General features: G+C 35.5%; 2 protein-coding genes across 3 annotated transcripts; both read left to right on the forward strand.

Annotated features, from left to right (window-relative positions):
* The first annotated feature begins 27,081 nt into the window (after positions 1 to 27,081).
* LOC140166066 (uncharacterized) lies at positions 27,082 to 68,351 on the forward strand. 2 transcript variants are annotated; one of them, XR_011860809.1, is made up of 2 exons: positions 27,082 to 27,255; positions 48,920 to 51,121. XR_011860809.1 is itself a non-coding variant. In XM_072189444.1 (2 exons), exon 2 carries the CDS (start codon positions 66,476 to 66,478, stop codon positions 67,574 to 67,576), a length of 1,101 nt encoding a protein of 366 aa, XP_072045545.1. In that variant the 5' UTR covers positions 27,082 to 27,255; positions 66,291 to 66,475; the 3' UTR covers positions 67,577 to 68,351. The 2 variants fall into 2 exon arrangements, 1 of the variants encoding a protein (XP_072045545.1); XM_072189444.1 differs by lacking the exon at positions 48,920 to 51,121 and adding an exon at positions 66,291 to 68,351.
* A 41,791-nt stretch (positions 68,352 to 110,142) lies between these two features.
* Positions 110,143 to 110,994, forward strand: LOC140166752 (uncharacterized). Its single transcript, XM_072190246.1, has one exon. It carries the CDS (start codon positions 110,143 to 110,145, stop codon positions 110,992 to 110,994), a length of 852 nt encoding a protein of 283 aa, XP_072046347.1.
* The last annotated feature ends 33,185 nt before the right edge of the window (positions 110,995 to 144,179 follow it).

The raw sequence follows: 144,179 nt of genomic DNA on the forward strand, positions 1-144,179 counted from the left end.
ACGACCCAAACGAATACATTGATTTTAATTAACTTTTGTAGCCAAGTCAACTTCCTACAGAGACGTGACTGTGCAAATAAACTAAAACCATATCGACTCCAGGTGAAACGCTTCATTTGTGATAATAATATCATCATACTTCAAAAGTCAACTCAAACATATGTGACCAGTAATACATGTGCACAAATAAAAGACAATATAAATGCATACTGTTGATTTTGATGTTATTCATACATTGAAGCGATGTTTAAGAATTGCTTGCAATTATCTTTTTCACTTTAATTCTAGACAGACATCGTCCTTCAGACAACCATGTGTTCTATTTCCATATCACGTCTAGCCTATTGACCGATTCACCTATACATATTGCGTTTCACATGCTTGAAATGTTATGCTTTCTCTTCCTCTCTCTCATTCGACCCATTTCTATATTTGTCTGTCCTAATAACGACGCTTACTATGGTTACTGGCCATGTATTACAAGATGTAGGTTAGGTTAAACCATCGATTCTTGCATATCCTGCAAATGCATGTGTTGATCCAGATCTGTGTCCCAATATATTGGCTTGTATATTGGAAAATATTAAAGCTATTCCATTGAATGTAGAACATATGGGTGATAAACTTAAAGAAAATCATTCAGCAATAGTTGCAGTGTTGTAAACATTGGATAAGTAAGATTGGTTTGAAATGTTTAATTGCTTGGTGTTATGAATATGGGCGTTTATCATCGTGTGCTAGATTAATTGGAGACAAAATCTTTCTGATACCCTCTTTAATGTTTACTACGTTTGATCCTGCACCCATTTAGCGGGTTTGTCAGCATATCGTATAATATATAGTTCATGTAATTTATGTAAAATAGAGAATGAATAATGAATGACACTTAGGTGTTTTTTCCTTCAACCATCGAAAAAGAATTTACAAAACACACAATTCCACACGTTTTATTTGATACACCAAAACACTCAGCACACCAACATCCACACCACCTACAGTGTAGACGTACATTTTATATTCTCATGAAGATACACCTATGTACTTTGTCATTACGAGTAGATATATGAAAAAAACCCAATTCAGTTCATTTTTCAAGTCTCATTACAGTTTTAACTGCGGTAAAACCATGAAAAATGAGAAGTATTAGAATTTGATAACGCGATGTGCACTAAGCAGATGCCATTATACTGTTAATAGACTGACCATACTGCAGTTACTGTCCGTTTTCCTATACACAATACACAGTGCTCTTTCCCATTGACGCGTGACCTCTACAAATAGCCCTACGTTAAAAGTATGGGGATATGACTAGTTAACGTCGCTGTGTGAAAAATAACCGGCCAATATTAAAGTACTCTTCTAAAGTTCTAGAAAATATAGTTTTTAACATGTCCTAAATTTTTAGCTAATTTAGATGTTTGGAAATATTCGTACTTTGGTGTTTTAGTTAATGTTATAGGTAATAGTACATTGCCTAGTTAACGTCGCTGTGTGAAAAATAACCGGCCAATATTAAAAGTACTCTAACATGTCCTAAATTTTTAGCTAATTTAGGTGTTTGGAGAGGGTCGCACTTTTGTGTTTTAGGAAGGATATGTAAAACGACAGATAACAACAAAAATATGAAGAAATTATTTCCAAACCGTGTTAAGTCAACAATCATTATGTTGCTCATTTTCAAGAATGCTGGTTTACAAAAAGCAGGCAATTGTCTCATTTCGTGAACAAAGGTACACATACCATTGTTTCCTTTCGTTTCCTTTATAATCGGTTACCCAACTGAAGCTATAATACCAGCTTTATTGCGATATCGCACATGAAAACAGACACTTGTGCACAACCAGAGAAGATCCGATTTAATCAGTTGAGCTGTTTCAATGAGTGTTATCTTGGTTTAATAGCTTTTAATGGGGTTAAGTCCTGCAAAGGTCGAGATGAATTCTACTGTAGACATGACTGCATCATGCCTGGTTAGAGCATCCAGAGGTGTGTTAAGTAGGCCTAAGTTAGTGTGACATTTAATTTGCAAACAGGTGGCAATGTAGCGGAATTCAATATTGGCATGATTGTCAAAATACAATGCATGTGTTGATCCAGATGTGTGTCCCAATATATTGGCTTGTATATTGGAAACATATTAAAGCGATTCCTTTGAATTAAGAACATATAATATGGGCGTAAATAAATACACAAAAGAAAATCATTCAGCAATAGTTGCAGTGCTGTAAACATTGGATAAGAAAGATTGGTTTGAAATTTGTATAATTGCTTGGTGTTATGAATATGGGTGTTTGTCAAACAAAACTATGGACACCAAAACAACGTCATACCCACTGGCAGCCGGATTACCAGTCTTTATTTTCGTCGTCTATATTTTTGCACGTCGGTGGGTGTGGTATTTCACTCCGTTTTTGTGTGTGAATGTTGGGGTGTGGGTGTGGGGTGTGTTTGGGGTGTGCGTATCTGTTTGGCGACAAACGCGGACGTTTTTATGAAACTTAACATTTCAAACGAGGACGTTACTACAACCGAGGACAGACCCCGTTTAGGTAAGATGTGCAAAAAGCCTAAAAATGCAGTTGCGAGTGCATCACCTATTGTTGATATAAAAATAAATCACGGGTCGGTTCAAATCAAACAAAATTTGTGTATAATTTGTAAAACGAGGTCAATGTCCACAGTAAGGCGCAGAAAATCGAGAAAAAAAAACACGACCAAGTTTGATGGTCCTTACACATGTTACAGGAGGATCCCTGTTTTCCGACACAAATGTGACATGATCAAGTGAAATGAGTCGGATATCGCTAATATTGTTTTTGAGATATTGGCAAAAACGTTCAATTTATTTTTTTATATATTGTTTTCAGCTATTGATAAATTGCTCATAATTAAGTAAACAGTTCGACTTTGATGGGGTTTGCATCAAAATGTAGCATTCTTAAACTGCCAGCAATTGATGTAAAAAACTTCTAAATGATAATTGCCGACATGTGACTCATTTCCCTTGATCATGTCACATATGAGGGGTTGTGAGCATGGTGAGTGTATTTTATATAATTTGTGGATGTATCATCAATCACACGGCTGGTGCTTTAGTGTGCGTAAAACATTTCTCTCCTCTCTATTGAGTATTACGGGCTCAAAGCAATCTCACCACGCACTCTATCTTCATTATCGTCATATATAGACATTTCCTCTACTCTACTGAAGTGTTTGTACAAAAGTTTTGAATACTCTTGGGTGTTTTTGCCAGATTGAAAGACGTATTGTTTTAGACTCTGTGTCTCCGTGTTGTTCACAAGAGACATTAGGTATGTCTAGCACTGTACAAGAGTACTTTTTGTACTCATGTACTTCGTTTCCCATACTGAAATTATTTTAAACCTTCCATGAAATTTATATGTGACAATGGAGGAAAGAAATACAAGTTAACTTCTCCATTCTTTTGAATGATAACAAACGTGGCATGGGGTTGTTCAGTCTTTTGGAATACAACATTCCATGTTTTTGTAATGTTGTTTTATTCCGTAAGGCCAGTGCTATCATTTTGATTTTCTTGGTAATGTTGCATTTTGTACATTTTCTCATCACTTTCGCTTGTAAACAAGGATTTTAACCCGGGAATTTAACAAATATACAATCAAATAAATGAAGAAAGAATTACGAAATTCGAGGACTTTGTGCATGACATTTTTTTGTCATGAAACAAGGCGATATTGCTAGATATCTCATTACATATACGAGTTTTACATTACATTAGTACGCTTGTAAAATCAGGACATATACCTCTGTTGAAAACCATCACGTGTTTAATATTTCAAACCCCTTAAGGGGAGAAGAGCTAGTATTATTCAACCATAACCTATTTCACACCGTCAAGTTATTCTAACGGCGTTAATGTTTAATGCTGTTATGAGAACACAAGCTAATATACACACACAACTCTATGAAAAATCACGAGTTGACAATCATCTTGTGATTGCGTGTTAGGGGCACGCATGATCCCTGAAAGTGAGACATTTTAGACTTTGTTTTGTATTATATACCTTCAAGTAATGATGATACATAATAACGAAGTACATGAAGTATACAATTTCAGAAAAGCATTAGCATTTTTTGAGAAAAGCACCAAATTTGATTTTCCGTGCCTAATTTTTCATTTACAATATCAACTTACTCAAATAGTAAGTGAATTTGAGAAAACTGTTTCTAGTTTTGTGTCTATAGAACATAAATAAGCAGTTTTTCATTGATTTGAACATAACAACTTAAAGCCATAATGTGATTTGCTTCACAGCGACGCCCTCAATTTTACTCGGAATACTACTTTTTGCATAATTATAATGCCCAGTGGTGTACTAAAATACCACGTAAAACACTAAGCATGAAGTGCTTTAATGACAGTAAAATTGAACTTTTTATATTAAAACCGGGTCGACCAGGTTTTATTCAGAGGTCATCGATCGATTGCTTGCTAACATCTTCCGTGGATGTCAGCTTAAGTGTACTCACGTCGAGCGCGATGCTCCGTGCTGTATTACATTGATGTCTTGATCGGCGAGCGCAGTACCCGCATTGTAGGTGCTGGAATGAAATCGCAATTTCTTGGTTGTACCTCATTTGTTTGGCTCGAAATTAAAAGGGGATAATGTGATCAGTGAAAACAAACATTTAAATAGGAATCTATTCTTTTTGCAAATCACACATTATTGCTTTAAAAATTGTTATGGCTCAATGCCACTCACTGATTTTTTTATTACACAGGAATCAATTGGAAAAAACAGGCAACTTCACTGAAGTTGTGCTTGGCAAGCACAATTTTCTCATACATGGAACTCTCAAAGCGATAAGACATTATAATCAATTAAGAGCCGAAGGTGAATCCCCAAATGACAAATATTTCAACATATGATGACCTGAAACTTATTCTGTTTTAAAGCACTGTCATAGGGTAAAAACCATAATTTTACAGTGCGCCCTCCCTTTTTGTGAACAGATTGGAGCCCGCTGGTTGGGTGGCAAAATCGATGTGAAGCGGATGAATATGGGTGAATTTTTCATCAAAGCTGTAAAACAATGGCAGAATAAAGGACTATACAGCTTGGTATGTTCAGTGATTTTAAACAACTTTTTCAGATGCTATGCAAGAAAATGCCCCTCTCTGTTTTCAAGCACTGACCAGCCCTAATTAGTGGTATTTAACCTTATGTTGCACGAAAACAAATTGGCATGGAAAATTAAATTTGGCTCTTTTGCTTGTTTGATATGATGTCACTGTATCATACCAAACAGATGTAACCGCCAAGAAATCCTTCCATTGTAAAATGTAATGACTGGCATTGCCGTTCAGGTAGCCCATCGATTTCCATTAAATGTCAAACTAAAAGACAGATTTCACCTATAAATTGCCTTATGTAGAAAAATTCTCTTCCGCCCAACATACTCAAACTCGACACGTTTCCATATTTGCATGTTCCAATTCTGGACCACTTACTACTGCAAGTCTATTAGTTTAGGTTAAAATATCGATTTTGCCCCTCCTAGAACCTGCAGATGCACATGCTGATCTAGATCTAATATCTTGTCTGAAATATTGTATTAAAGCGACTCTTTTGACCTACAGAATAAAGATGATACACCTTTTGAATAAAGATAAGAAGACAACGATTCGGCGATCATTATTGTGCCTTTGCTGTATCCGAAATCTTCTGAAAACCTTGCAAATTTGTAATTCGTACATGGTTACCTGAAATATGTGTCTATACTAGGATTAGCTAGACTTATTTGGGTTTTTTTTAAACTACGCGTGTCAATAAAGTCCCAACTTACCCCTGTGTACAAAGGGGCGCATCAGTCAAGCAATACGTAAAGCGCGGTTTGCGTATGTGGTACGCCAGGCTGTTTGTACGCTATTCTATATCAATCTACGATGTTATGAATAACTAATCAGAGTATACGTGTTTTTGATTAACTTGAACCAATATCCATTGCTTACAGAGACGATACTATCTATATATTTATGTTTACTGTGTTTTATATTACACCCTTTGGCGGGTCTGTCAGAATATTGTAGTAGCTGTGATTTGTGTAGTCTCTGTTTTATCTGTTTTTAATGAATGCAGTATTTGTTTGACGATACAAGTAGTTTGAGTATCATTGTGACATCAAGACGTTTCAGAATGAAAGGTATCATAGCAAATAGGTTTAATCAATACAATAACAACAGCAAGAAAATCAATTCAAAATACAATAAAATTGCAGTAATGTGTTTAATATACAAAATGAAGAAATTTAATCATGCTTTTCGTTGTAGATAGAGAAATATTTTAGATATCGGAATATACAAATAGGTAGATAAATGTAACCTTTTTCCTTCCATTTCCGTTTTCTCCAACAATAATCTTGAATCGGCAGTCCGTTTCTTTTCATTTAGCCACTCCAGCAAATGCGCAAAGGGGCCTTTGTGATTGATACGATATCCTTACTTGCAATCAGATCTGACAGATTGCTCGGTATAAAGGCTTATGGTTCAAGTATAGGTAAACATTTCTTGATAATGCATTTTCCATTCCCGTGAGTGAATTTGTCAATTAGAGATGACATCAAAACTTGACCGCCGGTTCCGTCCGGTTCCGTCCAGTTTCCATTGTTTATAACAATAGAAACGGGACCGTACATACCCACCACTTTATACTGTTCTTGAAACTATTTTCTTAAATTCCCAATGTGTTTCTGCCAAATGGATTTGATATGTGATTAATATTATTTGAAACTCAATAAAGGAGAAGCAGCATTTCCGCTATTTCCCACAGGTGTAGGGATTCAAATATTGACATGGAATGTGTCGGAATACGATTGAGCGGCAAACAAATTACCAAATACATATGGCTGCATTTCTGCCATCCGCACGCACTGGTGACGAGTAATTCTTAGTCAGTGGGAGTGGTCTATTACGTAGACACATAATCTGATTGGACAATCGCATGATTTTGGGTGTCGTCTATCAGGCCGTAGACGACCCCACGTCATCATGAGCGTAACACGCTCATAGAGGTGCGCGTATGTATCGCGTTGTATGCGTAGACGCAGTGCGGAATACTCGCAACAAAAATGAGGAGAAGTTGTAAACAAGTTTCGTTCATTTTAGAAAAAGGGGAGTTTTTATGACGGTACTAAATTTTTGCTTTAAAAAACAGTTTACAGTTATTAAAATAATATTTAACTGACTAAGAATGAGAATAAACGATAGGAATTTTTATTTTGCCTATCCTCTACCGTGTGATAGACGACAGGCAGGTCCAATATTTTGAGTAGTGGATGCCGGCGCAGCCGGTATCCACTACGATTATCGTTTATTCTCTAAATAAACATTGTGCAGTACTTTGATTTTACCAAGAGAGTTTGTTTTCAGAGGTGCTTTATCTTTACTTTTCTCCAATCGGCACAAAATAACACACATGATATTTTATTCTTGTTTAAGGTTGGTCTGAACCCTGGAATTTTTGGGCCTCATAACTGCTAAATTGTTGGTGTAAAGTATATAAAAGTATACATATTTAGAATGGCAAAGACTTGATAAGTTCATCTGTGAGGTCAAATTTGGGCCAAAATGCCATTTTTGGCCCCAAATCCCAAAAATAACGTTTTTTGGCCCACTTCTTTTCGTGCAACGTAACAAAAAAATTCTTAAAAGGAGGTAAAACATTCTATCCTTACTTTTTACTCCAGCAAAACGAGTCTTTGTGATTGATATGGTGTCCTTACATGCAATCAAAACCGGTATAAATGTCTTCGGTTCAAGTATAAGTAAACATTTTAGCATGAGATGTTTGATCAAAGTTGAAGTGATCAGGATATATCAACATGGTCAAAATAATTCAGATTTGTATAGAATACCCGATTAAAATTTGCCTATCCCATGATTCCAAGATGTTTTTGTTCAAATTGGAACAAACTATTCTCAATAAAAACAATGGAAGAGGCTTATGCATCGTACACTTGAACATAGAAACATTCAAACATTACTGTCGTTTCTCTGTATAATAATAATTAATAATTAACAACATTTTTAAAGTGCAAAATACAAAGGTTTCTAAGCGCTAGCTACAACTTACACTACAACTTACACTACTACAAAATGACATGAACATGATAAGCAATAAATACAGAGTCAATTAATTGAACAAGAAAGTTTTGAGCTTGGTTTTGAATTGATCAATGGAGACAGCGGAACGGATAGTGAAAGGGATATTGTTCCAGAGGAAGGGTGCCGCCACTGCAAAGGCCCGGTCGCCGTAGGAAGATGTTTTGACAAGCGGTCCGGGTTTTAAAGCGAGCTGGTGAGCGGAACGGAGAGATCTGTTAGTGGATAATGATATGAGGTTGCAGATGTAGTTGGGTGCATGACCATTAAGAGCTTTGTATGTTAGCAGCAGGATCTTGAAATGGATTCTTTTCTCAACAGTCAACCAATGAAGTTCGTCTAAAATAGGAGAGATATGTTCATAGCGCTTAGTACCTGTAATGAGACGGGCATCAGAATTTGAATTCTCTGAAGTGATGACAGGAATGCGATCTTATAAATACCAAAAGAATGTACTATCTTTGTACTATCCTCTCTCACTCCGTCTTAACGGTATTTCTGTCAGTCTGTATGTTTGTCCATTTGCATTATGAGAGTTTGATGGCTTATGCTTATGTATGTAAGCGTATTCACTCGCCTCTCCTCTTTGCTGGTGTTATAATTTGAAAACATAGTTCACTTCTCTATTTTGTCTCTCCTTCAATCGCTTTGTCTCCCTCTCCCCAACTCTCTGCTCTCATCTTATAAGCAGATAAGACTCCCATCTTTTCCCTCCAAAATTGTCTGCGTACAAAGTGCAAATACTCTTGGGTGTATATGCTTTATATTATGTGAAGTGGTATTTTACGACTCCATGTCTCCATGTTGTTCACAAAAGACATAAGGTATATGCCTACCAACGAATAAGTACCATCTATATTGAGGTACTTCATATTCCATATTAAATGCTCAGATTATTTTCGACATATCATATAAGTGACGCATAATTTGAGTTTCAGGCTTTTTTTTTCAAAAGAAAAAAGAAAAAACTTGTTATCACTAAAAACCCCACAGTGACTTAAAAAAACTTTGCCCACCTAACTGTAAATACAATAATACATGGAAATTTTACCTCTGTTGAAAACCATCACGCGTTTAATTGTTCAAACCCTTAGGGAAGAGATTTGACACTGTCAAGTTGTCAAAGTAGGCTACTTTATAACGGCGTTAATGATTAATGCTGCTACGGCAAACTATCGTACTAATATTCGCGAGCGAGTTAGGTCCAGAATTTGTTTAACAATACTCTTTCAATATTCGGGACAATGATCTTGATAAAGAGACTCTTATCTTGATATGTGTATTATCACCTGATAGATATGTCCAGCTGAGTTTATTCATATTATTAGGGATGAAACAAAATATTTGACGCGTTTAAAAAAGACATTGTTTAAAAAAACCCCGAAATATCTAACAAGTACAACATCAAGGTGAAGTATTTTAAATACGTGTTTATATAAGTTTCATCAACTGGGACCACTGCCCTGCCAAATAACCTAGGATGTTCCCAAAAGCGGGTTCCAAGCAAAAGTGTTTCTTAGCTTTTGCTTCTGGACATTCATTATTGGCAACCGACGCTAGAAGTAGTTCCAGTGCTGATCTTACAGTTGCCAGTTTGTTTTTCTTCAGAAGATTCTCTTAACCCCTGTTAAGACTACCAGGAAGCCATTTGGATCCACAGAAAGAAAAAGACATGACACTCTAAACAAGAACGAGGGAGCCTACGCACTCACCAACATCTTTGCTCATCTCATCACGCCCTCAACGGTTGCCCATAAAAGTAAACAGTCTGATGTGATGAGTTGCCTGTAGTGAAACATCACAAAACGTGAGTAAATCAACTTCATTGTTAGTTGGAATTGTTTAAAATTAACAAAATTCACAGTTAAAATCAACATTCTTAAAGAGGAAGCCCCGCCTGGCCAGTTCTTCTGTGAAGAACTGACTCACACCTGTTACTTTGATGACAGACAGAACAGAATTTACATGGATACATTTTAACCTTGATTAATTCCCTAAGGAACTTAGACCAAAAGTGGGGCTTCATCTTTAATGACCTTGTTCAAAGATAAATTTTCCGAGCCCGCTTTCTAAACGCACCTGAACAGACAATGAATAATAGAAGGTGTATATATAACGAAGGATTGTATTACAACTCGGTTCAATATACACATTTTCCTCGTAAAGTAACAAGAACTTTGATGGTTCCGAGTGAATTACTTCCGTCTATTTTGAAAGAAAATATAGAAAGTCTAAAATTAATTGAAACTTATTTGACAAAGAAAGGAAAGTAATATTGTATACGGTAATCGAGATTTGTAATCAATGAAATAGAGATCATAAATCCATGTCTATCCATAACGTTTGACATAACCCATATTCATTCGATATGCTCATCAGTGTCATTAAGGAGGAAAGTACACGTATGTGTCAGCTCACATGGAATGACAGGCATCATGGGAGAATGAAAGCTACCTACCTACCTACCAGTCAGCTTCATGCATTTCTGCACATGCTGCCTGGCTCAAGAGATGCTTCCAAGTCCTACGGTCCAAAGCTGCAACCTCAGCCTCCTTTACAGTCCACCCTAGGTCCAGCCTTGAGATGTCTCTGTGGATGACGTCTCTCCATGATGTCTTAGGACGACCAGGTTTGCGTTTCCCATGGGTTGGCTTCCAATGATAGAGCCTCTTGGGGATGCGGTCTCCATCCATTCGTTGCAGATGGCCAAACCACTGTAGGCGGCGCTTTCTGATAACTGATGTGAGTTGGGGCTGTTTGGTCTTGGATCGAATACAGCTATTTGATATATGTTGTGACCATATCACTCGAAGAATTTTGCGTTGGCAGCGCATGTCAAAGGCATCAAGTCTAGCCTCGTCCCTCTCTGTGAGTGTCCAGCACTCAGCGGCATAAAGGAGTGTGGAGATTACACAAGCATTGTAGAACTTCAGCTTGGTCTCCATGTTGATGTTACGATCCTTCCACACCTTGTCCAGCTCTCTGAAGGCTCCTGTGGCTTTACCGATTCTGTTATTCAATTCTTTGACATTGGACCCGTCAGCACTGCAGTAGGCACCAAGGTACTTGAAATGGTCAACTACTTTGATGAGACCTTCATTGCCTAGGTGAACAGCTGGTTTTGTAACATTGGATCAGCTAATGGTCATTAAAAAGTGAAAATCTTTAATAATATCATCATGAGAAATATTGCAAGTCTGTGTAACCCATATTCATTCGATATGTTCACCGGTGCCATTTGGGAGGAGGTGCAAGTGTGTGTCAGCTCACATGGGTTGACTGGCAGCAAGGGAGAATGAAAGCTACCACTATTAAGAAATACAAATCTTTAATAATATCATAATGAGAAATATTGAAAGTCTGTGTGACCCATATTCATTTGATATCATCAGTGTCATTTGGGAGGAGATGCGAGTGTGTGTCAGCTCACATGGGTTGACAGGCAGCAAGGGAAAATGAAAGCTACCACTATTAAATCTGTAATAATATCATAATGAAAAATATTGAAAGTCTGTGTATTCCCATATTCATTTGATATGCTCATCAGTTCCATTTGGGAGGGTGGTATGTATCAGCTCACATGGGTTGACAGGCAGCAAGGGAAAATGAAAGCTATCATAAGAAACAATCTGATGTGATGAGTTGCAAGTCTGATGAAACCACTACTGCAGTGGTGAATTGTCATTAAGGGACGCACCATTAGATTCTCAGGGTGGGGGTAGAAAAAAAAACTTTCCCCACCAAAAATAAAAAAATTAAAAAAACTTCACCACCTAACTGTGAATAAAGGCATGAAATTAAAAAAAAAATGCCGCATTCGGCGGAAGCAAAAAATGTCTTTCCCCAACCCCAACTTCCTACCCCCCTGAGTATCAAATGGTGCGTCCCTAAAACGTGATTAAATCACCTTCACTTCGTTGTTAGTTGAAATTGTTCAAAATGAACAAAATTCACAGTTAAAATCAACATTCATAATGAACTTGTTCAAAGATGTAACAGCTTTAGATAAGTTACACATTTTATCGAGCCCACTTTCTAAACGCACCTGTACATAACAGACAATGAATAATAGAAGACGTATATATAACGAAGGATTGTATTACAACTCGGTTCAATGTACACATTTTCCTCGTAGAGTAACAAGAACTCCACTGGGAGCCAAGCTCTTGTGCATACAAGTGCGCTTTGAATATCTTTGATGGTTCCGAGTGAACTTCCGTCTATTTTGAAATAAAATATATAAAGTTTAAAATTAATTAAAACTTCTTTGACAAAGAAAGGAAAGTAATATTTTATGCGGTAGTCGATATTTGTAATCGATAAAATAGATATTATATATCCATGTCTATCCATAACGTTGATAAAATGCTGTATAAAAAGGATAATAGATAGTGATTGCTTTAACCCATATTCATTCGATATGCTCATCAGTGTCATTAAGGAGGGAGGTATAAGTGTGTGTCAGCTCACATGGATTGACAGGCAGCAAGGGAGAATGAAAGCTACCACTATTAAGAAATTAAAATCTTTCATAATATCATCATGATAAATATTGCAAGTTCATGTGCAACCCATATTCATTTGATATGCTCACCAGTGCCATTTGGTAGAAGGTGCAAGTGCGTTTCAGCTCACATGGATTGACAGGCAGCAAGGGAAAATGAAGCTACCACTGTTAACTAATTGGATTTTAAAGGTACATTATATATATATCTTCAGTACTGCATACCTGTATAAACCTTGACAAAGTTTTGATGCAATCTTTGATCAATAACTGTCCCTCGATTGTCATACAATTAGCATGGCCCAAACACTATAGGGATGGAGGTTGACATTTCAGACTGAATTCATTAATGGATGTCTTTATCCGCTAATAAGTAGGTTTTGATTATTATCATTTAGACATTCATGTTAGGTATTTTGAATGCATGTAGGAAGCGGTTCTTTAATTAATTTTACCATATGCCATGTCTACAGTAGTTATTTCAAATGCAAAGCAGCATTTTGAGTCCTTCAATCCGACAGAGGCTAAGAATATATTCTTTAAGGGTGGTCTTAACCCTGGAACTACAGAAACATTTAGGCCTCATAACTGCTAAAGTATATAAAAGTTTCATATTGAGGCCCCAAAATGTCCTTAATTTTAAAGTTATAGACCACTCTTAAGGGATCTAAAATGAGCGTTTATTGCGTTTCGACAGTATTTTTTGTGGGACATGAGAGCACCTCAGACCTATCGAATTGCATTCTGAATACGAAGCATGTCTTTCTGATATCAAATAATTTTCATTTTTTTGAAAATCACATTTTTGATATTTTTCAAATTTTTGATATATAACAGTCCTCGAAGTAAATTATATAAATCTAATGTTATATTCTTAAAGTGTATGTAGCAGGGAGGAAAAGCCGACGGTCAATCGAAAATTTTGACCTTTCATATTGAAGATATGGATTTTTTCCCAACAAGACCTAATTTTTTTTTGTGTTATGGGAAAAAAATCCATATCTTCAATACGAAAGGTCAAAATTTTCAATCGATCGTCGGCTTTTCATCCCACCTACATACACTTTAAGTATAAATCATCAGATTTCTAAAGTTTACTTCAAGTACTGTTAAATATCAAAATATCAATTTTTAATGATTTGCCATAAAATGTGTATTAAATTGCGAATTTCAAAAATCAAAATTATTTGATATCAGAATGACATTCTTCGTATTCAGAATGCAATTCGATATGTCTGATGTGCTCTGATGTCCCAAAATAAATACTATCCAAACGTTCATACCCCAGCCCTTAACACGCTCACAATACTTACATTGTAGTTCTCTCGCCGTAAAAAATATTAAAGGTGTCTACGTGAAACGTAAGTTAAATACAAAATCTAATTTTATTTATGTAATATTTTTTTACGGCAAGCTATATCAAATAATATTTGTTTAGAAAAGATATCTTTGTTCACATTATTGCCGTAAGAAAGCTGTGTTTATTCTATTTCTAATATGAGGTAACAACAGAAACACAGAAATTGTTTTGGAGAAGAACCTTACTATTGACATGATTGAGACACCAACGTATCACCGATCAACAAACAAACATTCCACACATCCGACATACACACAACATCTGAAACAAAACATAACAACAAATAATTGATCTCAGAATAGACATGATTGTCTTTAAACAGAGTTTAGTTAATAATTACAGGGTGTCCCTGAAAGAACTGTATTGTCGGAAACTTAATTCGTTTGTTATTTTAACGCCACAACTAAACATAACTAAATAACTGGTGTGCTTGAGGAATAAATTAGCTATCATATACTTTTTGAATTTTGACAATTGACCACACCGTTCGTGAAATATAAGAACTTAACGAAACTCCCTCGTTTTCAAACCTTTTCACGGATTCAAATATCAATCGATGATCTGTATTCGGAGTGTTAATCACTGGGCATCATCAGCACACAGAAGAGGATGATTTAAGCACTACCCAACACTCCACTGGGGTCAACTTGCGGTTATCACAGCTGTATGAGTGAACATGACACCACTGCTTGCCCACTGCATAGACGTGCAAGGTTAAATTTGTATTTGGACTGATATATTTACAATAAAAACACATTCAAAATGTTGGTCGATTTCATATTTAATGTTATCTACAGAAGGTGTGAATTATCATTTGTGCATACAGCACTTTTGTTCTGAAATCGACCAAGTAATAATGACACACACAGTTCTAAAACAACATCTTTTGCACAGAATTCAATGGGATTTGAAAAGTAGAGTGGCAGTTGAAACTCTAGTGATAGCACTTTTACAGTGCATGATGGGGCTTCCTTAAATCATCCTCTGATCAGCACATGACACGTCTATTTGTCATTGATAGATATTCCACTCCGTGGAACGGGCTAAAAATGAGGTAGTTTCGTAAAATTCCTTTATTTCAAAACAGGAAGTGTCAAAATTCAAAAAGTATGTGAAATGTATAACTAAACCACATCGGGTATTTAGTTATGTTTGGTTTACGCATTAAATCACCCCAAGAAAATCAGTTTCCGACCATAGAGTTCTTTCAAAGACACCCTGTACCATACTTGCCAGCACGTTCTTCACTAGTCTTGCAATTTAACATTCAACACGCATTCAATTGAATATGTTTAAATCAACACAGATGGGCCCAGGTGAGCTTCTGCCTACCTAGTTAAATTGTATAAACTCTCGTATTTCCATCTTGTAAGCAACGGCAATAAAATACTTGTGAATTCAACAAGGGGGTTGTGTTATTTTTATAATTGCAAATTTAATTATACTGAGTAAACTTGATCAACACGTTTATCCAGAAGAATAAGAAAGCTCCATGAATTATTTTGTAATTTGAAACGGAGAGAATATTATTTGCTAGGGAGGTCTTGCAATTAAAATCGTACTTATCAGTTGATCTTTAATTTGCTTTTGACGACATCAGAATTTATTAACATATTTTTGTCATATCATTTTGTTCATGAAACCAATTATACCATTGTGAATTGTAAGATAAAATAATCGAAAGAAAAACGCAATGTTCGTGATTAAGGACACCATTATTGAGACATAGGCTATGAAACCTATTCGAATCCCAGCAAACACAAAAACGTTTTAAAAACGATTTAAATAAGTTATAATTTGGCTTTTGGTTTAGGTAAAAACGTTTTAATAACATTAAAATGTCGGGTTATATAAAAGTCATGATAACGTTTTAATACGTTTTGTATGAAAACACACTACAACAATATTTTTAAATGTTTTCAAAAATGTTATTGTAAACTATTTTTGCAAACATTTTTGCCAAATATTGTGTCAATACTTAAATAACATTATGTTAAAATATTTGAACCCAGCAAACACAGAAATGTTCTTAAAATGTTTTTTTTTTTCAAAACTTTTTAATAACATTTAAATGTCGGGTTATATAAAGGTCATGAAAACGTTTTTAAAACGTTACTGAAAATATTTTGGGCAAACATTTTTCGCAAAATGTTTTCAACCCCAAAATAACATTCTGTTTAGAATGTTTTGTATCAAGTTTTCAAGAATGTTTTTGGAATGTTATTAAAACGTTTTTATACCCTTTATATAACCCGACATTTAAACGGTTTCTGTAAAATATTTTTGTTTGCTGAGCAGTAAATTATCAAAAAATGTTTTTTAAGGTTATGAAAACGTTTTATACTCTTTAATAATTTTTATACCCTTTATATAACCCGACATTTAAACGTTTTCTGACAACCTTTTATAACCTTTTGCGAATGATATCGAAAATGCTTTGTGTTTGCTGGGATATTTGTTACCCATGTGACAGTTTGCGAAGTTTGAACAGGTTACCTATACTTTCAAATAATTATATACAACACTCTCCAAGATTATTTTAGCTTAAGACTCGCTTCCTGACTTGAGGTATAGGGTTCAATGAAAATGTAAAAAGCCCGGGGCACTTGTATTTCAAGGTGGACACCATGCTCGTTTAAAAATAAAAAAAAGTAAAAAGGGTACGTTTGTAAAGATTATCATTCATCCAGGTAGTAAATAATATAATATTTTGAACTACAATCTGGGCAACTGGACTTACGTATTTGAGTGGGAAATTTTCACATTCTATCCTGAAAAAAAAAGGGTTGTTTCTCAGCATTGGGCAAGTACAGCGCTGTACCTATTTAGGGTGTCAAAAACGCCAAAAAGCAGGAAAAAGGGTACATTTTCCAAGCAAAATACTTACTTAGGATACCAAAGTTTAATGGCAAAATAACAAAGGGTGAATTAGGCTATGTTTGGCTTCAATCAGAACATGCACATCATCAAACTACTAATATTAAGCAAGATCCTGAACATGAATTTTTACTTTCTTAGTGATACAAAATGGCAAAATACTTGTCTAGGGTATGTTTTGCACGCGCTGAGTAATACTCGTTTAGGGTGCGTTTCAAGAGTCCATACATTAACATGGTGTCCATCACGTAATGTAAGTGGCCCCCGGGGTAAAAAGCAACCCTTTGAAAAAGGAGAAAGGAGAATAGCCATCAACACAGATCATGAACACACTTTAGAATATGTTATTGAGTAGTTTCTTTCTAGACTGTGTTTTCAACTTTACCATTCAACACGCGTCATTGAATATGTTTATAATTCAAAAAAGGTGGGCCCAGGTGAATTTCTGTCCGATCCAGATAAATATTGTGTAAACGATCCAATTTTCATTGTGTAAGCAACGACAATATACTAGGTTATAGGTTTTTTTTTAAAATAAGTATACACATAGCAGGAAATGAAACATGTAATTGTCGTTTCCTGTGAGTAAATAAGTTGTTCTGCAAAAATCAAGACTTTAGGTGCTGTAGTTTTGTCAAAATCCAAGATTTTGAATAAAGTGATGGAACCGGCGTTTTATTATTACGATGGAAATATTAGTCAAACACGTATGCACAGTACGTACACGGTGTGCGGGATACATATACACACCCCCGAGGATCGTACCGTATTACAACCACGGGAGTAACATGCATGGGCGCTAGTAGTAAATTTGAATTTTCTATGCTTTACCTCACTTGTTCGGCTCAAAATTAAAAAGGGACATATCTGACAATAAAAGCTAACATTTCATGGAAAATAAATACCAATCTATTTTTACAGAAATGTTATAATATGGCTTTAATAGAAAATAAGACAATATTGTGATGTGCCCTGAGTAATTTAATTTAATTATTTAACTTTGTTTACAAGCTGAAGGTATTTCATGAGACGTGTACTTGTAGGCTTTTGTTTGGACTTTACAGAATGTCATGGGAGATTGTAAACTCCACATGTGTGTGATGGTCTTCGTGCTTCAAAAAAGAAGTACATTTTAACCAGTTTATATAGCCAATAATTGAGCTATTTTAATACAGCAACGAAGTAGATTACGAGCACACAAAAGTGCTCTTCCTCATCAAAGGATTAAAGTTCTTCTGTCGAATTGCTGGAGTTTGCTGGGTTTGTGAAGGCCACGCATCTGTCAAAAACAGCGGAGAAAAAAGAGTGATTGGTGAAAGAAACACCATTTTTGGAGAAAGCAGCGCAAGGAGACATATTTTGGAGAAGGCAACGCAAGAAGATAAGTAATAGGAGAAAGCAGCATAATTTTAGTGTGAGGATTTCATACGCAAAGATATTTATAAACGCAAGTGTACACTGGACTTCGCTGATTTTCGCAGGACAAGTGAATAAAGATATATTACATCAGTCGTCCAGAACATTGCAAGAACTTTAGGATCACCAACAAGAAGACCGCTGGTTAAGTACCAATAGAATAAAACTGTTATTGTGTGATTTTACTGTATATGCAATATTGTTGTTATATGTACCAAGCATACTTTGTTTTCAATTAAAGACTTAGATTTTGTTAGCTTAATCAAACAGTGTATTTGTGTTGTGCATTCGTGTGAGTTCGGGTAAATGGTGATTTTGGCCTTGAGTCAGTACGACTCGTAACAATATCATACTTATATGTAGGCAGTGCGAACTAAACTGAGCTCAAAAAGAAACTTATAATTTTTCAAGAGGTCATATCTTAAAATCCTGTCCATCAAAATGAACCAAAATTACACACATCTTTTCTTCAATACTTTACTCTAAACACATGTCAGTAACCAATCAGTTATCCAACTGACACAACAGCAAAATGCACTGGCATGGAACAGCTTCCTGGACCACATTCACAGCCCAATAATTGGCACCCAGCTGTGAGAATGAGTACAGGATCTGTGCACATGTGATAATTCCCAAAGAGTAAGTGTGCGAAAAGAAAGTGTGCGAAAAGAAAAAAAGCAGCACCGTTTCATCATCTGTGACAGGATCTTGTATCCACATTGTACACTCACAGATTTTTTTTGTGCTGGGTGCCAAATATTATCCAGGAAGCTGTTCCGTGTCAGTTCTTTTTGCTGTTGTGTCAGTTGGACAACTGCTTGTTTACTGACATGTGTTTTGAGTAGAGTATTGAAGTATTCCTGGGTGTAATTTTAGTTCATTTTGATTGACAAGATTTTAAGATATGACCTTGTGATTTACAAGTTGTGAAAAATTATAAGATTCTTTTTAAGCTCAGTTTAGTTGAACCTCCTTAGAAAATAAACATTCGTGTATTTTTGTTGTAACAGCGATAGTAGTATCAGTAACTGGAAAGCACAAGTTGTCTGGAATAAACTAATTGTTACAAGGTTTGGGTTTTATTTCAAATCATATCCCATTTTTTGACATTCTGACCTTGAAACCACTCCCATATGTATAGAGCTTGGTTCCAAACCATGTAAAGTCCACAAACACATTTTATGATTTACCTGTGCGATATTGCAATGGGTAGTGATTATAATAAGTATAGTAATTTCAGTTGGATGCACCATTACAAAGAAAACAGTGGATGGATGCACATTAACAATACTGTGCGAGACCTTTGGTTCCCAAATGAGAACAATAGTCTGCGTATTGTTAAGTAGCATTGTTGTGAAAAGTATCATTACATTTTTAATTTCATCCAGTTTGTATTATGACGGAGCCGATTGCCCAAAGAACGTTTTTCTTTCTTGACTCCGTTTTTAAATTAACATTCAACAACGCATCAATTGAACGTGTTAATTCAATTCATGCATGCTCTTCTTCTGTATACTAAGTGCGGCAGATTTCAGCAGAATACAGGCTGTATCAAAATGAATGATACCCATTGCTTTTGGTGTTTATTGAAAAGCTCGCTCCAAGTTCCAAATGCAAGATAACATCCTCCTGGAATGGCCGGAATGTACAATTTATAACCTTGGGATGGATCTTATGTTGCATTGAATGAGGCAGTCTTGTCCATAATCACTGAGAACTGATGGGTACCAATCATTTTGATGCAGACTGTACTGGTATGTAAACAACTATAGAGGCTTTGCATGTGACGTATCATCCCGTAAATATGGCGGACTACTCAAATGCATTCAACAAAAGCATGATTGCTATCTACCGTGACAGTTCGTCTCACACACATAACCCTGCACTACGATCAAATAGGTTGATGACAACATTTGATTGAATGGACTGCACTCCGCCATAACTACGGTGAACGACACCGGTTCAAATCCTTTGTTTGGAGCCAATCGATAATTTCATTCATGGCCTCTGTATACAAGTATTTGGGAGGAAAATAAAACCTACAGTCCTACTTAAAAATCCCAAGAAAGCTCAAGAACAAGGTCGACGAGTTTTCAATGTTTATTGAAAAGATCAAAAGTAACAAAAGACCTTTCATCGCGGCATTTTGCCTTGTAACACTACAAATTAGAATATCGACAAAAAACTGAATACAAAAATTATGTGACATTTGCAAGCATACCTCAACTGTATTCAAACTTATCACGCTTTTATTTGTTCTTCAACGCTGATAGATACAGACTGGTTGTGTTGATTAAAACAATATCATTACACGTAGATTTGCTCAAGAGGAGGCCCTTAGACTCTCAGAAGACAGACGCCATTAAAATATTTCCCGCCTAAAACCAGTAAGAATTACAGATGAAAATATACACAAACAGGGCATCCGCATTAAAAATGGCGATATTCAAGAAGAGTTGTCTTATATTAGCCAATTTGAGTGTATTTTTTATTTTTAATATTTCATAAGCATCGTTCTGCTAAGCTTATTCTACTCTATAATTAGTGTGAATGAATCATCGCTCACCACCGATGTTAATGAATTTTGTGTCGTTATTTCTTTGACATATCCTTAAATGTTAATGAATAGATGCATAAGTTGAACAATAGAAATAAGTGGTACACCACATAACAGTTAACAATATATATATATCTGCGCGTAATTTTAATAAACAACTACACTATAATTATTGTATGGTATGTCCTTATGTGCCCTCTTTAGTGGTTGCGACAAACCTAATGAGGTACAATAAGGTTCTTTGGTATTAGACATAGTTATCTGTAGGATAACATTTTTTCTTAAAGCATTTGTGACACGCCGTCACAACCAACGCGGACATCATAGACAATCTTTATAAAAGCAGTCATGACCAATATACGTTGCAAAACATTTGTCACATTCCCGTTGGCGGTATTTTGGGTAAATCGCATTCTGTCAAATAATCTAGTCTTACCGCAGAATACGCAATTATGTTCTCACGATTCTTCCCTACTGGTTCATATCTTACTTGGTTCGTAACCCTATTGTCCTAACTTTAAAAAATCCTTTAATTCAATTACATACATACTAGTATATAATTATTATAACTTCAATACATAGGCCTATACTTTTCGATAAATCAGAAAAGAACAGAGTCATAAGTGATACGATCCACATCTTTATACAGGGTGATCCAAAAATATGGGTATATCCACAAAACGCTATATATTAAAGCATTGTTTATCAATTCAATTGATAAGCTGCATGACTGTGTTACATACTGTATATAAACAACTTCTTGTTCCTGAAAAAGTCATCGCAATGGTGCTGTACATTAATTACTTACATACATACAAACGATTCATTTCCAAAATTGAGCAATGCGCTTTACATGCAACAACAATAAATAAAACAGAAACTATAATGAACACAGCAATGCAGAAAATAGGGAAACATATGAAATGAAAAACAACTTTATACAAATGGGTTTTTAAACTGGCTTTAAAGGCACTAACAGTGGGAGATGAGCGGTTGGTTATAGGAAGGTCGTTCTACCATTTGGGACCACAGACACTGAAAGCTCCATCGCTGAACCTCCTGTTGTATTTTGGACTGGAGTCGCAAGACGGTTTACATCCAGAGCTGAGCGGATACCTTGTCTTAATGGTTTGTGAATTGTGATGCTATTTATGAGGTAGTCAGGAGCCAGATTGTGAACAGTCTTGAAAACATACAGGAGAACTTTGAAAATGATTCGCTTGTTAACGGGCAACCAGTGAAGTATGTCTAATAAGATTGAAGCTGAGTGGCGACGCGGGAGTTGGAAGATTATGCGAGCAGCTTTGTTTTGCAAACGTTGAAGTTAACTTTATAACATCTTGAGCTATTTCAACTCATTAAATATTTTTAGCAGGGCAATTATAACAATATTGTATCATCATGATCAGTAATTTTTTAGATTTCTGATGAAAAATTCTCTAACCTGCTATTTTTTCGAGACTCTATGTACAAATGATGTAGGCAATTTGCGCAAAGCCCAAATAGACCAGAGTTGCTCTGAGGCAAGATAAGCCGAAAACATGTCCTTAAATTAGCCGGGTTTCATTGAGTGCTTTAACCCGGAGGCGAGTTTACTCTTACAAGTTAATGCTTGTATCAAGGACTTCTAGCGTGTGGATACCAATTTCCTTGTATTGGAGAAAATATCAGGCAAGTTGTTTATGAGTATAGTGTAAGATTGAACCTATAGTTATACCTATATAATTAAACCTGTGTGAGTTATATTTATGATCCGTGTAATTGTTAAGCTTATATTCACCCTTTTCATCTTGTTTGTCAAGTTGATATCTAGGATAAAAGAGTTAATCAGAGAGAGGAGGCAAAATCCATTAGACGCGAACTATAGTGGGGCACTCAAAGTACAATCTTTCCCATTTAATTTAATTTTGAAATCATTACGTACTAGTGATCTTTCCGATGACATAAATCAAATGGCAAAATGAGCAGTACACAGAAATCCATTACCTCGCGCACCTTTTAAGATATATAAGAAAAAAAACAAATTAAGAGATGCAACTTGGTTATTCTGAATATATCGGTTTTTATACATTTGTCTTTCAAATACGATAATCAAAAAGGCGTTCTGTACTTCTGTTTGTTCCTCCTAATGCAACATAGAAATATTCATAAGGTTCATACTATAAGGGGTAATACAATTAAGTTACTAAGGAACATGGAAACCCCATGGAAACTGGTTAAACTTTGCAATAATTGTATTATATTTACACAGGATTTGCATTTCTTTTGCATTATTTAGTTGCGCAAATCTAAGGGACCAAGGGTCCCTTAAACGTACTTTTATAGTGTCAAGATGTGCTAGTGGTTAAGCTGGAATATCAAAAATCATGCACTTGGAGTGCGTGATATTGTCAATAAACACACACACACACACACCCCCACAAAGAATATCCCTGCAACCCCTTTAAAATAATTGATCTCAGAATAGACATTATTACATTACCTTTAACACATTTGAGCACTACGCTTGTCAGCTTTTTCATGACGGGTTTTTTATTTAACATTCAACATACATTCAATTGAATATGTTTAATTCAACAAAGGTGGGCACAGGGGATTTCCTGCATGGGTTCCCTAGCTAAATTGTATAAATTATTAATCATGTAAGCAACGACAATAGAAATAAAAAAAAATGTAAACATTAAAGGGGACAATGGGATATTTAATTGCACAATGGGAACATTGATCAAAACATTTAGCCAGATTATTTGAAGAAAGTTGGAATGATGTATTGTTTTGTTAATTCTAAATTTGAAATGGAGAGAAAATTTGTCAAGAATTTGCAATTAAAGTCGTACCTATTTATAGTTGGCCTTTTCTTGCACTAATTTCATCAGAATATTTATCAAAATGTTTCAATTCATATCAAACGCCCTTGAAACCATTTTCATACTTTTCAAAGTTTCTATACTACTGTGAACAATGAGATAAAATAGTAATCTGAAGAAGTTGACAAACAGATAAGAGACTTAGCCTGAGTCGCTCGGCCTATCTCGAACAAAATCGCCATGCGTAGCTGTTGAAAAACGAGAGGATTCGCCGTACTATCACGGCAATTTTTGACAGGAAGATATAGGGATGATGACGCTGTGCAAAGTACACCCAAATTAAAGCCACAATGTACGATCTTTAAATTTTAAAGATTTTAAATTTTTGCCATATTTCAATCTAAATATTCATATGACCATTATATTAATGGCAGATATGGAATCAGTGGCCTCAAAAACATATAGAAAGACACACAACTTGGTGCTTTTGGCCTAAAACTCTACAAAGTGGCAACATCTTGAAAAAACACCTATTTTGGCGACCATTTGAATTTTTTGCCATAATTCAATCTGGCTATTTATATGGCCATTATATTAATGGCAGATATGGAATCAGCGGCCTCAAAAACATAAAGAAAGACATATTACTTGGTGCTTGGTGCTAAAACTATACAGAAAATGGCAAAATCTTGAAAAAACACCTATTTTGGCGGCCATTTTGAATTTTCGCCAAAACCCGACCTAAGACTTCATCTGCTGAAATTTTTTTTTGACAGATTCTTTTTCCTGATGAAATTTGGCCATAGAAAAACTGGTTCCTGTTTAAGTTTGCAGAAAAAAGTACTTGTTCGCCCACCCCTACTTATAATATTATTGGTTATTTTTTTTCAAACCTGATTTTTTGCATATTTGTAATGTTTACACCCCGGGTTTACACATGTCCGAATTTGCACCTAAATGGAATCGGCCAAATTTGTTGTCTTTGTAGGTCAACAGAGCAAAGTTTGACATATCAGGGACAGCTCATTATTAATGCGGGAGGGGGGCCGGGAGAATGTTGAGCTTTATGGGTGAAAAATACCTAACCCCCCTATTGCGATGAATCAATTTCACGTAACCCCCTATTGAATCAAACAAAATCACATAACCCCCCTTCAAGCAAACTTAAATATTAATTAATTCAGTCACAGAGATTGGGATTTTGACATTGGGGGTGATGGGTGGGAAACAATTTCTTGAAGTCATAGGGAATCCACCTCTTTTTGGCGACAAAATAAGTGTATTACATTGTACAAGTGCGCGCTAAGCGCGAGAAAATTTTTGCCATTCTGAAGCTGAATTGATGAAATATGATGCAAAAGTGGAATAAATTCGCGCGAAGCGCACAAAAATTTGCAATTTTGTGACTAAAATTGCCAAATATAAGGTTAATTTGGTCACGTCAGAAACCGTAGCTACAGGTGATTGTGTCGACCATCCCCCTGGCAAAATAGGGGGGATTTAACCCCCCACCCATCCCCAGGGATCTACCCCTATGCCAATAGATCTAGTTTGAAAGAAAATTTATAGGTGTGTGCTTGGAGGTGGGGTGGTCATGTGGTGAGGAGTGAGAGGTGTGTGTAGCATGTGGCAGTAGCGTAGATTTCTTTTTTGACATTGGGGGGATAGGGTAGGAAAAAGAAAATATTTCTTGAACTTGGTATAGTGAATCCAGCACATTTTGGCCGTTTTGGCCCAATTGAAGCTAAAATGGTGAATATGGTGCAAAATGGGAACAATATTGTGCGAATAAGTCATTAAACAATTATCTATGGTATGATTGATATTGTTACTACATGCAAGACCTTCCAGGATTCTTGGTATTAAAAAAAATAGTGAATGACTATTAAATTTCACATGACCCCCCCTATCAGGAAAAATAAAATCACATAACCCCCCTGTTTGTCAAAGTGAAAATCACATAACCCCCCTACATTTTTCCCGGCCCCCCTCCCGCATTAATAATAGCTAATAATGAGCGGTCCCTTATCATAAAAATTATGATAAGGCCAAGTAAAAATAAAAACATGTTTCTCGTCCGGGTTTTTAAAAATTAGGAGAATGAGGGCTTTTTATTTTCTATTTTTTATTGAAAACGACGCTAAATACCTGTATTTGACACCATATTTCGGGTATTCGACATACAGATTGATATCTGAGAAAAAGGCCCTTTTTATTTTATTGTTTTGAGAGGTAGACCCCTCTAGTGATCACATAACTCTTCTTAAATGATGTAGGTATGCATTTACAAAGCCGTAAAATAAGTTTCAACTTCTGAAACATCTTTTTCAACAAGTTATATCTGAAAGTTTACAAAATAAAAAGAAATTTGAAAAATCTTCAAAAAATGAGGAGGGCGCGGACGAGAAACATGTATTTTTTTTACTCAGCCTAATATGTCCTCCCATAGAACTGTGTGTTAAATTGCCAAAAATAACAGTGGGGTTCCTTTCACTTTACCTTGTTATTTCAACCTAAAATGCATGACAGCAGGCCCGTACGCGGGGAAGGTGCGGGGTGCGACAACACCAAATCTGTAAAAGTATACAAAAAGTCCCAAACTTTAAGGGGCTGGCATTTTCTTCGGAAGGGGGGGGGGGCCCCAAATATGTCGGAGACCGGAGTCCATTTTTTTCAATTTTATGACCCCCCCTTCCAACTACACAGACTCAAGAAAAAATATTCATTGCCGGAACTAAGGCGCGGAGCGCGTCAAAACTTAAAAGTGAAGAAAGTGTGTGGAGCGCGGTAAATTTTTTATTGTAAGTGTAAATAAGGCGCGCTGCAAAGTTAAAGAATGCGCGCACAGCGCACGAAAATTTTAAGTCACCAGCCCTTAATAATTCTATAACCCCCCATTTTGGGTGTTAAAAAATTAGAACCCCCTATTTTTAGTCTGAAAATTCTATGACCCCCAGTATTTTTGGGACCCACCCCTTCCGAAGAAAATGCCAGCCCTCTAAGATCAGGTTTTTAATGGTTTGTTGGTCAAAAAGGTCCAAATTTGAGGGAAAAGTCCAATTTCCCCAAATCGCCCCACATGGAAAAAAAAAGTCCACTTTGTCAAAATCAGCACCTCCCCCCAAAAAAAAATCCTGCGTACGGGCCTGCAACCCTTCTCATTAGGCCCGGGCATTAGGCTAGGCCTGCTAATATTATTCCAACATTTTGAATAAAGAATAACAAAATCAAAATTTGACGGAAATCGTACATTTAATAAGGCTTTATTCAGCCCGCCGCGGCGGAAAAAGTAGTACCTACCCTAATTTTTTTTATGTTACCAATCAAACAATTTTCCTGACAATTTTGTAAAATTTGATGCGATGGCAATATTATAGTGCTGAGCGCCCCTGTGGTTACAAGCTGTGACGAGCTGTGCTTACGCAAATTATTTCCTTTGTACATCGCCATATATCGTGCATGCATCCCAGGACGAGTTTATCGAAAAATTTCAATTATCTCTTGTTTTTACCTTTATTTGTAGTGGAATTGGATCTCGGCCCGTTGTTAACATAGTCAGGGATGTGGTGAATCACTTGGGTTATCATGAAGGTAATGTAGAAATTTTAAAATACAGATTAACCTGTTATTAAAAATTTATATTTAAGCATGATCATGTGCCATGCATTGTAACTTATTTAAGGGCATTTCGTGATCCACAGCCTCATCCCCACACTTTTCTCAAAAAAAGTTGAGATTTTTATATCACTGGAAACCTCTGGCGACATAATGTTTATGTACAAAATATATTCGTTTAGCAAAGATATCGTGAAATTTGAATTTCGTTCTGGTGCACCAGAACGAAATTACAACGCATTGATTTAGGTATGCTAGGTGAATTCAAATTTGCCATCAAACTGCATCATTTTATATATCAAATTAAAGCTCTTGAGTAAACAAAGCCAAAACTGAAAATCTTTTTTTCATAGCACTTTCCGTAGCAAAGTTACATCTTGTCAAAGATTGACTTTCATCAAAAAGATTCAGCTAGCAAAATTCCCCAAAACGGCATTTCGGGGGTGTTTCTAGATCTTAGTCTCATTATGATAGCAGCTTTTTTTAATGGAACTGCTATCAAAATCCCTCTAAAATTCCATGTGCGCCTGTCTTATCACCATAAAAAATCATATATTTGGGTCAAGTGAAGTATAGAAAGCATATTTATGTAGGTTTCTTTCTTCGGCCAAATATGCATTGACATTGTCGGCGAATTTGACTGACTAGCAGATGTGTTAACTAAGGTTTGCCTGGGATTCCTAATTGATTGTCTGACTATGGAGCGGTGTAATACACATAAATTCATGCATAACTCGTGAACGCAAAATCGGAATCAACTGAAATTTTGGGAATAGGTTTTTTTCGTGGATATCTAATGAAAAATGACATAAATAGAGGATGCTTAAGGATCACGAAATACTCCTTTAAAGCCATATATAACACAGGCGGTTATGGAAGCGATATCGCCAATTTTGAGGTCGCCATTGGATTAACACATAATCATGAAATCTTCACAAACAATTCTAAATTTGTTATGTGGTGTCCCGGTGGTGTCAAAGCAAAATTATCTGTAAACTCTAAAACCGTTGGGGTTCGACAAAGTACCCCACTGCAAGTATGTTAATTTTCCATTTGTAATTGCTAACCGTGTATTTTGAATGGGGCTCTCAGCCCTGTATCTTCGCCAGCCTCGTACGTCACATGTTGCGCTTCCTATGCCGCCTGTTATAACATTTGCTGAGGAAGACGCCCTCGCTGAATTTTTAAAATTCCTTTTTTTACACGATTAAATTGTACTTTATTAAGGGGGTACTACAATATACACCCCTCAATAAATTTGTGTCTATTTTTGCATTTTTCTCAAAAACTAATAACACCTAGCGGTAACAAAAGTACATATTATAGGGGCAAGGAATCCAATTACTACACTGGAATTTCAGTGACCCGTGACAAGCGGTTCGTTATTTATGATAAGAAAAGAGGTAGGGGAGATTGGGGTTAGTTGAAACATTTTTCACAAAATCGTCTTTTTAACGCAAACAGATTACTTTCAAGAAACACTAACCATATCAGTATTTATAAACATATACACATGCTACAAATACAGCCTTAAACTTTATTGGACCTGCTTGTGATTATTCATATAATCCAGTTTGAAAATTTGAAAAAAAGTGTTTCAACTAACCCCACCCCCCTGGGTAAGTTGAATTTTTGAGAAAAATGCAAAAATAGTCACAAATTCACCACAGAGGTGTAGTATCCCCTTAAACCAATATACCCTGCAAAAATCAAGACTCTCTAGTGCTGTAGTTTTGTCAAAATCCGAGATTTTGATTACGATGGAATTATTAGTCGAACGCATACACGATGTTCATAACACACAGTAGATACACGGCGTACGGGACGGTGATATGACCAAAGGAGTGGTACATATTGGCGACATGTGCGCTGGTAGTTTATTTGCTTTGCCGTAGTTGTTCGGCTCAAAAATAAAAGGGGATATATCTGACAGTAAAAGCTAACATTTTATGGCAAAGATATTGCTATCTATTTTGTTTGAAAATGTAATATGGCTTTAATATAAGCATGTGCCATTGTAACTTAAAGACCCATTCAGTGATCCCTGCAGCGCAACTGTAAACAAAAAAATTGTTTATAAATTGCTTTAAAGGAGTATTTCGTAATCCTAGCATCCTCTTTTTATGACATTTTTCAGTACATATCCACGAAAAAAGCATATGGCCAATTCCATGCCAAAAGTGCCTTTTGTAACGTCCGTAACAAAATTTTGGAACATTATTGCTCAAAACAGGAGCATTTATTTCAAATTTGCTAATGATGCCTCCATAGATTGATGTCAGACCTACTTCAAGATAGTAAAGAAAAAAATCTGAGGAAGCACCTTGACAGTTTTTTTCATTATGAAAAACGTTACAGACGTTACATTTGAGATAAAATGTAACGTCCGTAACACTAAATTAACAGTGTAGGACGATACAGGAGTATTAATTTCAAACTTGCTTTTCATGTTTACATAGATTGGAGTCAGGGCTTGCTCAATATAGTTAACAGAAAAAAATAAAACACAGAACTGAATGGAGATTTAAGGATATGTACCATCTGTCAAAATGGCAGGCACTTTCGCGTAACGTCCGTAACGCTTGTTTCTAATTTCTGTAGCTAATTAACTAAGAAAGCCAAAACAAAATTGCTTCATTATATTGAACATTAGAGTGTGTACTAGTAGCATACAAAGAAATAAAGTGTTATCCTAACAGCAAACATGTGTGCTATTCACTTAAAAGTTGCAAGTTGCATGTATCTGTAACGTCCGTAACGGTGGAATTGGCCATATTCCCAAAATTTCAGTTGATTCCGATATTGCGTTTGCGAGTTATGCATGATTATGTGTATTACACTGCTCCATAGACAATACGTTGTAAATTCAAATTTCACGATCGATACGAATTAATTTGCAAGAAATGCCCTTTTTAAAAAGTGAAGGATAAGTCATTCAAATTGTCATTCAAAGGTATTTTTGAAATGACAAATTTGGCAAAAAAAACGAAGAAAACAGCAGTACTGACGAAGTTGAAGCCCCATTCAAATAGGCCTGTACATGTAGCTAATTTAGATACTGTCAGTATCTCAATTACAGATTCGTGTAAAATATCTTATTTTGTCTTAAATACGCGGCTTTCGGCTGAACCACTCGCAGGCTATGTTAGCACATCTATGACAATGACAAAGGTACCAAAACCTGAATTTTGATGATTTTTACGATCGTCCGAATGAGCAAATCACTGAATGGGCCTTTAAGTGTTGGCATAACACCCCTGTGGTAAATTTGTGCATTTTTTTGCATTTTTGCATTTTTCTCAAAAAATAATTAAACACTGGTACCCGGGTAACAAAAGTTATGTATATTATTGGGGCAAGGAATCCAATTACTACACTGAAATTTCAGTGACTCAAGACAAGCGGTTCAGTATATATGATAGGAAACGAGGTACATCCCAGCAGTACCTTATTTCTGATCATAAATAACAAACCGCTTGTCTTGGTCACTGAAATTCAGGGTAGTAATTGATTCCTTGCCCCTATATACATAACTTTTGTTACCACTGTGTTATTAGTTTTTGAGAAAAATGCAAAAATAGACACACATTTATCGAGGGGTGTAGTACCCCCTTAAATCATGTAAATTTGCTAGTCCGAATAATCAGTCCCAGAACAATATATTGATTTTTGATATGATCGTGTTCTGGTAAATTACATGTAATATTTATGTATTATCTTTAAAAAATCGGTGAGGGTGGGGATGATATACATGTTATTTATTTTACTTGGCCTTACAGTCGTGTACAAAACAAATTTTTGAAAAATATTGAGGGAGTCCTTGGCAAATGTACAAGAGAATGCATTCGAGGCTAGAGTCCAAATTAAGCTATCGTTTTTCAGTAGATCAGTACAGTGTTACAATGTAGCATTCTGTGCAATACTTGTTGAATATTCTGTCGATGTTCAAATTTGGATGATGATTGATATTTTTTAATGAAGAGTCACTTGAACAGTTGCACGTCATGTATTGAAACTCCTGGTGGTAATATGCAGTTAAAAATATTGGAACTATTTCGGACTTAGCTTTTTTGTGGCCCTGGGCCAGGCAAAAATTTGGAAGGCTCTAATTTAGGAAATGATCTCTAACATGCAGAACTCAATTTTAAAAGCAACAATTCAGGGCTGTTAACTCTCACGCATTGGCCGTGAGTCTCACACATTGGGTCACTTTCTCACGGTCTCACGCCAAGGTAGTACATGTATAATCTCACGCCTAGGTAGTAAATCTCATGCAAAAAGCTGGAAAATGAGTAAAATCTCATGCATCATCATGAATAATTTGTTGCTTCTACCCCCCCTCGCTTTTCACATTCCCGAGCGCTGTGGCTCAAATAATCATGGTACAAAATGAACATTGGAGTCGGTAAATCCCAGTACGCCTCTGTCTCACTCCAAGCAATTCCAAAAAGTTGACAGCCCTGACAATTTAGCTGCCGACTCACTTTGTGAAAATGGTCGATAAGCGACAATGAGCATCACGAGGAATAACAAAAGGGAATACTGGTAAATTTCTTTACTACTGGCACGTTTGACACATCAAGCTGAAAACATCTTGGGCTAGCTGTAAATGCTGTAAAACAGACAACTCATTATTAAGGATACGATCCATGATTTACCGACAAGTGACTCATTTCGGAATGCGATCATGAATTTTGAAGAAAAAAAAAGTTTCTACAGGGTTCGTTGGGACTCGAACCAGCGATTCTAAACTTCCTTCGATTACGCGTCTAGCGCTTTACCACTCGGCCACCGTGGCAGATGAGCTGATGAGTGTAATGATAAAAGATAAATCTCATAATGCCATCTTTAGCCTTTTGTTTACTAAAAAAAGACGCGTTTTGTAAAGATAGATTAGCCGTTTATGCATAAATAGCACGAACGTTTGGGAAAGGTTTCAAACAAATAATAAAGACACTGATGTGATGATGAAATTATGTAAGTCGGGAATTATCTGCGTCGCAATGTTTTGTTTTGGTTTTAGGAATTTGACCTTAAAATTTACGACTTCATGACATTATCATTCGAAATCAACAAAAGATATTTCAACACCATATGTTCTCATTCTTTCTCTAGAATGTTTTGTACATGTATGTATGTGAAATAGCTTCAACAATGGTTCGCGATACACTGCACGATTTAGGGAATGGAAAAAGTGCTGTGTTTCCAAACACAGCACGAAAACACAGCAGAATAATAGAATACACAGCACTATAATGTAATACATAAGAATTAAAAAATTCTTTGCTGTGTTTGCAAACACAGCACTCAAACACAGCACTATAATATAATACATAAGAATGAAAAAATTCAGTGCTGTGTTTGCAAACACAGCACTATAATATAATACATAAGAATAAAAAAAATTCCGTGCTGTGTTTGCAAACACAGCACTCAAACACAGCACTATAATAAAATACATAAGAATGAAAAATGTCATGCTTTGTTTGCAAAAACAGCACTCAAACACAGCACTATAATATAATACATAAGAATGAAAAATTCCATGCTTTGTTTGCAAACACAGCACTCAAACACAGCACTATAATATAATACATAAGAATGAAATTTTTCATGCTTTGTTTGCAAACACAGCACTCAAACACAGCACTATAATAAAATAAATAAGAATGAAAAAAATTCAGTGCTGTGTTTGCAAACACAGCACTCAAACACAGCACAATAATATAATACATAAGAATGAAAATATTCCATGCTGTGTTTGCAAACACAGCACTCAAACACAGCACTATAATATAATACATAAGAATGAAAAAATTCCGTGCTTTGTTTGAAAACACAGCACTCAAACACAGCATTATAATATAATACATAAGAATGAAAAAATGTCATGCTTTGTTTTCAAACACAGCACTCAAACACAGCACTATAATAAAATACATAAGAATAAAAAAATTCCGTGCTGTGTTTGCAAACACAGCACTCAAACACAGCACTATAATAAAATACATAAGAATGAAAAAATCCATGCTTTGTTTGCAAACACAGCACTCAAACACAGCACTATAATATAATACATAAGAATGAACATTTTCATGCTTTGTTTGCAAACACAGCACTCAAACACAGCACTATAATAAAATAAATAAGAATGAAAAAAATTCAGTGCTGTGTTTGCAAACACAGCACTCAAACACAGCACAATAATATAATACATAAGAATGAAAATATTCCATGCTGTGTTTGCAAACACAGCACTCAAACACAGCACTATAATATAATACATAAGAATGAAAAAATTCCGTGCTTTGTTTGCAAACACAGCACTCAAACACAGCATTTTAATATAATACATAAGAATAAAAAAACTCCGTGCTGTGTTTGCAAACACAGCACTCAAACACAGCACTATAATAAAATACATAAGAATAAAAAAATTCCGTGCTTTGTTTGCAAACACAGCACTCAAACACAGCACTATAATAAAATAAATAAGAATGAAAAAAATTCAGTGCTGTGTTTGCAAACACAGCACTCAAACACAGCACAATAATATAATACATAAGAATGAAAATATTCCATGCTGTGTTTGCAAACACAGCACTCAAACACAGCACTATAATATAATACATAAGAATGAAAAAATTCCGTGCTTTGTTTGCAAACACAGCACTCAAACACAGCACAATAATATAATACATAAGAATGAAAATATTCCATGCTGTGTTTGCAAACACAGCACTCAAACACAGCACTATAATATAATACATAAGAATGAAAAAAAATTCCGTGCTTTGTTTGCAAACACAGCACTCAAACACAGCATTATAATATAATACATAAGAATGAAAAAATGTCATGCTTTGTTTTCAAACACAGCACTCAAACACAGCACTATAATATAATACATAAGAATGAAAAAAATTCCGTGCTTTGTTTGCAAACACAGCACTCAAACACAGCATTTTAATATAATACATAAGAATAAAAAACTCCGTGCTGTGTTTGCAAACACAGCACTCAAACACAGCACTATAATAAAATACATAAGAATAAAAAAAATTCCGTGCTTTGTTTGCAAACACAGCACTCAAACACAGCACTATAATAAAATAAATAAGAATGAAAAAAATTCAGTGCTGTGTTTGCAAACACAGCACTCAAACACAGCACAATAATATAATACATAAGAATGAAAATATTCCATGCTGTGTTTGCAAACACAGCACTCAAACACAGCACTATAATATAATACATAAGAATGAAAAAATTCCGTGCTTTGTTTGCAAACACAGCACTCAAACACAGCATTATAATATAATACATAAGAATGAAAAAAATGTCATGCTTTGTTTTCAAACACAGCACTCAAACACAGCACTATAATATAATACATAAGAATGAAAAAATTCCGTGCTTTGTTTGCAAACACAGCACTCAAACACAGCATTTTAATATAATACATAAGAATAAAAAAACTCCGTGCTGTGTTTGCAAACACAGCACTCAAACACAGCACTATAATAAAATACATAAGAATAAAAAAATTCCGTGCTGTGTTTGCAAATACAGCACTCAAACACAGCACTATAATAAAATACATAAGAATGAAAAATGTCATGCTTTGTTTGCAAACACAGCACTCAAACACAGCACTATAATATAATACATAAGAATGAAAAAAATTCCATGCTTTGTTTGCAAACACAGCACTCAAACACAGCACTATAATATAATACATAAGAATGAAAATTTTCATGCTTTGTTTGCAAACACAGCACTCAAACACAGCACTATAATAAAATAAATAAGAATGAAAAAAATTCAGTGCTGTGTTTGCAAACACAGCACTCAAACACAGCACAATAATATAATACATAAGAATGAAAATATTCCATGCTGTGTTTGCAAACACAGCACTCAAACACAGCACTATAATATAATACATAAGAATGAAAAAAATTCCGTGCTGTGTTTGCAAACACAGCACTCAAACACAGCACAATAATATAATACATAAGAATGAAAATATTCCATGCTGTGTTTGCAAACACAACACTCAAACACAGCACTATAATATAATACATAAGAATGAAAAAATTCCGTGCTTTGTTTGCAAACACAGCACTCAAACACAGCATTATAATATAATACATAAGAATGAAAAAATGTCATGCTTTGTTTTCAAACACAGCACTCAAACACAGCACTATAATATAATACATAAGAATGAACAAATTCCGTGCTTTGTTTGCAAACACAGCACTCAAACACAGCACTATAATATAATACATAAGAATAAAAAAAAACTCCGTGCTGTGTTTGCAAACACAGCACTCAAACACAGCACTATAATAAAATACATAAGAATAAAAAATTCCGTGCTGTGTTTGCAAACACAGCACTCAAACACAGCACTATAATATAATACATAAGAATGAAAATGTTCATGCTTTGTTTGCAAACACAGCACTCAAACACAGCACTATAATATAATACATAAGAATGAAAAATTCCATGCTTTGTTTGCAAACACAGCACTCAAACACAGCACTATAATATAATACATAAGAATGAAAATGTTCATGCTTTGTTTGCAAACACAGCACTCAAACACAGCACTATAATATAATACATAAGAATGAAAAAATTCCGTGCTTTGTTTGCAAACACAGCACTCAAACACAGCATTATAATATAATACATAAGAATGAAATAATATCATGCTTTGTTTTCAAACACAGCAGTCAAAAACAGCACTATAATATAATACATAAGAATGAAAAAATTCAGTGCAGTGTTTGCAAACACAGCACTCAAACACAGCACTATAATATAATACATAAGAATGAAAAAATTCATGCTTTGTTTTCAAACACAGCACTCAAACACAGCACTATAATATAATACATAAGAATGAAAAATTTCATATTTTCATGCTTTGTTTGTAAACACAGCACTCAAACACAGCACTATAATATAATACATAAGAATGAAAAAATTCCATGCTTTGTTTGCAAACACAGCACTCAAACACAGCACTATAATATAATACATAAGAATGAAAAATTTCATGCTGTGTTTGCAAACACAGCACTCAAACACAGCACTATAATATAATACATAAAAATGAAAAAATTCCATGCTTTGTTTGCAAACACAGCACTCAAACACAGCATTATAATATAATACATAAGAATGAAAAATGTCATGCTTTGTTTGCAAACACAGCACTCAAACACAGCACTATAATATAATACATAAGAATGAAAAAATTCAGTGCTGTGTTTGCAAACACAGCACTCAAACACAGCACACTAATATAATACATAAGAATGAAAATATTCCATGCTGTGTTTGCAAACACAGCACTCAAACACAGCACCATACATAAGAATGAAAATATTCCATACTGTGTTTGCAAACATTAAGATGATGTATTCTAATCAAAATTATTATTAGATTATTATTATTAGATGATGTCGATTAACTAATTAATTAACTATTTAATGAATTAATTAATTCTCCCTTATATTTGTTTTCATGTACCTCGTATCATGCTTGACACGATAAGGTCTTGCTTTTTATTTATTTTGCCCCTTATGTTCTTCTTTATTTTATTTTTAGTTCAATAATTAATTTTGTAGTGGGGGCATGCTCCCTGATATTGTTTGCACGTTCCTCTTATCATACTTGACAAGATAGGGCTTGCTTATTTTTTTGTAAATTTATTTCGGCCCTTGTGTTTTTCTTTATTTTATTTTTAATTAAACAATTAAATAATTAATTTGGTAGCGGGGGCATGCTCCCTTATATTTTTTATGTTCTTCGTATCATGCTTGACAAGATAATGTTTTGCTTTTCGTTTATTTCACCTTATGTTTTTCTTCGTTTTATTCTTAATTAGATAATTAATTTTGTAGTGGAGAAATGCTTCCCTATTTTTTCATGTTCTTCTTATCAGGCTTGACAAGATAAGGTCTTGATTTGTATTTATTTCGCCCCTTGTGTTTTCCTTTATTTTGTTTTTAATTAAGTGATTAATTAATTATTAGAGGGGTTCTGCTCCATTATATTTTTTTTCATGTTCCTGGTATCATGCTTGACAAGATATGGTCTTGCTTTTAGTCTATTTCGCCCCTTATGTTTTTCTTTATTTTATTTTTAATCACTTAATTAAATCATTTTGTAGTGGGGGAATGTGCCCTTATATTTTTTTTCATGTTCCTCGTATCATGCTTGACTAGATATGGTCTTGCTTTTAGTCTATTTTGCCCCTTATGTTTTTCTTTATTTTATTTTTAATCACTTAATTAAATCATTTTGTAGTGGGGGAAATGTTCCCTTATATATTTTTTTCATGTTCCTCGTATCATGCTTGGCAAAATAAAGTCTTGCTTTTTATTTATTTCGGCCCTTATGTTTCTCTCTATTTTATTTTTAATTAAATGATTAATTAATTTTGTAGTGGGGGCATGCTCCCTTATACTTTTTATGTTCTTCATATCATGCTTGACAAGATAATGTTTTGCGTTTTATTTATTTCGCCCTTATGTTTTTCTATATTTTATTCTTAATTAAATAATTAATTTTGTAGTATGAGAATTCTCCTTGGTGTTTTTTTTTCATGTTCCTCTTATCATGCTTGACAAGGTAAGGTCTTGCTTTTTATTTATTTCGGCCCTTGTGTTTTTCTTTATTTTATTTTTAATCAATGAATAAATGAATGAATGAATGAATAAATGAATGAATGAATGAATGAATGAATGAATGAATGAATTAATGAATTAATGAATTAATTAATTTTGTGGTGGGGGAAATGTTCCCTTATATTTTTTTTTCATGTTCCTCGTATCATGCTTGACAAGATAAGGTCTTGCTTTTTATTTATTGTCGATTAACTAATTAATTAACTATTTAATGAATTAATTAATTCTCCCTTATATTTGTTTTCATGTACCTCGTATCATGCTTGACACGATAAGGTCTTGCTTTTTATTTATTTTGCACCTTATGTTCTTCTTTATTTTATTTTTAGTTCAATAATTAATTTTGTAGTGGGGGCATGCTCCCTGATATTGTTTGCACGTTCCTCTTATCATACTTGACAAGATAGGGCTTGCTTATTTTTTTGTAAATTTATTTCGGCCCTTGTGTTTTTCTTTATTTTATTTTTAATTAAACAATTAAATAATTAATTTGGTAGCGGGGGCATGCTCCTTATATATTTTTTATGTTCTTCGTATCATGCTTGACAAGATAATGTTTTGCTTTTCGTTTATTTCACCCCTTATGTTTTTCTTCGTTTTATTCTTAATTAGATAATTAATTTTGTAGTGGGAGAAATGCTTCCCTATTTTTTTCATGTTCTTCTTATCAGGCTTGACAAGATAAGGTCTTGATTTGTATTTATTTCGCCCCTTGTGTTTTCCTTTATTTTGTTTTTAATTAAGTGATTAATTAATTATTAGAGGGGTTCTGCTCCATTATATTTTTTTCATGTTCCTGGTATCATGCTTGACAAGATATGGTCTTGCTATTAGTCTATTTCGCCCCTTATGTTTTTCTTTATTTTATTTTTAATCACTTAATTAAATCATTTTGTAGTGGGGGAAATGTTCCCTTATATATTTTTTCATGTTCCTCGTATCATGCTTGACTAGATATGGTCTTGCTTTTAGTCTATTTTGCCCTTATGTTTTTTCTTTATTTTATTTTTAATCACTTAATTAAATCATTTTGTAGTGGGGAAATGTTCCTTATATATTTTTTTTTCATGTTCCTCGTATCATGCTTGGCAAAATAAAGTCTTGCTTTTTATTTATTTCGGCCCTTATGTTTCTCTCTATTTTATTTTTAATTAAATGATTAATTAATTTTGTAGTGGGGCATGCTCCTTATACTTTTTATGTTCTTCATATCATGCTTGACAAGATAATGTTTTGCGTTTTATTTATTTCGCCCTTATGTTTTTCTATATTTTATTCTTAATTAAATAATTAATTTTGTAGTATGAGAATTCTCCTTTGGTGTTTTTTTTCATGTTCCTCTTATCATGCTTGACAAGGTAAGGTCTTGCTTTTTATTTATTTCGGCCCTTGTGTTTTTCTTTATTTTATTTTTAATCAATGAATAAATGAATGAATGAATGAATAAATGAATGAATGAATGAATGAATGAATGAATTAATGAATTAATGAATTAATTAATTTTGTGGTGGGGGAAATGTTCCCTTATATTTTTTTTTCATGTTCCTCGTATCATGCTTGACAAGATAAGGTCTTGCTTTTTATTTATTGTCGATTAACTAATTAATTAACTATTTAATGAATTAATTAATTCTCCCTTATATTTGTTTTCATGTACCTCGTATCATGCTTGACACGATAAGGTCTTGCTTTTTATTTATTTTGCCCTTATGTTCTTCTTTATTTTATTTTTAGTTCAATAATTAATTTTGTAGTGGGGGCATGCTCCCTGATATTGTTTGCACGTTCCTCTTATCATACTTGACAAGATAGGGCTTGCTTATTTTTTTGTAAATTTATTTCGGCCCTTGTGTTTTTCTTTATTTTATTTTTAATTAAACAATTAAATAATTAATTTGGTAGCGGGGGCATGCTCCCTTATATTTTTTATGTTCTTCGTATCATGCTTGACAAGATAATGTTTTGCTTTTCGTTTATTTCACCCCTTATGTTTTTCTTCGTTTTATTCTTAATTAGATAATTAATTTTGTAGTGGGAGAAATGCTTCCCTATTTTTTTCATGTTCTTCTTATCAGGCTTGACAAGATAAGGTCTTGATTTGTATTTATTTCGCCCCTTGTGTTTTCCTTTATTTTGTTTTTAATTAAGTGATTAATTAATTATTAGAGGGTTCTGCTCCATTATATTTTTTTCATGTTCCTGGTATCATGCTTGACAAGATATGGTCTTGCTATTAGTCTATTTCGCCCTTATGTTTTTTTTTTATTTTATTTTTAATCACTTAATTAAATCATTTTGTAGTGGGGGAAATGTTCCCTTATATATTTTTTCATGTTCCTCGTATCATGCTTGACTAGATATGGTCTTGCTTTTAGTCTATTTTGCCCCTTATGTTTTTCTTTATTTTATTTTTAATCACTTAATTAAATCATTTTGTAGTGGGGGAAATGTTCCCTTATATATTTTTTTCATGTTCCTCGTATCATGCTTGGCAAAATAAAGTCTTGCTTTTTATTTATTTCGGCCCTTATGTTTCTCTCTATTTTATTTTTAATTAAATGATTAATTAATTTTGTAGTGGGGCATGCTCCTTATACTTTTTATGTTCTTCATATCATGCTTGACAAGATAATGTTTTGCGTTTTATTTATTTCGCCCCTTATGTTTTTCTATATTTTATTCTTAATTAAATAATTAATTTTGTAGTATGAGAATTCTCCCTTGGTGTTTTTTTCATGTTCCTCTTATCATGCTTGACAAGGTAAGGTCTTGCTTTTTATTTATTTCGGCCCTTGTGTTTTTCTTTATTTTATTTTTAATCAATGAATAAATGAATGAATGAATGAATAAATGAATGAATGAATGAATGAATGAATGAATGAATGAATGAATGAATGAATTAATGAATTAATGAATTAATTAATTTTGTGGTGGGGAAATGTTCCCTTATATATTTTTTTCATGTTCCTCGTATCATGCTTGACAAGATAAGGTCTTGCTTTTTATTTATTTCGCCCTTATGTTTTTCTTTATTTCATTTTTAATTAATTAATTAATTTTGTAGTGGGAGAAATGCTCCCATATTTTATTCATGTTCTTCGTATCATGCTTGACAAGATAAGGTCTTGCTTTGTATTTATTTCGCCCCTTGTGTTTTCCTTTATTTTATTTTAAATTAAATGATCAATTAATTAATTTTTAGAGGAGTTCTGCTCCATTATATTTTTTTCATGTTCCTCGTATCATGCTTGACAAGACATGGTCTTGCTTTTAGTCTATTTTGCCCCTTATATTTTTCTTTATTTTATTTTTAATCAATTATTTAATTCATTTTGTAATGGGGGAAATGGTCACTCTTATATTTTTTTCATGTTCCTCGTATCATGCTCGGCAAAATAAGGTCTTGCTTTTTATTTATTTCGGCCATTATGTTTTTCTTTATTTTATTTTTAATTAAATTATTTATTAATTTTGTAGTGGGGGCATGCTCCCTTATATATTTCATGTTCTTCATATCATGCTTGACAAGATAATGTTTTGCGTTTTATTATTTCGCCCCTCATGTTTTTCTTTATTTTATTCTTGATTAAAGAATTAATTTTGTAGTATGAGAAATCTCCCTTGTTTTTTTTTTCATGTTCTTCTTATCATGATTGACAAGATAAGGTTATTTTTTTTCTTCCCTTGTGTTTTTCTTTATTTTATTTTCTAATTAAATGATTAAGTAAATAATTTTGTTGTGGGGTTCTGCTCTATTATATTTTTTTCCTGTTACTCGTATCATGCTTGACAAGATAAGGTCTTGCTTTTTATTTATTTCGCCCCTTATGTTTTTCTTTATTTTATTTTAACCAATGAATGAATGAATGAATGAATGAATGAATGAATTAATGAATTAATGAATGAATTAATTAATTAATTAATTAATTAATTAATTAATTAATTAATTAATTTTGTAATGGGGGAAATGTTCCCTTATATTTTTTCATGTTCCTCGTATCATACTTGACAAGATAAGGTCTTGCTTTTTATTTATTTCGCCCTTATGTTTTTTTTTATTTTATTTTTAATTAAATGATTAATTAAAAAATTTTTTCGAGGGGTTCTGCTCCATTATCTTTTTTTTTTTTTTTTGTTCCTCGTATCATGCTTGACAAGATAAGGTCTTGCTTTTAATTTATTTCGCCCCTTATTACAAGCCGACGACGGATGTCGGCTTGTTCTGTCTCTTCTCAATTCTTTCTTCTTTCATCTGGCAACTCGTGACATTTTGCGTGACTTGCCACGTTTCGCCCTAGCTCTCTTATGCTTCGACAGATTTCAACCATACTTGAGCCAAATGACCACTGGACTAGGCCAAACCTTACATTTGACTTTGACCTGACTGTGACCTTTGACCTTGACCTTATGGTCAAAAATGTTGATTTCACAAAAAATGCTACTCCTTCCACAAATTACATGCAATGATCATATGACTCATGCATATGAATCAACATGTGGCAGTGCTTAAAACCTATCAAAAAGAATTGAGGTCAAAGGTCATTAAGGGGTCATTTCCGGTCAAAGTCTGAAAAATTTGTAAAAAATATTCAAAAAATCACTGTCTGTACAAATTACATAGCAGAGAGTCGCCATTAACACACATGCATTGCTACTAGCCAGGGTCTTTAGGATGCCTACAGTTTTGGGGTCAAAGGTCATTAAGGGGTTACTTCCGGTCAAAAACCAAAATTATCAAAAATGTTCAAAAATGTTTTATCTCAAAATGTAAACAGACAAGAATAATATAACCACCATACATAAATTAGTGTTCCCTGATGTATGCATGGTATTTTTATTTTGGGGGTCAAAGGTCATTAAGGGGACACTTCCTGTTTTTAGCTGAATAACTTCAAGAATTTTCATCTCAAGAACTGAACATGTTAGAATTTTTTATTTAAAATTGGAACAATGCATTTTGTCGGTGTACATAAGGGTTTTTTTCATTGAGGTCAAAGGTCATTAAGGGGGTCAAAAGGTCAATCAAAAATTTTCAAAAATCAAAATCCATGTATAAGTTCCGATTAAGCTGAAATTCACCAGGAATATTTCTTATGACATCCTAAGCACAATGCAAGAGCAGTTGACCCCATCCGTAACCCAGGGGTCAAGTTATAGGGTCAAATTGCGGCTTGTATTCAGCGTCTGTTGACTCTAGTGTTTTTCTTTATTTAATTTTTAATCAATTAATTAATTCATTTTGTAGTGGGGGAAATGTTCCCTTATACATGTATATTTTTTCATGTTCCTCGTATCATGCTTGACAAAATAAGGTCTTGCTTTTTTATTTATTTCGCCCCTTGTGTTTTTTCTTTATTTTATTTTAAATGTTGGGCTTGGTCCCTTCTATTTTCTATGTTTTTCATATCATGCTTGACAAGATAATGTCTTGCGTTTTACTTATTTCGTCCCTTATGTTTTTCTTTATTTTGTTCTTAATTAATTTTGTAGTAGGATAAATCTCCTTGTATTTTTTTTCATGTTCCTCGTATCATGCTTGACAAGATGAGGTCTTACTTTTTATTTATTTCGTCCCTTATGTTTTTCTTAATTTTATTTTTGATTAAATTATTGATTAATTTTGTATTGTGGGACATGCTCCCTTATATTTGTTAGCATGTTCCTTTTCAGCTACCAGGTAGGCAGAAATGTAAAAGTCTGAACTTCACTTGAACCACAGATATTGGAACACAGTTGCCACTCTGTAACATAAAATTAACTTTTAACTTTTAACTAGCCATCGTTACCATGGTTACCGAGCATTGGTTAGCAGGCATACAGTCCGACAATGTACTGGGAGCTAGGAGAATGGTTCAGAGATCACATCTTTTCAACTACACCAAGTACTAAGTAGGCCACTATCAGGACATTATTATTTGTATTTTTGCTCATGTTCTCTGTCATCTTTTACTTAGCTATCAGGACTTACCTAAAATTAAGAAAAGTATTACTTACCTCAGTAACAAATAAAGTGCCCTATTCTTTAAATTAATTGATTTGAAGAATATGGCACTTTATTTAATACCTCGCTATACTAGTATACAATGTAGATACAATGTACCTCAGACTTCTAGTTCACAGTACTACATCAGTACATGTAGGCTTGCTAAGTAGAGCATATCCAAATTTGTAAATCTGAAACGTATCGTAATCCAAACTTCTGAAATGTAGGCCTATATATCGTAGCAGGTGAAATATTTGGAATGGTGGAAGCACAGAGTCCAGGCATCGTACATGTACATCAACAACGTTTACGCGGATGCCCGGCGCGGATGGTTCGAAGGGATTTCGTCAGACGCTCCGAATCCGATGAGGGCGACATTTGCTGTGTTTTAGTGCTGTGTTCGTAAACACAGCAAATTTTTCTGTCGCTAAATCGTGCAGCACATGTGGTTCGCTGCATAAAAAAAAAAAAAAAAAATTGTTGTGTTGCCCTCAACCGTCCGACCCTAAATCCTGAAAAATCAGGGTCGCAATTTTTTTTTTTTTTTTTTGAATGATGATTTTTACAGATTTGTTCAAAAAATCAATGTTTTTCACTTTGAATTAATATTTTATTGAAAGACTAGTCTTTAATTGATGTCTAACAGGTATCCAGAAGTCAAAATTGACAAATGTCCCCTAATTGAAGAAGCATTATTTAATATTTGAGGGAATTTTTAAAAACTGAAGGTTTAAAAAAAAAAAAAAAGAAATCCGACCGTCCGACCCAACTTTCCCATTTTCCCACTTGAGGGCAACACAACAATATTTTTTTTTGCCTAATGGTGAAAATAGCCTTGACCTAAATAAGGGCGAGAGGTACCATATCAGGCTAAATTTTAAATTGATATAAAACATTTGTTTTTTTTTTTTTTTTAAAAATTAATTTTTGTTGTATAAAGAAATCTGTATCTGGCGTGAATTACACTACAGTTTTTATTCCTAAGGCTCTTTGACTTCTTCAAATAATTTTTTTAATGATAGCGTGAATCCCCTGGCCCTCTATAATTACGCACAAAAGATCAACCCCCCTTAATATCAACCAGTTGACCAGGGTGATGAAAAAGTGATGAAATGACACCAAAAGCTTAACAAAGCTTAACATATTATTGTCTTTGGGTCTTTGGTAAAAAAGAAAATCAGTCGCAAATCCACTTTGGCCAATTAGCAACAGCTGTTTTTCATTACATTCAGCCAGGTTTCCAAAATGCAAAATCTTGGTCAGTCGGACCCACCAGGTACAGGATATTTTTACGCCGTCTAGGCTAAGCCCTGTTTGGAAGGAATATCAGCACTTGTCATCAAGTTCCCAGACAGTAGAAAATACTTTATATCACAAAGCATATGAAATTAATTGTTTAAAATACCAATATTTTGTTGAAATTGTCTGCAATTTTCAAATATTTGTAAGTTCAAATGCAGACTCATCAAGACCCTTTGATGAACATGCATTCTTGATTGTGATTATTGGATGTTTTAGATTACTTACTTCCCATTCTATTGATACCAAACTTCTAGCTGAATAACAGTGTATTTTCCACAAAAGTTTGAAACCTGATTACATTAAAAAAATGCAAATTTGGGAAAATTTTTGACAGATTACCATAATTGATATCATGCTTATCTTCATTTCAGATAATTTGGTGCATTCTTTTTCTAGCATAAATCACAACTGGAAGCCAATCATCTGATCTTGTTTGCTGCTTCACTGCTGGACAAACATCCATTGATTCCATGATGGATTCTTGATAAGCAGAATAAATCCAAAGCTGTGACTTCTCATGTTGAATGTATGATTGGCACACCTTAATTTGCATTTTTGTAGATAAATTGGAACAATGAAATAAGTGAAATATTTTTCACCATTTACTTGTATATTTTGTAGAATTTACATTTATTCTTTGGACAAATTGAAATCTCATGTTAGGAGACATAGGATGAAATATGTATGTGATCAAAGAAACATAAGATTTGTATGCTGTGGAAAACATGGTGGACGGAAGAACTTGAACATCTGCAAGTATCATCAAAAGAGTGCTGCATATTCTGCTAATCTTAAGTACATCAGAACTCACGCAAAAGAGAAACCATATCAATGTGAATATTGTCAAAAATGCTTTGCTCAAAATGGTACTCTAACTAGACACCTGAAAACTCACATCGCATTTTTTTTTATATGGAAACATCTGTGAGTGATAGTTTCATTTTTATTTGAATTCATGCACATGATTGTTGCACAGAAAAGTAAACTTGCTATGAAAAGAAATTTACATGCATTAAGTGAGCATGCAATCCTGCTATAGTCCATATACCTTCCTCGAGTCAGTAATGTTAAATCGAAATAATTTGTGCAGGAATCAGTATATTAGTTGAATTGCTTGCATCATTTCCTTTCTAAAAATGTATAATTTTATTTCTCACAATTACATTTAGACATGTATACAATAAAAATAACTAAGTAATATCTAAATTACTGACTTGAGGAAGGTAAACAGACCTAATGCTGCCCAAGGCAAAATGAATTGTTCATAATTTTTAGATTTCAACAAATTGTGAACCGAACCGAACACCACTTAAAAATATAGCTTCAAGTTGTGTATGTAAAACATGTCACATGCATTAAATATAGCTAGTATTAATTAGGTTGTGATTGTTTAATAAATAAATAAATAAATAACAAATTGAATTTACTAGCGGGATACCCGCGCTTCGCGCGGGTCCCCGCTACATGAGTAAATGGGAGCGTTCACTATAACAGGAAGAATTACTGAACAGGTATAGGATCATTGAAAAGGTACATTTTTATTTATAAAATCTAAATCTGTCTCTTCTTACATTTTCTTTTTAAGTTTCTTCTGCTTAGCTTGTGATTTTCCGTTTCCATGTTATTTATTTATTTAACCCATTCCCATTATTTTCTAAATCTGTTCTTTCTTACATTTCCCTTTTAGCATCTTTTTTTTTTTTGCTGCTTGATTTCCCGTTTCCATGTTTTTTACTTAATTCTGTTCTCATTATTTTAGCTTCTTTTTTTCCTTACATTTCCTGATTAGTTTCTTTCCTTCTTTGTTTCTTTCCCGTTTCATTTAGTTACTACCCGTTGGCCTAATTACTCATACCTTTTTGTCCTCATTTTAATTTAATTTTTCTTTATAGTACCGCTTCATGTTGTTTATACAACACACATCTTTTCCCCGTATTTATTACACCCTTTCATAGCGTGTCTGCGGACGTGTTCACCCGGTATCCCGTGACCCGTCCATGTACCTTTTTGTCCTTTATTTTTTTCTTTCCGTATTATCATGTCCACTGGTCTCTGGCTCGCAAGTCGTGTGGCTCTGCGCCGTTTACGCGCGCATTGGCGTAATGCGCATTACGCACGCGGTGCCGACACGCTGCCGGCCAGCTGCAATGACGCGTAGGCTGGTAACCGATTTTCATAACAAAAACCCTGTTTTTACCCACTTTTTCACTGTTTTTGCAGCCAATTCTTGACCGTTTCTAACCAAATTTTCGCATAACCGTCTCGGTATATGGTTCAATGTCCCGTATGAATTTGGTGATATTTGGATCGAAACTGACGGAGCCTTTATGTGCATACATAGATACATAGATAGATACATACAACATTCCCCTATTTATAGTAAGATAGGGCACATCACAATGGTGTTTAGATTTGTTGTTTATTTGCTTGTTTTTCTTCATTTATTTCTAGTATTTTTATTTCATTTTCACATTATAACAGGATGAAGACTTTGATATATAATTCCCAGAGCACCACTGATTTTAAGTTAATTATGTCCACCAAAAACCATTACAAAACTACAGGAACAGGCTTTCATTTGCTGAAGGAGTAGATAGTCTCCCATTCTGTCCAAGGAATCAAGAAAAATGAATGTATACCCGATTAGAACAAAAGGGCCATGACTACACACAACCTGTTGTTTCCAGAGGGTTAAAATTTCAAACAGTATAATTGTTTTTAAAGAAGATGTATAATGAACAATGTTTTTTCATTACATTCAGCTAGTTTCCAAAAATGCAATTTAAAGGCATATATTGGAATGTCATCTTTCCCTGGGTAAGATCTGATACCAGGCCAGGCCATGGCCAGAGGGTAACATGAGTAGGTTTGTTTCACCTTGAAGGCAAGGATAGTCTTGCTTATATGGGCTAACTTTCCCCTAGGCCATCCAATATTGCATGAATTAGTAGGACTACAACTTGCATCTACTGGTACATGGTCAGTTTATTATATACTCCTATTTCCACATCTGTTAATTTTATATGGGCCTCTCAATCTTGGTCGGTCGGGCCCAGGGACAGTATATTTTTAGTCTGTCGTACTATGCTAAGCGCTGTTTGGAATGAATATCTGCTAGGGTTCTATATCACAAAGTTTATGAAATTAAAGACCCATTCAGTGATTTGCTCATCCGGACGATAGTAAAAATCATCAAAATTCAGATTTTGGTACCTTTTTTAATTGTCATAGATGTACTAACATAGCCTGCTAGTGGTTCAGCCGAAAGAGGTGTATTTAAGACAATACGGTATTTTAGATGACAAATGACAATTTGAATGACCTATCCTTCACTTTTAAGCAATTAATAAACAATTTTAATTTTTCAGAAGTTCGCTGAAATCACTGAATGGGACTTTAATTTCTTTAAATGACAATATTTCACTGATTTTGTTGAAATTATCTGGCTGCAATTGTTAAATATATATAGGTTGTTAATTGGTCAATCCCCTTTGATGATCGTCCTTGATCGTGATTATTGGATAGTTTAGACTGCCTACATTCTATTGATCATACTAAACTTCTAGCAGAATAATAATTTACATATGCAAATTTAGGAAAAATTGGACAATACCATTGATATTGAATATGTTTATCATCATTTCAGATAATTTGGTGCATTCTAGCATAAGTTACCACTAGAAGCCAATACAGAAGTCATCTGGTCCTGTTTGCTGCTTCACTGCTGGACAAACATCCATTGATTCCATAATGGATTCTTACGCAGAATAAATCCAAAGCTGTGACTTGCATGCATCTTCTCATGTTGAATATATGATTGACACCTCAATTTACATCTCTGTAGATAAAATGGAACAATGGAAATGATACAATTTTCACCATTTCCTTGTATATTTTGTGGAATTTACTTTTATTCTTTGGACAAATTTAATTCTCATGTTAAGAGACATAGGTTGAAATATGTACATGCTCAAAGAAACATAAGATGTGCATGCTGTGGAAAACATGGTGGACGGAAGAACTTGAATGTCTGCGAGTATCGTCAAAAGGGTGCTGCATATTCTGCTAATCTTACAAAATGCATCAAAACTCACACCACATATCAATGTACATATTGTCAAAAATGCCCTGCACAAAAAGCTGCTCTCAAAGAACATATCAAAACTCACACCATAGAGAAATCCTATCAGTGTGAGCATTGTCTGAAATGCTTTGCAGCAAGCAGGTATCTCAAACAACACATAATCAGAACTCACACAAAAAAGAGACCTTATCAGTGTGAATATTGTGAGAAATATTTTGGAGAAAGTAAAGATCTCACTAGACACATCAGAACTCACACCAAAGAGAAACCCTATCAGTGTGAGCACTGTCAGAAATGCTTTGCGCGAAGTAATACTCTCAAAGATCACATCAGAACTCACACCAAAGAGAAACCCTATCAATGTGAGCAATGTCAGAAATGCTTTGCACAAAACGGTACTCTAAAAGCACACATCAGAACTCACACCAATGAGAAACCATATCAATGTGAGCAATGTCAGAAATGCTTTGCACACAAAGGTACTCTCAAAAAACACATCAGAACTCACACCAAAGAGAAACCCTATCAGTGTGATCAATGTCATAATTGCTTTGCTCAAAGTAGTCATCTCAAGAGACACATCACAACTCACACCAAAGTGAAACACCCTTTGCGGAACATGCATTTTTTAAATGGAAACATCTGAGTGATAGTTGCATTTTTATTTGAATTCATATGATTGTTGCACAGAAAAGTAAACTTGCTATGAAAAGAAATTTACATACGTTAAGTAAGCATGCAGCATGCTATACCTGCCTCGAGTCAGTAAAGTAAAATCGAAATTGTGAGATTTTCTTAAAAACATAAATTTTGCAGGAATCGGTTACATGTATGCTAGTTGAATTCCTTGCATCATTTTCCTTTCTGAAAATGTATACTTTTATTTGCTAAAGTACTTCTCACAATTACATTTTAGTCATACCATAAAAATAATAACAACAAATAAATAAATAAATAAAAACAATATATAATTTACTGACTCGAGGAAGGTACCAGATTATACCTAGATGCTGCCCAAGGCAAAATGAATTCTTCATAATTTGTAGATTTCAACAAATTGTGAACCGAACACCACTTAAAAACTTAGCTTCAGGTTGTGCATGTAAAACATGTCACATGCATTATATACAAAATGTACCTACTATTAGGTTGTGATTGTTTGATAAATAATAACGAATTAGATTTATACTCGGGCACATCACAATGGTGTTTAGATTTATTGTTTGTTTGCTTTTCTTCATTTTTTTAGTGTTTTTATTTCATTTTCACATTATAAAGGATGAAGACTTTCATATCTAATTCCCAGAGCACCATTGATTCTAAGTTAATCATATCCACCAAAAATCGTTACAAAACTATAGGAACAGGCTTCCATTTGCTGAAGCAGTAGATAGTCTTCCCATTCTGTCCAAGGAACTCAAGATAAATGAATGTATACCCGATTAGAACGGAAGGGCCATGATTACACACAACCTGTTATATTATTTACATGTATAGTCATTTTCACAATCAATGTTGTAACTTTTGTTTCCCGAGGGCCAAAATTTCAAACCGTATAATTGTTTAACGAGATAATATAATGAACGATGTTTTTTCATTACATTCAGCTAGTTTCCAAAAATGCAATATAAATCTTGGTCAGTCTGACTCGGTCAGGCCCAGGGACAGGATATTTTTTGTCTGTCGTACTAGGCTAAGCGCTGTTTGGAATGAATATCTGCTAGGGTTCTATATCACAAAGTATAGGGTGCACAACTTATAAGTTCCCCCCTGCATATTTTTTAAAATAAATCGAAAACTATTTGACGAAATACAGACCTGTAAAATGATATGGGTATAGCCTTATTTGTTTTACACATGTGGACCAAATTTTAGCGTCACACGTCATTGCGTTCAGTCACAATGGTTCATTATGTAAAAAAAGGATACCGTTTTAAACACTGTTAAAAGTTGCATCTGAGTCCATATGGACTCAATTCTCAAACAAGACAGTAGGCCAGGGATATTCATGTGTTTGTAAAAGAAAACTTAATCTTTGGTATTCTTATTCTTCTTCAAAAGCAAAGCAGGTGTTTTATTCTTTTCGTTTTAATAAATGTCTGAGATGGAAGGGATATGTACTGCAGTGAGAATAGACCACATCGCCAGTAGTTCATCACATGTGAAAAGTCACATTTTAATAATACCGTTTTTCTTCGCGGTAGAGCAATAGTTTGCTGGATGAAAATGTACCGGTGAAAGAAAATGCTCGTTGTATGGGAGTTGCGCCTAATGCAATTCGAAAATTGAGAACAAAATTTCAGTTGACAGTAGACTTGTCCAAGTCTTTAGGGTGTCCCCTCCCCCTCCCCAAAGTTATTAAAATACTATAGGCCTAAGCACGTCCACAATATACTATTCCCATATTCATCCAGGCGGTCCTCTCTATTTATATCCACTCACTAATCTTAGCCACGCGACTTACTAATTAGTTAAGATAATGTATACTCACACTTTAATGCCAAACCCCAGGGCCCCCAGGGTCAGTGTTATGTTACAAACCAGAGCGATCATGATTTTGATCTACTCACGGCCTCATTGTGAGTGTCCGTGCCTTCGGCACGGACACTCACGTAGCGTGCCTTCGGCACGCTGGCTTGAGACATAGTGACAGTGGTACTGCGGTCGTGTATGAGTCAGGGAATCGCCAATGACATGCGTGCCTACGGCACTATTTGGTTTTTGCCTAAACTCTCCTCCCGACTATTTCTCTGGTATCCCTCGCCGCCTTCGGCGGCGGTATATCGGCCCAACTCCGCCTTCGGCGGAGACTAATTTTCTGCCTCAATGAATGGTGTTTTTGCAATCATAGACCCTGGAAGATGTTACAATAGACTAATTTTCTAGATTATCATGATTAGCCTACTCCAACTCATTTTCTGCCTTAAAAAATTCAATGCAGGGTCTATGAACTTATGGAGCATTTTTCTGACTTAGAAAATGTTTAGAGTCAAAGAAAAGGACAAAGCCTTGAATCAAGGCTAGTTGACAGGAGAGGTGAAAAATTAGCTGTTAATGAAATCCTCTCACAACATGTCATTCCCTACCATGGTGCTATTGGTGCACATTTCATATTCATGGATAATAATGCTACACCTCATCGTGCCATGATAACGAACGCATACCTGGAGAATCAGGGTATTGAAAGAATGGATTGGCCAGCAAAATATCTTGACATGAACCCCATTGAGCATCTTTGGGACCATGTCAATGAAAACACAACACTGCAAGAGCTAACCCGAGCAATCCAACATGTATGGAACAACATGGACCAGCAACGGGTCCGGAATTTAATAAACAGCATGCGGCGACGTTGCAATGCACTTGTCAACAGTGCAGGAGGACACATCCCCTACTAAACATCTAGACTTTAAGTTTTATTTCCATTACAAACACATGGACAGGCCTAACATACTGTATTGTTTGACAATCGACTCCTATGGACTCAGGTGCAACTTATAAAACTCCTCCTTTTTTTACATAATGAACCATTGTGGCCAAACGCAATGATGTGTGACACTACAAATTGGCACAGATTTGTAAAACAAATAAGGTTATTCATAACCTTTTACAATTTTACATTTCGTTAAATAATTTTCGATTTATTTCAAAAAGCATTAGGGGGAACTTATAAGTTGTGCACTGTATATATGAAATTAAAGGCCCATTCAGTGATTTGCTCATCTGGACGATCGCAAAAATCATCAAAATTCAGATATTGGTACCTTAATTTTTTATTGTCATAGATGTAGCCTGCTAGTGGTTCAGCTGAAAGACGTGTATTTAAGACAAAATACGGTATTCTACATGACAAATGACAATTTGAATGACCTATCCTTCACTTTTAAGCAATTAATAAACAATTTTAATTTTTCACACATTCGCTGAAATCACTGAATGGGACTTTAATTTCTTAAAATGACAATATTTCACTGATTTTGTTGAAATTTTCTGGCTGCAATATTTAAATATATATAGGTTGTTAATTGGTCAATCCCCTTTGATGATCGTCCTTGATCGTGATTATAGTTTAGACTGCCTACATTCTATTCATACAAAACTTATAGCAGAATAATAATTTACACATATGCAAATTTAGGAAAAATTGGACAATATCATTGATATTGAATATGTTTATCATCATTTCAGATAATTTGGTGCATTCTAGCATAAGTTACCACTAGAAACCAATACAGAAGTCATCTGGTCCTGTTTGCTGCTTCACTGCTGGACAAACATCCATTGATTCCATAATGGATTCTTACGCAGAATAAATCCAAAGCTGTGACTTGTATGCATCTTCTCATGTTGAATATATGATTGACACCTTAATTTACATCTCTGTAGAAAAATGGAACAATGGAAATGATACAATGTTCACCATTTTCTTGTATATTTTGTGGAATTTACTTTTATTCTTTGGACAAATTGAATTCTCATGTTAAGAGACATAGGTTGAAATATGTACTTGCTCAAAGAAACATAAGATGTGCATGCTGTGGAAAACATGGTGGACGGAAGAACTTGAATGTCTGCGAGTATTGTCAAAAGGGTGCTGCATATTCTGCTAATCTTACAAAATGCATCAAAACTCACACCACATATCAATGTACATATTGTCAAAAATGCTTTGCACAAACAGATGGTCTCAAAGAACATATCAAAACTCACACCATAGAGAAATCCTATCAGTGTGAGCATTGTCTGCAATGCTTTGCAGCAAGCAGGTATCTCAAAAAACACATAATCAGAACTCACACAAAAAAGACCTTATCAGTGTGAATATTGTGAGAAATATTTTGTAGAAAGGAAAGATCTCACTAGACACATCAGAACTCACACCAAAGAGAAACCCTATCAATGTGAGCAGTGTCATAAATGCTTTGCACAAACAAGTGCTCTCAAAGCACACATCAGAATTCACACCAAAGAGAAACCCTATCAGTGTAAGTATTGTCATGCATGCTTTGCACGAAGTAGTAATCACAAAAGACACCTCAAAACTCACACCAATGAGAAACCCTATCAGTGTGAGCATTGTCATACATGCTTTACACAAAAAAGTAACCTCAAAGAACACATCAGAACTCACACCAAAGAGAAACCCTATCAGTGTGAGCAGTGCCATAAATGGTTTCCACATAAAGGTACTCTCAACAGACACACCTCAACTCACACCAAAGAGAAACCCTATCAGTGTGAGCAGTGTCACAAATGCTTTACACAAAAAGGTACTCTCAAAGAACACATCAGAACTCACACCAAAGAGAAACCCTATCAGTGTGAGCATTGTCAAAAATGCTTTGCGCGAAGCAGTCATCTCAGAGGACACATCAGAACTCACACCATGGAGAAACCTTTAACAATGTGAATATTGCGAGAAATGCTTTTCAAGAAGTGGTGATCTCACTGGACACATAGTAAACTTGCTATGAAAAGAAATTTACATGCATTTAACCTGTTTTACTGGTGTGCAGGCTTAATTGCTAAGAAGGGTTGATCGGTTTTCTTATTCTTTTTTTTTTCTGGAAGTTACTAAGGACATGCGCCATGAATTAAGGGCAAAACACAATACATGCTTAAAATTAAAATATAATCATGCTTCAAACAAATGAATGTAAGCCATCCCAGGTTTGTCATAAGCCTACAAAACCATATCGGGGGGGGCACTCATATAGAAAAGTGGTAAGCATGCACTTCAGAAACGCACCCTTAACAAGGACAACCGTCGTGTCTTCAAAATGACCCTTAACAAGGATAATGGTTTGTTAACCATACCCTTAACAAGGTCAAAGTTACAAGTGGATTAAAATGCAACGTACCCTTATTGTGCTCCAAGCCTGCATGGGAAAGACCACCATCCTATTATAGATATTGTTTTAGTGACCTTTTTAAGTGGCTCCCTGACGTTTTTCTCATTTAGGGCCTGCATTAGGGGCTGTGCAATAATTATGCAAATTTTACTGCTCGCTGCGCTCGCATCATATATCTAGACCATATAAGGTTTGCAAATTGGGATCCCAAAATTTGGCATGTGCAAGGTTGGGGGGCAAGCAATATTTGGCAGGCAGAGAGGAGGGGGGGGGGAGCAATTTTTGGCGGGCCCGGTGGCTCATAATTATTGCACAGCCCAATATTAGGGCAGGATTATCTTATTATGACGTAAGATTGCGGGGGTAAGAATGTGATTGGATTTATCCACCCTTAGCACGCGGACACATGGTGTCAAAAAGACACCCTTATTTGCTTGGCTTACTGTATTTTGCAAAGTGACATGAAATGAAACAGATTTTTAAAGTCTCCATAAACCAGTTTATGATTGCTATGATTTGTTATTATTCATATGTGTTTTAATGACCTACATTAAATTATCAAGCATTTGAAAAGTTTTTTTTCAATCATTGATAGCTCAAGAAGTTGACCTTGAAAAGAAATGTATGTATGCAAACTTTGAAATTGCTTGTGTTTATACTTTAAGGGGGCAATGAGCCCGTTTCGCATTTTTGTCACTCGCTGCGCTCGCATCATATATCTAGACCATATAAGGTTTGCAAATTGGGATCCCAAAAATTTGGCATGTGCAAGGTTGGGGGGCAAGCAATATTTGGCAGGCAGAGAGGAGGGGGGGGGGGGAGCTATTTTTGGCGGGCCCGGTGGCTCATAATTATTGCACAGCCCAATATTAGGGCAGGATTATCTTATTATGACGTAAGATTGCGGGGCTAAGAATGTGATTGGATTTATCCACCCTTAGCACGGACACATGGTGTCAAAAAGACACCCTTATTTGCTTGGCTTACTGTATTTTGCAAAGTGACATGAAATGAAACAGATTTTTAAAGTCTCCATAAACCAGTTTATGATTGCTATGATTTGTTATTATTCATATGTGCTTTAATGACCTACATTAAATTATCAAGCATTTGAAAAGTTTTTTTTCAATCATTGATAGCTCAAGAAGTTGACCTTGAAAAGAAATGTATGTATGCAAACTTTGAAATTGCTTGTGTTTATACTTTAAGGGGGCAATGAGCCCGTTTCGCATTTTTGTCACTCGCTGCGCTCGCATCATATATCTAGACCATATAAGGTTTGCAAATTGGGATCCCAAAAATTTGGCATGTGCAAGGTTGGGGGGCAAGCAATATTTGGCAGGCAGAGAGAGGGGGGGGAGCTATTTTTGGCGGGCCCGGTGGCTCATAATTATTGCACAGCCCAATATTAGGGCAGGATTATCTTATTATGACGTAAGATTGCGGGGCTAAGAATGTGATTGGATTTATCCACCCTTAGCACGGACACATGGTGTCAAAAAGACACCCTTATTTGCTTGGCTTACTGTATTTTGCAAAGTGACATGAAATGAAACAGATTTTTAAAGTCTCCATAAACCAGTTTATGATTGCTATGATTTGTTATTATTCATATGTGTTTTAATGACCTACATTAAATTATCAAGCATTTGAAAAGTTTTTTTTCTATCATTGATAGCTCAAGAAGTTGACCTTGAAAAGAAATGTATGTATGCAAACTTTGAAATTGCTTGTGTTTATACTTTAAGGGGGCAATGAGCCCGTTTCGCATTTTTGTCACTCAAGTTGAAATTTGTAAGTTATAACTTTATTTCAGATTCTTACAGAGTATTTTATTAATATTTTAACAAGACATTTTATAGGAAATATAAAAAATGATTCCAAAAATGCAATTTAAATCTTGGTCGGTCGGGCCCAGGGACAGAATATTTTTTCGGTGTACTAGGCTAAGCGCTGCATGTTTGGAAGGTGTATTTGGGCTCTATATCACAAAGCACTGTGATCACAAAGTATCTAAACTGGCCTCAAAAAGAAACTTACAATTTTTCACAAGGTCATATCTTAAATCCTGTCTATAAAAATCCTGTCTATAAAAATGAACAAAAAGTACGTACACACAGGAAAACTTCAATACTCTATTCTGAACACATGTCAATAACCAAGCAGTTGTTTTCTTTTCTTTTGCCGGGTTCCAATTATTCCCGGAAGCTGTTCCGTGTCAGTGCATTTTGCTGTTGTGTCAGTTGGACAACTGTTTGGTTACTGACCAGTGTTTAGAGTAGAGTATTGAAGTAATCCTGTGTGCAATTTTTGTTCATTTTTATGAAAAGGATTTCAAGATATGACCTTAAGATGTGACGCTATTCTCTGTAGATCTGTCTGTGACTGCTAATGTGAGGCCGTCGTAGGTCGTACGGGGCCCAAACTTGGTGGGTGGGTGTAGTTCTGTCCTGGCAAAAAGAAGTTAATCTTCGTTAAGTCATCTGACCCCGGGGCCCCCTCCCAGAGGTCATCTGAGGTCAAATTACTAAAAACTCGTATGGGCATGAAACGTGGAAGGTACGGTCAACATTTAGAGCCAACATTTTGGAAGGTCATTTTGGGGTCATCCGAGGTCACCCAGGGGTCATCTGAAGTCAAATTAGTAAAAACTCATATGGGCATGACACTTGGTGGGTACAGACAACATTTAGAGCCAAAATTTTGGAAGGTCATTTTGGGGTCATCCGAGGTCACCCACGGGTCATCTGAGGTCAAATTAGTAAAAACTGTCGTATGGGTATGAAACTTGGTGGGTACAGTCAACATTCCGAGCCAAATTTTTGGAAGGTCATTTTGGGGTCACCAGGGGTCATCTGAGGTCACATTAGTAAAACCTGTCACATGGGCAGGTAATCGCGCCCAGCCGAGAACCGCCAAATATGGGTAAGACACGGTTTCAGATTTGAAGCAGGTTTGACTGCCAAAAATGAGCCCCAAACCACTTTTTAATATGAAATGATATATCTCATTAACTAATGAAAAATTATTTTGTAATTATTGATAGCACAAGAAGTTGACCTTGACAAGAAATGTATGTATAACCGCCTTGTATGAAATTAATTGCTTAAAATGACAATATTTCAGCGATTTTGTTGAAATTGTCAGCAATTTTTAAATAAAGTTGTTTTCTTGGTCAACAGCCATTGATGATCGTCTTGATCGTGATTATTGGTTACCGTAGTAAAGACTGCCGACATTCTATTGATACAAAACTTCTAGCAGAATAATAATTTCCACAGAAGTTTGAAACCTCGTAAAAAATATGCACATTTGGGAAAAAATGGACAGATAACCAACCATTGATATTGAATAATGTTTATCATCATTTCAGATAATTTGGTGCATTCTAGCATAAGTTACAACTGGAAGCCAATACAGAAGTCATCTGATCTTGTTTGCCGCTTCACTGCTGGAAAAGCATCTCCTTTCCGTCATGGATTCTTTGATATGCAGAATAAATCCAAAGCTCGGACTTGCATGCGTCTTCTTATGTGTATGATAACACCTTAATCTCTGTAGATAAATTGGAACAATGAAAGTGAAATATTTTTCGCCGTATACTTGTATATTTTGTGGAATTTACCTTTATTCTTTGGACAAATTGAAATCACATGTTAAGAGACATCGGTTGAGATATGTACGTGCTCAAAGAAACACAATATGCGTATGCTGTGGAAAACATGGTGGAAGGAAGAACTTGAATGTCTGCGAGTATTGTCAAAAGAGTGCTGCATATTCTGATAATCTTAAAAAATACATCAGAACTGACGTCAAAGGGAAACCATATCATTGCGACTATTGTCAAAAATGTTTTGCACGAAAAGTTACTCTCAAACTACATCTCAGAACTCACACCAAAGAGAAACCCTATCAATGTGAGCATTGTCATAAATGCTTTGTACGAAGTAGTCATCTCAAAGAACACATCAGAACTCACACCAAAGAGAAGCCCTATCAGTGTGAGCACTGTCAGAAATGCTTTGCACAAAAAGGTACTCTCACAGAACACATCAGAACTCACACCAAAGAGAAACCATATCAGTGTGAGCAGTGTCATAAATGCTTTGTACGAAGTAGTCATCTCAAAGAACACATCAGAACTCACACCAAAGAGAAATCCTATCAGTGTGAGCATTGTCAGACATGCTTTGCGCAAAGTAGTAATCTCATAATGCACATCAGAACTCACACCAAAGAGAAGCCCTATCAGTGTGAGCACTGTCAAAAATGCTTTGCACGAAGTAGTACTCTCAAAAGACACATCAAAACTCACACCAAAGAGAAACCCTATCAGTGTGAGTATTGTCAAAAATGCTTTGCACGAAGTAGTACTCTCAAAAGACACATCAAAACTCACACCAAAGAGAAACCCTATTAGTGTGAGTATTGTCACAAATGCTTTACACAAAAATGTACTCTCAAAGACCACATCAAAACTCACATCAAAGAGAAACCCTATCAATGTGAGCATTGTCATACATGCTTTACACATAAAGGTAACCTCAAAGAACACATAAGAACTCACACAAAAGAGCAACCCTATCAGTGTGAGCATTGTCACAAATGCTTTACACAAAAATGTACTCTCAAAAGACACATCAAGACTCACACCAAAGAGAAACCCTATCAGTGTGAGCATTGTCATATATGCTTTACACAAAGGTAACCTCAAAGAACACATAAGATCTCACACCAAAGAGCAACCCTATCAGTGTGATTATTGTCATGCATGCTTTACACAAAGTAGTAGTCTCAAAAGACACATCAGAACTCGCCACAAAAGAGGAACCCTTGCAATGTAAGTATTGTCAAAAATGCTTTGCACGAAATAATATTTTCATAAAACACATCCGAGTTCACACCAAAGAAATCCTAGCAAGATTCTATGTTGTGGTAGTATGTAACTTGTACCTAGATAAACAATCTTGGTAACATTACTTTTGTATTTGCTAACATTACTTTTGTATTTGCTAACATTACTTTTGTATTTGCTAACATTACTTTTGTATTTGCTAAATTATTTGCATTCAAACCATTTTACACAGCCCAATATTAGGGTACGATTGTGGGGGTAAGAGTGATTGGATTTAACTACCCTTAGCACGGACACATGGTGTCAAAAAAGACACCCTTATTTTTAAGGCTTACTGTATTTTGCAAAACGAAATGAAATGAAACAGATTTTTAAAGTCTCCATAAACCAGTTTATGATTGCTACGATTTGTTATTATTCATATGTGTTTTAATGACCTACATTCAATTTATTAAGCATTTGAAAGTTTTCTTCAATCATTGATAGCTCAAGAAGTTGACCTTGAAAAGAAATGCACACTTTGAAATTGCTAGTGTTTATACTTAAAGGGTGCAAGGAGCCCGTTTCGCATTTTTGTAAAATTCAAAACGGACGAATAACTTTTTACATGAAAATATTTTGGGTAATTTCTTTACATAATATCATGTGTCTTGACAACATGATTCCTGTGTTAAAGATCAGAGGTCAGATCCCCATAATATGGGTGCAATGAGCCCCAAACTACTTTTTGATATGAAATCATGTATCTCATAGCTAATGAAAAATTATTTTTAATCATTGATAGCTTAAGAAGTTGACTTTGTCAAGAAATGTATGCATGCACAATTTGAACTTGCTTGTGTTTATACTTTGGGTGTAATGAGCCTGTTTCGCATTTTTTGTAAAATGCGAAATGGACGAATTACTTACATAAAAATATTTTGGGCAATTTCTTTGCATAATACAGTGTATCATGTATCTTGACTAAATAGACGAATAACTTTTTACATTAAAATATTTTGGTAATTTCTAATTTGCATAATATCATATATCTTGACAACATGCATTCCTGTGTTAAAGATCAAATGTCAGATCCCCATAATGTGTGTGCAATGAGCCCCAAAGCACTTTTTAATATGAAATGATATATCTCATTAACTAATGAAAAATTATTTTGTAATTATTGATAGCACAAGAAGTTGACCTTGACAAGAAATGTATGTATATGCCTGTTTCGCATTCAATGATTTACAAATATTTTTTCTTTAGTTAATAAGATATATGATTTCATGTTTAAAAAAGTGGTTTAGGGCTCATTGCACCCACAGTATGGGAATCTGACCTTTGTTTTTTACCACAGCAAAGCGTGTTGTCAAGGTATGTGATACAGGGTGTCCCAAAAAAGAGAGGCCCCTCATTGCGCCCTCTTTGTCTCCTATTTCAGAAAAGTTGATCAAGTATATGCTGGTATGTAAAGAAGCCTTTACCCGTTAGCTTTTAATAAACCAAAACAATTATTTCAATCGGCTCATAACTTTTGAAGATATGCCCTTTTAAAGAAATGTATCCGTTTTTTACTCTGTCCACTGAGGAGGTTTGGCTACTTCAAAGATTGAAAAGTGCATATACCATGCATGAATATAAAACATTCCTCGATGATAACTTTACAAAATAACAACTTTATTTTAGGTAATGGGCTTTACAGGTGGGCTTATGGGTTATGGATTTTGTTAAGTGTCATTAATTTTGGCGAAATTGATGTGGGATGGGACTTCTTTTGCTATACTTGCAAATATGTCATGTATGCTTTTCTCGGTTATTTTATGCCTTTTTGTTTTATTATATTTCTTACTTTATTGTTTCTTGCTTTCTTTTTATTGACAACATAAGTCATTTCTCTTTTTGGAATAAAAGGTAGCCCTAAAAAGGGTTGTTTAGTTTGTCTTTGGTTCTTTTGAAGTGTGTTTGCTGTGCTGCTCTGCCCTCTACCTGGTTGCCTCCATACAGGTTTCAGCCCTAGTCCTCTGGGCTCTATATCATAAAGTATATGAAATTAATTGCTTAAAATGACAATATTTCAGCGATTTGTTGAAATTGTCAGCAATTTTCAAATAAAGTTGTTTTCTTGGTCAACAGCCATTGATGATAGTCTTGATCGTGATTATTTGGTTACCGTAGTAAAGACTCCTGACATTCTATTGATACAAAACTTCTAGCAGAATAATAATTTCCACAGAAGTTTGAAACCTCATAAAAATATGCACATTTGGGAAAAATTGGACAGATTATAGATATAACCATTGCTATTGAATAATGTTTATCATCATTTCAGATAATTTGGTGCATAATTCTAGCATAAGTTACAACTGGAAGCCAATGCAGAAGTCGTCTGATCTTGTTTGCTGCTTCACTGCTGGAAAAGCTTCTCCTTTCCGTGATGGATTCTTAGAAACGCAGAATAAATCCAAAGCTCGGACCTGTGTCTTCTCATGCGTATGATAACACCTTAATCTCTGTAAATTGGAACAATGAAAGTGAAATATTTTTCGCCCTATACTTGTATATTTTGTGGAATTTACCTTTATTCTTTGGACAAATTGAAATCACAAGAGACATCGGTTGAAATATGTATGTGCTCAAAGGAACACGAGATGTGTATGCTGTGGAAAACATGGTGGAAGGAAGAACTTGAATGTCTGCGAGTATTGTCAAAAGAGTGCTACATATTCTGATAATCTTAAAAAATACATCAGAACTCACGTCAAAGGAAACCATATCATTGCGACTATTGTCAAAAATGTTTTGCACAAAAAGTCACTCTCAAACTACATCTCAGAACTCACACCAAAGAGAAACCCTATGAATGTGAGCAGTGTCATAAATGCTTTGCACAAAAAAGTGCTCTCAACGTACACATCAAAACTCATACCAAAGAGAAATCCTATCAGTGTGAGTATTGTCAGAAATGCTTTGCGCAAAGTAGTAATCTCATAAAGCACATCAGAACTCACACCAATGAGAAACCGTATCAGTGTGAGCATTGTCATACATGCTTTACACAGCATTGTCATACATGCTTTACTGTCAAAGAACACATAAGAACTCACACCAAAGAGCAACCCTATCAGTGTGATTATTGTCATGCATGCTTTGCACAAAGTGGTAATCTCAAAAGACATCGGAACTCGCCACAAAAGAGAAACCCTAGCAATGTGAGTAATTGTCAAAAATGCTTTGCAAGAAACCGTACTTTCAAAAAACACATCAGAGGTCACACCAAAGAAATCCTAGCATTGTGAAACCCTACCAATGCTATGCATGACCTGATAATTTCAGGGATAGCTCCCTCGTCGAAAAATACTTTTCTGTTAAAACATTGTGCTAAGAACATTGCAGGCTTTCAAAAGGGCAAACCGGCATTGATGAGTTATGTCCCCTAACTGAGATACAGGGTGTTCAAAAATAGTATGTAATTTTAACTTTATCGATCAAAACTTTTTTCTCCATCTACACAAAAGAGAATGATAGTATATACATTGTGTCCTACACTGTTAAGATTTAGTTAGTCATACCACAATATAAATTAGTAATACACACATAAAAGATTAGTCCATCACTGAATGACTCTCTGAGTGATTATGCAGTAACTAATTAAAAGTTTGATATTACTAATTTAGTATTATTAATTTAGCTCGTTGACTAATTTAGATCACACTGATTTACTAATGCATTGGTCGGGTCGAATTACAATGGCTAATTAATGGACATTACCAATTGCATGATTAAATATATCAATGAATGACTTAGTGTGAATGCGAACAATTAAGTGTGCTTTGACCAATTATTAAGTTTAGTGAAAAAATTATTTGGGTGATGGGTTGCCTGATTTAACTTGCAAGGCTATCCATAATATCTGCAGTCATGCATCTGCGTGTCTAGCAAAGAGGTACGAATTTGTTATTTTGTCTCAATTTTTTTATGTTTTGTGGCGTTCCTCTATGTAGATAATACTGAGGATACCCATTTGAGAGAACACTGGTTGCTCATATCAGACGATCTACAACATGATTACCACTTTGTAGACTGCTGTCTTAAATACCATATTAATATGCCATCTCTTGAAGAGATGGGGTGTAACATTAAAACACTTCATCAACGAACCGATGGTTGCGGCGCTCAATACAAGAGCAAACATTCTTTTGGGGACATTAGCCGTATTGAGGATAATTTAAAAGTAAAACGCATCGCGAATTACACTGCAAGTGGCCATGGCAAAGGCGAAGTGGATGCCGCAGCAGGTGTTTTTTTTATAAAACTGAAGCCAGGCGAGCTGTCATAACTGACCTGAACGTGTCAATTAGTGATGCTAAGTCATTGTTTGACTTTGCTATAGCAGGTAGCATAGTAAAAGTATACATTTTGTGAAAGCTTAAGGGGGTACTACACCCCTGCCCAATTTTAACCCTATTTTTGCATTTTTCTCAAAAATTATAGCACATTGGTGACAAGATATGTACAAGATAGGGGCAAGGACTACAACTGCTGCACTAGAAATTTTATTTCGACACAGACAACAGTTGTGGAGTTACAGTCAAAAATGAGGGAAAACCAATATTTGATCAATAAATCAATAACTACTTGCCTTGAGTCGCTGAATTTTCAGTGCAGTAGTTGTAGTCCTTGCCCCTATAATATACATATCTTACTTGTCACAAATGCGCTATAATTTTTGAGAAAAATGCAAAAATAGGCACAAATTGGCCAGGGGTGTAGTACCCCCTTAAGCACTGTAGAGCTCAAATATAATGTTCTCTTTGATGTGGGGGTATAAGATAAAAGATCCTATGTTATATACTGGGGTACCCAAAAGGTGGCTTTGTTACATTTTGATATGCAGCTTGGATTTCAAAACACTGTCTCTTGAGTATTCCTTCACTTAGAAGATTCAATTAGGTCTTAAAAATTGAGACTAATTTATTCTAGATTACTCATGTTTTTATCCCGTTTAAAAATATGTTTTAATTATTTTCTTATGACGTTTGCCATGAAATGTGCCAAGGGTGGCTGAGGATTAGGGGAGGAGGATTAGGGGAGGATTCATATCGTAAATTTGATTTAAAACCCCCATTAAAAATTTGAATCTAGTAAAAAAATGTCTAAATGGACTCACAGACATCTAAACCAAGTAAATAAATACAGAAGATCATTTAAAAGACCAATACTTGCTCAAAATGATTGTAAATGTGGAAAAAAGAGGTGGGGTTACATCCTCCCTACTTTTTGATTGTTTTTGCCCTCATGCTCTCTCATTTTTTAACCGATTTCCATAAAAAAGGTGTCAAAATGCTCAGGAGGATGAACCACTTCAAATGAGATGTGTACGTAAAATGTTTGAACCATTCAATTTTTTTACTATGTAACACAAAGGTACCCCAGGTTGTGACATAAGACCAAAAACAAAAAGTTAACACAAAATTAAGAAAAATTTTCATGAAAAATCTCACCTTCTTCTTGCAAGATCTCCCTAACCATTACCCCCCCCCATAAAAATACAATGTCATTTTTGGATTCCTTGTGAAATTTCCTCTCAGAATATGTATACTTTTCCTATGGTAGCATAGGAACAGAAATAATTAATTACGAAGGAAAATTGGCGCATTTCTCGACGCTGAATAAGTGAACTTTTCATGTCACACGAAAATCTACCAGTTCAAAACGCGTGGCCAAATACGGTATTTTATATGGATCTGTACTGACAGTATTACTATTAGCTACATGTATTTGAACGGGGCTTCAATTCCATCAATACTGCCGGGTTTTTTTTGGGGTTTTTTGATAAATGTTTCATTTCAAAAATACCAAATGACAGTTTGAATGCCCAGGTTTGAATGACTTATCCTTCACTTTAAGCAATTTAAACAATTATATTTTTTTCACACTTTTCCCTGAGATCACTGAATGGAACTTGCTTAAAATGACAATATTTCAGCGATTTCGTTCAAATTGGCTGCAATTTTCAAATATTTATAGGTTGTTTTCTTGGTCAACTCCGCCCCCTTTGATCATGATTATTGGACTGTTTAGACTGCCAGTTACTGCCTACATTCTATGGATACCAACTTTCCAACAGCCAAACAAGTTTGAAACCTGATAACAAAAAAACATGCAAATTTGCTAATTTAGGAAAAGTTTTAAAATTGGACAGCTAGATTACCATTGATATTGAATAATGTTTTCATCATTTCAGATAATGTGGTGCATTCTAGTATAAGTTACAACTGGAAGCCAATTCAGAAGTCATCTGGTCCTATTTGCTGCTTCACTGCTGGACAAACATCCATCGATTCCAAAGTTGTGGCTTGCGTTCGTCTTCTCATGTTGCATGTATGATTGACACCTTAATTTACATCACTATATAAATAAATTGGAACAATGAAAGTGATACAATTTTCACCATTTTCTTGTATATTTTGTAGAATTTACTTTTATTCTTTGGACAAATTTAATTCTCATGTTAAGAGACATAGGTTGAAATATGTACATGCTCAAAGAAACACAAGATGTCCTTCCTGTGGAAAACATGGTGGACGGAAAAACTTGAATGTCTCTGAGTATCGTCAAAAGAGTGATGCATATTCTGCTAATCTTAAGAAGTACATCAGAACTCACACCACAAATCAATGTGAATATTGTCAAAAATGCTTCGCACAAACAGGTGGTCTCAAAGAACACACCAAAACTTCTACCAAAGAGAAATCCCATCAGTGTGAGCATTGTCTGAAATGCTTTTCATCAAGCAATTGTCTCAAAAAACACATACGTAGAACTCACACCAAAGAGAGAGCTTATCAGTGTGAATATTGTGAGAAATGTTTTAAAGAAAGTAGCGATCTCACTAGACACATCAGAACTCACACCAAAGAGAAACCTTATCAATGTGAACAGTGTCATAAATGCTTTGCACTAGCAAATTCTCTCAAAGAACACATCAGAACTCACACCAAAGAGAAACCATATCAGTGTGATTATTGTCAAAAATACTTTACTCGAAGTAGTACTCTCAAAAGACACATCAAAACTCACATCAAAGAGTTTCAGAAACCCTATCAGTGTGAGCAGTGTCATAAATGCTTTACTCAAAAATGTACCCTCAAAGAACACATCCGAATTCACACCAAAGAGAAACCATATCAGTGTGAGCATTGTCATAAAAGCTTTGCGCAAAAAGGTACTCTCAAAAGACACAACAGAACTCACACCAAAGAGAAACCCTATCAGTGTGAGCAGTGTCACAAATGCTTTGCACAGAACGATACTCTAAAAGAACACATCAGAACTCACACCAAAGAGAAACAGAAACTGTATCAGTGTGAGCAATGTCATACATGCTTTATGCGAAGTAGTCACCTCAGAAGACACATCAGAACTCACACTGAAGAGAAACCTTATCAGTGCGAATATTGTGAGAAATATTTTTCAAGAAGTACTGAACTCACCAAACACATTAGAACTCACACCAAAGAGAAACCCTAACAGTGTGAGCAATGCATGGATGAAGTAGTCATCTCAAAAAGCACATCAGATCTCATAAGAAACCTTATCAGTGTACATATTGTGAGAAATGTTTGGCAGATAGTAGAGATGTCACTATAGACGCATCCAAACTCACTCCAAAGATAAACCTTATCAATGTGAGCAGTACCCCTTAGGGGCTGTGCAATAATTATGAGCCCCCGGGGGGGGGGGGGGAAAATTTCCGAACGGCTCGCCAAAAATTGCTTGCCCCCCCTCTCGGTCTGCCAAAAATCACTTGCCCCCCTCTCGACCCGCCAAAAAATCTTTGCCCCCCCCCTTGCACATGCCAAATTTTTATTTAAAAACGCGCCCCACGAATGTGTGCCAAAAATCTCTTGCCCCCACTCTCGGCTGGCCAAAATTGCTTGCCCCCCCTTTCGGCTTGCCAAAAATTTCTTGCCCCCCCCCAATTTTACCCTTCCCCCAGGGCTCATAATTATTGCACAGCCCCTTACCAGAAACGCAAGTCTGCACTAAGCCTGCGCATAGCCTGGACTGAAGAAATGCAGGGTAAATTTTTAACTTGCCTTAAACCTGATTATAGCCGAAATAAACACAGCCAAATTAAAAAGTCGCCACTAGTTCCATCCCCATTTGATCAGAGTCTGTTGAGTTTATGGCAAAATAATTTATATAATAATTTTCTATACACTTTTCTTCGAAGGGTGATACCAAATTTGATATCAAAATTTTAATCATCGTGAGCATAGGAACCGTTGTTTAGAAATTCGTGGTGGGTGGGTGCATCTTGACCCCAGACAGAACAAGTTTGTATCGGTTAGTGGGTCAAGGTGATTCGAGGTCATCTGAGGTCAAATTACTAAAAACTCGTATGGGCACGAAACTTGGTGGGTACTGTCAACATTTAGAGTCAAATTTTCGGAAGGTCATTTCGGGGTCATTCAAGTCACCAATTACTAAAAACTGTTGTATGGACATGAAATTTGTTGGGTCCATTCAACATAATTATATATTTAAATTTTCTGAAGGTAGAGGTGATCCAAGGTCACCCAGGGATCACCTGAGGTCAAATTACTGAAAATTGACGTATGGGCATGAAATTTCGGGTCATCCAAGGTCACCAAGAGGTCATCTGAGGTCAAATTACTAAAAACTGTCGTATGGGCATGAAACTTGGGTAAGAGTCAACATTTAGAGCCAAATATTTCAAAGTTGATTTCGGGGTCATCCAAGGTCACCCAGGGGTCATCAGGTTAAATTACAACTGTCGTATAGGCATATAACATGGTGGTTACAGTCAACATTTAGAGTCAAATTTTCGGAAGGTCATTTCGAGGCAATCCCAGGGGTGATCTGAGGCCAAATTACTAAAAACGTTGTATGGGCATGAAACTTAGTGGGTACAGTCAATATTTAGAGCAAACGATTTTAGAAGGTCATTTCGGGGTCATCCAACATGAAATGTGCCAAGGGTGGCTGAGGATTAGGGGGAGGAGGATTAGGGGGAGGGATTCATATCGTAAATTTGATTTAAAACCCCCATTAAAAATTTGAATCTAGTAAAAAATGTCTAAATGGACTCACAGACATCTAAACCAAGTAAATAAATACAGAAGATCATTTAAAAGACCAATACTTGCTCAAAATGATTGTAAATGTGGAAAAAAGAGGTGGGGTTACATCCTCCCTACTTTTTGATTGTTTTTGCCCTCACTCTCTCATTTTTAACCGATTTCCATAAAAAGGTGTCAAAATGCTCAGGAGGATGAACCACTTCAAATGAGATGTGTACGTAAAATGTTTGAACCATTCAATTTTTTTACTATGTAACACAAAGGTACCCCAGGTTGTGACACAAGACCAAAAACAAAAAGTTAACACAAAATTAAGAAAAATTTTCATGAAAAATCTCACCTTCTTCTTGCAAGATCTCCCTAACCAATATACCCCCCCCCCCCCCATAAAAAATACGATGTCATTTTTGGATTCCTTGTGAAATTTCCTCTCAGAATATGTATACTTTTCCTGTGGTAGCATAGGAACAGAAATAATTAATTACGAAGGAAAATTGGCGCATTTCTCGACGCTGAAAAAGTGAACTTTTCATGTCACACGAAAATCTACCAGTTCAAAACGCGTGGCCAAATACGGTATTTTATATGGATCTGTACTGACAGTATTACTATTAGCTACATGTATTTGAACGGGGCTTCAATTCCATCAATACTGCCGGTTTTTTTGTTTGTTTTTTGATAAATGTTTCATTTCAAAAATACCAAATGACAGTTTGAATGCCCAGGTTTGAATGACTTATCCTTCACTTTAAGCAATTTAAACAATTATATTTTTTTCACACTTTTCCCTGATATCACTGAATGGAACTTGCTTAAAATGACAATATTTCAGCGATTTCGTTCAAATTGGCTGCAATTTTCAAATATTTATAGGTTGTTTTCTTGGTCAACTCCGCCCCCTTTGATCATGATTATTGGACTGTTTAGACTACCAGTTACTGCCTGCATTCTATGGATACCAACTTTCCAACAGATTAATGATTACCAGCCAAACAAGTTTGAAACCTGATAACAAAAAAACATGCAAATTTGCAAATTTAGGAAAAGTTTTAAAATTGGACAGCTAGATTACCATTGATATTGAATAATGTTTTTCATCATTTCAGATAATGTGGTGCATTCTAGTATAAGTTACAACTGGAAGCCAATTCAGAAGTCATCTGGTCCTATTTGCTGCTTCACTGCTGGACAAACATCCATCGATTCCAAAGTTGTGACTTGCGTTCGTCTTCTCATGTTGCATGTATGATTGACACCTTAATTTACATCAATCACTATATAAATAAATTGGAACAATGAAAGTGATACAATTTTCACCATTTTCTTGTATATTTTGTAGAATTTACTTTTATTCTTTGGACAAATTTAATTCTCATGTTAAGAGACATAGGTTGAAATATGTACATGCTCAAAGAAACACAAGATGTCCTTCCTGTGGAAAACATGGTGGACGGAAGAACTTGAATGTCTCTGAGTATCGTCAAAAGAGTGATGCATATTCTGCTAATCTTAAGAAGTACATCAGAACTCACACCACAAATCAATGTGAATATTGTCAAAAATGCTTTGCACAAACAGGTGGTCTCAAAGAACACACCAAAACTTATACCGAAGAGAAATCCCATCAGTGTGAGCATTGTCTGAAATGCTTTTTATCAAGCAGTTGTCTCAAAAAACACATACGTAGAACTCACACCAAAGAGAGAGCTTATCAGTGTGAATATTGTGAGAAATGTTTTAAAGAAAGTAGCGATCTCACTAGACACATCAGAATTCACACCAAAGAGAAACCTTATCAATGTGAACAGTGTCATAAATGCTTTGCACTAGCAAATTCTCTCAAAGAACACATCAGAACTCACACCAAAGAGAAACCATATCAGTGTGATTATTGTCAAAAATACTTTACTCGAAGTAGTACTCTCAAAAGACACGTCAAAACTCACATCAAAGAGTTTCAGAAACCGTATCAGTGTGAGCAGTGTCATAAATGCTTTACTCAAAAATGTACCCTCAAAGAACACATCCGAATTCACACCAAAGAGAAACCATATCAGTGTGAGCATTGTCATAAAAGCTTTGCACAAAAAGGTACTCTCAAAAGACACAACAGAACTCACACCAAAGAGAAACCCTATCAGTGTGAGCAGTGTCACAAATGCTTTGCACAGAACGATACTCTAAAAGAACACATCAGAACTCACACCAAAGAGAAACAAAAACTGTATCAGTGTGAGCAATGTCATACATGCTTTATGCGAAGTAGTCACCTCAGAAGACACATCAGAACTCACACTGAAGAGAAACCTTATCAGTGTGAATATTGTGAGAAATATTTTTCAAGAAGTACTGAACTCACCAAACACATTAGAACTCACACCAAAGAGAAACCCTAACAATGTGAGCAATGCATGGATGAAGTAGTCATCTCTAAAAGCACATCAGATCTCATAAGAAACCTTATCAGTGTACATATTGTGAGAAATGTTTGGCAGATAGTAGAGATGTCACTAGACGCATCCAAACTCACTCCAAAGATAAACCTTATCAATGTGAGCAGTACCCCTTAGGGGCTGTGCAATAATTATGAGCCCGGGGGGGGTAAAATTTCCGAACGGCTCGCCAAAATTGCTTGCCCCCCTTTCGGCTTGCCAAAATTTCTTGCCCCCCCAATTTTACCCTTCCCCAGGGCTCATAATTATTGCACAGCCCCTTACCAGAAACGCAAGTCTGCACTAAGACTGCGCTTAGCCTGGACTGAAGAAATGCAGGGTAAATTTTAACTTGCCTTAAACCTGATTATAGCCGAAATAAACACAGCCAAATTAAAAAGTCGCCACTAGTTCCATCCCCATTTGATCAGAGTCTGTTGAGTTTATGGCAAAATAATTTATATAATAATTTTCTATACACTTTTCTTCGAAGGGTGATACCAAATTTGATATCAAAATTTTAATCATCGTGAGCATAGGAACCGTTGTTTAGAAATTCGTGGTGGTGGGTGCATCTTGACCCCAGACAGAACAAGTTTGTATCGGTTAGTGGGTCAAGGTGATTCGAGGTCATCTGAGGTCAAATTACTAAAAACTCGTATGGGCACGAAACTTGGTGGGTACTGTCAACATTTAGAGTCAAATTTTCGGAAGGTCATTTCGGGGTCATTCAAGTCACCAATTACTAAAAACTGTTGTATGGACATGAAATTTGTTGGGTCCATTCAACATATATATTTAAATTTTCTGAAGGTAGAGGTGATCCAAGGTCACCCAGGGATCATCTGAGGTCAAATTACTGAAAATTGACGTATGGGCATGAAATTTCGGGTCATCCAAGGTCACCAAGAGGTCATCTGAGGTCAAATTACTAAAAACTGTCGTATGGGCATGAAACGTGGGTAAGAGTCAACATTTAGAGCCAAATATTTCAAAGTTGATTTCGGGGTCATGCAAGGTCACCCAGGGGTCATCAGGTTAAATTACTTACAACTGTCGTATAGGCATATAACATGGTGGGTACAGTCAACATTTAGAGTCAAATTTTCGGAAGGTCATTTCGAGGTAATCCCAGGGGTGATATGAGGCCAAATTACTAAAAACGTTGTATGGGCATGAAACTTAGTGGGTACAGTCAATATTTAGAGCAAACGATTTTAGAAGGTCATTTCGGGGTCATCCAAGGTCACCCAGGGATCATCTGAGGTCAAATTACTAAAATTTGTTGTATGGGCATGAAACTTGGTGGGTCAAGTCAACATTTAGAAGGTCATTTCAAGATAATCCGAGGTCATCCAGGGGTCATTGAGGTGATTGAGTGATTGAGGGGTCATTGAGGTGAACTTACTAAAAACTATTGAATGGGTATGAATCTTGGTGGGTACAGTCAACATTTAGAGTCAAATCTTTGGAAGGTCATTTTGGGATTATCCGGGGTCACCCAGGGGGTCATCTGAGGTTAAATTATTAAAAAATTGTCGTATGGGCATGAAACGTGGTGGGTACAGTCAACATTTTCGAAGGACATTTCAGGGTCATCTGAGGTCACCCATGGGTCATCTGAGGTCAAATTAGTAAAAACTATCATATGGGCATGAAACTTGATGGGTACAGTCAACATTTTTAGAGACAAATTTTTGGAAGGTCAATTATCTGAGGTCAAATTAGTAAAAACTGTCGGATGGGCATGAGAATTGGTGGGTACAGTCATCATCAGCCAGCTAATCGTGCCCTGCAGAGAACAACCAAAATTTAGGGGTCAAAGGTCAAATTTCAATATTGGTCCGATCAAGCTCAAATTGAACAGGCATATCACCATGGGCTGTTGCAGGTTCATTTACTTCTACCAAAAGTAATCACGAAAGCAGGCGGTCGCAAAAGCAGGAGTGACTCGTGGTTCGAGAACTGCCTTGTTTGATCCTGCCTACATTTCATTAATCCACTCTGCAGCTTAAACATAATAACCGATCGACTTCAAACTTAGGCGTCATGTTATTTGCATATTTTTAAATATTAATGAGCTAATTTGCATATTTCGCCTACATTTTCATAAATCCACTCTGCAGCCTAAACACAATAACCGATCAACTTCTTGGTATTATGATAGGATATAGTGCATATTGAATATGATTTGTACAAATCTTTGTTATTTATTACACACCTTTATGTGGGGGCACCATAATTACGAACCGCGTAATTCTAGTTTCAGCGGTTTTTTTGGTCAGACCAGGCGTTGGAAACGTTCTCACAAAAGTGTTTTTGAATTTCAGATTGAAACCTTGGGATAAGACAAATGAAATGATTTGACTCCTGGTGACGTGACTCGCCTCTACGTGTAGGCCTACTAATTTGACAGTGATGCTAACGAAATCTTATCCATTTATAACAGGCCAGTGACTCGATGTCCCGGTCACATAATAGTCATTCTGAGCATGGGTTATTTCCCATAGCAAAAAGAAAAGTTTCCCGGTGACTACCCGATGACCATTCGGTGGTTATCAGAAACCTTTCGGGTACCTTTTCTAGAGTTATCCGAAAGTGCCCGCTAGCGGATACCTTGCGGATACCTAATTAAGTTATCCAAAAGTTTTCGGGTAGACACCCGGAAGTCTCCCAAAAACTCAAATATTTCAAATGAGTTACCCAGAAGGTTCCCAGAAACTTATATTCTTTGCAGGAGTTACCCGGTGGTTATCCGCTTTTAATTTGACCTTGAAAATAGCATTAAGAATGCGTGGGTGGGTATATGGTCAAATTAAGGTCACTGTATGAATTCAAAATGGAGTAGCTAGCTGTTGGCAGTTGGAATATATTTGTGCAGAATATTCAAGTTATTTGTGGTCCAAAATGTATGGATTTACATGTAGGACATTACAAGATGTTTAATAATTAATCTGGAACATGCTGTAGGAATTATAAAGCATTGAATGCTTGATTTCATATGACAATGCAGGTAGGAAAATTTGTATGAAATGATTTGTATTGATGCAGTTTTTATACACAATGTACCTAATATATGACACATTTGAATGTTTAGTTTATATCTTTTCTAGTAAATCATACATGATTTTGACAGTAAATTAATGTCAATTAAATTACTAATCATCAGCTAATGTGTCAATTAACTTATAAGCTTTATGTTAAGCTATTTGTTGTAAATAAATTATAATATTTGATATAGAAATTATAGGCTGTGTCAGTGATGTGATCACACTTAGGTACTGTATACATGTTTATATGCTGATGTCAATTTGGTTGTACATTAATTGGAATTTAAATCAGAAGAATATTTTTGTACGATAACTACAATAATTACACTGTACACTTTCAAGTTTCTTATAGCAAGATAGCACAAGCTCAACTGCCATGACTGCAAAGTTGTATTTCTCCAAAAACTATACAATTCAATAATAAGCTAAATTGCCTAATAAATTTGTGCATACTCATGAATTTGTATTTCTGCATTCCCCAAAAGGTCAACAGGAAGTCTCCAAAGAGGTCACCAGGTATATCGTCACCAAAAGTTATCCGCTAGGTCCCCGAAAAGTTATCGGGTAGTTATCCGCTGGTTCCCAAAAAAAGTCATCGGGTGGTTACCCGCTAGTTTCCCAAAACAGTCATCGGGTAGTCATCCGGTACCTATTACCTGAAAGGTATCCACTATTGTTTCCCAAAAATTTATCGGGTAGTCACCCGCTACCTATCTAATTTGCATGTGAAATTTGCCGGTGTCTACCCGGTGACTATCGGGAAGTTATCCGAAAAATGTCTCATTTTTTGATATGGGTTACCACCAAAAAACAAACCAAAAACCAAAAAATACACACAGGATTACTTCAATCCTCTACTCTAAGCACATGTCAGCAACCAAGAAGTTGTTCAACTGACACAACAGTAAAATGCACTAACACGGAACAGCTTCCGGGACCACATTCACAGGCGAATAATTGGAACCCAGCAAAAGAAATCTGTGAGATTGCAGATATGTCAGTAACCAAGCAGTTGTCCAACTAACACAACAGTCAGTCAGAATTAATAGGTAAATTTTCACGGGAAAATTTTCTGGAAACGTGACACCCATGGGCGCAGACATATTAGCATTATGGAATGTGACCCCGAGCACAGCGGGTGTTCTTCCAATGTATTTGAATAGGACGAATTCTTCCTTTGAGGCAAAATAAGTTACTTGTCGCAAGTTAATAATGTTATGGTAAGAGTTTCCGTAGATAAATATTTTTTTCCGTAGATAGATAGGCCTATTTTTAAAATTACGTTTTGATGATATTGTGAAAAAATTAAAACATAATATTCAATAAATTTGCAATGCACAAATTTCCATCAAAATTGCGGTCAGAAATACAATTCCAATTCAAAATTACTAAGACTTGAATAGCGAGGTCACCGCCGGGGGTCAGAGATCAGGCTCGAGGTTACACTCACATTGATACGCATTGGTCACGTGTCCAGAAATTTTCCCCGTGAAAATTTACCTATTAATGTTGACTGACAGTAAAATGCACTGCAAACACTGAATGCACTAAAAAACAGCTTCCGGGACCACATTCACAGGCGAAAGATATCTATGAGAATGCGTACAAGATTCTTACACAGGAGATAATATCCACAGAGTAAGTGGAATAGTGTGGAACGGACTGCTTCTGCTTTTCACACACTTTCTTCAAGACTATTCCATCTACTCACAGATTTCTCGTGTTGGGTGCCAATTACTGGGCTGTTCCAGGAAGCTGTTCCATGTCAATGCATGTTGCTGTTGTGTCAGTTGAACAACTGTTTGGTTACTGACCAGTGTTTTAGTGGCCCGTAATGGCTCTCGGCGGCACTGTAAATAGTAATGTGTTGTAAATGCTGTTCCAAAAATTGCATTATAACATTAACAACAGGCTCAAATGCGAAGGGTCAATTTGTATATAGGCCTAGCGAATCCTGCAAAAGACCGTAGTGGAACATTTTATTGATGAGAGGTTTCAATAAATCATTAAAGGAGTATTTCGTGATCCTAGCACCCTCTTACGACATTTTCAGTAGATATCCACGAAAATTTCAGTTGATTCCGATTTTGCGTTTGCGAGTTATGCGTGATTATGTGTACTGCTCCATAGACAATGAGTTGTAATTTCGTTCTGGTATACCAGAACGAAATTCAAATTTCACGATATCTTTGCTAAACGAATTAATCTTCAAGAATTTTTTTGTACATTTTACATTATGTAGCCAGAGGTTTCCAGTGATATAAAAATCTCAACTTTTTAAAAGAAAAGTGGGTGGATGATGCTGTGGATCTCGAAATGCCCTTTTAATTGCTGGGCACAATCATATATTATGTAACCGCAAGATGGGAAAAGGTGTCGTTATGGACCTATAACTATAATACATAGTACTTTCATCCTGGGGGAAATAGATACATGTAATATATAAGTTTTGATACACATTCTCTCCTTGGCATTCAGCTGTTTATTCTGTAGCAGCGTATTCACGGGAAATCAATTATTGCCAGTCATTTACCTCCAGGATGAGGTTTAACGTAAATCTAAAACAAGAGGCGCACTATGCTAAAAGAGGGACTAAGAATGTATATTTTCAGGCGTTGCGTAGCGCCGCTTCAAATAGAAATACACATTAGTTAGTCTTTAGTTGTAAGGGGTGTATGTTAGGTGTGTGCGCGTGGGGATGTGTGCCCCTCGATGCGAGTGTTTTTATGTGTAGATATGCCTGACTTTTGTTTTGAGCCTGGAAGTGTGTATCTTGAAGGCAAACTAACTCTAATGTGAAATACTTTTAAAGACATTAGGAGGAGGCGCCATTTTTAGCGTTAGCTTTGGATATTTGATTAATTTATAGGGAGGCCCATATACGAATATGGTGATATTGTGAAAATGTGCTTTTTCAGGTGGTTATAATTTTTTAATGACTTGGATATGATGTCCCAATTTTCAATAAAGTGAAGCTTCACAATATACACTTCAAGGAAAAATTCATTCGGATGAGTGAAATTTTGTATTTAAGCCAGAATATTGGGTCAAAATCACTGTTTTTTGTGAATATTGGCTATAAAACATCTGAAGGTCAAGACAGGTATTTGAAAGAAAACATTTTTGAACTTAAATTTGTCTTACAATGCCATTTAACGATAAAAAAAGAAAAAAATCCAAAATTTTCATATTTGGTGAAATTATGCCAATTTTATGATTTTTGATAAAAACAGTGGATTTCTAAAACATTCAATTTCAGAGGCCAAGACTTTTTACTGTTTGTATTATTTTTCACACTTTTTCTTATAAATTGGTAGTATACCATGCATATAAGAAATTCCAATCCAGACAACATTGATTCGAGACTTAAAAATGATAAAATTGGTGTAATTAAAGGCCTTTTATGACTGTTTTAAGCATAAAATGCATTTTTTCCCAAAAATCCTATTTCTAAAATGCATTTATCTCAAAGATGAAAGCAACTATGACCCTCATTTTTCCTACAGCAGCAGTTTCTAATAGATTCAACAAGACAAAAGAAAAAGATTTATCACAAGTACACACAGGTAGCTGAAATTTAATGTGAAAATAGCACTTTTAATTAAAAATAATGATATTTACAGTTTTTACAGAGAACAATGTACAACATTTGAATTAATCTATTACAGTAAAGATATGTAAACAGATCCTGTAATTATACTTTTCAGAGTTTTCATATTACTATTAATCAATATATATCAATTACAGGGTTCATTTATTTGGCAAAATGGTACAAAATTGAGGCTAAACATGACATTTTCCTCATTTTGTCCTATATTTCTGATTTTTACCCAAAAATGTGTTTTTTTAAATGTCTAAAACCATTGTTCTTTTATTTTTTTTTAACACTTGATGTGATCATATCTACCCTTTCTGATGTTGTTAACATTATCAGTAGGAAAAATTTAAGCAAGGTGACCCTCAAATGCTGAAAATTATGGGCTAAAATCACTAATTATTACAAAAATGGCATTTTAACCCAAAAATGTGATTTTTTGCAATGGCTGTATATAATTGTTCCAATTTCATTTGAGCTTTAATTTTTACCATATGTATTCACTATAGTATATAAAATATAATCATTAACAAATTTAAATCATAATTTCCCATTAAATGTGAGTATTTAATGGTCAAAAATGCACTTTTCCTTAAAAATTGCATTTTTACCCAAAAATGTGATTTTTTGCAATGGCTTTATATAATTGTTCCAATTTCATTTGAGCATTAATTTTTACCATATATATTCACTATAGTATATAACATATAATCATTAAGAAATGAAAACCACAATTTCCCATTAAATGTGAGTATTTAATGGTCAAAAATGCACTTTTCTTTGAAAATTGCATTTTTTCCCAAAAATGTGATTTTTTGCAATGGCTTTTATGAGCATTATTTTTTACCATTATGTATTCACCATAGTATATAACATATAATCATTAACAAATTAAAATCATAATTTCCCATTAAATGTGAGTATTTTATGGTCAAAATGCACTTTTTATTAAAATTTGTATTTTTACCCAAAAATGCAATTTTTTTTGCAACGGCTTTATGTAATTGTTCCAATTTAATTTAAGCTTCAATTGTGCCCAAATGTTTAGGCGATGAAAAAAACCCTGTTCTACGGGAGGACGGACCTTTCAAGTAGGGTCGGTTGGTCTGGCTTTTTTTTTTTTTTTTTTACAAAATGACACAAAAAATCACCAAAATCTGTTGATTTTGCAATTAGGAGAAAAAAAAAAAAAAATTGTTCCTGATATTTTCAAAATCTGGGTCAGCATTCATTTATACAGGAAAAATTTGTTTCCCAATTCTTGTAAAATCTGGGTCGGTCGGGCCTGTAGAACAGGGTTTTCTTTTTTTGTTGCCTGAAGGACTCCTGCTAACTCCAAATTGTCTTCGTCACTGGAAGAAGAACATGCCAGGATCAATATTCTTGAAGGAGCTCCAGCAAAAGAGATTTTAGTTTTCAAGTGCCTTGGCTTGGTTTGTGCCGTTCCGTATAGCCCATGCGCTGTAATGTTTTACCAATCGACGATACCGAGTCATTGCAATGGAGATGATCAGGAGATCTTCAACTGTAGCTGTCGTAGGGTCCTCCCACTTGAGTTTGGCAATTGAAACAGTTGGAGCCACGGTATAACTCTGAACTGGTGGAATCATCGTGAGCTGATGTGTATGTTTCTGATGACAAGGAAGTCACGACGAAGGAGAAGCACTGTTGTACATGTTTCAACGTTGTCAAGAGAAAATTTGCTGTTGATTAAAATGATAATAAAAACAAAATAAGTAAAACATCTACAAAAAATGATAGCCATCTTTACCATTAGGCCTAAAAAAATTGTTTGATTGGCGTAACCTGACCGATCCTAAAAATAGGCCCGACCATAGACTTTAAAAAAAATTTTTACAAAAAAATAATTCATGAATTTACAGCTTAAAACGCATGTGTAAAAAAATAATATAAAAAAAATTGCCAACCGACCTACCCTGATTTTCCTTTACGTTACGCCAATCAAACAATTTTTTAGGCCTTAATAAAAAGAAAATAAGAAAATAAAAATAACAGAACCTGAGTGAGTGTACGATCTAAAAATAAAAAATTGATGTACATGTAGTCCTTAGGCCAAAAAAAAAAGTTCGTCTCAAAGCTTGCGCGCGCGTTTGTAAAATCCCACGATTTGACAAAAAACAAATGCGGAATTTTTTTTATTTCAAAAAATAGTTTTTTCCAGAAAAAATCGGCGAAAATCAGACTTTTTTCTCAAAATACCATGAAAAAAAGTCGGGAATAAAAAAATTTTTTTTTTAAATTGCATTTCGCATTTGTTTTAAATTTCTCGTGAGCTCTGAGACAAACCTTTTTTTTTTTGACCTTCAGGAAAATAGGACGACATTAAAATAAATATTAATTTTATTTAATCATCTTACCGACAATTTTTTCAAAGCATTTTATACAAAGTAAAATGTCAAATGATAATATAGAGTCTTTATAAATAGGCCTACATTAACAGCAGAAATTAAATTTTAACCTTAAGTCAAGATTTTAATCTGACTTTGATTTGATTAGAAAAACATTTTCATTTGAATTTGGATTTGGAAGATACCTTCTCTTAAATAACAGTATTGCGAACCACCAGCATACATAACTCGATGTAGAGAGTCTTTCCTATTCAGAGGAAATATTGCAATTACACGCCTTATTGCCTTTTAACAATAACCATTGACACTAGCACATATCAGATAAGATGTAAGAAAAGGATGGAGAACAGAATTATATCCTTGAGATAATCCCGTAGGTAATCCTGTTGCACCTATCATAGTCCTTTATTCTCAAGTGGTGGGTTAACCAACAGTTAACAATGAGAGGAAATTCCTGAACCTAGTTCAGTTGGGGATGATTTGAAGTGACCGCCAATTATTACCATTTGATATTTAATACCAGCAATGTGAAAAAAAAAAAAAAGAAATAATGTAGTGCCAAAATAATGTACCCTTTTACGGAAGGAGCAAAGTTTAACAAGTTATAACTCCGCTTCTGAAGTACGAATGTCAGCGGCGAATGTCAGGTTATTATTTCCCAGTCTTTAAAAAAAATTGCAGGCAGAGGTGGGAATCGATCTCGGTACCTCCCGGTTAAACAGCACTGTGCAAGACCACTAGACCAACTAAATGTCTGTTGTGAGATGTGTGACATTAATCTTTGATATTGCTTAATGGAACAAATCGCGGAATTAAATCAGTAATAAAAGAAATAGATTCTTATATAGCGGTCAAATTAGATAAAAGGGGAAATATTTGTCCCTGCTCGAAAGAAAATATAGGTTAGAAAATTATCAAATAAATTTAAATTACAAATTGAGATTTTATATTTCTTTCTTTCACGAGGCGACATTATCACAGACAAACACTGTATAAGCTAAAAACTCGACTCTCATCACTAGATGCTGTCATTTAGCTCAATGGTAGAGCATCAGACTGCTGATATCAATATCGTTGGTTCGAGTCCTCCTGCCAGCATTGGTTATATTTATGATTTTAATGCTACGCTAAAATTTGTTAAATTTTTTTCGTTTATTTATTTATTTATTTATTTATTTATTTATTTATTTATTTGTTTGTTTTTGTTTATTTATGTAAATAATTTGATATATTTGAAAGAGGTATTTGAGCAATTTTATAATCCTATGGGGTCATTTTGAACCCCACCCTCCCAACTTGCCAAACGCACAACACCTATGAGTTTGCATCATACATGTCATCATTAGTCACGATTATGCACTTTCAGTTTCCCACGCGTTTGAACGGGAATTGGATTGCGTACTTTTTCGATGTCTAGTGAGGAAATTTTTTCATTATTTTGAGGAAATGATGTCAAATTTTCTATTCTATATTGTTTGGTAATAATGTCTTTTGCCAATAGTATGTTTAAAGTTGTAATTTTGTGTTTTTGATCGCAAAGATCGGATATTTTCGTTCCCGATTCGAATACTGAACCCTTCGCAAGGGTGCCGATTTCAGCAGAACTTTGACGATAATTTTGCCTTTTGGACACTTAAATGCTTTCGATCCTTAATTTTGTTTCAACCGAGTCTTAAATTATCAAGCACAATACAGTTGGTACCACATTTATATACATTGATGAAGTTTCTAACCGGCGCAAATCGTTAAGTGTGTATTTCCCATTGACATCCAAAATGGCGTAAGCCAGTCCTCAATATACATAGGTACGGCGTATATAGGACTGGCAAGCGAGTCTATGTCATCATCATAAAAATTTAAAATTCAGGTCCCACAAAAATACAGTAATTGTGCAAAAGAGGACATAAATAATTTCTTTCTGCAACCATAATGGGCCGCAATATATCACTAACCGCATAGTCCGAGGCAAGGTTCATTATTGTCAGGGTTAGGGTCTTATGGTTAGGGTTAGGGGTTAGGGGTTAGGGGTTAGGGGTTAGGGGTTAGGGTTAGGGTTAGGGTTAGGGTTAGGGTTAGGGTTAGGGTTAGGGTTAGGGTTAGGGTTAGGGTTAGGGATTAGGGTTAGGGTTAGGATTATATTCGTATTTATTATACTAGTAATAGTATATTGTGTGGATGCAGTTTATTCCGTAATCAATAAGTATCATAAACAAACACCTTTCTGGGTTAGGGGTTAGGGGTTAGGGTTAGGGGTTAGGGTTAGGGTTAGGGTTAGGGTTAGGGTTAGGTTAGGGATTAGGGTTAGGGTTAGGATTATATTCGTATTTATTATACTAGTAATAGTATATTGTGTGTATGCAGTTTATTCCGTAATCAATAAGTATCATAAACAAACACCTTTCTGGCACAACGAATCATAGCACAGTCGTGTAGGCATTAGACTATGGATACAAAGGTTGTGGGTTCGAACCCCAGGTAAACCGTTATAGAATTTTAATTCTATCGATTTCTTTTTATTTTATTAAGTAAGAGGAAATAATAATGGTAATAAACTCGTTTTATATCTAGCCTCATAGGCCTATTAATTACATGTATGTACTATGTGTTATCGCATTGTGGCCCATTATGGTTGCAGAAAGAAATAACGCACGCCGGCAACTAGACTACTATACAAAAAAATAGTATCAAATCTTTCCTGCTCAATCAATATAATACTTGCAAATAGATCATAGTTTACTAATCTAATCCTGTAATATAGACCTGTTATATCACCTGTATTTGCATGTAGAGTCTATACACGGTTTGTTATGGTAGGGATTAGTGTCCGATCTCTGTAATGTAATGTAAATGAAGCATATTGATATGCAGGAAGAATCGATCAGGGCGCTATCTATTAGGGAAAGATAAACACTATTCAAAATATCAATAGACAAGAAGAAAGGGATGTAGAGATTTGTAATTGAGTCTTGCATGATTTAACAGAAGGTTCTTTCCAATTCCCAAACGTAATGTTGACTTGTTTAAAATCTAATCTCTGTTATTATCATATAAATTTAGGCGTATTTATCACATCAGTCTATTTTAAAAACATTTTCGAAACTTTCTTCTTTTTTTTATCTTTTTTTTTTTGACCAAAAAACATGACCAAACACATTTAATTTTAAAAGGCAGTTTAAAATTAAAAAGTATGTGTTTCCATAACTTTATAAAGACATAAAATGCACATTTAAATATTTGAATAATTATTCAGTAATAAAATGTTATGACCTGCAACCCCTGGCCCAACCACTTCCACACCCGTATTTACCACCCTCTGACCCAATCGTGTTATTGTACCATAATTTACTAAGCTAGGGAGTCATTAATGATGTCACTGCATCTCCGTACGTGTACCACAATCAAAACAAACCCTCCTGTACTGTGGAAATTAACCATTGTTTACGGCGACTATACACAGGTAAAATAAGGCTCTACTCAGCCGGTAAACCCCAGAATTTATGCTTTTTCTATGAATTATGTTTCATTTAAACGCTAAATATTATCATCATAAGTATCAGTATCAACTAAACTCAATATTTTGAATGGTAAATTTCACATTTAGAGTGTCAAAATCGGAAGAAATGAGATTGATCAGCTTACCTTGCCGTCTCGACGCAACCATAGGCGACATGATGGATTCTTCGATTTCTCATGGAAAAATTTCTCTCCCATCCTGACTTCTAATGGCTGGCGCCAAGGGTGAAAATAAGAAATGATGAACCAGGGGCTCCTTTTTACACAAAATGACCCCTGGTGCACTTCATTCAACATGGAACCAGGGGCCACTTCTAATCAACAAGGGCCCATTATTTGTTCTGAATAAGTTAATCATGCATAATGGCTATGGAATTGAATTTTTGGGTGTAGTGACCAGGGGCCAGTTTCTGAAGAAAAGTGTCCCTGGTCAGCTTAAATTTAGATGGGACCAGGGGCCATTTCAGGGTTTCTGGGGGCTAAACGGCTCCCGTCCCCCACTTATTTTCACCCTTGGCTGGCGCACAAACATTTCTACTGCTATCGTAGCGAAAATCCACAAGACATATCTAGAATATGTCAGCATTTGCATGGTATAACCTTCATATCGAAGGCACAATTGAAAACTGGAAAAATATTGAGATTTATTTTTCAATTTTGATAAATTTTTCCGGCGTGTTTCTCAGGCTGTAACTTCGGATCGGAGTGACCTACGACCTTCCAGGTTTTGTGAATGAATTGGCGTCCCCTTAACGTTTAGTACGCCAAATATGATTGGCCTAAATAAAATAACTTCTTTGCGCCGACCAATAGAAAACATGGTTATATTTGGGATTTTAACCAGGCATTAATTGACCGATACTGTGTGTGAGGAGCAACGGGGGAATTACGGGGAGATAATTGACCGATCTAGTGGTCACACTGGTGCTGACAGAATTATTAGCAATGTTTATAATAATAATTAAAATACTTTCCGGCCATCAATGAAGCTAAAATTTGGCAAGGATACAGAAATAATATTTATTTGCACAGAAAAAAAAAATTACAGCGAATCGATTTTTTGTTACGATTTTACGGCGATTCAAAACATGCAAGTTTTTCAGTGAAAGATGCAGTGGTGAATGGGCCTCCCTATAATTTAAATGTTCGAAGCTAACGTTAAATAGGGCGCCTCTGCCTAATGAAATACAAGGAAGTTATACATGTATTGGCAGCATTGAATGAATGTAACTTATTTGTATTTTTTAAATGTCATTTAATGAACGATACTTTTGTTTTGAGCCTGGTTCCATCAGGAAGTGTGTATCTTGAAGGCAAACTAACTCTAATGTGAAATACTTTTAAAGACATTAGGCGGAGGCGCTCTATTTATCGTTAGCTTTGAATATTTGATTAGTTTAAACGTTCTTTTTTTTAAATTATTAATGAAAGATACGACGGTATACCATCATTGTTATACACAATGCTGATAAATTTGCTTTATCATGTTTCGAACTGTCATGTTGCAGAAATGGCACCTGTTTTAATGTGTTAATGATGGATTTTATGCGACGTCATCAAACATTCAGTTTAAGTGTAATACAGGGTGTGTCAAAATTAAGTATACAGTTTGAAAAATGCTGCTAGATTTGGTCAAAATTCTCTAGTTGATAACTTTATCAACATCTTGTCCTCCTACAGCTGAAAAATGACTGGCGTGTGACCAATAATAAGGATTTGGTGGCTACTTTTGTGAACCGAGTACAAAAAGCAGTTGCGCGAAGTCAGTTAATATCAAAACAACATACAAATCACAAACAAGTCTTACCACTTTCTTTACTGTTAGAGTTATTGACAGTTTTAGTCTTAGTCTTCCACATGGCCACAAATCTTCTGTATGCAGATTATTTCGGCTCTTCTCAACATGGGGTTCACACCACGTCTAATGAGAGGTATGTCCTGCCTGAGAATGTCAACTTGTGCATTTATGTGTCTCTGAAGTTCATAAAGGTCTGCAGCAGGACCTGTGAAAACATTTAATGCAAACCCTGCTTCATCGCCAATGATGAAATCTTCCAGGAAACGTAGAGGACGGGCAAGAAGCCACACACAGAACACAGTGCGACGTTGGTGACCTGCTTGCTGAAGTTGATGTCTCCTTATCATCTGATAGGGATAAAATCGCAAGTCTAAACGAGTTATTCTGTTAAAGGTTGCAGATGGTATTCCAAGTCCATTTCGACGGCATTTCTTCTGGACATTGGGTGTGATGGTACTCTGCAACAAGGAAGGTCCTTTGCACTGGCGTGTACTGTGGAATGTCCTTTTTAATGTTGCTATTCTCCTTGTCAAGTAAAACCTAGCATATGTAAGAAGATAGTTGCCCAGATATACCAAAAGTCACGTGTTATGTAACTCACATATGCACAGGATTGGAACCCTAACAATGAGGACAAATGATTACACCTGCATGTTTCTCTTGGCTGCACAACAATAGCAAGCACTGGGCATTTAAACCCAATTGACTTCGCGCAACTGCTTTTTGTACTCGGTTCACAAAAGTAGCCACCAAATCCTTATTAATGGTCACACGCCAGTGATTTTTCAGCTGAAGGAGGACAAGATGTTGATTAAGTTATCAACTAGAAAATGTATACCAAAGCTCTCATACTTTTTAATCTAGCGGCATTTTTCAAACTGTATACTTAATTTTGATACACCCTGTACATTAGTAGTCTTTCCATACATTGCCTTGATGACATGCAAGGTTTCTGTTAATAAGTCATCATGAAAAGGCTTCTAAATATCTGGAGAACTTTAAAAGCATAGGTCATTTTGCAGGAGTATTGCTATTGGAATCAGCTTTTCCGAGTCGAAATTGGCCTTAGGTAAAGCAATGTATATTCTATAGCAATGCTTCCCATTGTCATAATCAAGGTTCTATATCGTTCATGTTTCTTCAGTTTTAATTCATTCACTTCACCTCTCCTGAACTCTTTCGGTCAAATGTATAGTGTATAATGCCAAACTAGTATGATCATGATGATGCAGCCCCCCGGATGCAGGGTGGTGTTATAGTTAAGGAATGGGATCGCATATAGGGTTTGTATAATGGCATTGTTTACTATGTCTTACTGACGTATGCTTGTTACAGGCTTTACTAGATGTGCAACAACCCCCTCCCCCTATGGACTTCTTACCAAACCCAAATGGGTAAATACTGGTAAAAAACAACTAGGTGTTTACGTAAGAAAAAGTTCAAACATGCGATTGTTTGGCTAAATATAGAAATTAAATAAATTTAATCTGATATCAAGTTTAAACTCAATATATCAAAACAACATATAAGTACCGTTGGGCAACAATACCCTCCCCCCTCCAATACCCCCGTAGATAGACCGGCCACCCTATCCGCGGGTAAGGTGATAAGTCTAAAACTAAAATGAGCGCAGAGGATAAATTTAAGATTAGCCTATAAAGTGAACCGAGGAAAATTCAAAAGATATTAATCTGATTATTAGGTTAACATAATGGGTACATTAATTCAAATCGAAAGAATGCTTCACATTCTCGTCGGGTGTGTTCGTGTTAATTCCCCCTTCTCCCCATAAAGTGATTATCTTTGTGTTTATAGCTAGCTATGTGCGTCGTCATAATACCTTATATGCAATCTATCATAACGTAAAACGTATCCTCATTATTTTGGTCAAATACTTTTTATTAACTTCATGAAAATAAGTTACATGAACCAAATTAATGTTTCTACCTGGTTTATTACTTTGGCGCGCTAAAAACACAAGAAAGGAACAGGATCGTATTGTTCATGTTGTTTAACAGTTAAAAATGTTTATGAACACTGTAATTTTTTACTCAACTGTTGAGTCGTGACCTTTTTGCTCAATGTTGAGTAAAGTATATTTGCAGTGAATGTAGTTTGGGAATACGAAGAAAAGAACCAACAAAGTAAGTTTAAGGAGTTAACTTGTGCAGGAATTGTTTCTCTTTGCAACTTTCAAATTTTAATTGTTTTCAATACAGTAATAAAGTTATAAACTAAAATATCGCAGTTTGAACTAAAATATAGCACTTTTAATTAATTAAATGATATGTGCACTGTTCAGGACCACTGCACAAACAAACATTACGAAATGCGAGCCAAATTGGCATTTAGTCGCTCACTTTCTCTAAGCTTTCATTTGTTTAATTTAACACTGATGAAAATCTATTGAATATTTTAAGTCGTACGAGAGTACAAAAGATAACCGTCTTACTTAGATAGTCTTCAACTTTGATATTTTCAATCGTTTGCATTATGATATTATCGTTGTACAATATCAAAAATGAATACAATTGTTTTATGCTTACTTTTAATACATAAATAATGGTACTGCAATGTGACATGTATTTGTGCTAGTTTAGCCCTAAGCTTTGAAAACCTCACACGTCATTGGTGAATGATCCTACTAAAGAATATTGTCATTCATTCCACTCATTGTAAAGCTAACGTTCTTTTTATGTATAATGACAAAGATACAATAGACTTTTGTTCTTCTTGAGCATCTCATTGTTACACTAATCTGTTTCTGTACTCGGTTGTATTACATCTAACCAATCAAAACAAAGATTTGTATGATTGCCTCCTGGAACACAGCGAATCATGTTAAGCTGATCGGTTCCCGACCTCCACAAAAGAAGGTGTTGCACTTTCTTGGGCTAGTTATTGGGATAGAGAACCAAACACGGAAGCTATAATATGAATAATATTTAAAAAACAACCAGAAACAATGGGAACTATTAAATGATTAGTTATGCGTAATTCGTAATCTGCTTCTACATCTCTATTGATTGCAAGATTATGCTGACGCACGGACATTATAGATATACGTACACAATCAGTCAAGTCATTGGACGATACATCATGTCGCTTGCGGCGACATGAAAGTTTAACAGGGGTATAAGATATTATGTAAGATAGAAAAACACCTGTCCAATCTTTTAATTGACATTCAGAGATATTTTAGAATATATTTGTTTACCTTATGCGGTGCCACATCCTTATGCAAGTTACAAGGATATTTGCAACAACATTTTGATTAACATTAACATTTCCCCTTAACATTGCATTGCAAAGAGAACCAAATTCTGAATTGCCGTGTTTAAAGCCTAGTTTTATACACATAGCCTGAGAGCTCCTAAGACAAACAAGAAGAGCACTTATTCGCGTTTAAGTAGATATTCCACTCACTACAAAACAAATTACTTCGTTCTATTTTTATTCCATTTCACATTAATGTTCTGTACGCTACATTTGCTCAAGCTCAATTTATTGTCTTTTCCTCTCTTCTGTTCTCTCCGTTGACTACAATCTAAATTTAGGAGTCGCATCGGGACACTGATAAATGAAACTTCTATTTACAAAGCAACTGCCGCAGCCCTACAACTATCAATTTCAGACTGTGTGGAAATTGAGAGCGCTTGAAATTATGCCAGTGAACTAGATCGTTCTTATGGGTGGAAAGGTGGTGATCGATGATATTGGATAATGCCGGGGGATAATGTCGATCTCCTATCCCATAGCGTTTAGTCTGGGGTACTGGATGTCATATAAAATTAAGCCGACTTTGAGATTTGTTCCAGATGACAGAAGAAATTTAAAAGACAGCCAAACCAATACTAGGCATGTTTGTATGCTGGGTTTGTATGTTATTAATGTGCAGATCTTTTTTGTCAGCAATACGACATACCACAATTATGATCGTAGATCGCAACACATTAGATGAAAAAATAAATCAATTCAAATAATTTGCTAATCAAGTTTCATTTCAGCAGACAAAGAACAGAAAAATATAGAAACTGAAACGGTAGGCATTTTTAAAATTACTACCTGCTACGCTGGGACCTAAAGTAAGTTTATTAGCATGTCGAAGCCTTTCATGATTGATTCCTGCACATAATGTAGTTTGATTTATAGAGACCAAAGTCACATGTAGTATAGCTTTAAGGAACCAACATTATTGAGAATATAAGATTTTGCAATTGTATTGACAAACCTTTTATCATAATAAATCAATTTAATGCTCTAATTTTCACTCCAATGAATATCTTCATTTTATGCTTCAATATTTTACTCTAATATATGATGCCTGGTAGCTTACGACGTAGTACGTCTGCGAAAGTATTGATTGTTTACAATTATATCAAATTCAAAACATTTAGACATGTAAAACAAAGATCTAGTTGGTAAGGAAATATTGGGAATCATTTTAATAGACACGACGTGGTATAAACAACTTTTTAAGGGTAGACGAGGGTAGACGTTTTAAGGGTAGACGAGGGTAGACGTTTTAAGGGTAGACGTTGGTCGAAGTGGTCAAAAAATAAACACCCGATTTTCTTTATCCAAATCAATATATAATAGTTGCTACCCTTAAGGGAAGGGATATGAACGTTTGGACAGTATTTATTGTGGGGCATTAGAGCACATCAGACATATCGAATTGCATTCTGAATACGAAGAATGTCATTCTGATATCAAATAATTTTGATTTTTTGAAATTCGCAATTTAATACACATTTTATGGCAAATCATTAAATTTGATATTTTTGATATTTAACAGAACTTGAAGTAAACTTTATAAATCTGATGATTTATACTTAAAAGTGTATGTAGGTGGGATGAAAAGCCGACGATCAATTGAAAATTTTGACCTTTCGTATTGAAGATATGGATTTTTTCCCCATAACACCAAAAAAAAGGTCCTTTTGGGAAAAAAATCCATATCTTCAATATAAAAGGTCAAAATTTACAATTGATCGTCGGCTTTTTCTCCCAGCTACATACACTTTAAGAATATATCACTAGATTTATAAAATTTATTTCGAGGACTGTTATATATCAAAAATTTGAAAAATATCAAATTTTAATAATTTGTCATAAAATTTGTATTATATCGTGAATTTCAAAAAATGAAAATTATTTGATATCAGAAAGACATGCTTCGTATTCAGAATGCAATTCGATACGTCTGAGGTGCTCTCATATCCCACAAAAAATACTGTCGAAACGCCATAAACGCTCATTCTAGATCCCTTAAGTTTACATTCCCTTGTATCGTAAGTATCGTAAAGGAATAGAAGTGGAATATGATACTGCAATTCATTATTACTTCAAATCCGGTAGTTGATGTGTTAATCTGTCTATAGATGAACGAAAACCACTTTAATGTGGTGTCGTATAATGTCTTTAGGGGCTTTGAGACTTTTACATACATGATTTTGTTGGCATCGTTATATTTCCTTAGCGACATGTCGAGTCATTATCGATTGAGCATAACATATATTTGGTAACAATTTTATGCCCAGAAGCTACAAACAGATATTGAGTTATTATAACTCAAATAAAAAAATGTAGATAAAACAGAGATTTGATGCTAAAACACAATTTATTGTACAAGCTGTATCAAACTGATTGGTACCCATCATTTTTCATTGATAATGGATGAGTTTAACACATCAAAATTCTAAATAAAATCCAAATAGTTTGTAGATTAATTGTATAACACGTCATAAACTATACATTCTAGTGATTACAAGAGTATCTAATGCTGTATTTGGACGATGCAGGTTTATCAATAAGCATTAACATTGATGGGTACCAATCATTTCGATACAGCCTGTACATTTATGCTCGTCAACCACAAATGGGCTGTATTGTCAACGTTTTCAATTTTTGAGATATCCAGGCAAATTCTCTTCAAAATAACCTTTACACATATTGCATATATCCTTTTTGCTTGATTGAAACATACTAATTAATAAACACGTTGGGAAATTCTTTGTTTTCTATTGTTTTTTGTAAAGATGTTTATTGGACTATATCTCATACCTTGCTCTGCCGACATAAAGACCCTTTTTTGTCGTGGATAGTCACATTTTACAACATGTGCATAAATCTAAAACAGTGTATACTAATAATAGCAACAATTACCCAATTTTCATGGTAATTCCAAACACGATAATTTGACCATAATGTACAGAAAATTCAAAACACACCTGTTATGAATTCTTTGCATTACATTCACCCCAATTATATCCACATACAACAGAAGCCACTGGTATGCATTCCTCCAAACACCTGTTATGCATTCCTTGTATTATCTTCACTAGCAATAGATTTCTTTGAGGAACCCACAGGATTGCCTTCCTCCAAACACCTGTTATGCATTCATTGTATTACATTCAGTGACAATAGATTTCTTTCAGAACGCCAGGCGTATTCCTTACTCCAAACCTGTTATGCATTCCTTAATTGTACATGTATTATCTTCACTGGCAATAGATTTCTTTTAGGACGCCACATGATTGTCTTCCTTCAACACCTGTTATGCATTCCTTGAATTACACTCAATGGCAATAGATATCGCAACTGGTATGCATTCCTGCAAACATCAGTCCTGTTATATAGTCTTTGTACAGGGTGTCCGCAAAGAACTTTTTGAAAAGTTAATTTCTCGGAGTTTCCTAATATTTTTACATATTCTAAATCTATATTTTTCTAAGAATGTGCGGTGAAACAATGAAAGAAAAAGAAGCTAATGGCACTAGTTTTACGTCAGATAGTCAAAAATCACTTTATCCACACGTACTTCAAACTGTGCACATAAAACGTCCGAGCAGTGTAGTACAATAGCTACTTAATTATTCATAAGCCTCATTTAACTGCAGGGTCATAACAAAGAGGCTGCCAACTAGCGTATTGCCTGAAAAAGCTATAAAAATGCACATTGAACCTCGATTTATATCACTCTACAATCAAGTTCACATTCGATTGAATTATAATTTTTTTTCAACCATGTGTTTTTGGTATATTTGTAATGCTTACACATGTCTTAACTTACACCTAAATGGATTCAGCCCTATTCGTTGAGTTTGTCAGCTCAAGACAAGGGAAATGTTAACGTATTGTTGTATTCGGATATTTTAAGTCGTACATAGAACTGCACGTTAACATGTCAAAATGGTCAAGTTTTTTTTTCACGTTACCCCTATTTTTGGCTTAAAATGGACAGAAACTTTTCCTGACGGTATAACTAATAATATTTCAGCATTTTTATTTTATTAAAATTTTATGGAAATCGTACATTATAGCTTTACAGAAATATTATAAATACTTTTGAATGTTATTCGAAATTCTGTAGTACAGTGTATATTTTCTTAAGATATTCGTTTAATCAGGGTAAAACTCGAATTGACACGATCTAATATTTAAAATGATCAAAATTACGTCATCTGCAATGAATAGCTGAAAGGTGTTTTAAAACCAAACCTAAACCTTCGTACATATTTTGTTTACTCGTTTAACATTTAGTTTCTACTTCCATTATTCATGTTATTGGTCAATCTGGCAGGAACACAATTTCTACATGTAAATATCTGAACTGATATAATCTCCTGATGAGGAAAGTTCGTGTGTGCAATATTATATTACATGTCTCCGAGGATACGTAGTTGTTACACTTCTATCTTAAAAATGTCATTTGAAAAACCTCTTTTGTAAAAGAAGGCTGCTCTCGTTTTGAAATGAAAACGGGTCAACATATTATTCATGTTATTTGACACGATATGACAAAACTAAGAGTTTCGGATTCCAATTTCTTTGTAACGAGATGAGAATCTTGCAATTCATCATCACGTTCAATCCTGCAAGCTTTTTTTATATTTTTTTTTATCTCTGTATGAACTGATGAATAAATGTCATCTTGTAAAGGCCCATTCAGTGATTTGCTCATCCGGGCGATCGTAAATATCACCAAAATTCTGACTTCTGTACCTTGGTACCTTTTTGTTATTGTCATAGCTGTACTGCTAACATAAACAACTAGTGCTTCAGCCGAAAACCGTTTATTAAAGACAAAATAATACATTTTACATGAATCTGTAATGTCTCAGCTGTATGATTAATTAATTATCTGTTTTATTTTTATTATAACTATAAATCATCTCTCATCACGTTTTCATTAAGTAACTGCATGTATAATGTACCATACGCCCGTGGGGAAAGGCAGCATGTTGCTTTATTTCATGCTCCACCAGTGATATATTCCGAAAGAAACAGGTTAAGTACCAATTTGATCCTATTTGATATGTAAGAAATCTACCTGGTTTATTTTTTTCATCCATCTGAAATGAGGTGAACATCTTTGCTTCTAATATGTCAAATGATAGAAATGGTGTCATCTCCAAGAAGAGAATGACGATAGTGATAATTCATATAATTATGTAAGGGGTTATATATAGGGTCCACAAGTTATAAGTTCCCCCCTTAATACTTTTTTTAATAAATCAAAAATATTTTACAAAATGTAAAAGTGTAAAACGTATGTGTAGCCTTATTTGTTTTACACGAATGGACCAAATTATAGCGTTACACGTCATTGCGTTCAGTCACAATGGTTCATTATGTGAAAAAATAGACCATTTTTAACGTTGTTAAAAAGCATCTAAGTCCATAGGAGTCAGCTCTCAAACAATACAGTAGGTCGGGCCTATCCATGTGTTTGTTAGGAAAAAAACCTGACTGCTATGGACTCATGTGCAACTTTCAAAACGGTCTCTTTTTTACTAACCATTGTGACTGAATGCAATGACGCGTGACGCTATAAATTGGTCCACATGTGTAAAACAAATAAGTCTACACGTAACTTTTTACATTGTACATTTTGTAAAATATTTTCTGATTTATTAAAAAAGTATTAGGGGGGAACTTATAAGTTGTGGACCCTATATAACACAATGCTCCTTCGTGAGGTTATCATCCATACACTTATTGCCAGCCAGAAAGACAATATCCGCTTTCTCAAATGAAAGCATAGCTCTTGAATTTATTTAATATATTTCCGCAATGTCTAGCAGGTCTAAAAACTCTGAATGTCACAGCTACACAAATTACATGTAAAACAACGCTCTAGATACTAAGTGAAAACAGACCCGGGACAACGGGACGACATATTATTAGACACGATGTGTAAAACAAAAAATCGCTTTTCAAATTTACATTTGCTTGTAACGGGATGGGAACGAGAGTACTAAGTGGAATATGATCTTGTAGTTCATTCTCACGTTGAATCCCGTAGTTGGTTTTATATGTCTGTCATGAATAAACTCCATTGGTTTTATTTTTGGATATTGTAGGGGACTTGAGAGGATATAACGTAAGCTTGCTGCCTTGTTCCCCACCATGAACGTTAAAGCAATTGACGCCATTGCTATATAGACAACAAAACAGTCAAAATGATCATTAATTAAAATGGAACCTACAACATTTTCTAAACAAAATCAATATGGTCTAATAGAATCAGGGAGCCGATTGGCGGGAGTGGGGCATATGCCCCAATAGAATTGTTTTTTCCATTGAAAAAATGTCCGGTGTCCTTCTCAATCAGACCCTGTGCCCCCTCCTCGGACCAATATCGCTACGTCTCCGTCAGATAATGCTTCTGATGGTTGATGAACTATAAGATATGAGTAACTTCTCTAATCACAGTATTCAATGAATAGAAACTCTGCAGACACCATCTATAATAATAGAAAAGGTGTAACGAGGTTTTTAAATAGTCAAGGTCATAATTAGTATCTTTGAAATCACCATAAAAAGACCATTTAGTTGAGTAAAACATGCTTGTTATTAGTTGCTTTTTTAGATTTGATATGTTAAATGTTGACGTATATTATGAATCATCCAGTCGTAGAAGGTGAATTATGTACGGAGAACTTTCAAGACTCTCAGAGAAGATCCGCGAAAGAAGGGCATACTTTACTGGACACTGCGTCAGGCGTAAGAGTGAACCTGTAGCCAAGCTGATGAAGACTGTTATTGTATAAATGTAGATGTGCTCAAGTGGGATACTGGACTGGAAGCATTGGGAACTGAGACGCAGGACAAGAGGATATAGAGCTGTATGGAGAGCTGTCGTGGCGCGGAAAAAACACCTGAAATAAGCAGCAAGTAAGGCAGCATAGCAAAAAAAAAGTATAGTGGAATAGATGGCGACAAATGAGGTGACATGTATTTTGTAGTTAAAGATGGAGGTTGATAGAATTGACCTTAAGCCTAATATACAGTTTTAATCAAGAATATTTCTCCAAATCGTGAGTTTGCATATAAAGTTACGTGTCTTTTAGTTCAATAACTTGTGTCTGAGTTAGGGAGTCGTGCTGATTTGCTATGATCAGCACGGTTTCATTTATTTACGATCAATCATATCCCTCTGCTAATATCAAGTAAATTTCTTTTAGTAAAACTTCATTTTAAAGGCACATTTTATTTTATTAATTTTAGTTTATCGAATCATGTACATGGTAAAATATTTTTAATCGTTTGGCACCTTATTCCGTGGGGCACTCAGAATTATACTTGTAAGCATCCGCGTGAAAGAAAAGGCAGATTTAGGGTGGTTTATGAAAAGTAAAATGAGTATCCACGCAGATCCGCGATTAGGGTCTCAAAACAAAGAATGTACCCCATAGTACATTTATCATTCAAACTATACATTTGTAAATGATACGCCACACTTGATTACGCAACAGCACAGGCATAAAGTCAATGACACTGCATAAAAATGCCGTAGACGATAAATGGCCCGGGGGGGGCTCGACTTTGGAAGTGACGGGGATGTGCGGACAGCAGTTCGAAACTAGGGGTCTTTCGGTGAGAGCCTAGACACTGAAAAAGGGGGTTCTTTCAGTGAGAAGGCCACCAAAAGGGGGGTCTTTCCGTGAGACCGGGGAAATCTGACCAAAAAAGGGGTTCATTCAGTGAGATTGGGAAAAAGTTTGGGTCAAGATATTAAAGTTGATAGAAAAATTTCAAAAATTCATCATAATTAGACAATTTTTGAAAAATTTGAGGGAAAATACTGAAAAAACGGGGTCATTTAGTGGGAGATTATCAGAAATTTCCCCAAAATTTTTGAAAAAAGGGGGTCTTTTGGCGACAGGAAAACAAAAAAGGGGGTCAATGGGTGAGAGGGAGTTCAGTAAAATAAAAAAGGGGGTCAATGGGCGAGAGGTAGTTGAAAAATGGGGGTCAATGTGGCCGCACAGCCCCGTCACCCATTTTTAGTGAGTGCCCCCGGGATAAATGGATCTAAACGGGCCTAAATGAGGTTTGCTATATATTTTAGATTTTCGTGGAAAATGAAGTGATAGGCAGATAGGCGAGGTTAAGAGTATTTAAAGCAACAATACAAAACAACCGTGCTCCCATCAGTAGTGAACGAAATATTATTTGATATGAAAATAACACTAAATATTTATAAAAACAAGCGCATTAATTTTGTACATTAGAGGAACTTTTAGAAATAAACCTTCTAATATTATATGTCCATAGTTAGATTAACAACAGACGGATTTACAGTTACTTTAGTCGCACTAGTCACTCTTGACACAGATTTGCCGCGACCAGTATGAACCATTATTTCTCTAGATTAATCTGGTTCTTCTTGGCGCATGAGGCAATCTCCAAAATATGTCACTCAAGATTTGTCTTTGTACAGTCTGGAGAGACTTAATCCCCTACTTATACTAGGGTGGTCACATGAAAATTCCAAACCCAACCCTGGAATTACTTTTTCTGTCACGATTGTTCCTTCTGCAAAATGATTTTAAAAACCTTTTGAATCAACCAAATCGGACAATCCGTTGCGAAGATACAGCCTTTTAAAGAATCACAAAATTGGCCATTTTTACCCCATTTTAAGGAAAATCCTGATTTTGTCATAAATTTGCATATTCACGAAGCGATAATTGTGGGAATAAAGCCAAAGAAGGCATGAGATGTATTGTTTTTGTTTATTTAATGTTCATTTATGCAAAATATTAAAAATCCAGGGTCATAATTGCTATATTTGCTTCTTTACAACATTTTTAAAATGGCTGAAATCACAAAGATAACTCTTTTGCCAGGACTTTTAAGGTAAATGTGTGTGATTTTCACCGTTGAGGGCGCAATTATGTGCCAATTTTGACCTTCAAAGGCCTGTATTTCCTAAACCACACAACCAAATTGTCTGATTTTTGCACAGGATTTTGCTCTGAGGGTCTAGATTATAAAACTGAATATAGCATAATTGTACATCTTTGGGAAAATAGTTTTATTTGATGACAAAAAATTATTTTGTGCGTAACTTTTTTATGCGTGACCGTACAAAACTGCTATATTCACCTTCATTACGAGCAGAATATTTTCCATCTAATTAGGTAGTCGGGTTTGCACAGAAGTTATTAGGAGACAAATTATATGGAATTCAAAATGCCCAAAAGTTTTCCAACTGCTGCAGAATCTGTTACATTTCCACCATACATTTGTGTATGTAACCGCAATTGAAAGTAATTGACTGTAATACAGGGTACCCCAGAATGATTTATACCATGTTTGAACAAAATATCAAAAATGTATAGTCAACAGTGTATCTAATCTTAATAAGTGCAATACAATGCCACACATGTCTCTTACTTATTTTGTGACTTTCATGGAAATAGCTTGATTCGTTTTGGCGTGACATTGCTATTACTAAAAATGGACGAAAACTGCACGTGTGTTGTTTACAGTACAAAGGCATCATAACATAAGCTTGATATTATACATGAACTAAATAAGAGGATTATTGTGTCAAAATATACCAAGCAATTTAGGGATAAATGCGATTTAGACCCACTGGTTTTCTTGGGTGGACGAGCCAAGCTAGACGAGCACTTGATCGTCCCGCGTTCTATACATCATCGTCCTCTGGAATCACTGAAGAATGCAAAGGTCAATTCATAAACCAGATAATTGAGATGAGTATCATGACCGCCCGTTGTGAGAATCGATCTTGTAAATTGCCGGTACTCGATGCTATTGTTATAATTGGCAATAACTTCTCAAAACCACTTATGACAACAAAAAAGGGAAGCTGACCGCATGAAATTGTATTTTGCAGTCAAAAGTATAAATATAAAAGAAAACATTTGAAACTGTTTCATCTTGTGAAACTTATATTAAATATTAACAAACAAATCATGATAAAATATTAATGTCTAAAGAAAGTCAACGTGTCTTTCACATTATAGTTATATCTTTTGAAATTGAATTTAAATAGTAGTATATCTTTATTTGATCATGTTGAAGAAAACTAATACCACTTATATCTCTTTATTAAAAAAATCCATTAAAAACATTATGAATATTCCCACCTTATTTTTAGGTTCTAAAAAGTATTTTAATTAGAAATCTTTCATATTTATAAAGATTCCGCTCAAAAAGTTCCAAACTATTCTTCATCTCAACCAATTAAACATTTCACTGTCCTTTATTTAAACATTGTCTGCATTAGCATACTCTAGATAGGCCTATACTGCTGATGCTTTAATTGTTGTATCATTTAATTAGCTATTAAAAATTCAAGAAACAATTTCAGACGGTAAAATTAGGAATCATTTCTGTGAATCAATAAAAATTATATATGTAGACTAGTCCAGTAAATATCGATGTAATCGGTGACCAAACTAATTGACCACTTGAGAAAAATTCGCCACCGCAAATTGCTGTTTCAATACACGATCGATCGTGAGGTCATGTTTCTTCAATTATTCGCTCGTCCAGGTCTTTGAATGTCATCGGGTAGCTCACCTCGTCTAGTACAGGCTCGTCTCGGGCAGCTCTCTTGGGTCTAAAACGCAACTGTCCCTTAATTAGTGATTAATAACCTTTCGGTTCCAATGATGTTTAATTTGCTAATGTCTTGATGCAGCTAATTAAATGTCAATTACTCAATTCATCCACGGTATAATCAGTCAACAATAAAAGGCGACGACCAAACGGTTCTTTTAAATATCTTTGATACCTCGGGATATTTCGTGAGTATATTCTTAACCATTACGTGACTGTCAAACTCATGACAGTTACCGTCTCTTCAAGAGGTTTTTAGAGAACGAAAGAGCGATAAATAGATAGATTTGTAGAACAAAATAAAAATAGATAAGTTTATTCCTTTCAATTATATAAAATTGTTTTCATGTATCTGAATACTGAAATTAACCAATACCTCGCTGTTTTTATATTTTAAATAAAGTTTCATTATATGTATATAAGTTTAATAACATTAAAAATGCTAGTAAGATACATCAAGTAGAAGACTTACTGATGTGAAATGTACACCAAATGATCGTCTCTATTGCTTCTGGCCTATGTTATGTATTCAGTTGAAGATACCGATATTGGTGTAATTTACACACCTCAGCTGCATCTCAACGATAGAATTATTTCTGATTTGTTCAAATATGATAAGGAAACCATAGAAAAATACTGCATGCAACAAGTGCTGCTTACTAACGTTGTTAACTCATATTACAAAAAAAAAAAAAATATCAGCTATGTTTTCATAAGCTCTGTACGAAGAGATGATTTAACAATATATAAGGCAATATACACAGTATCGTCGATCGCATTGGCTAACTTGACCTGTTCAAAACACATCGCTTAAAGTAGAACATCTTAAATTTTCATTACGTTTCACTACCTGAAGAGAAATGATCAAAAATTGAATTCCCCGAGGTTAGTATCTGTCAATGAGTTGATCACATCACCAGACTGTCATCATAGTTAAATGCAGTATATGGCACAGATGGGTCAAAGAGTTACATAAAAATGACCTTGTGTGGTAGTTAGTTCCCATGATGTGAGTTTTGCCTAAGGCAATTTATGGTTAAATGTTGATCCCTCACTACAAGAGTTATTACCGTCGATTTTTTGAAAAAGGAGGTGAGACATGATCAAATCTCTCCAGGTAACAAAACGTAATGTGGCATAGTGAATATGCTCAGTCATCCAGTCGGTTTTACAAAGTTTTGAATGAAATATTTTAACTTTTATTACAACTGCTATGTTTTGTTTTGTCTGATACCGCCAGATTTCATCAGGCAACTGACCCACTGGGCTGGTCACTTGATACATAAGCAAAGACGAGCTAATCCTAGATGAGAAAAACCGCATCAAAAAATCGCTGAAAACTGTGGTTTGTTTCTCAAAGCCGGCAAGAGCAGAAAAGATCACAAACAGCCCGGGGGTAGTGGTCAACCCAACCTTGTAGTGGTCATTCCTATACCACCTCAAAGCTTTTAGGATAAAGCTTTTGGGATACAGCTTTTGGGATAAAGTTGTTATGATAAAGATTTCGGGATAAAGCTTTTAGGATAAAGTTTTTGGGATAAAGCTCTTGGGATAAAGCTTATTCCTCTCCCAACTAAATTGATATTAAGGGTGTTAGGCCTTGTTATGCAAATAAGACAATTTCACGATCCATGACTTTCGCGCTGGATCTCGGAGCTTGTTCCTTTCTTATGTTAAATCCTTTACCTATGAAAAGAGTGTATCGCACGAGTATAACGTGCGATGTAAATGTCGCGATAGTTGTGTCAAGGAATGTAATGCTGATTGCTCAGCTGCCTTGATGTTGCCTTGAACACCAGAATAAATCGACACAGGAGGCCTAACACAGGACGCCCATCACTCTGTTGTGTACCCTCACCTGCAGGTTATAAAATTGACACAGAGGACACAGTGACACATAATAAGGAGGAGCAGTGACACAGGAGAGTCGTCAAGGAAGCCATCTTGGAAAGAGTATAACAATCATCACTAAACAAAAAAGGGGGAGTGAGACACAACTTATCTCACGCATGCGACCGAGCCTTCAAGCAGATGATCCCTTGTCGTCTTCAAGTATCATGTGACCAGCTCACTGGGTCAGTTGCCTGATGAAATCTGATAGTATCAAACTCAACGTAGCAAGTTTTAATAAATGTTTTACTTAAAAGTACCAGCATAAGATTTAATTAAATACTTTGGGCACTAGTGTTTGCGCAAAGATATTCGTGTGACACTGTATAAACAGTAGCAAAAATGGAGTCATACGTATTGTACGTATACAGTAAGCCAAAAAATTAAGGTACCGGTTATATTCACCCCCTGTATATCCTAAACACTGACAGATATGTCATAATTGGAACCAGCAGCCAATAGCTGCATCTTTTAGCTCGAATTTAAGACCTCATTTGTTCTAGAAATAAAACCACGTTGATCCAAATACCCAAGGAAGATGCCAATTTAAAAGTTGCAGTTTGCTCCATTGCAAGCCCTATTGATTTGCACACAAAGCATTCATGAACAAGAGAACTAACGCCGTGCTTCCATTGATTAGCACACTTTCATTGATTAGAACACAAAAGTGCAACATATTCATTAGGTTTTAGATCACCGTTTCTTTAATTCTCAACCAATTTCAACAAATGAGGTCTTAAATCAGAGCTAAAGAGTACAGGTATTGGCTGATTGTTTTAATTTTAGCATACTTGTCTTTATTCAGGTTATGCAGGGGTGAACACAACTGGTACCATAATTGTTTGGCTTACTGTATATAAGTTTGTGTTATATTACAGAAAAGTTACCCAAAGGAATTACATTGTTTAACTATATTCCAAAAATATTAATTTCGTTATTGACAATGTATAGCCTAGTGGTGCTTACGGGTGATACTTGGTTGGTAATTAGTATGCTCCCGTGACATACATTTGTGCAAATATTATTTACAGATATTGCCCTACATGTTGTTTTGTTAGTTTTGAGATGAGTAACAACAAAATTAAAAGTAAACCGGGTCAGAATATATTAAATTATATCTGTTACATAGGGACACGGGGTTTGAATGTTTAAATTACTAAGACATCTTAAATGCTAATGTGCCACTCATCATGCAGTTATTGTTGCCTACATGTATGCACACAACACAGGGGCACTCACAATAGGCAATTGAACCCTACTGGTAGCGCTGTGTTGTAGATATAGGAGATGAACTACTATTCTTAGTCAGTGGGAGTGGTCTAGTTCGTATACACATTTTTGATTGGACAATCGCAAGATTTCGGGTGCCGTTTATCAGGCCGTAGACGACCCCACGTCATCATGCGTCTTGATAATGCCTTACACGCTTGTAGAGGTGCGCGTATGTATCGCGATGTACATGCGCAGACTAGTGCGGAATGCGCGACGCGCTAGCAGTACGCGCAACAGAATACGTGAAGTTGTAAACAAGTTTCGTTCATTTTATAATGAGGGAGTTTTTATGACGGTAACTTAGTTTTTGCTTTAAAAAATTTTTTACAGTTATTAAAATAATATTTAACTGACTAAGATTGAGAATAAACGCTAGGAATTTTTATTTTGCCTATCCTCACCTATGATAGACGACAGGCAGGTCCAATATTTTTATCGTAGTGGATACCGGCTGCGCCGGCATCCACTACTCAAAATATTGGACCTGCCTGTCGTCTATCACACGGTCGAGGATATGCAAAATAAAAATTCCTATCGTTTATTCTCTAAGTAACTTAAGTGTATACATGTTGAGGGGCCAAGTGGACTTACGGTCTTCTTGCGCTCAGGTCTTCAATTCTGAAATGTTTTTAAATAAAATTTGTCGTCTGCTATCGACACCCGCGCGGAGAGTGTTAAATTCGCCAAATAGCATTCTATGCATCATTAAAACACTACTTGATCATCAGATGCTGACTCGCATCCCATAACTAATTCCTGCCTTCTATTATTCATGGGTAATTGAAAATAAGAGCATTGATCAGTGCATTAAAACATGATCAAAATATGATATTTTGAGTTGCTTAAACGTTATCGGCGGTTCCTTTAAATATTTTATGAGAAGGGGATACACTCTAAATTTCAAGGATTTAAAATAAATCATATATAATTGTGATTATGGACCAATCAAGTAAAAGATTTCAAATTAACTCTTACAGGTTTAAAATCAAATCTTTAAGATTTAAAATTCAAATCTCTAGGATTAATTTTAAATCTAAAATATATTGGTCCCTTATTTTACAACCTTAAGGATTTATTTTTTAATCCTTGTAATTTCGAGTGCAGAGAAAAGAAAAGCAAAACACGAATCACGCTTACTCACTAAATTCATTCGGTTTTGATATCGTTTTAAATATCTAACGTTTTTACAATAGGGATAGGGAATTAAGGGAAAAATAGAAGACCTTGAATTGCCATTTTAAAATTTCTTTTTAGCTCTTTCCTTTTCAGCAACAAATCATCCGAAATGAAACCTTTCCAAAAACACATAATACGTATGCATGCAAGTGGATGGATGGATGATTTCATGTAAGGCAGAAATATATGATAGCGAATGGGGTACTTGATCTGGTTAAAACCATGGACTGTAGTTGTACTGTAAAACTGTTTTAGCGTATATAAAAAGAAGTTACTGGTAAACTTATGTAACGGATGCCCATTGTAATGTGAACATCAGTAAGTAGGGGCGTTTAAATTTGAAAAGTTTAAACTGGAAACAATCATTCTAAACCTTTGAAAACCATTTACAGTGTTATTCTTGGATTTGATAGTGTTTTTACGGAGTATATTTACATATTCATGTATTGAATTGAACCCCTAAAGCTATGCGCATTTTTGTTTACTTGAACTTTTTACGAGGTAAAAGGAGTAATAAATTATATCTGATTCAGACAAGACTGCTCAGATTGAGGAAGAATGACATTTGCAAAGTGCTGGAATAAGATGTTTGCTCTAAGTGCTTTGAATAAAGGTTTTAAAATTCTTTTGGGCCTTTTATTCGCAGGGTGCAGAAGTAGACAATGGTATAGATCACCTACCTACATAAAACCACCCAACGCCACACAGTGTCGACTTCCTATTCGATAAATATAAATTTAATACTCCGTTGGTGAGCGACGGGCGACTGGTATTTCACCGAACGCAAGAAAAGGAATTCTATCTGATTGGCTAGCAATCGATCGCTTAGGTCGCTTAGTAGTCAACTATAAACTCAAAACTGAGCATCGTATTCAATTCGATTGAAATCGATATTCTATTATTGCCGTAGATAAAGAGAGTGATAGTGTGTCAATAATGTACATTGTATTGCAGCTGGATTTTACATGCATTCTTTTATATAAATTTTTTCTCAAAGAGTTGAATATGATCAAAATTTTTACTCAGGATTTCAAATTTTTACCCGCAAATTGCAGTTAAACATATCCACAGCAAAATACCGGTCCTCACTAATTAGTGTATTTAATTTCCAGTTAGTGTATTTAAGATAAAACCTGACAACAAATAAAATTTTCTTGCAATAGAAATATCATATGGGATACTGATATGGTAGGCCGCAACCGCCACAACGTGGAGCTGGATATACGCGTAGCTGACTTTTTGCTCCGTGGAGCCAAATTGACCAATCATGATCATGTTAGAGTTTTTCATTACTCGGAGGTAAAACTGACTAATTAAGTACGACTTACTCATTACGTGAAGCGAATTTATTCATTAAGAATTTGCCAGACGAGCGTCACGTAGTTGCAAGATATCCTCGGTCACGAAAGTTATGATTCAAAAAGTAGTTTATGAAAAGTACGAACTGACTTATTATTAAGATGGACATGCACTCATAAGAAACTCATACAGTATTGTACATAACTATATAGCTAGGCAGAGTGGTGGTAAACTATGCACACAGTTCTGCGATCTGCAGTGTATCGCCGGGAGCTAATTTGTATAACTTGCGCGGTGTCCCTGCGGAATTCGACCTTCAGCAAACTGCAAACCAGTTCGGATTTACTTTATATACTAGTAGTAGGCCATACATACTGTAGTTACTGTCCGTTTTCCTATACACAATACTCAGTGCGCTCACCATTGACGCGTTACCTCTACAAATAGTGTATGTTAGAAGTATAGGCCATTGCCTAGTTGACGTCACTACTGTGTAAAAAATAACCGGCCAATATTTAAAGTATTCTCTGAAATTCTAGAAAATATAGTTTTGTAACATGTCCTAAATTTTTAGCTAATTTAGGTGTTTGGAAATATTGGTAGGCCCTACTTTTGTACCAAACAATATGAAGAAATTATTTCTAAACCGTGTTAAGTCATTAAGCTTCTCATTTTCAAGAACGCTGGTTAACAATAAGCAGACTATTGTCTCATTTCGTAAACAAAAGCCCACAGTATTGTTACCTTGCGTTCGCTTTATAATCGTTCACCCAACTGAAACTATAATACCAGCTCATTGCTCATTGCACAGGTAAAACAGACACAAGTGCAGTATGTATTTAACCAGAGAAGATCTGATGTAACATAGTTGAGCCGTTTTCATTGAGTGTTATCTTGGTTTAATAGCTTTTCAAAGGTCGTGGTGAGTTCTACTGTAGACATGACTGCATCATGATTATTTTTAAGTCAACAACATTCAACAATATGATCACCGTGATAGTATGAGAGTATCAGTACCGTGGGTGTCAGTGATCCTGGCCTGACACAGTAGACAAACAAACAAACAAACAAACACGCCACACACATGACACATGCATGCAAGGTAACATTGACTATACGCTAATCAAACAATTGTATTGATCCTGTACAACTGGTCGTGGTTTATTTACAATCGATTCATTTAAAATCCCCATAGTAAACATTAATTTTGGCAAGAGTTTTCTCTCTGGAACGAGGATGCATCCACTGGCTCCGCGTAATGAAAAGATCTAACATGATTGGTCAATTTAGCTCCGCGAAGCGAAAAGTAAGCTACGCGTAGCAGCTCCACGTTGTGGCGGTTACGGCCAGCCATATATTGGTCATGCGAAAATCGTAAAACATAGAATAGAAACAGTGTGGCAGGCGCTCAAAATCTCAAATTGTATGCTTAGGATGAGTTGCACGGCCTATCTCGAATAAAATCACCATGCGTAGTTGTTGAAAAACGTGAGGATTCATCGTACTATCACGGCAATTTTTAACACGAAGATATAGGGATGATGACGGTGTGCGCCAGTTACACACAGGCACCCGTAATACAAACGTGATATAAACGCACATACCATACGCTCATTACTTACACACACGCCCCCCCACCCCTACCCACACATAATAGCATACGAACTAATCGCGTGCTTACATTATATTATTACCTGCTTACATACTAACACTATCTACATGTACATAGTCACGCCCACCCCGGGGTACACCTACACGTATACACCCCCCACAACCACCTTACCTCTGACACCATAACGATTGTTGAAGTTGCGCTACGCAACGACTGAAGATTGGATGATTAAAAATATATTTAAATACATTCTTAGTCCCTCTTTTAGCATAGTGCCTCTTGTTTTAGATTTACATAAAACGTCCTCTTGGAGGTAAATGACTTGCAATTGATTGACCGAGAATACGTTGCTGCAGTATAAACAGCTGAGATATGTAAATTGCCAAGTTAACGACTCAAGGCCAAAAACACCTGTTTCCCAAATTCACTACACAATACATAACAAAACACACTGTTTGATTGACTAAGTTAACAATATCTAAATCTTTAATCATAATTAAAGTATGATTTAACAATCAATAATGTTGTGAGTGAACAAAAATAACATACAATCAGTCAGAATAAATCAAATACAGCTCTTTTTCTGCTATCAGCAGTAGATAGCAAGTTAATTCAGTTTAAACCTTTTCCTATTTTTTCTTGAACGATTGGAGGAAATCTTGCACCTGTTTACTAAATGATATTGAGTTATGTATAATGCAGAATGTGTCCAACAGATTTATCCCCGCTTTAATCAATATCAAAAGGGAAATATATTGAAAACGATTTTATCTTCGCATACTTTTAAAACATTAAGCTGCACCTTTAGATGCAATTTAGAACAATTTCAATTCGCTTGACATTTTGGCTGATGATTGAGATAAAAATGTGTGCAACTTGTTTTTTCGTGTGATACATATTTTGTTTTATAAATTTCTTGGGAGGAAGAACGACAAAACATTTTAATATACAGATTTTGCTTGTATTTTACGTAACAAATCAAGGTCGTTCACATTTATTGATTCAAGTCATTCACGATCACAATAATGTTAACATAGTAATAACGATTATGTGACCGGGACATCGAGTCACTGGCCTGTTATAAATGGATACGATTTCGTTAGCATCATCGTCAAATTAGTACGCGTAGAGTCACGTTGCCTGGAGCCAACTCATTTCATTATGTCTTATCCGAAGGTTTCAATCTGAAATTCAAATACACTTTCGTGAGGAAACTTTCAACCCTGGATCTTGGCCCGGGTATCTTGGTTTCCCTGCACCTTTGTTTCATAGCCACCAAGGTATAGGAGAATTTTTGTTTTGGCTATAGCAACCTGTTCAGAAGAATTTTAATTATACTAATTTGTACTTCGTCGCCTTGCTGCGATAACTAAACACATATTTTTGTTGTTGTAATTTTGAGAAGAAGGTATAAAAATAGGTTCAGGCATGCATCAGTTACATAATCACCCTATTTATTCCCTTAAATTGGCCTCATTATCCTTTGTTCTTGTGCAAAGATTTGCATGCATTTGTTTGCAGTGATATTTTCTGTCGCAGGAAAAGTCAAAATTCTTACTTTTCTGTATTTTTTATGTACACTGTGCAATATCATACCTACAATATCAAAATTGGTAATCTGTGTCTTCTACGATGTTATTCTTGTATCGTCTTAAATCTATCAAAAACACAACGATTTTACATTACAATACAAACTCCTTAAACAAATTAGTCGATATGTTTCACAGGAAACTTTTGCAAACTCAAACTGTCAAGAAAAATTACTACAAGGATCTGTAGCGTAATGAAAACTATTTATGGCATTAACTTAAAATAGATTTTTGGGGCAAACGAGGCAATTCATTTAATCGTACGTTTTTTTTCTTTTCAGGCATATTCATGAATACTTATAACCTCAGAGAGGGGTGGGAGCTGTGAACGTTAGTGATCATGTTGATTTAACAGGACATTGTTAAGGCAATTGATGTCATCACGCCATTTTTTATTACGGCTTACCAGTATAGTTTTGTGACACCAGGAAAACCAGACAAGAATATTGCTGAAACAGCAGATGAGTGAATAAAATTTCTGACAGGAATTGCAATAATTCTGAGTGAGTACCAATCAAATAGATCGGAAGAAGAACTGTTTCTGATAAAGTGCCACTTGATTACTGTTTGAAACGGCCAAAACTTTCAAGGTCATTACATAATATCAGACACGTGAATATTATAGTTTTCTACTGAAGATAAGGCGTGATACAATGATTTGCACACTGCTCCGCCATTTACTCCAGACACGTTGTATTTGTGATGACACTTTTTAAAATTAATTCTTGAAATTAACATAACTAATATCGAAACCTACCAATGAAAATAAAACTTTCGTTTTATGAAAATTATTGGGTGCACTTTTTAAAAGGGACCGTTTAACATTTATTATACTTTATAATTGGAAAAACTCCGACATCAAATAAAATTCAACACAAAATGACAACTTAAATTCAAAGATCAAACGGTTAAATTTTGACTTTATCTTTTATCTCCAAGACCTCATATTTTTGCTTGTAAGATCATAAGATGCACTACTTAGCTAAACTGTTTTGAATGCAGGTCTCAATATGAAAAAGAAATTGATCACCCACCTTTAATACCACCTGTAAGGCTTTAATTAAAACGTGTAGTAGCAAATAGTGCTATGACGTTAAACTATCGCACTATCATCACATTTACGTAAACTTGCTCTTTATCGTCTCGTTGCATCCTGTTTGTGTTGTAATACATTCTCATTAAGTGTTCAACATCAAAATGGTCAGCAGAGAATAACCGATGGAGCGACGGTAGTCACACTCATTTCAATGAAATGTTATTTGGTGGTTTGACTTCAAATACCACAGCAGCTAATATATAGGGTCGTACATTTTGCTTGAATCGCGATACCATCCGGTCCAACACTATCGGTCAAGGTGAATGGTCAACAAGAGGAGAAAAAAGGCAGATCGTAAATGTTATTTTCTGAATGACCGTGAAACATTAAATGATAATAAGATGTTTTTGCAAATGTTTTAAGAAGGTTTAGAAAAGTGGGGACATGCTACATGTTTAGAATAGAGGGGACATGCTACTTGAGTTTGCTGCGCAACAAGGACTTATCATTGCTAACACATACTTCAAGAAACATAAAAACAGGTATTGGACATGGGAAAGTCCCAACGGAATTACAAAGAACCAAATCGACTTCATCCTAAGTAGCCAGCATGGAATTGTAGAGGATTGTTCTGTCATCACGAGTGTAGGCATTAGTAGTGACCACAGGATGGTCAGAGCAAAGATACACATAGACAGGAAATTGGCAAGACTCAAAATCATTAGAAATCAAAAGAAAAGCAAGTTAAACATACTGAAACTGAAAGATTTGAAGAATGATTTTCAACTGGAGTTGAAAAACCGATTTGCATGTCTGGACATAGAAAATGCAGATATAGATACCAAATACGAGCTTATATCCAATACAATAGTAGAGGCAGCTGAAGAAATAGCGTCAAGAGAGAGAAAGACTAAACAGACCACAGAGGAGGACAAAGCAAACGAAGAGTTAGATAAGAAAAGGAAAGAACTTAGAGAAGTAGAGGACAAATCACCAAAACAGAAGATAGAATACTCACAACTAGTCAAAACAGTGAGAAAGAAAAGACGAGAAAGAAGTAGAAAGAGAAAAAAGCAGCAAATTGAATCCATCCTAGAAAGTGGCAAGGGACCAAAACAGATTACAAAAATGAACAGCAAGAAAACAAGAATTTGCCAAATGAGACAAAAGAATGGAAGCATAACCACAGACAGAGAAGAAAGTCTAAATGTATGTACAGAATTCTACCAAGACCTGTACAGCAGTAAAACAGATGAAAACAGCGGAACCAGAGTACCCACAAAATCAACCGATGACACTGAAGTACCAAATATAACAGTTTAGAGAAGTGGAAAAGGCAGTAACACAAATGAAAAACAATAAAGCACCTGGACCAGATGACGTATCAAGTGACATTTTTAAGATAGGAGGGGAGGAGATCAACAAACAGCTGGTGAAACTTTATAATCAAATCCTGAAAGACAAGAAGATTCCTGAGAAATGGAAAGAGGCAAAGATCATTCTACTTCATAAAAAAAGGGGATAAAGCAGACATCAAAAATTACCGGCCGATAAGTGTGCTTTCTCATGCATATAAGATATTTACCAAAATAATCCAAAACAGGATCCAAAGAATACTAGACGAAAAACAGCCAAGGGAACAAGCAGGATTTCGGGCAGGTTTCTCAACAACAGACCATCTACACGCATTAAACCAGCTAATTGAAAAGGCGAATGAATACCAGCTAAAGCTTTGTGTAGGGTACATAGACTATGAAAAGGCATTTGATTCGGTTGAACATTCAGATCTTTTTGCAGCCCTAAGAAGAATAGGAGTCAATGAAACGTAGCCACAATCCATTTGGACAATGATGTGTCAAACCATATTCACATAACGAGGGGAGTGAGGCAAGGGGATACAATATCACCAAAAATCTTCACAGCTGCCATGGAAGAGATTTTCAAGAAGTTAGATTTGGAGAAACAAGGAATAAATATAGATGGCGAATGGCTGACAGACCTGAGATTCGCAGATGATGTTGCTTTAACAACAACATCAGTCAAGGACATGGAGATTCAATTAAATTTTTTGAACAGTGAAAGCAAGAAGATCGGTTTAAAAATACACAAAGGAAAAACAAAATTCATGACAAATTTCGAAACAAATGAGCCCATTGTAGTTGAATCTGATGAGATAGAAAAAGTAGAAAGCTACAAATATCTTGGCCAGACTGTGAAGCTGGAAGACAACACGAGAGAGGAAGTTCTAATCAGAATTAAGGCTGGCTGGAGCTGCTTTGGCAGATATAAAGACATTCTGTGTGATAAAAAACTATCAATGATATTAAGGAAGAGGGTCTTCAATCAATGTGTACTGCCTACAATGACATACGGCTGCGAAACGTGGACAACAACTAAATACCTAGAACAAAAACTGATAACAGCACAGCGGGCAATGGAAAGAAGAATGCTGAATATCACAATACGGGACAAAATTAGGAACTCGCATATAAGAAATAAAACCAAAGTCAAGGACATTCTGGAGAAAATAAAAGAGGCAAAATGGAGATGGGCAGGACATCTAGCAAGATCAAATGATAACAGGTGGACAAAACGTCTAACAGAGTGGCAACCTAGAACAGGCAGAAGGCGAAGGGGAAGACAAAAACGCAGATGGCGGGACGACATTACATCTTACATTGGCACAACCTGGGCTAGGATAGCGCAAGACAGAGAAAAATGGAAGCTTCATGAGGAGGGCTACAGCCGACATGGGCTGACGTAGCCAGCAAGCAAGCAAGCAAGAACAGTGTTTACCACAATGAAATAACGTTACACAATATTTCAGCATCTGGATCCAAAACGTCAATTGAATTGCATCTCAAGGAGCAATTTAATGTTGCAAAGTATGCAAAGATAAAATCTTTTTCATGATTTTAGCCTTCAACTTATTCTTTACGTCTTATTGTGAGAGGAAGAAGAATGAAAAGTTCAGAAATATCACATTTCATCTGAAAATGGCAAAGTAGAAAAATCATTTTCGAATAATTACGTGAAATGTTTCTCCCTCTCAGAAAAGTCATCTCCATTATACAAAAGTGTGTCATATAGATGTGATACGTGCATATCAGTCACATCACTACATGACATTCATACTTTGGGAACATAACTGGTAGCAGTTTTAGACATAAGCTTTAACTGTGTAAATAATATTAAGCTAGGAAAGATGTTCCCATGATGATTAAAGAACTAACATGAACACGTGCTTAACTTCTGATATGTTTGCACAAGTCTTTTGTATGGATTTTTGATCGCCATTATCTCTAGGACGATCATCTTAACTAACATTTTTTTTATAGATATTTTAATTTTCAGGCATGCTTCCGATTGATTATTTTGATCAAAATATTTGAACACAGATCAAGATATATCATTGCCAACCAGATTTATTGACCGGTATTGATTTCTTGAACACAAATATTCACATTTTTGGAAAAAACTGAAGTTATCTGGACTTTGGGTATTCCTACAAGCTGTATCAAAATAATTGGTATCAATCAGTTTTCATTGATAATGGACGAGTCCGAAGCATAAAAACTCAACATAATTTGTAGATTAATTATATTATGTACCACACCCAATTTGGTCCTATAGAACTATCGGTGCTCGGTTATGTACTGATGATTCTGAAAATCGCTCCCTGGAGACGTAATACATTGTATCAAGCATAATAATTAACATTTGCATAGTGTTATTGTTTTTCATTTAAATAAAAAACAAATACACTGTGCAAATGTTCGGGTCCGATAGAAAGTGCCATCGGTACCTCTTCGGGCACCGATAGCGATAGGACCAAAAAAGATGTTGTACCTAAGTAGCAAGAACGGAATGGGATCGCATCAGAAGTTATCACAGCATGTGGGAATATAGGAGTGACTTAATTGACAAGAATGTTCCAGCAGGAAAAATTAATTATTCTTGACGGGAGTTGGTATTAAGACAACACAGGTTTGCCATCGGTTTCGAAATCTTCCATTTCGATAACAAATATAATTATTGGGGGTATTAAAGGTTGTTGGACACATTCTACATTAAACAAGCAGACATATCAATATCCGTATCTTATTGCCAAGTGCGAAAAAGACACAGCCATCATAGCAATTGGAAACTCAATATCATTTCGCAAACAGGTGAAAGATTTGTTCTAATCGTTCAAAAAAAATGAAAATATTCTGATTTTATACTATACCAGATATCAGTACATGGACGGAGTTTTCGGATTAAGATGAAGTCAATGTGTCATTTGTAAAACAGTTAAGGGAATGGAAATATATTTTTAACTCTCATCTACAAGCATATCGAGTGTTTTTGATGAAAACTTAATTAATTAATTAATACGAAACAGGCGTAAATATGCCAATACATGGTACTTGTTTGCATCAGGGCCGGATTTACCATATAGGGCCAGAAATTGCCCTGTGCAGTGTACACCATGTTTTGAGCCAAGGCTACAAAAATCGCAACATTTTGCGCGCTTGGCGCGCACTGGCTTGTTATATAGCAAAATTCATCTTCAATTAGGGATAAAATAGTCTAAAATTGATTTTTTTCACGCGCTTCACGCGCAAATGTCCTAATAGAGTCTAAAGACTTGGCCACTTGAGTGCACATGCCTTCCTCACGGATCGTTTGGGGACCTCCAATTTTTGGCCTGGCCCATGCAGGCCCCCCAAAAGGTAAATCCGACCCTGGTTTGCATATGCTTGCATCTGTAATTTATTTGCTCAAACTCCATAACGTTATAACTGTGTCGATGGATGGCGCCTGGATTAATGTAGCTTTCATCAAAAGCACTCTATATGCATGTAGACGAGGTTTTACGGTACGTTTGCCTATTATATGATATTATTCTTTTGCATTTTTAATTTGGTCAAAGTACTCACTATTTGACTGAAAAACATTTTGTAGAGCACTAAGGTAATAACACTTAACTGCCTCGCAAGAGAGGGGTTATTTATAGTGATGTGTTATGACTGCTGTTCCAGACATTGACATCGAGCTTATAATAAATCAAAATTGTAAGCTTTTAGACTATTGTATATAGGTGCCACTTGAGAAGTATAAATGATGTATGACGAATCCTGTAAAAGACGCTAGTTGAACATTTTATTGATGAGACGTTTCAACAAATCATTTTTGGCGGGAAAGAACCTATAACACTTCGGCCAGTTACATGTTACATCCATTCAGAATATGCAAGATAGGAAAAAAGGGTCGTTCCCAGCAAACACGAAAATTATCTTAAAACGTTTATTCAAAGCGTTTTAATAGCATTTAAATGTCGAGTTATATTAAATATCATGAATACATTTTTAAAACGTTATTGTATGTAAAATATTTTTGGTAAACACTTATGCACAATATTTTGGAACACGTTTTCAAAAATATTTTATGAATGTTTAATATTAAAGACGCATTTATATCCTTTATATAACCCGACATTTAAACCTTTTCTGTAAAACACTGTGTATTGTGTGCTTTTATTATGTGGGATAGCAGATAATGACAATATTTCCCGCGAGCTTTGATACACATTCTACTTGTATCCTAGCCATTTCATATGACCCTAATGTTACCCTGGAGTAGCAACATAAATAGAGGGTTTAAAAGAAATACCTTATACGCCCCTATAATAACAAAACATTTCTTTGTATAACTTGACATACATTTCGTTGATTTGAAAAAAAATTAACAAACTTCAAATAAAAGAATTTCTACCCTCCCAAAGTTGTTTTCAAGATCTATTTGGTCTGGCCAAAAATAAAAAAAATTTAAAGTAAAAAAATTTCAGAAAAAGTTGCACTTTTCAACATCCTATACATGTAATGTACAGAAACATTCTCGATATCAATATTTTGATTGATTTAATTTTTATGTATACGTCTAAATCAAGTGAGGGGCAAAGAATAAAAGTAGTTGAAATTATCATTCGATGTTCAGGCGGTACGCATAGTAACTTCAGATAGATAATAAAGAACATTTTGATAAAAAGTGTATTTTTTTACCATTTTTCTATGTCTTGTATTGATTAATTATATTATTTAAAATTTTATTAAAATGTAGGCAACACAGCATTGTAGCGTTTTGTGAAAATACCACCCCATTCCAAACACACACACACAAACCCCACCAGAATATCCATGAAAACAATACACAGCAACCCCTTTAAAATAATTTATCTCAGAATAAACATCAGTACATGCCGTTTAAGCACTATGCATGTCAGCACTTTCATGACGGCGTTTATATTTGACATCCAACACACATTCAATTAAATATGTTTAATTCAACAAAGGTGCGCACAGGTGATTTCCTGCATGCTTTCCGCAGCTAAATGTATAAATTATTAATCATGTAGGCAACGACAATACAAGATACTCTTAAACAAGCGGTAAGTGTCTAATTGTACAGTGGACAATTTAATTGCACTGAGAAAAATCTACGCCACTGTATGATTCTTCACTCTTCAATATCTTATTTGCCCTCATATTCTATTTGTCTCAATATAAAAGATCATCCAATTAAATAGTTGCAAAAATATTATAACTTGATTAATTTTCGGCAGATAATAAAGCAAAGAATCATAATCCAATACTGGTAGCTTCTAGCAACGTAGCTAATTTCCATCGTCTATGGTGCATCAATTGACCCATGCAAAATATCACTCTACAAGATGACCCAAAAATCATCAGAACGCTATATGAAAAAAAGAAAAGAAAAAAGCGCAGTGATTTATAGTGCGCTACGCACAGGCACAACGCCTAGACGTTGATCAGCACACTTTACAGGTTGTCGCTGACCACTATGGCCCCACATCATTCCATAAACCATTAAACAACAATTCAGGGACTTTGCTGCTTCAAGAGCGCACATCCTAGACATTCCACAAATAACCATCGCAACCAGGATCAGCTCCCCGAGTTTCGTACGGGTTACAACGAGACAAATTAGCAGTGAGTTCCTTGTCCAAGGGAATTTCAAGCTAACTCAATTTTTCCACGAGAGCATACTAGGCACCACCAGGGTTCGAACTCGCAACCTCTCGCACCATAGTCGAACGCCTTATCGATTGAGCTAACTTGACTGCATGTGTGTGGTAATCCCATGTACCACTTTTTGAAGAAAATACCAAAATAGAAATTAGGTAATTTAATTAACTATTTGTGTCACATCTTGTATCTGGAGATTTTTTAACTCATTAATTAATTTTTTGTATTTTAGGAACGCAAATGTAACAATATGTCATTAATTAACTTTTCATGTCTTTGATACAAATGCGAGCTTGGTTAAATTATATTTTTGAGGAAAATTGTTGAAGCACAATCATTAATATTTAATTTGATTTTTCTAATTATAAGTACCGGTGACAAATTCGATGACATAAATCAAATGGCAAAATGACTAATGTGCTATAGACAGAAATCTATTACCTCGCGCACCATTTAAAATCGTAGAAACAAAATTTAGAGATGTTAGAGATGCACCTTGATAATTCTGAATAAGTCAGATGTCGTTAAATTTGACTTTCAAATACGATTAATAAAATTGGCATTCTTTTTCTTCCCCCCTCAGGCAACATATTAAAGGAGTATTCCTAAGATTCATATATCAGTTTTAATACAATAAATATATAGTTAATTTACGATGGGATCATGGAAATGGAAAGAGGTTAAATCTTTGTAATTGTATTGTCTTTCTTCTTCTTGATCATAACGCTAAGCAGGCTGTTCATTGGTAATTGTTAAAGACCGGTTATTGACAAATAATTTTTTTCTTATGCTTATCTTACATCTTTAAGATAAAAAAACGGAATAGGCAAAACATAAAGTTTTGTCTGGCAAGTGGCTTGTTTGAAGTTGTTTCACTGAAGACAATGGCCTCAAATGTAAACGATCAAGTTAAGACCACAAAGCAATAATTTCTCTTATTGTCTTACGGAAGAAGACAAAATATAGAAATACAAAAATACATAGGTATCAGATGAGATAGATATTAAAATAAGACATTTAAGAGAGCGTTTTTAAGAAAGGAGTGGGTGACCGTTGCTCCATCGGTCATTCTCTGCTGACCATATTGACGTTGCCTGCTTACTGAGAATGTATTACAATACAAACAGGATGCAACGAGACGATAAAGAGTAAGTTTACGTAAATGTGATGATAGGGCGATAGTTTAACGTCATAGATGTGGTTATCAAATATTTTCATATAGAAACCTGTAATATCCGATTCCCAAGTTTTGAGCTAACCAGTAGTTTGACATTCTCAGCAAAAAGTGTTTCACAAAGGCCCATACAACAGTATTAGTCCAGTCAAAGTGGGTTTTGACTCACCACTAATTGCAACAGAATTTTTTTCACTGCTATGAATGTTAGAGATGTCCCTGAACAGCATACAAAAGTATACCAAAATATACTTGGTGGAAATGTAGTTTTTGGTGGGAAAAGGTCATACAGGGGTCAAATGTCAAAATCGCTCCAATCATTTTAAAAACTATATCAAATTATTCCTCTAGTCATAAGGATTCAGAAAAAATATAGTTTGCCATATCTGTGATGTACAGTTCTTGAGTTATAACCGAAAAGGTCAAAGGTCAAATATTGGGTTCAACAGAGGTCAAAAAACTAAAAACAGTCTGATTTTAACCAAAATGGTATCAAATTGTTCAGCTTGCAAACATAATTCATTTAAAGAATATTTGCACTGTTTAGGTTGTTTAATTACATGCGTAACATCGAAAACTAGGTCGGGGTCAATAGAGTTCAATGGTCAATGACCTCTTTTACCCTGCTACCTTGGTAACGAAACATCCAAGATATGGCAAACTATTCTTATTTTGGAGTGTTTTTAAAGGACAAACACATTGAGACCATTTTAAGGAGATCGGAGCATTTTTTCGAAGTTGACCCACGTGGAGCCCAAAATTTGACCTTTGACCTTTTTGCTTATAACTTGAGAATGGTACATCACAGATATGACAAACTATACTTTTTCTGAATCCTTAAGACTAGAGGAATGCTTTGGTATAGTTTTTAAAAAGATTAAAGCAATTTTGAAATTTGACCCTGTGTGACCTTTTTCCCGCCAAAAATATCTTTCCACCAAGTATATTTTAGTATATTTTTGGTATGATGTTCAGGGACATCTCTAAAATGTATAAAAGTGAAAAAAATTCTGTTGCAATTAGTGGTGGGTGACACCACTCATTTGCTTAGATTGACTGGACTATATGGGTGATAACCACTCTGTGGGATGAACCTATCACTTTTTGTTCATAACATCTAAACGGAAATACATTATGGGGGAGGAAGCTGTTGATCTGGCTACACACCTCAGGGTTATGATCACAGCCATTTTTAGCGATTTTTACAAGTACGTTTCATAATTATAACGACGAAAAGCCTAATGACGTGTTTATTTGAGTTCTGTTTGATAAAAGTCAAGGTAATCAAATATTTTTTCTTGACAAATCCATTAATTTGATTACGCACAACTTTAGCTTTCGCCATTAGTGCTGATGGCTTTATCAAGTGACTTGGTCCCGCGAAACATCTTGTTGACATTTCCCGGAAGTGACGATACTTTTGTTTTCAGCTGGGCGCCGGGATCTTTCATCACTTTCGATTTCTTTGGCCCTTTTTACGAATGCAGATTGCTTCCATCATTCGTCTGGATAATGCATTTGAGTCCTTGTCGAGGCTTGTTGGTATTTCCCATTAAATATTTATTATTGCAATATAAGTTGTAAGCAGCATTTGTTGCATGCAGTATTATTTCTATGGTTCTCGTTGAGTTTCAACTGAGGTGTGTAAAATTGCATCAATATCGGTATGTTCAATTGAATACCTTGCATATACCAGTGAAGACGATCATTAGCGTAAATTTCACATCAGCAAATATTCCACTTGATATATCTAAAATTTAGTACTGGCATTTTAAAATGTTATTCAAGTTTGCTTTGAAGATACATGTATTGTTAAATATGGATGTACGCGACTTGAAGAAGATAAGGGACCAATCGTTATTTACGGCAGGGGGAATATCGACAACAAATTCGCGTTCCCCCCTCGCGTCCGCTCAAAATGTTCGGATTCCCCCCTTGTTTTCCCGAATTTATCCATTTAAACCTGGTTCAACGAAAAAGTTCGCGTCCCCCCTCAAGACCCCAACAAAATTCCGGGTTCCCCCTCAAAATGCCCATTTCCCCCCTGTCGTAAATAACGATCGCTCCCTAAGATATTATAAACAAAAGCACTTCAGTTATAAATTACGTTGGTTGTGATGTTGTGGGCTGTGTTTGTGGGGGTGGGGTGCGTGTTTAGACCGGGTGCAGATCTTAATCTTATTCGGACGCATTCATCTATAATTGACATATAGAATACATAAAGTAAAGGGGAAACTAATGGAAATGAGTAAACAGATCTGTATTTAATTTCTCAACATTAGGTTTTACTGCCTGAAGAGAATTGACCATGTCTCACCTCCTTTTGCAACCAAATCGACGGTAAAACTCAATAGTGAGGGATCAACATTTAACCACAAATTACCTCAATCAAAACTCACTCTCTGGGAACTAAATACCACACAATGCCATTTTTATATGACTTATTGACCCATGTGTATCATAATACTGCAACTACCTTTAATGACAGCCTGGTGATCTGGTCAATTCATTGACAGATACTAACCTCAGGAGGGAATTCAGTTTTGGATCAATTCTCTTCAGGTAGTGAAACGTAATGATCAAATTATTGTATCAGAGGCATCCCTTCTGATCGAAACCGGTAAGAATAATCTAAAATGCATACCAAAAATTCACTTGCCAGGAAAATATTATTTTTGACAGCCACGTAAGAATTGAATATTCATTTTCTCATTCTAGCTCGTGAATACTTAATAAATAAGTAAATAAAGTAGACAAGAACTCTCCGTTGTGACACGCAAAATACTTACAACGACCTATTGGTTAATTTAAGGATTCGAATACATGAATACAGTTATAATAAACGAATACACAATATTATACAATTGAAACTTTTGCCCTAGTTTCTAGGATCAATAGTATACGCGTACTATAGTTAGGAATGTTAAGGAACCTACATATCTATTTTACTTTGATAACTGGGCTTTTTTTTTTTAATTCGTTTTCCTCGTCGGTGGCAGAGAGTATTATATTTAAGGACTACTCAACACATTTTTGAGATATAAATTCGATTGCTTGCACAATTTTGAAGTGGACTGATTTGAATAAATATTTTTTTATCTTACTTGACAGGACCGTACGCTTGTAGGTTTTTTCGTCACCTTAAATATCTTCTTTCATATGTGATCACACTTTCGCTCCTTTCTTTTCTCCCTCTCTCTCTCGCGCTCTCTCCTTCTTTCTCTCTTTTGTTAAAGGCTGTATGTTTGTCTGCACACTTGTCCTCTTCTCTCTTTTTCTCTTGAAGATACGGCAACTTTGACAGTCACGTAGGCCTAATGGTTAAGGTGGTATTTGAGGCATATTCTAGAAATTAGTTAATGTTAAAAGCGCGGGTCCCCGCTAGTTGTAAATATATCTGTCCAAATTCAAATTTAACCATGCACGTCTATACAGTGGGCGAGCAGTGGTGTCATGTTCACTCACACAGTTATGCTAACCGCAAGTTAACACAGTGGAGTGTTGGGTAGTACTTAAATCATCCTTTGTGTTTAGATCAACCGTTTGGTTGTCGACTGTTGTTGACTCATTATGCCCGGATTCTGTAGATGAAGTACGTGAGAAATTGACATTGAATTACCTGCGTCATGACTTTAGTTAATTAAACAGCATGGAGCTTATATGTTATGGTTATTAATCTCTAATTAAATTCCTTGGGATATTTTCGACACAATGATCTTCTTAACTACTTTTTATGTAGAATACAAAGCTTGTTTTAAAAAAGATGCTGCTACAAGTGTGAATTGATATGTATTTCCTTGAAATAGAAAATTGTTTGGGCATGTTTTTGGCATGTTTAAATATATTAATTGAATTGGGCAAAGTACGCAGCTCAATGTGCTTGTTGTTTGAAGCAAATCAGGCACACATTTTAAACAATGCGAAGATGATCTCCTTGTGTATCAGTAATCAAGGCAGTTAAAGGAGTATTTCGTGATCCTAGCATCCTCTTTTTATGACATTTTTCAGTAGATATCCACTAAAACCCTTATTCTCAAAATTTCACTTGATTCCGATTATGTGTTTGCGAGTTTTGGTTAATTCGTTAACATGGTAAAATATCACAGCCATCACTTAATAATTTTCCTTCCAGTTCAGTCATTTTTATGCAACAGATATGAAATTGAATCCACTCAATACAGGTGTGTGAAATGCCCCCGAAACGTAAAAATCCCAGCTCGGAACCTGGGAAGCGGACGAATCGGAAGTGTGGGCAACACCAACCACCACAGCGACAACATATCGAGCAACCTGCCCAGCATCCAATTACAGCTGGTGAGCAACCTCCACATACCCAGCAAGATGCCCCCACCCACATTGGGACCATGCACAGCAGCAAGCGATACTCGCAGACATTAGCCCTAATGTGTGTATACGTAGAAAATACACGTAAAAAGTCAAAAATGAAATAAGAGCCATTGAAAACTACAGTGTTGTATAATACTTGAGGTTCAAGAGCAAGGGCAAGTGAAGCATGCCGCTAGGCGATTCTAAACTTGACATCATATCCAACCTCGATCTTGTGTCTCCAGCTCAAAACCAATGAAAAGCATATATATTGTTAAATTAGTCACTTAAGTGGTATACTGGATGTTGTTATTGATAGCGGTAAAGCATTATTAGGTCAGATAAAAATCCAAAATCTGGTTAAATATGCCCCTAAAGTGATTAATTTATCCATATATATGTTTTTCATTGGATTTTGGCGGTCATTTTGAAAAAGCGCCCTCACGGAAAAGTTCTCAGGTTACGGGCTTTTTACCCAACAAATTCTTGTTCCCCATGCAAAACTGGTCCAGAAAAACTATATGAGAATTTCTTTTTCTCCAAGTGGTACTTAGCTCAGATTATGGTCTATTTAGTTGTTAAGACTAGTGATTCAAACTTGCTCCAATTCTTAACACGTGGATGTCAAAAACAGATCATACAAAATAATCTTAACAAATTTCTATGGGAAAATGTAAATTATCATCATCACCATAATCAAATTATATAGGTAATTATAAATCTTGCTCACCAAATAGTAATTTTGTTCATCCAAATAACATTATTTCCACAATAAAAAAACAACACATAAATGAAAATGGTCAACACATCCTCTGCAGCGCGCATAAATTTCAAAGATACGCCACCGGTCTGAGTCGGTCCGTCCTTAAATGATGGAAGTGAATTAGGCTAATGGTACTCGATAACCGGCGTATTTACGAAGTGCTTTTGATCATTAAATATCAAGTATACATGTCTTCAAATTACTTTCCGAACATGTCACTATTGCTAATGAAAGAACTGTACTATACTTTGATACATGCTGTATAAATAAATGCAATAGGAACAATTATCTCTTCTAGTCAAGAGTTACTTTTAAGGAGTTTAGTCGGGAGTTTAGTCCATACGTACTTGTACGCACAAATAATTATCAATCTGACCAAGGTTATCTGCATAGTCCCCAATAAACTTTCTTGTTAGGTATGATACTACTATAGCTGAAAAACACAAGATACTGTAAAACCCCGTCTACAAGCATATAGTGTGCTTCTGATGAAAGCTACATTATTCCAGTCGCCATTATGGAGTTAGAGCAAATAAATTACGGATCCAAGCATATACAAGTAAGTGTTATTTTAAGACCGATCTATTGTATTGGTATATTAACGCTTGTTTCGAATTAATTAAGCTTTTATAAAAGACACTATATATGCTTGTAGACGGGGTTTTACGGTATTCATAAACATACATGTATTGCAATTAATAAGTTTAATTAATTTACGAAATGTGTTTTAACAGTTGTATAGTTTTGCAACTCGAAAAGAACGAAATTAGCCCGACTACTCTTGGGTTTCTTAAGAAGCTGATTATAAGTCTCTCTATACTATAAAAAGAGAAATATTGAGTAACATATTTCGGGGATCGCAAGTCTCCTTGATGTGCCAAAATGAACCTTTGGGTATCACAGATATTCCAAGAGGGATAACATATGGTTGATACTGGTCGCGGTAAATCTGCTTCAAGAGTAATATTGGATGACACAAGTGTACCAAGAGAAATAATGATCGATACTACTCGTAGCAAGCAAATAATCCCGACTGTGATCTTGGGTAAGGCCGTGTGTCCTGAACTACACTGCAAAAAAGTTGGTCAAATCTTTCTACCTATTTGGTTGGGCAAACTCTTTTACTTATTTTGTTGGTCACGGCTTGCCCAATAATAGTTAAATCAAAATTCTTATTGGGCAACCTCTCATTTTGACCATTTATTTATCTTTATTTTACTACGAGAGGAGTAAAGTTGGTTAAGTTTTTGGCCACGTAATTTATATACGACTGTTGTGCAAAATAAGTCACATCAGTTGGGCAACTTTGTAGTAAATTGCGTAAATTACAAGTTGTTGGGCAAAAAGATATAAAATGTTGAGCAAAGTTTTCGATCATGCGCACTGTTGTCTTTTCATTGAACAACAGTTGGTCAACATTCGCGCGGTTCGGTTCTGGAAAGCATATTTTCGATCTTATCGTAAAATGGCGGATGACATGGGTGCTGGCAGAGTGGGTGCTGGCACAGCTAATTAACGCCTTTTAAGGTGAGTTTTCTCTAAATTAATTATAAATACATACATTATTACACGGTGTTACTTGCCTCATTTCATTCTGACCACTGTGTATGCAAAAATACTGAGAAATTTAGTGAAGTTGTTTTACGACATGTACGAGTCAGACACTCGTGATATGCACGCATAGCCATGCATGCATGATGGCAGTCTGTACTGAGCAGTTAATAAGCTTACGTATCAGTTTTTATTAATCCATCAAGTATTTGAAAATAACTTCACTAAATTTCTCAGTTTTTTGCCATTATCACTTCCTCAAATTCCCTGTCCTTCTTCGTATTTTTCAATTTCGTCCCCTTTCTTACACTCCTTCCCCTGTGCATGAATTGCTTCCCCACAATAAACATGCAAGTTGTTTTTTCCTCTTTCGTTCCCCTTTCCTATTCCTTCCCTCATCCCTCTTAGGATTCCCTCTTGTTTTTTCATTTCCCTTTTTTCATTTTCATTTTTTTTTTTTTATTTATTCAGGTTTCCTCTCTGTTGCTTTTCCTTCCCTCTTGACCCTTTCATTCCCCATTCCCTCTTCCTTTTCTCTTCTTTCCTTTCTCCTTCTTTCTTTTTTCCTTCTTTCCTTTCTTTTTCTCTTCTTTCCTTTCTTTTCCCCTTCTTTTCTTTTTTCTTTCCCCCTTTCCTTTCTCTTTTTTCCCTTCTCGCTCCAAAATTTCCCCCCAGATTTTTCCAGGGTGGGCGAGCCGCCCACCCTGCCCACCCCTAGCTACGCCAATGATTTAATTTGAGTCGACTTTGGCAAAATGTAACGTCGCCACCTTTTTTGGGTGGCGAGTTCAAGACACACGACCGTAACACAAGTATACCAAGAAGAATAATGATTGATACTGGTCGCGGCAAACAAATCTCAACTGCGCCATGAAGACATGGCACAGTTATCCACTTGACCTATTTCTTAAGGTTAGGCTTGTTCTCACTAATATGATTTCAATAATGGATGGTATTATTACTACAGCCCCAAGTAATATACAGGGTGTCCCCCCTCTTTTTCTACTATTTCTTAAAAGTTCATCAAATATATTTTGGTATGTAAAGAAACCTTCAATCATTAGCTTTAATAAACCAAAACAATTATTTCAATCGGCTCACAGATTTTGAAGATATGCTCTTTTAAGGAAATGTAACCGTTTCCCACTCTGTCCACGGAGAAGGTTTGGCTACTTCAAGAACCGGACTTCAAGATTGTAGAGAAGTACACGTACTATGCATGAATATCAAACATTCCTCAATGGTAACTTATAAGGTAAAGGTAAAGGAGACGACCCTGTATAAACAGTGATCGGAGTGCCCATCTCTTTTCATTGGCGATTGGGCCAGACTCCTCCATGTAATGTTGCTATAGGGGATCGCTACACCTCCTCTACAGCGAGTCTGTTACGTTCCCAGCATTTAAGAATGCCGGTACCCATTTAAACACCTGGGTGGAGAGGAGTAATCGAGATAAAGTGCCTTACTCAAGGGCACAACACGATGGCGTCGCCGGGGCTCGAACCCGCAACCTTCCGATTATGAGTCCGGGCCCGTTCCGCTCGGCCACCGTGCTCTCAAAACTTATAACTTTATTTGGGGAATGGGCTTTACCGGTGGGTTTATGGGCTGTGGGTTTTATACTTGTGCCATTAACTTTGTGGGTAAAATGGATGTGGGATGGGACTGCTATTGCTATACTTGCAATTACTTATTTTTTCTTGGTTATTTATGCCTTTTTGTTTTATTATGTTTCTTACTTTCTTATTTCTTGTTTACTTTTTATTTACAACATATATCCCTTTTTGAAATAACAGGTAGGCCTGAAAAGAGCTTTTTGGTTTGTCTTTGGTTGTTCTGATGTGAGCTGTGACTGTGCTGCTCTGCCGTCTACCTGCATTGGTTACCTCCTCCGAATAGAGATTTTGGCCCTGGTTTACAGTCAGTGATGTCATAGTCAGTGAACAAAAAGTAACGGAGCTTTTATAAAATGTAATTGTGTATGTAAGGCCCTATACGATAAACAAGATTTTCTTTCTAAATCAATCGCATTATCGGGTTCACTTTAGCGTAAGTTAGGGCCCTTTTGGATTTATTACCAGGTTGTAAACGACCCCCCTTCCATCTCTGCAAAGGAAAAAATCTGTTTGACAGACGGTGAAACAACGGTATCTCACTTCTTAAAGCAACATTTTACAAGATTTAGCTGAATTCGTATAAGCGTTACGGTATAACCCACTTAATGTACAAATTACACAGGGCATAAAAATCAACAGTCAATTAGCTAGATACAGTGAGCCCTAGAAGACGAATCGATTCCAATTTCCACTAAATCTCAAATCGAATTAATTCAATCAACTCCGAACTCGTCTGAGGTAATAACGTCGGGGATCGTCAATTTCCCGCATACAAGTTAATATTGCCAGTTACTGTATGCATCGAAGTACATGGTGGGAATGTATGAAAAGTACAAAATCTCAGGGATTATTATTATTTTGAGGGATATAACATACATTATGAGAAAATGTGAGTTAAATAGAAATTTATTAATTTTAGTAAGACGTTATGGATAATTTCAATCTCAAAATAAATATTTAAATATAAATTTCTCACTCAAACGTTGACCTTTTTCACTACCACTACCTTTTGTATATGTTACGAGTCGTACTTGACTCAAGGCCAAAATAACCTTTTACCCGAACTCACACGAATGCACAACACAAATACACTGTTTGATTATGCTAACAAAATCTAAGTATTTAATTGAAAGCACGTTATTATTGGTACAATATATGACAACAATGCACATACACAATAATCAAATATAATCACTCTGTATATATTTAGTACTTAGCCAGCATTCTTCTTCTTGGTGATCATAAAGTTCTTGCAATGTTCTGGACGACTGCTGTAATATATCCTTATTCATTTGTCCTGCGAAAATCAGTGAAGTCCCTTGCACACTTGCATTGATAAATCCCCGCGTATAAAATCCTCATACGAAAATGGTGTTCTCCCAACACGTTTATAACTCCTTGCGCAGTTCTCCTATACTAAACTCCTTGCGCCGTTCTCCTATGCTAAACTCCTTGCGCGGTTCTCCAAATTTAACTCCTTGCGCTGCTTTCTCCAAACTTGGTGCTATTTCCACCTTTCACACAATATCTTCAGGAAGCAGGACTGCGATGCAGTTGTCCCCACTTATTTTGACAGTTGTGTTGCTCCTTTAACCAGACTTCAGCAAATCGGCAGAAGAATATATTTTCCTTTCTTGGAAGAAGTACGTTCTTTGACGTATTCTAGATCATCTTCTCCGACAACACCGGCAAATAGTAGTACTTTGACTACATAAAATATTTATTCCTTTCTTTGAAGGAATTGGACTATGAGCATATTAGCTAGCTAGCCCAGATCAACACTATCAACTGTGAATCATTGTTTACATTTTCTTATTATATACCAAGCCTGGGAAAAAACCCATTCTATTCTGGGCCATTTACTGCCTTCACACTATGCTCAATCTGGGAAATTCCCAGTCTTACTTATAACATTAACCTTTCTCATTACATCACTTCCTTAGGGAATTCCATTACATCATTTTCCTTTTACAACCTCAGGGGATTTCCAAATATTCCAAATTAGAAATGATTCAATTTGTTTTGCAATTTGAGAGGGGAATTCCCCAAAATGTCATCACTCATGTAACTTTGTAAACAAAGATAAATCATCAAATTAAATTACTGAGGGCACATCACACCCTCCCCCTTAAAAGAAGAAAGTTTGAATGTAATGAACTTGCAAGGTCAAACTCCACCTCACCAGTCTCTGATTTTTGTTCTTCATCCTGTTGATGAAGGTGAGGGGATTGTGTTCTGTGAAAACAAGCACAGGGTATACTGTGGTACCCAAATACACATCAAAATGTAGCAATGCTAGTAGCAATGCTAGACACTCCTTCTCAATTGTGGAGTAATTTCTCTGGTGCTTGTTGAATTTCCTTGAAAAGTAACAAATGGGGTGATCTATTTGATCTTCACCCTCTTGCATCACAACACCTCCACAGCCTATGTCACTGGCATCAACAGTCAACTTAAACTGCTTCTGAAAATCAGGTGCAGTAAGTACTGGTGAACTCATGAGTATTGATTTGACTTTGTGAAAAGCATTTTCACACTGTTCTGACCAAATGAATTTTGTATCTTTCTTCAACAAATCAGTCAAAGGACTTGCTATCTCTGAAAAGTTTGGACAGAACTTTCTATAATAGCCAACCATTCCTAGAAATCTCATGAGTGCCTTCTTGTTTACAGGTGTGGGTATTGCTCAATTGCTTCAACTTTGGCTTTAATAGGTTTCACCTGACCTTGACCTACAACATATCCCAAGTATGTGACTGTGGCATGGCAAAACTCACTTTTTACCAGATTGACTGTCAACTGTACTTCTGACAGCTTCTTAAACAATTGATGGAGTTGTTCCATGTGTTGTTCCCAAGTTTGACTGTAAACAATCAAATCATCTACATACGCTTCACATCCCTCTATGTCTGCCACAATTTGATTTACTATTCTCTGAAATGTTGTGGGTGCATTTTTCAACCCAAATGGCATAACTTTGTATTGGTAAAGACCAAATGGTGTACAAAAAGCATTGGCACGGTCTGTGAGTGGAACCTGCCAGTACCCTTTCAAAAGATCAAATTTGCTAACAAATTTTGCATTCCCAATTTTGTCAATGCAATCATCAATTCTTGGAATTGGGTACGAGTCTGTCTTTGAATGAACATTTGCAGCTCTCATGTCTGCGACCAATCGGTATGAACCATCAGGCTTGGGAACAAGAATGCATGGTGAACTCCACTCACTACTACTTGGTTCTATGATATCATTGTCTAGCATGTAATTGATCTCATTTTTGAGATGTTCCAATTTCAATGGATTGACTCTGTAAGGATGCTGCTTGATTGGTTTTGTATCACCAACATCTACATCATGAAATGCAGCATTTGTTCTACTTGGCGTATCAGGAAATATATTGTCAAATTTGTGAATCAAATTTGCAATTTGACTTTGTTGATCTTGAGAAAGATGACCTAACTTTGAGTCCAAATTAGTGAGCACATCAGAATTGTTCAATTTTACATTATACTCTTTGTGCTCCAGCTCTTTATCCTGGTCAAATGTGACATCAGAATTGTCATCTTTACTCTTGTCTACATTGGCGATTTTGTCTACATCGGCATGTTTGTCTACATTATCAGCATGTTTTACTGTACACACAGGTTTTGGAATGCCACTGTCACTTCTTTCAACATACTCTTTGAGCATATTTATGTGGCATAACTGCCTGCTCTTGCGTCTACCAGTAGTCTTGATAATATAATTTACTTCACCCACTTTTGACTCTACCTCACATGGGCCATGATATCTGGCTTGTAATGGGTGTCCTGGAATTGGAAACAGTACTAGAACTTTGTCACCTGGTTTGAACACTCTTTCTCTGGCATGTTGATCATACCATTGTTTCATTTTGGCCTGACCCTGTTTCAAGTTTTCTTTGGCGATATCAGTTGCTCTGTTAAGCCTATGTTTAAAATTGGAGACATAATCCAATAAATTGATATCTGATTTCTCATTGAGCCACTCTTCTTTCAACAACTTTAAGGGCCCGCGCACTGTGTGTCCAAACACTAACTCAAAAGGACTAACTCCTAAAGTTTCCTGATCAGCTTCCCTAGCAGCAAACAATAACAAGTGTACTCCCTCATCCCAGTCCCTCTGAAATTCCAAACAGTATGTCCTGATCATGTTTTTCAAAGTTTGGTGGAACCTTTCTAGTGCACCTTGTGATTCTGGATGGTAAGCACTTGAGGTATACTGTTCTATACCTAATTGATACATGACCTGCTGAAATATTTCAGAAGTAAAGTTTGTCCTTGATCTGACTGTATGGACTTGGGGAGCCCCACAAATGTGAAGAACTTAGTTAAAGCTTTCACTATAGTCACTGCTTTAATATTTCTCAAGGGTATGGCTTCAGGAAAGCGTGTTGACGCGCACATAATTGTCAGAAGGTATTGATTACCTGACTTAGTCTTTGGTAGGGGGCCTACACAATCAATGATAACCCTACTAAATGGTTCATCAAAGGCTGGAATTGGCTTTAATGGAGCAGGAGGTATTTTCTGATTTGGCTTCCCTACTACTTGGCATATGTGACATGTTTTGCAATATTCAGAAACATCTTTTCTGAGAGTGGGCCACCAGAAATGTCTCAGAATTCTTTCATGAGTTTTCTTAACACCCAAATGCCCTGCCATTGGACTGTCATGTGCTATGTTAATTACTTCAGTGTGGTATACTTTTGGTACCACAATTTGGTGCACTACCTTCCACTCTTCATCGGCAGGTGCATCAGGGGGCCGCCATTTTCTCATTAGCACATCATCTTGTTTGTAAAAACAGACAGAATTTTGTTCTGCTTCTTCTAGAGTCAATGCCCTTTGATTGATCTCTCTGAGTTCTGGGTCATTTTGTTGCTCCAGAATCAGCTTGTCATGACTTAATGGGTCTTTCATGGTTTCCTCAATTTGTTCATGCTCAGAGGCTGTGTCATTTTGAGGGGTATTTTTTTATCCCCAGGAGAAGGAAGTTTATCTTCTTTCTCATTCAACTTTGACACAAATGTGTCTTCCAAATTGTAGCCTAAGTCATCAATTTGGTTGTCCTCAATTGTTTCTACAGAGGCTCTCTTACTCATTGCCCGTGTAACTGCACATGCAGGAAATATCATCATGTAAACGGGGCTTATCTGTGACTATTGGGTCAGGAAAAACCTTCCCCCCTTGTGGGAATTCTTGTTTCTTGATTTGACTGACTTGTTTCTTTGACTCAAGTGACACTGCACATCCTACAGTATTACTAGCAGTTTGCTGCTGTTTTTGTGCGTCTTGTTTGGCTTTTAAGGTCCGACACGTGGTCACTGTATGTCCTGGTTTCTTACAGAAATTGCAAAATAATTGGGATTTAAATTCAGTCCCACCTGTTGGTCTGGTACCTGAACTCCATGGGGTCCCTCTACCACCAGCACTATGTTGTGAATTAGACCAGGATCTGTGATTAAGCTGAGATCTCGTTTCTTGTGTACCACCTTGATTTGCTCTAGGTTGGTTATGGCTGAACCTGTTTGAATAACTTCTGTTATGACCAAATCTACTCGCATTCAATTTGTGAGTTAAGCCATAGTCGTCCGCCATTGTCGCCGCGTCACTTAGCGTTTTAATTTTGCTAGCGCTTTCATCCAAGTGGGTTTTAATGTCAGCGTGGACACATTTTTGAACTCTTCTATAAGAACCAATTGCTTAAGTTGGCCGAAATCATCTTTGACTTCTTTTGAACCAAGCCACCTGTCAAACATTTGTTCTTTTACTCTAGCAAATTCTACATGGGTTTGATCTGCTTGCTTTCTTGAATCTCTGAACTTTTGTCTGTATGCTTCAGGCACCAGTTCATAGGCCTTAAGGACTGCTTGTTTGACTTCTTCATTATTATTACACTTCTCTATTGGTAGAGCTGAGTAAGTTTCCTGGCCTTCCCCACAAAAACTACTTTGTAACAGTAGGGTCCAATGCTCTGGAGGCCATTTCAAATTTGTAGGTACCTTTTCAAAATGTTGGAAATACTCGTCAACATCTTTTTCTTTGAATTTTGGCACAAGCTTTACATACTTTGTAACATCAAACCCTGACTTTGAGGAGAAACTTGATGAGTATTTGTCACCTAGCTTTGCTAACTTCTCTCGTTCAAACTTGTATTTTTCCTCAATTTCTTTTTCTTTCAAATGTGCTTCCAAATTGAGCTTTGTTTGCCTGTCATTTTCTTCTATTTCTAGTTTTGCTAGTTTTTCCTTTTCTTCCATTTCTAATTTTTGGTGCTCAAGCGCCATCTTTTCTTGGCGTGCTTTGTCTTCCATTGCTAGTTTTTGTTTTTCAATGTCTAGCCGTTCTTGTTTCTCTTTATTTTCCATATCTAATCTTTCTTGTCTTTCTTGTTTTTCATTCTCTAACTTGATAATTTCCAGTTTTTCTTTTTGATCCATTTCCATTTTCTTTTGGTCCATTTCCATTTTCCTCAATTCTAATTGAATTTCCAACTCTTTCAGCTTAAATGCTGAGTCCCCACCAATTTCTACTTCAAGTTTCTCTTCCAAATAGGATTCATCAAAAATGTCCTCCCCGACCAAAACATCAATCAAGGCATTTTTGATTAGTTGCTTTCTTGTAGCTTGCTTAACTTTCAAGTCATAATGTTTGGCAAATGCTAATAAATCAGGCTTCTTCAACTTTTCAAATTTCTCCCAATCTATAGTTTCAAGAAACTCTTCTGCTTTGAACTCTGCCATACTGTACTTTCACTTTCAAGACTCAGTAAATTAATGTCAACTTTTTTATTTACAGTGTATATCCCGGACGAGCCCCCAATTTTGTTACGAGTCGTACTTGACTCAAGGCCAAAATAACCTTTTACCCGAACTCACACGAATGCACAACACAAATACACTGTTTGATTATGCTAACAAAATCTAAGTCTTTAATTGAAAGCACGTTATTATTGGTACAATATATGACAACAATGCACATACACAATAATCAAATATAATCACTCTGTATATATTTAGTACTTAGCCAGCATTCTTCTTCTTGGTGATCATAAAGTTCTTGCAATTTTCTGGACGACTGCTGTAATATATCCTTATTCATTTGTCCTGCGAAAATCAGTGAAGTCCCTTGCACACTTGCATTGATAAATCCCCGCGTATAAAATCCTCATACGAAAATGGTGTTCTCCCAACACGTTTATAACTCCTTGCGCAGTTCTCCTATACTAAACTCCTTGCGCCGTTCTCCTATGCTAAACTCCTTGCGCAGTTCTCCAAATTTAACTCCTTGCGCTGCTTTCTCCAAACTTGGTGCTATTTCCACCTTTCACACAATATCTTCAGGAAGCAGGACTGCGATGCAGTTGTCCCCACTTATTTTGACAGTTGTGTTGCTCCTTTAACCAGACTTCAGCAAATCGGCAGAAGAATATATTTTCCTTTCTTGGAAGAAGTACGTTCTTTGACGTATTCTAGATCTTCTCCGACAACACCGGCAAATAGTAGTACTTTGACTGCATAAAATATTTCTGGTTTGCAATTTCCTTTCTTTGAAGGAATTGGACTATAAGCATATTAGCTAGCTAGCCCAGATCAACACTATCAACTGTGAATCATTGTTTACATTTTCTTATTATATACCAAGCCTGGGAAAAAAACCCATTCTTTTCTGGGCCATTTACTGCCTTCACACTATGCTCAATCTGGGAAATTCCCAAGTCTTACTTATAACATTAACCTTTCTCATTACATCACTTCCTTAGGGAATTCCATTACATCATTTTCCTTTTACAACCTCAGGGGATTTCCAAATATTCCAAATTAGAAATGATTCAATTTGTTTTGCAATTTGAGAGGGGAATTCCCCAAAATGTCATCACTCATGTAACTTTGTAAACAAAGATAAATCATCAAATAAAATTACTGAGGGCACATCACAGTATATGTAACAATATGAGAATAAAGGATTTATTTAACCCCTGTAACTATGAAGGGGATGTTGTACCAACCCACCAAGATATTTTATTAGTCATACAAAACGCACACGTTTACGCCCAAACGCCGTAAGCTAATCGTAGATCCATCATTTTTCATTAGAGAATGAATTTGGAGAAAACCTTCTGATAATTACAAACACTCTAAGCTTTTAATCCGATAAGCTGATTATCTATTTGTTTCATGAAGTGGAAGACATTCTTTGATGTATTACTGAGCTCAATCATCTGAAATTACTGGAGTGTGAGCAACCCAGGTTGGTGGCTCAGCATAGTATTTTATTGAAGAAGGTTTTCTCCAAATTCGTTTCCTAATGTTACCCTAGCACCTAAACCGGGGGTAGGACTAGCCGTCAAAGATGACTATAGAGTTAGTTAGGTTGATATTTTGGAAGTGGTTAGTTTGAAATAAATTTCATTTTATATCAGTTTTGTTTATACTTTTGTACATAGCCAGAATTTCCCAAATTTGCATGAACATTATGACGTCATAGCGATATTATGTGGGGTATGTTTGTACTCATTTTGGTATCAGTGGATAGAGGAGACCCATAGCTATACATTGATATCATGTATAATAGTATTATGTTTATGTTATGTTATATTTTTGTTTATTATTGAAAATTGGGGGAGAGGGTTGCAACAAAATATGGCTCGGTAGTTCTATGGTTAATCATGGCATTATTTTCTAGGGAGTTGAAATTGATGAACCAAAGTGTGACCGTAAAATGAAATTTAACTTAAAGAAATTTACTTGATATTAGCAGAGGGATATGATTGATTGTAAATAAATGAAACCGTGCTGATCATAGCAAATCAGCACGACTCCCGACGAGTTATTGAACTAAAAGACACGTAAATGTATATGCAAAATCACGATTTATATGTCTATGGAGAAATAGTCTTGATTAAAACTGCATAAGGTTTAAGGTTAATGCAATTAACTTGCATCTTTCGCCGCAAAATACATATCCGCTCATGTGTCGCCAGCGATTCCATTTTAAATCATACATTGCAAAACTATCTTACTTGTTTATTTCACGGTGGTTTTCCCGAGCCACGATAGCTCCCAATACTATATCCTCCTGACCTGCGTCTCAGTTCCCAGGTCAGATGTTTCCAGTTCTGTGTCCTGCTTAAGTACATTTACATAATACAGAGGACGGTCTTCATCAGATTGGCGACATGTTCAGTCTTACTCCTGACGCAGTGTCCAGTGAAGTGTAACCTTCTTTCGCTGATATTATCTGAGAGTCTTGGAAGGTCTTTGTACAACTCTTTGTTACTAATGTGCTGTTTACAGAGGATGTTGGACACTAAGCATTTTCTGCTTTAATAGAAGCTTATAGCTAGGAAAACAAACCCTCTAAATTCACAGATTAAACACACAAAAAAAAACCACGCTGAGCTAATAATATGCATGTTTTCACTCAACTAAGTTTCATGATGATTTCAAAGATAGGCCTAATCATTGCGACCTTGACCTTGGATGCTTTAAAACCTCGTTGAAACTTTTCTATTATTATAGCAGGTGTCCGCAGAGTTACTTGGAAAACCGAGGAGGAGGGGTGGCACAGGGCCTGTTTTAGTGTTGTGGTTGCCCTTAATTTTCCTTTTTCTTTTTTCTTTCCTATGGAAGGGCAGCGGCCAGTTTTTAGTGGAAAACAACTATATTCTGCTTCGGCTATATTCATTTTGTTTACAAAACCGTTTCAGGTTTCATTGGTTCTATTTCAATTGATGATCATTTTGACTGTTTTGTTGTTCAAATAGCAGTAAAGTCAATCGCATGGTGGAAAATCAGGTGACAAGCTTATGTTGTATGCTCTCAAATCTCCTGCATATACATATCAAAATAATTCAACCAATGGAGTTTATTCATGACAGACAGGTGAAAGCAACGGAATTAAACGTGAGAATGAACTACAAGATCATATTCCATTTATAGTACTGGCATTCACATCCCGTTGCAAGCAAATGTAAATTTGAACAGCGATTTCTTTTTTAACAAATCGTGTCTAATAATGTCATAATATAAGTAATAATGTTGCCCCGTTTTCGCTTAGAATATAGAGCACTGATTTTATGTAATCTTTGTACAAGTGACATTTAAGATTTTCGACATGTTAAAAAATTGAAGTAAAATACCAAATAATTACTTGGTAATGAACAACATCGTATATACAAGAGCTAATTTCCGAATCATATGCTTTCATGTAAGTACATGTGGCTGAAAGCGGATATTGCCTTCCTGAAGGCTGAAAATAAGTGTCTAGATAACCTCATACAGGAACAATTTTCAGCAGAGTGTATTGAAGAAACGCATTATCGTGATTATGTTTTATATTATTTTGTGTTATAATAATGCCTTTAATAATTGAGGATGCTAGTGAGCTCTAGAGTTAAAGGGGGTAAGTCAAAAACACATGAAAATGAAGTTAGTGTCAGCTTCTGCTACAATATGGTTATCTACACCCTCTGTGCAAGTTTCATATTGAAATAATGTGGGAGAGCATTGAAATCTGTATCTACCACCTTGCATTGAAATTACATGGATGTAACAACCTTCTTTACCGTTGTTCTAGAAATGCACTCAATGTGACATTTTTAGAACTTGCATCTTCTATCACTATATTCAATGTTATCTTGGTAATGACATCATTTCTACAAGTAAAGAGTAGACATTTAGCATAACACCTCCTTTAACACGAATTACAAATTTGCCAGGTAGATGTATGACGTATCAAGTGAGATCAAATTGGTACTTAACTTGTTTCTTTCGGGATATATGATTACTGCTGGAGCATGAAATGAAGTAATATGATGCATTTTCATCCCACGAGCGTATAAGTGGTACATTATACATATAGTTACTTAATGATAACGTGATGAGAGATAATTTAAAATATGATAAATATAAAAAGACAATTAGTTATATATACACAACATAAGTCTTTCATATTAACCTCTTGTACCCCAAGATTTTCATTCTTATGATATAAAATAAAATACTTAATTGTTTACTTATCTGAATGGAATTCGGTAAAATATAAAAATTATTGAAGCCATGAAAATAAAAAATCAATATTAACTTGGATTAAGCAATAACGTTACAAACACAATAAAGATAACTCAAGTTAAAGAACAACAACAAAGGACCCCCATATATTGAAAAGGACCGATAAAAGATGACGTTTATTCACCAGTTCGTACAGAGATGAGGACAAGATTACAGGATTGAACGTGAGGATGAATTGTGATGATGAATCGTTACAAAATCCAAAACCCTTCACATCGTGTCAAATAATATGTTGACCCGTTTTCATTTCAAAACGAGAGCCTTTCACAAAGAAGGTTTTGACAATGACATTTTTTTGACATAGAAGTGTAAGATCCAATGACTACTATGAATGCTCGGAGACATGTAATATTGCACACACGAACTTTCATCGCCATGAGTTTATTTCCGTTCAGATATTTAAATGTAGAAATTGTCCTCCTCGATATTGACAATAATTTGATATCCAACCTCCCAATCTTTTGCCAGTGAAGACAATACAGGGAATGCATATAGCAGGTGTTTGGAGGAAGGCATACCAATGGCGTCCTGAAAGAAATCTATTGTCACCGAAAGTTAGGCAATCGAATGCATAACATGTGTTCGGAGAAATGCATACCAGTAACTTCTATTTTTGTAAAGTATACAAGGAGTGAGGAATGCAAGGCATACCTGTGGCATCTGAAATATTCATGGGTGAATTTAAAGCAAATAATAGATGTATTTTGAATTTTCTGTGCATTCTGTACAAATTATCGAGTTCGGAATTATACTGTAAATTGGGTACTTGTTGTAGCTGTATGTTACGACTGTTTTAGATATGCGTATGTTGTAAAATGTAACCATACATGGACTTTAATGTCGCCAGAACAAGTTATGAGATATGGTCCCTTGAACATCTTAAAAACAATAGAAAACAAAGAATTTCCCAATGCATTTACTGATTTTGTACTCTATTTCAAACAGAGAGAGAACACCAATTCTCTGTTTTATCTGTTTCATATTTAACTGCATAAGACCGCAATGTCTGCACATGGCTTATGGGCATTTAGGTATTATAAACTTGAAGAAGAATATTATTTGAAGTAGTTTTCATGTAGATTTTAAATATGGTTGTGAGACGTTAACTTTATTGCAACAACACTAAAATGTTTATCAAATATTGTTCAATTGCTGCATATGACTCAAAATGACGCTCAAGAAATATTCATTTCATATTCATTCATTTCATATATATTTATTTCACAATCGTGGCCATGGGCCAAATTACAGAGAAATATTACAATTATAATTAAATACTTAGAATAACACACAAATTTAAAACATTTATAAATACACAAGTATTGCACATGGTAGTATAAATAAACATGACACATGGAAAATATATTATTACAAGGACATAAAGATATGAAATTTGCACAAATAAAATAGGCCAATTACAATGTAAAATATCACCAAAAGAATTGATTAAAAAGCACTAAAAATCAAAATTTAACCTGCCAGCAGGATAAAATCTTTATGAAAAAAACAACAAAAAAACACGATGATAACAAAATACAAGACAGCACATGAAGATTTGTATTTTTCGTTCAACAGTAGACAGATTAAAACAACAATTACGGATTTAAAGTAATAATGAATTGTATTATCATATTACACTTCTATCGCCCCCACGATGCATGGAAAATTTAAGTTTTTGATAATATCGTGCCTATGATATGATTTCCCGTTTCCGGTTTAACAAACTGGACCCGGAAACTGGATCGTTGTTCTACATTTGAACCATCCATGTGTATTAATATTGATATTTGGAGTGTTAACAGGGACGTTTAACAATCAATAATTGCTCGCAGACGTTCTACATCGTAAACTAACAGGAATCACATTAATTTAGAGTAAAGTATTGAACCTAAATATAATGACGATATTCGTTGGCGTGTAAATTGGAGCATTGATTTATTTTGATAACAATTTTGACAATACAATTATATAATTTCATATTCACTCTAATGGTTCCTTAAAACATACTATGTAACATTGGGTAATTATAAGTACTAAATAAGATGGTAATGAACTTACTGTACCTCTCATCGTAACACTGAGGAATTGATGAGTTTCTACAATTAGTTTTAGTTTCCATTTTTTTTTTTTTTTTTGTCTGCCAGTGGCGTAGATTTCTTTTTGACATTGGGGAAATGAGGCTGGACAAATTCTCGAAGTATAGTGAATCTATCACCTTTTTGCGACAGAATAAGTTTATGGTACAAATGCGCGCGAAGCGGGATCTACGCCTATGGTCTGCTGCAAGTTGAGTCATAAATCATTTGAATGGATTAATTTATTTCAACTGATAATATGTTGCGATCTGCGATCGTACTATTTACAAAAAGCGCTATGAATTAATAACGCACAAACATACTTAGTATTGGTTCGGTTGCACTTTATTATATCTTCTCTCATTTTTGGGACACATCACAAAGTCAGTTAAATTTGTTGTGTGACACCACATACAACAGATAGACAAATCGCTGTGGTATAAGCAATCGACATTATCTAGTTTTCAATAGGTTTCGCCCACATGCATGATCTAATTCATTGGTATAATTATAGTAAGCGCTCTGAATTTTCAAGTAGTCTCAAATTGGCAGTTGTAGGTCTCTGGTAGTAGCTTTGTAAATAGCAGTTCCACTTATTAGTGACACAATGCGACTTCCAAATTTAGATTATAGTCAAGGGAAAGAAGAGAGGGGAAGAACAGACAATTCAGCTCGAGCAAATGTAACATACAGAGCATTAATGTAGCATGGAATAAAAATAGACGTAAGTAATTTGTTTTGTAGCGGGTGGAATCTATATACTTAAACCAAAATAAGTGCTGCTATTGTTTGTTTAGTGAGCTTTCAGGCGATGTGTGTAAAACTAGGCTAAAACACGTCAATTCAGCATTTGGTTCTATTTGTAATGTTTACGAGGAAATGTAAAAATCAACATGTTGTTGCAATCTGTCTTTGCAAATTGAAATGGGACATGCCACAGTATAAGGTAAACAAAGATGTATACTCCAATAAGCTATGGGGAAAATCCCCTAAAAATCTCTGAATATCAATTAAAAGAGTGTGTAGGTGTATATCTGTATTTCATGATATCTTTATATGCCCCTACCAGACTTCCCTGCCCAGGGGCGTAACTGGGGGGGCAGGGGAACCTATGTACAGGTCGTCGCATCCAATTTCATTAAACTAAATTGCGTACACAATGTAGCTTTGTTTGTCCTTTGGTTGTTTGTCCTTAGGGTGGACCAGCGATTGCCACAAAGTGTTCTGAGGTTTGAATCACACTGGGATTCCTTGATCGCGAAAAAGCGATGGTTTGAGAGAGGAGTCAAGGAAGCGATTTATGTTAAACTAGACTACCCCGTAGTCCACTTGCCCATTGTGCATACTCTGGATATTGTATTTAAGCTTAAAACTCTGATTTAATTAATGTGTGCACAATTATAGATTTTCACATCTGATCAGTCACCCTACTCCCTCTGTTTGTTAGCTTCCCAAGTGGACTACTGACATTGCCTTGCGGTTAAGATTTTTAACACGGGACTCCATGGAGAGTTAGGCCAATGTCTGGCCTAACTAAAAGTGGCCATGATGTAATGCATCTTTAAATGGATCTGCCTTGTGATTGGTCGCCCATACCTCGCTATGGTTTAAATCGTCTGGGCCCGCGCCATTACCATTAACTACACCGTAAACAACTGTCTGTGGTTTGTGCGGCGCTTTTGTGTTGACGCGAAAGTTAATCTCTCATCAAACATCTAGCGCGTACTTGTGGTTAATGGACTGATAAACAAGTATGCTTGACAGTGTATTTTTAGAGAGCAAAGTCCAGGGGGTAAAGTTCTGCTTACAATTCAAAGTTCATAGTCGAAATTTCGGGGTTCGCTATCAATAAACTGGTAGATTCCAAAATCAGAATTGTTCAGTATTAAAGTGAGCCGTTATAATTATGCAAGATAATGTTGCATTCAATTACTTTTATTGTCACTAATCGTCTGATATTTTTAACTCTTTATGACCATTTTACTATTGAATACTTTAATTTTAATAAACATCAGTATAATTTTGAGTTCAACGAAATGGGTTCATCATGACTAATAATAACATATTTTTAATAAAATTCGACTATGGCATAGTCTAATGTTAAACGGGAGGAGCCATCACTTAACAAGGGAGGTGGCCTACGTCACCACTTGGCCTATAATTGTTCAGCGATCCAGAAGATCCCCCAGAGGTTTGGCTCATCTTGACCTGTGACACAATATCCGCATCACAGGTCAACGGACTTTTGCCACGCTAACATCAATGGGCCTGATGATGCAGCCTAGATAGGATGTGAAGTATTGCCACTCATCAAAATGTAAGTCCAGTAGATCTGATTATAATCTCAACTTCATAGTCTTGATCTTGAATCTAAGGATTTATTTCAACGACCAACTTCTCTGATCCTGGCTCTCTCGCTGTGGCGGGGTATCCGAGCGATCTCGCTTTTCTTTCGGGCGCCAACTCCTTCACCAAACAGGTTAATCCGCACCCAATTACCGTTATTCAGATAAAAAGAAATGAACCGGCAATACCAGGAGATAACACCATTCCTAAACTCTAACCCAACGCCATGCATCATACTAACCCTTCACCACGCATCATATATCCTGTCATCTCTACTTTCAATTCTGGAGATGTGGGGAGAATGTAAAATGAAGCAATTGGTTCAACTGCCTCTACTCAACATGAAAGATATAGATATGATAATACAATAGGTAGCATTGCTATAGAATACACTGCCTTACCTAAGGCCAGTTTCGCCTCGAAAAGCGTATTCCAATAGCAGCAAATTTTGCTGCTGTCATGCAACATGCTTTAAAGCTCACCAGATATCATCCATAGCTCGTTTTGTCATGTTGTCTTGCTAGAAACCTTACATGTCTTCAAGGCAATGTACGAAAACCTGGTTTTCTTTTGATATAATGCGACGTTTTTGACGTCGCGCCTGTTATATGCTCCTATTAATTTATTTCACTAAAACGCAATGTTTGAAACTGTCATGTAAAATTCATCATTTAAACATTAACTTACAGGTGCAGTTTCTGCGATGTGCATTACAATTCGAAACATTGATATAAACGATTTCCTTATAATCACCATTGACGTAATTTGTATATAACAATGATGGTATATCATCAACATTCATTCCAAACATTCATTCTAAGGCTTCCTTTTATTTCTGTAAAAGTATTTTCCATTAAAGTTTATGTTACCTTCAACTGCATAATTCGTCGCGTTCATCACATAATGACGTATCTTGATTTTTTGGTCATTTTTGCAATTTTTATTTTAATAAAAAATAAAAAAATAAATTTCGGATTTATATAGCGCCTTTTTCCAGCTAGATCTTGAAGGATTCAAAGCGCTGTGATTTCGCTGCCATGGTGAATCATCACAATCAGATCGCATCATCTAGGCCAGTTGCAGCCGAATCTCAGGCGCAGACCTATCCGCACTTAGATTGTAACATCCACCAATTATCTGTGCAGCTCCCCAAATTCCATTGGGTGAAGGAAGTTTTTGATAACCAAACAACTACTCACCGATTTGCACCGAAAGCAGGAGGAAACCGGAGATCCCGGAGAAAACCTGAGAGAGCGAGCATGGAATCGAGATAAACCAAGTGCACATGAGTCCTTGGGCCGTGCCGGGGCTTGAACCAGGGACCTCAGTGGTGCAAAGCGAGGGAACTACCGCTGCGCTAACTCGCCCTCCCGAGTTACAGGTTTTAAATCCAAAGCTCAAAATTGAGTAATTTATTAGTAATTAGCTCGTAATTAAATAATTAAATTAGCGTGTAGTAAGAAAATGGTAGAAAAAGTGCAGCACATAGTGGCGTATCTAATACACGCCACGTTGTGATAAACTTTTTTCAAAAAAGGTGCATCACATAGTGGAGTGTGATCATGATACGCTAAAGTGTGATCATGATACGCTACTATGTGATACACTTCTTTCGTAAAAAGTGTATCACAGTGGCGTATGGTGATTACATGATCATGATACGCCATTATGTGGTGCACTTTTTTCGTAAAAAGTATATGATATAGCGGCGTTTAGTGATTACGCTACTATTTGCTGCACCTTTTCCTATGTTTACGTGCTTTTTCCGTTTCACATTCTGACGTATAACTTTTAAATCATTGTATACCCATTTAAAAGCTAAAATGTGAAGTAAATATAATACAAGAAGGTGCTTTGACCACTTGGGAACAGTTTTCATGCAATGAATTCGAAATTAGTACAACAACACAACAATAAATGCTTGTTACAAATTGATACTTTTTAAACTCGTTTTTCTCCGAAATGCACTTTACAGTTTTCCTTACGCCACTATGTGATGAACCCAAGAAGTTTAGATGAAAAAAGTATCAGAATGGGAAAACTCAATGCGCACTTAGAATATGCTATACCGTTTAATTTACTGACCTGGTTAGAGCATCCATTATCGAGTTCTTCCTGGGGGTATTGTATGTAAGTACAGGTGAGTATGATCTTTGCAAAACAGATGAACATGTTGCGTTATTGGCACGATTAGTATGTGCCTCTTTCTGGCTTAAATATAAAACCTCAAAATTGATAACCTGCCCAAAAGTGTCTCCTTTTGACATGACACGTCACATACTATCTTTAAAGAGTCAGCGCAAACAGATGTACCCAGTAACACAATTACAGAAATTATAAAAATAAATAGATCCATACTGTTGATGCTATTAAACATTCATTCAACAACCCTTCCTATACCTTTGTACAGGGGCCAACCCTTGTTAATCCGTGATGAACACGTTAGGCGCGAGCGCGTAAAATACGCCAAGCCCGGAACTTATGTGTAAACACTTTCTTAATATGTTATTAAAGTAACCGCTTTATTCTTTAGTTTT

Source organism: Amphiura filiformis, chromosome 12 (assembly GCF_039555335.1).
Source record: "Amphiura filiformis chromosome 12, Afil_fr2py, whole genome shotgun sequence".
NCBI lineage: Eukaryota > Metazoa > Echinodermata > Ophiuroidea > Amphilepidida > Amphiuridae > Amphiura > Amphiura filiformis.

Bases quoted from the DNA above. Each gene is read 5' to 3' on its own strand.
- LOC140166066 (XM_072189444.1), top strand. From the start codon at position 66,476: ATGAAAGTGATACAATTTTCACCATTTTCTTGTATATTTTGTAGAATT.
- LOC140166752 (XM_072190246.1), top strand. From the start codon at position 110,143: ATGCTACTTGAGTTTGCTGCGCAACAAGGACTTATCATTGCTAACACA.